Raw genomic sequence first — 102,426 nt, forward strand, 5'->3', positions numbered from 1 at the left:
CTCGAAAACAGCAAATTTGCATAAAAGTAATTTATTGTTTTTCTACTCGACTAGAAACCTATTTGAAACGATAATTTTTTTATGGTATTATGCTTGGATAATACTCGAATTTCTAACGTCCCGATCGACGAAAATAATGATACAACGACGGATATTTTTTGGGAAAATGCAACGAAGTTTTGGAAACCACTCGGTAAAATGGCGTTACTTGTTTACTGAGCAAACATGGGAGGACAATGATTTAATCTTATCAGAAAAATAAACGCAAAGTGTAATGAATCTGTGGGATAAGGTCATAAGCCATGTTAGTCTTGTTAGCGTGATAAAAGAATTCCTAACATAGCTCGATCCGGAAGTTCTATCTAGTCTTTAGTCCTTTCACGTCCGGTTGGTCGCGTTCGTTAGGAGTGAAAACAGTTGTTGTTGCCGCAGCACCACTCACGCGAGCTGTCTAAACTACGAATATATTACACAAAACGATTTGTACTTAGAAAAGACGTGGATTCGTGTAATATCTTGGACGGCATTGCTGCTTCGTCAAAACACAGTCCTTCAAGAAAGTGGGACTGTGGTCCAAAGCGTCATCGTGTCAATGATCAGCCCGAATCAGAGTCAGAACTCAAGAAAGCATCTTGGTCGTCATACATGAACCAGTATCAGACAATTTTAGGTCGAACTGCATCTCCGCATTCATGCGTTTTTTTGTTTTGTTTTTTGGCGGACCAGCTTTTCTCTTTTTACGAGGAATTGTTTACGATATAAACGTGTTAGCACTGGCGGCAGCCATGTTGCTGATGTAATTACTAAGTGGAGCACACGCATAACTTTCATTGAGAAGGGGGCAGTGATTTGCATAATCGTCCGTCAATCTATTTTAATTAGCCTCGTCATTAAGCCTGTATAAAAACAATGACACTCGTTGCTGTTTATCGTCGCATTTTTATTAATATTTGGCACTTTTCTAAGTACCAAATTAACTATTTTGTTTTATTAGTGTGAAGACAACCTTGCAACATTTGAAAATATGTAAAAAAAATGTACAAAAATATTTCACGAACCTGGGACTCACCCTTAAAACTTTGTAATGGTAGAAATTAATTAAATGAAAGATGTTCGCACCAAAATAAGTCACAAATATTATCCTAGTCTCTGTAGCAACGCATAGAAAACTAGCATTATATTCTAGCTCGATAGGCTACTCTGATATCACACAATATATTTACATACCATCTACATTGTATCTACATGTAGCTATTATGCTAGGCACTGTGAAGACACATTAATAAATAGCATTTCCGCTAGATTGCATCTACATTTACCTATGGGTAAAATACCTGCTGGAGACTGTGCTATAACAATAACTTGGGTCCATCACTCAAATTTCTAAACTCTTTGTAGTTTTGATGATTCCTTTCATTGTTGTTATTCACTTGTGTAAAATCAGTGTTTTCCCGAGGCTTCAAACAATGTGGTGACACTGTCATGTTTGGTAGACAATGTCACTCTCAAAACCATTTATATGGTCTATAAACAATGACCTACGGAAGTCAGAAAGCACATAATTCAATAGCGTGGACATTCACTAGTATTTAGTCTGTCTGCCACAGGCGCTATCAAAAATAAAACATTTGAAGAAAAGTTTTTTTTTTCAATTTCGAAAATATATTGACATAAAAAAATGTACAACATGCTTACGGTACTTCAGATATCACTTAGTGACCAACATCTGATTCTGGCGTTGAATGTATAAAATTTTCAAGGAGTGTGGTAATTGTATTGAGGAATAATTTAAGGAAATTGTATGCTAAATATGTGGCAAATTGTCTGCAACTATACACTGATGTTTATTACTATATATACTTAAAATGTTTTGATAACAACGTATTTGTTTATAATTTATTAACATAGATATATATTTGGGTTTGTACAGTGTACTGAATAAAGGTTTTCCAATACAGAATCTCTTTTCGGTAAGTATAGTTCATTTCGTTAATTTTAGTACAAGGAGAGTGTCATACTTTTTACTTTAATATATAAATTCTACAATATATCTACATGTAGCTAATATCTTAAAATTAACATTCTAGAAAGACTGCTCTGATATACCATATTTTTACTTTGATACATTACATCTACATTGTATCTGCATGTCGTAACATTTTTGTTAACGAGGATATGTGTTTATTTTTAGCGGATTTAAAGTTCTGAGACATTGAACAGGTTCTCAAGACACTGGTTTGTGATGACAACCTGACGGTCCATTTTGCAAACATTGCGCGTTAACATTGACCATGGAGGTAAAAGACTAAAGAAGTTACAACTGGTTTTAGCCTATTAAATTTCCTTTGTTTCTAGTCGAGTTAATCCTCCTAGCTTGTCTGTTTAAACGTCTTTTTTGAAACCCATGATCATTTCCGACGCTAGCGTTCACTGTCCTCGTAGCCAAAGGCGTTTTTTCTCGGTTGTTATGCGTTGTTTTACGAGAATAAGAGTAATTTTATTTGCGCGATCTATCAGTAAGTTATGTTTTTTTTTTCGTGGAATTTTTATAGGTCATTTCAACGGCTGTTTTCGCAGGAATGCACGAAATTGGCCCACTTAGGTGTTAGTTTAAATTGAATTGAATATTGTAGTTATCGGTATTGGAAACATCCGGATACATCTTTCACTATTATCCTGGCGTCGCTGTTTTGAGACAAATTATATCCTCTTTAATCACGAATTTTTAAATTTCTTTACTTCCGATGACTTGAAACAATCATCGTCTTCGAGAACGCGTACACAACTTAAGTTCCAGTGACGCCATTTTAAACAACGACCTTTGGCCAGACAGTTTTCGAATATTCCGAGGGGCTCTCGAAGTGCATCCGTAATAGTGACATCGGAAATATCAGTTGCCGTCTGCAGTCCCTTCAAAATATGGTCAGTGTACAACAATTGAAAGTTAAGATTTCAGCGAGTCTTAGAAAGGTTTATTGACGGTAAGGTCAAAGGCTTGCAACCGATCGGTACAATAGGCCGGAACAAACACATTCGCCATCTTCACATCGATGTGCTTTGAATACATGAAATATTGCCAGAGCTTATCTTGTTTTTTGGGTAACAGTAGCTTCTGGCGTGAATGATTTCATACGGAATGATTACATTGTCTGAATACCGATGCATTGTTTTCCGTATTTTTTACTTGGCAAAATGATTGCCGTGCTTAGTGTGAACTGCAGTAAGGATAGCGATAATCCTTGGACGTGTCCATCGCAGTGGAAGTGTAACACTAGTTTTTAATGTGTGAATTAGTAACAGGCATTGAACAATAAAGCTTATATAATTCGTCTGCAAGGAAAACGCGAATTAGACGAAATATGTTTTCACGCAAAAATTTCATTGCTTGAGAATTTCCTGTCATAAAGTATGTTAATTCGATAATATGTTGTTTGCTGCTAGATTAACAAGCAAACATTATAATCACTGAGTAAACAGCGGAAATGGTCATGGGACCTTCGATCTTAAACCAGTTGTGACTGCTTCTATTTTTTACCTCCATGCATTGACATATTCAAAATCTCCAAACATTTAACCAACTGAATAAAGTAACCCCAATACAGTAGCCATTTTGTAAGCATCCATGAAAAAACATAGGCATAGCATTCTTTCTACCTGGGATGTTCGGATGCCACACCATAACTTTGGTAAATTATATTCTTGTCAGCATTCTATGGAGACTAGCAGAATAGCTATCTTACCTGCTAAGCATTCGTCATACATACCAGAATATATTTGATTACAGCCAGTTAGCTAATACACATGTATGTTAGACGGCATGGAGATGCAGAGGTACTAACCTACCATCTTAATAATCTACATGTAATCTTACTAGGCTCCTATAATGTCGCACCATACTTTCACTATGATACATTTCGTTCAGTTAGCTATTTTGCTGGAATCATTCAGCACATAATTAGCTGGTACACTATAGCTAAGATATTCATCATTTTAGCTAGGTTAATGTAATGTCGTACTGTAAATATATTTTGATACATTTCATAATGCCTTTCAACTTTTCACTCAGTAGACACAAATGTGTTTCATTATTTTGTAGGTGAAAACTGAAATTGCTGCTAATGTATAGATGAAGAACACTTCACACAATGAAACTCAGGAAGAGTACATTTCATGTCTATTTTTTCAAGATTTCCAAAGAAGTAACAATGCTGCACTTTAACAAATAAATACAAACCCTCTATAATTAGAGTGACTGCCAATTTATCAGAAGATTACCTGCATATACACATAGCGAATTATTATTTCAATGTCATATGGTATTCTTTGTATTATTAATGAGAAAATAACACAATTTAAATGTGCAATTTTAGAATTGCATGATAGTTCATTGACTTGAATTGTGTAATGTGATTGCTTGCTGAGTTTGTTGTTTTATTTCAAACTGCTGTCTACATCTAATTAGATTACATTCATATTGCATTCTAACTCATACACTCAGGTATATTATTATAACCTAATAGTAGAAGTAAATACATATTGTAAAATGTCTTTACATCCAGATAACAGTGAAGATGATGACGAAATCAACATGGAGACTGAAGATGTGCAGTCCAAGAAAAAAGTGTTTCAGTGCAAACAATGTGAGAAGTGTTTTATTTGTTCTAGCCATCTACAAAATCATATGATTGCACATACAAGGTTGAAGCCATTTCAGTGCAAACAATGTGAGAAATGCTTCACTCAGTCTAGCAATCTAAAACAGCACATGCTTACACATACTGGGTTGAAGCCATTTCAGTGCAAACAATGCGAGAAATGCTTCACTCAGTCTAGCCATATAAAACAGCACATGCTTACACATACAGGGTTGAAGCCATTTCAGTGCAAACAGTGTGAGAAATGCTTCACTATTTCTAGCAATCTAAAACGGCACATGCTTACACATACAGGGCTGAAACCATTTCAGTGCAAACAGTGTGAGAAATGCACGACTCAGTCTAGCCATCTAAAACTGCACATGCTCACACATGCGGGGTTGAAGCCATTTCATTGCAAACAATGCGAGAAATGCTTCACTCAGTCTAGCCATCTAAAACGGCACATGCTTACACATACAGGGTTGAAGCCATTTCAGTGCAAACAATGTAAGAAATGCTTCACTCAGTCTAGCCATCTAAAACAACACATGCTTACACATACAGGGTTGAAACCATTTCATTGCAAACAATGTGAGAAATGCTTCACTCGGACAAGTGATCTAACAATTCACATGCGTACACATACAGGGCTGAAACCATTTCAGTGCAAACAATGTAAGAAATGCTTCACTCAGCCAAGTGGTCTAACATTTCACATGCGTATACATACTGAATTAAAGGCATTCCAGTGCACACAATGCGAGAAATGCTTCACTCTGTCTAGCCATCTAAAACAGCACATGCTTACACATACAGGGTTGAAGCCATTTCAGTGCAAACAATGTGAGAAATGCTTCACTCTGTCTAGCCATCTAAAACAGCACATACTTACACATACAGGGTTGAAGCCATTTCAGTGCAAACTATGTGAGAAATGCTTCACTCGGACAAGTGGTCTAACAATTCACATGCGTACACATACTGGGTTGAAGCCATTTCAGTGCAAACAATGCGAGAAGTGTTTTACTTGGTCTAGCTATCTAAAACAGCATATGCGTACACATACTGGGTTGAAGACATTTCAGTGTAAACAATGTGAGAAATGCTTCACTCAGTCTGGAAGTCTAACCATTCACATGCGTACACATACTGGGTTGAAGCCATTTCAGTGCAAACAATGCGGGAAATGCTTCACTCAGTCTAGCAATCTAAAACAGCACATGCGTACACATACAGGGTTGAAGCCATTTCAGTGCAAACAATGTTACAAGGGTTTTATATATTCAAGCGGTCGAGAAGAACACGTGTGCACGCAAATTGTTCATTCCATAAAGAACGCTGATAAATTGGGAAATGAATTATTGGTTGTGTTAGAATGTTTGAAAACTGGACAGAAGTATAATACAAGCGAGGTTAGTAAAGTGAGTCATGGAACAGACTCATTCAGAATGTGCTTTCTTTCTAGAAAAGAAAGGACATTAAAAAAACACGAGATTAAGTTGAGCTATGAAATAGATAATGTAGACCAAAAAATTGCAAGACGTGGGGGCACAGAAACCTTCAGACATGTGCTACTTTTCTAACTCATGGCCATGTATGCAAAATGTGACCTGCACATCACGTTATCAGATTATCGTACAATGATATAGATGTATTATTTCAATAAACACATGTATTGTTTTGCTTTAATTATCTTAAGTAATTAACTTGTATAGACAGTATGAAGACATTCTCATCAGGTCACCAGCCAATTGTAGTATTTTTTTAAACAAAATTTGATACTGTATATTGTGTATCATTTGTATTTTTTTAGATGGATCCAGTTATGTAATTACAGCTGTCCTTGAGATTCAATAAAAACTGCATTTCCAATTGGGTACCAATGATTTACATATCCCAAGAACCACCTGTCAGATTCCAATGAAACTTGGTACATATATTTTTGTGGGATAATACACATACCTGAACATTTTTTACTTTACATCCGTTAATATTATTTTATTAATGTTTGCTTGATAAGTAGACAAACTTTAGCCGTTTCAATGGTATTGCGAAATTATGTTTCAGTCAAACCTGGTGTGTAGATGCTTTGGGATAATGCTCATACCCGATTAGCTTTTTATTAATAATCACAAATTTACATAATTTAGCTGTCACGGAAGATCAATACTAAATTTTCTCCGGATATATTGATCACGCATTGGAGCTTTATTTCTCACTTTGCAAAAGAAACTGATATTCTGTTTGAACTTTACTCAAGTCACAAACACAGTGTCGCTGGTCACAAAAGATAATGTGGCGTTCTCTTGCTCAGAAATGACACGATAGGCAAAAAGAGGTAATTATCGACCGAAGATTTCATAGCTGTGAAATATTGTTCTAGGTTAACATTGTGTTTTAACATATAATAAATGGTCAGTCTATTGTAATTGGTTATTTCTGAGTGACATTCTGTAGTTTAACATCTTTACACTGTTGTTAGAATTCTGAAAGAATTTTGGTTCATTTTGACTGTTTGTACCATACTTTTGCAAACCTATAATCAGCCTTCGCCTAGTAAAATAACTGGTTGAAATTATTAGTTACGTCATTCAATTCACACTCGTGTTTGAGAAGTTCGGAAATTGGTAAATTATGGTTATTATTTTGTTTGAACTTGATAAATTAGTGTGGGTCAAATGAGTACTGAACGAGCCTTGTGCTGGGTTCGCCGTTTTCACTATGGTTAGAGAAAATACCATTGGAGAGTAATCTGATTCAAGTTTTTTTTTTCAATTTCAAAGTGAACAAATAAAAAATGTATTTGTAAAATTGAAATAGTTTATAACGCTCGTTTCATTTGACATACACGCTAACTCTCATTGTTATCTCCATTGGGACGGTCATTAACACTACGATGTGATACAGATTTACACATACTGGGTAGCTTATCACTGTATTCATGGATTTTAATTAGTATAATACACTTGAAACGCCCGTTAAATGATTTCGGACTGTATAGACGCAAGTTCAAAAACGATATATACTCTATGCTACTAACATTATTGAAGGGGAATTGAGAGGTTCTGGACAACTGCATGGATACAGGTGGATGCACGAGAAATGCGTCAAACATGGAATTGTTATTAACTGTGAAACGGGGAAACGTCTCCTTCTTATTCTTGATCCAGAGGTGGTAAATCGCCGTCACAGAAGACTCCTAAGACGTCAGCAATATTGCTCATCTAGTCCGAAATACATATGGCACGTATACTGGTACGATCAATTGAAACACCATGGGATAGCCATGCATGGGGCAGTTAACGGATATTCATGGTACATCACGTGGATGTAGGCGCATACGACGAGCAATGATCCCAGAATGGTTGCTGGCTAATACATGTATGCAGGGATAAAAAATGAAGGATGCCCGAGGGTAAGCCGGGACAGAAAATGGGCATGTAGAACAGATGCAGAGATTCATACGACGAAATGATAACGATTCGCCGTACTGCTTTTATGTATGATACTAGTACAAGTAATCAACGTACAGAATTCTTCTTGGGCATTCTCCGCCACAAAAACGCACAATTTTAGATGAATTTGTTCTAAAAATCAAAGATGACGTGTATTTTTATGGCGAATATTTAGATAAAAACCTTAGACACTTTTGTTATTTAAATATTATACAGGCAAAATTTTCTTACAAAGCTCTTTTCATATTCATGTATGGTTTACTTGTTAGCATTTTCAAATAATTACATGACATATATAATCATAAATCTAATCAAATAACATGATCTATTACAAGAGGCTGGCGTTGTTGTTTTTATGTTTTAAAACAAATCGTATAAACTCGTTCATGAGAATCAATCGAAATTTATCGAAAGAATACTGCTGGCATGGCTCCAAAGAAGTGCATAATTTGTAATCAGTGTTTGCAATACAAATGAGTTTAAAATTGAATAGAACGTACATATAAAAACTAGGTACAGTATTTTGATCTACCTAACATTTCCGTTACTTTAAGAAATATATTCATCCATGATACAAGTATAAATACAGCACAAGTTTATGAATTCTCGTTGCTGTAGCTTGAATATTTAAAGAAATATGTTTATTTCCTTGTACTTGATACGTATATTGATAATACTGCTTTCATGTTTCATTTTTTTCGTTTCTAAAAAAAGAACCTAACGAAGTTTTTCGGGTATGGAATACTCTCAGAATTTGACCTTAACGAAATCCTGTCGTACCAGCAGGCCGTCTAATTATGTTGTAAAAAAACAGCTTGTGGACAACAAATTATAGTGTTCGCATTTCAACGGGGAAAATACAAGTTTGGTTAGCAGAGTGTACTCTCAAACGAAATTATCCACGAAGATATTTTTTAGCTCTGCCGTATTTTGGTGACAGAAAATTATTGGTCCCCACCCCGAGACCCATACGCCGCCGCCGACCTTACGTGTCTTTGCGGAACGATCTAAACTACTGAATGTGTTTCTAATTTGCAATGATGTGATTAAGCAAACATATAGTTTAAAGTTCGGACCAGACATGTCAGACGAGAAACATATAGGATTTGTACTGTATGAATGGAAAATAATAACAATCTTTGAAGAGATATGATTGTATTTTGTACGCACGTTTCAGATAAACTTTTGTACATAGTTATAATTGCGAATTTATCTAGAATAATTTTACTGAAAAACACTATATTTTAGGCAAAATGGCAAAGTCTACGTAGTAATAAAAAGTTTTGTAAATTTCAAGTGTTAAATTTTGCTGACAGGTACTCCAATGAGCAAAGAACAACAATTAAAAAATAAAAATATTAAGTAATTTTAACACTTTTGTCAGTTGTACTAATTTGTGTAATTTCGTCATCAGTATGGTTTACTGATATCATTTGATAACTTCTAATGTAAATATAAACATATTATCATTATCTGCGGTACATGCTATGATTTAAATAGATCTAGAGATTGTTCTATATCAAACCTTTTAAGGTTTATATTCATAAACATAAACATAAACACTGTGTACGTAAAATATGGCTTTACTAGATTGAGTCACGTGGTAATAATGACAGGCAATAATTAGGCTCCCCACGTTGTGTTTTTTCTCCAATATAAAAACCTATGTCTGGGAAATACTTCCAAATAGTCTCCCTGCAACAATAACATCTTTTACAAAGCTCTTAAATAATATTTATATTCTTATTCACACGATTTAACAGGTAATTACAATTAAATGAATTTGCACATTTCATTGAAACAAATATAAACACATTCTATAGAAAGCAAATATAAACACATTCTATAGAAAGCAAAAATATAACGACTTCAAAAATTAGTTCTCATTTCTGTACATTTGTTTATAGCCAACTCCTAAACCGATGAAGATGGATTACACATGTATTCAATTCAAAAAAGGTTCTATTATTATTTATGAGAACATGCAATGTAATAAGCTGTTTACGGTTATCATGTAAACTAAATTTCAACGACAATGCAATGCTGAATCCAGCAATACAAAATAATAAATTACAAAATAAAACTATGAACACCAGTCAGCTGGTGTGTAGTCTAAACACAAGCGACCATTGTGTTTCTTGCATTGCCCCGGTGTAGAATAAGAGTTGCTTATAGTAACACGGTAGAACGTCATTTTTATTGAATCAACATAATTATTACGCTCTATATTTTAATTATACTATATTTTATATTTTACACCTTTTAAAATGCAAATTATCTGTAATTGGTCTCGGTGGGACGTGGCTTTGCCAGCTTTGCAGATTTATCGCATTCGCAATACAGCAACAGCGGCTTTGTCCAGCTTTGTACGCAAATTTTCAACTGTAGAATTACAGACTTTCTACGCAACCTTACTAACCGTTCAGGAAACTTTCCGGAATTCCCATGTAACTTTAATAACTTCACAAACTTTTTACATAACTTCAAACACTTTCCACATAAACAACTTTCATCTAACGTACCTAACTTTGCAAGCAATTTTGCAGACTTGCCATATAGCATTTCAAACTTGACACCCAACTTTACTAAATTTGCGCTCAACTTCCTCAACCATCATGTATGACATCTATTTTGCTTTAAAATACAACAAATAATTTACACTCCTTGAAATGCTCAAGTTTGGTCGCCCAATTACGTTAATAAGCCTGTTGCCTCACTGGCCATTAAAATATGCAAACATCAAGTGTCTGAGGGCGCTCAACAGGAGACGAGACAGGAGTAATTTGTACCGAAATGTTTAAATCATTTTAAAGGTTATCAAGTTTAAACCCACCATTAACGCGAACAATTAAATCAGGTCTATTCGTGTATATTTTGATACATTGAAAATGTGCGGGTGTTGTATTGGCCACAACTTATTTCAACAAGTAAAGAGAGTGTTGATGTTTTCTATCCTTTTGGAAGGTGGAATGACGCACCTTTGTTAATTTAAAGTGAAATCTGACACCCGAAATTACAGCAAGTGCATTCAAGGGAATTTTAATAACCCTTATTTGATGCAACGCGAGACTGCGCGATAGAACACGTGGTCTGGCGATATCCCCTAGCACCCGAGAATGATCACGTGACACAGATCAATCTATCCTATCAGAATGGTTGACAACGCCGTTGTGCAACGGTGCAAACACATGTGACTGCTGGTTAGCTACTTAGCTACGTGGAGATAGTTTCGGTTAAAATATGTCAAACAAGACACAGATATCTGTTTACGATATTTTGCCGGTGGTAATGGCCCGACACACTAAAACATTTTCGATACTATTCCAGCTACTACAAGATTTCCGTAAACAAGAAATTCGGCAATTCATAAAAAGATCGAACATCGATGTCTAGGAAGCGACGCAAATTTTGAAGCCTATGGCGAGATTCCGTTGTCGCGATGGCTGGATGTGCAACATATGTCTTTTTGCTATTTTTGTTCTGCAGAAAAACTAAAAAAGAAATAAGTCATGTAATGTCTCTGTATTTTTATTTATAAATACCTCAGATTTTGCATCACTGTGCTTCAATTTACAGCATGCAGCTTGTCCCCAATTCCCACTACTTTGTAGATTTAGTAAACACAGAATATATTGCCAGTTACCCAACAAAATGTGCTTGGTGAGTTATGAAATCTTCATGTTAGCTATGCACAATTTACATTAAAATTATATAAATCTGTTGACTAAAATGTGACTGTAGGATGGCTATTTATGTCGAGTCTTTTCTTGATTTCTTTCATTTTTTTCGTATATGCGCATGCGCACACAAGATAAGTCTCATTTACGACAAATCTTCCAAGGATAATTTACAATACTGCAATTGTATAGACTTTTAATTTAACAATACAGACTTCGCGTGCGATTTTACAACTTTGCATGCTATTTTAAAGACTTACCACACCACCTTACTAACATTCTGCGTAACTTTACTTTTCCACGTCCACGTACTTGCGGCATTGCAGACTTCCAACACATATTTCCAACATTACTTCACCAACTGTGCATACAACTTCACAGACTTTCCACACATCGTGATTGAATTTCCACACAACTTCCCATCTTTTCACGCAACATTGTATTTTTACAAACTTTGCCCACAACTTGGCAGGCTTCTCACGTAACTCACGCAGGCATCTTTGCTGACTACCCACTAAACTTTGCACATCGCTTTGCAGAATTGCCACGCAGCAATACATACACCTGACGTTGCACCTGCACGCAGACGTTCTTAATAATTCTACACACTTTGCCCACAATTTTACAGTATTGTCAGGCTGCACAATTTCATTTATCCACATTCCATGGAACGTTTCAGACGCTAAAGGTTACAAATTTTCCACTTAACTTTACCAACTTTCAACGTAAGTTTATCAACATTGTATTTACTTTTAACAGCTTTGCACACAGCTCTACTAACTGTGCATTTTTTACAGACATATTTCATTGCTTTTCAGCCTTTCCACGTAACTATTCCCGCGATTTTACAGACTTTTCACGTAACTTTATCAACTTTCGCGCAACCTTCAGGCACGCCACAGCAGGCTTTGCACTCCCCTTTGTAGACATTCTATGTAACTTCGAGTAGTTTGCATGCTGCTTTGCAGACATATTGCTGAAAGAGTCAAGCCATGACGCATGCTTACATTGCCAGGTTTATCTTTTCAAGGCTTCATACATGGACGAATAAATCATTTACATGAACTCCGTACAGTTACTCAATCTCCCATAGATGTAATGTTATTTGTAACATTTTCTATGAATTGACCGTTGTGGGACTATCACAATTTTCTGAAACAATCGGCTGGGCAACACCATTGTACACCCAACTACATCGTACAGGCACAGAACCATTGAAGTCAGTACTGGGTTACAAATAGGTTACCACAATCGAGAAATTTTCCGATTGTGATATTTCTTATATATTCTCACCGTCGTTATCTCGTTATCTCATTTATTTAAAATGTATAGACGTTTTCCGATTCAATAAATGAATTTCGAACAGTCGCCCAAAATGCGCTAACAACTCTGTCCATTTCTTTCTTCTCAACTTACCACTTCACGTATGGTAATTTGAATTTACTAGACCAGTGATTGAATTATTTCGTAGTCGTTTAATTATATCAAACAAATCACCGAATAACAGTGTCAAGCGTGAATGTGGGAGATACCAAATGTTCAATTTGCATACGTTTACATAGTTTACAAATGCGGTTTATGAGCTGTCATTTATCTTAAATTCTCTTTTCTGCTCCCAAGAGTATATACACACACAGGTGGAACTAAGCTTGTTCTGTATTAAGTGAAGTAACTCGTGAATAAATCATTCAAGGGTGCTCCAATAAGTACGTGATATCATAACATTTTCAATTGAAATACAATTATATATAATTTAAATAAAAATTAGCTTTAGGTTTAACTTTCTTTGGTTCGAAACAATTATTTTTCTATCGCATTAATAATTAGATGGAAGTATTAGACATAATGTGGTTATAGGCGTGGTAGGTGACGGTCTTATGTAATAACAAACATGTGGAATATCTTGTTTTTCTGTCATTAAAAATTGTTGATTTATATTTCTAGATAACTGTTTTCATATTGATACTATGACGTTCGGTCGAAGGAACACATATCTGCTCAAAGTCAATTAAATCTGACATCGCCAGAGGGTTGGATACTTTTTTATTTCTCCCTTCTACTGCTTTTGAAAAAAAACTATGGTATTCACTAACTCCGTTGAAAGCCCAATGTTATGGTTGTTAGAGATTCAGATTTGTTGCTTGAACCTTCAACACCATGTTTGGGAATGTGTTATTTCAGACGTCATTCATCATTAAACGAAATTCAACAACAACTTCACAATAAAGGCGTTACTTGAATATCATTGTTACTGTAATGTATTCATTTGTCGCTTAGAAAAAATAAAATATATTCCCTGAGACCCTCTAAATGCGGGAAAACATTAAATCATAACACTACTATATAATGATCTTCGCACTAAAATACCATTTTCTTCTTTTTTTCTCAATTCTGGTAATCTAAATAGTAATTTGCTCATTGCCTATTGAGTATATACTTATGGAACGTTTGTATTTCTACCGCTACTTTCACACATTGTGGTGATCTATTCACAGGTACATGGTTCCTACTACAAGACCTTGCTGTCTTCGATTTGTTACGTTTTGAAATTGAAATAGAGTACGTTCGTATTATGAAAGTGTTATTATTGTGATCAGGCCTTTGTACTGTAATTCCTCCAAACAACTACACTCGTCCCCATCCCCAAACCATTTGCGAAATGTTACGATTAAGCCAAAACATGAAATAGGTATCGCATTATTCAGTCAGTGTCAGGTTCAATAATGCAAATCAAAGTTTTTTCGAAATGTTTGGAGTTGACTGAGGGGAGTTTGGTGTTAGCGATGAGCATTCATCTGGCTTCAAGCCTTGGCGTCGACCTCTCTGTTAAATGGTGTCATTTGGCATTCATTTGTTGAATCCCTGTGCTGTACATTAATATGTGAAAATTGGTGCAATAGATATGAATATTGTATAATTGTGAATTCCTATAAAACTTTGCAAATAATATGATCTAATGAATTCCATGCCTTCCGCATTGCAATAAACCATTAAATGAATATGCCGTTGAAAGTTGAAACAAAAAAGTGGTAACTTCAAAATAACTCTTATTTAATGCTTGTATCATTGTTAAATAAACCATGGGCTAGTAGGGAAATTCCCTTTTGAGTAAATCAACACGATTGGAATCCTGAGTGATTCTAACGGCGTCATAACGAAAGTGTGGCATTGTTTCATTGTTTACAAAACTTTTGTATATTTTCGCAAGGAAGGTCAATCACGCTTGCGTGAGATGTTTGTATAAATCACTTTTGTGGATATTAAACGTGAAAATCGAGTACACTGTCCGCTGGCCCATGGGAGACAGCTGATGAAATTTTCCAAATGAATCCAATTATTTAATAAGATAATATAATTTCATCTGAAAAATTAAAACAATGATATATAATGTTGTTGTCACAGGGTGCTAGTTGGGTTGAGCTAAGGTTTCAAATTGTCCCAAACAAATGACACCCATAACACCCCTGTGAACTGGGTCCTTTAATAATTCGAAACTTAGGACAGTTGTATAATTTATATGCGACATAAACAACAAGTACACGCTACACGAGTAAGGTTTAAACAACGTACTTTATTCCACACACCTAAAAGATGGGCAGGAAATGCCTGACCAGTTACAAGGGGTAGTGGGGTACACGTTGTTTTGTTACACAAAAATATAACACTAGAAATATAATTCAGTAATAATATTGTAATATTTCCACACGGGAAAAGGGTAGGCAAGAAATGCCAAACCCTCTATAAAGGGGTAGTGGATTACGTTATACTATTACGGGGAAATGCCTAAATCGATAATGTAAATAATTGTCTAACATAGAATCTTGCATGCATGCATAAAACTAAGAGACAAACGTACATAACAAACAACGGACGCAAATAATATACTGGCGATCGGACACAGCCCTACCTACATACAGTTTCTTCAAACTAGATGAAAACGGGTCTTTGCGTGATAACGTTGTATTTTCCAGCGAGTCTCTGCTAACGGTGGCGACGACGGTAATTACAAAACACAGTCGGAAGCACTGTAGTCGTAGAATACACGCTGCACACTCAGTCGAGCACGATACCAATCAATTACAGAGTTTATCTGTCCAATATTCGTAACTTGTAGAAGGAGAGTGGTCCGGGTGGATTCCCTTGCACCGCAGTACACCTCCGTAGCCAGTAACATAAATTAGAAGGCACATCCAGTTCAGAACCAAAATCGGGAATGTCATTCACTGGCGAGTTTCCCCACTCGTTCACTGCAGTAGGCCGGAATTGGCCAATAGAATTATCTTTATGATGCACATTCCGTAGATCACAATACTGTAATTTGTATGACAATACACAGTGTATTGTTCTAACGTTACTTGCAAACGCGTGATTAGTAGACACGTAAAAAATGGTATACTGCCAACAACGGCGAACCGACGTCCTCCAGAATAGATCACAAACTCCCATGATGCAATATTATTCAATGGCTTACTGTGGTACCTACAAGATCGGACATCCACATTTGATCACATGAACGTTCAGATCGGGTTCTATCAAAGTCCGCTTCCCTAGTGCTGACTAAAAGAAACATCTTGCCACTCTATATTTAACAATTATCTATCGCCAAAAACAACATTGCCTATCTATCGCCGTAAGACAAACACAAAACGCCACAATCACGACATACAACATAAACATGATTTAATGTTTGACATTCGTGACACAACTCCCCCTTTAAGATGAAACGTAGTCTTCATCTAAGAAGTCAGGATTGTCAATCATTATATCATTAGTTATCGGTCTCTGCACCAGTGCTGCGACTTAAATAATCAGCACCAATATTATGAGACCCTTTTATAGCTACTATTCTATAATTATAAGGTTGTAGGGAAAGAGCCCAGCGCATTAATCTGCCATTCAAAACTTTGGCACGGTTCAAATATATTAACGGTTGGTGATCTGTTTCAATCACAAATTCCCGTCCATGCAAGTATCTCTGAAATTTATGGATTCCCCACACAAGTGCAAGGCATTCCTTTTCAATGACTGAATAAGAGGTTTCCCTATCCAATAATTTTCTACTTGCATAGGCAATAGGAAATGCATGGTCACCTTTATTTTGCAATAAAACTGCTCCTAGTCCGCAGTTAGACGCGTCTGTGCGTATTATGAATGGTTCCGCAAAATTTGGTAAACTCAGCACAGGTTGTCTACTCAACATTTCCTTCAAATCATCAAAAGATTTTTGCTGCGGCTCACCCCAATTCACCTTTTTAGGCTGTCCCTTTCTTGTTAGATCACTCAGGGGGGCTGCTATAGTGGAAAAATTAGGTACGAATTTTTGGTAAGACCCAGCCATACCCAGAAATGATCGGACTTGTTTTATTGTACATGGGCGTTTTGCCTGCAAGAGTGCTTCGACCTTTTCAGGTATCATTTGTAACAGCCCATGACCCACCTGATGACCTACAAACTCTAAGCTATTATATCCTATGAAACATTTACTTGGCTTTGCCGTCAACCCTGCGTTTTTTAAACGAGTTAGAACCTCTGCAAAAATAGTCATGTGCTCTACCCAAGTTTCTGTATAAATCAAGATATCATCAACCATGTTCACCACCTTTCCATCTAAGCCCTTGAGAACCACACGCATAATGCGACTTAACGAGGACGGACTATTTACAAGTCCAAAGGGCATGTAAATAAATTGGAAAGGGCCCAAAGGAGTCTGGAATGCGGTCTTTTCCTTGGCCTTTGGTGCCAGTGGTATTTGCCAGAACCCCTTTGATAGGTCTAATTTGGTAAAATACTTGCCTTCCTCGGGATTTGGCATTGGTTCTGCATCGAAAATGGTAATCTTGTTCAACTTCCGAAAGTCGATACAGAACCTAATTGCGTCATCCTTTTTCTTAATGAGTACGATTGGGGAGCAATATGGGGAGTTTGATTGTTCAATGACCCCCATTTTCAACATTGTTTGGGTTTCATCCCTTACTGTCTTCTCCAAGGCATATGGCAGGGGATATGGACGTGATCTGATTGGCACATCGGAGGTCAAATGAATATTATGTTGCCCTACTCTACATTTACCAGGAATATCCGACAAAGTGTCAGCAAATTTCACAAGTAGCATGCTAACTACCTTCGCTTGTTCGTCGTCTAACCCTTCCCAGATGTGCACATCTTTAATGCTTTCCTTACCTGCAATAGTGATGGTTTCTACTAAGTCGGCAGTCTCACGACTTGGATCGTCTGCCCACGAATCGTCCAACTCGTGACCATCGATTAATCCAACACCAACACACTCCAATACGCCCATATGTTTATTCACAGGCTCTTCCGATCTCAACTCGTATTTTTTTAACAGGTTAGCATGATAAAGCTTAATCTTACCTTTCCTTTCAATCTGATAGTCCATCTGACCCACTCTCTCTTTCACAATGTAAGGCCCTTGCCAATGCATTCTTAACTTGTCATGTGCTGTAGGGAGTAGTAGAACATGGTCACCTACCTCAAATTGACGCTGTTTGGCCTTTTTGTCATAATGAAATTTGTATCGTGACTGGGCTTTAGATAACTCCATTCTAGCGAGTTTACACGTTTCTTCTAATCTGTCATGCAGATCCAACACATACTGGTAGGTTGACTTCACCTCTCCAGAAGTAGACTCACCTGTCCACAATTCTCTCAGAATTGACATGGGACCTCTGACCGTTCTTCCATACAAGAGTTCGAATGGTGAAAAGCCAAGGCTCTCATTTCGTGCTTCCCTATAGGCAAATAATAATGGATCTACATACCGATCCCAGTCCTTTGGTCTTTCATCACACATTTTACGGAGCATTGTTTTCAAAGTTCCATTGAACCTTTCCACAAGTCCATTGCACGCTGGATGGTAAGGAGTGGTAGTAATCCGCCTAATTGACAAAAGACGACTTACCTCCTTCATCAGGTCACCCACAAATTGGGTTCCAAGATCAGTCAATATCTGTTCAGGTACACCCAACCGACTGTAAATTCCAACTAAAGCTTCAGAGAAAACCTCTGTTGTGATTCGTTTCAAAGGCACCGCCTCGGGATATCTTGTGGCGTAATCCATAAATGTCAAAATATATCTATTACCCTTATCTGTTACGGGATCAATAGGCCCGACCAAATCAATCACAACCCGTTTGAAAGGTACGTCTATAAGAGGCTAAGTGGTCATATTAGGTGATGCAACTTTACATCACACAGACCACTTTCCTTGATGCCTTGTCAACATAAATGTTGTTTTTCTCTACTCAGGCATTTGGTGCGACGTTTGTAGTGCTGAATTTTATCCAGGCAACACCTGCCTGTCAAGACCCAACTGATGCCGAACTTCGCCAAAAGCTGAGCAATTATTCCCCTAATGGAATTGGTTTCATTGCAACGAGCAGCGCGAACGCTGCACCAGACGATAGCTCATGTCCACTGACTTACAGCAATGGAGCTCCATTATCAATACGGTCCACTTGCCCATTCTATCACTTACAAAACACCGACACACTGCGATACCCTCCAACTATGCTGGACGTTCAGTGTTATGATTGTGACCAATGTATCTCAGATTTGTGTCCAAGTTATCAACATCCAAAATGGAAATGCGAACGTGTTATGCAGATTTTATACGGAAGTGTGTATCAACGGTGTATACCAGTATAATGCAGTTCAGACTAACGTTGCTGTCTCCTGTGCTTGTGGCAGGAAACGTATTTGATTGGCTGTTGATTCAGTCACCGATGTCAAAATTCAAACTGAACGATTATGACCGTAATTTAGAATTAATTTGCTTTCATTTCAGACAATATACATATTATCTTTATTATACTTGCCAATTTGGTAGCGTAGGTGCTAAAATACTTAAAACTGACTACTTAGTTCAACGAATCACTGTAAACGAAAAATTAACTCACCCAGCATTATTTGGACAAAATAACTATAACTGCAAGTATTGTTGTAATACTGCTAGTTGGGTTGCGTTTTACGTTCACAGTTACTATTATTAACAATCATAATGACATTACTGTAACATTAATTTGCTTTTTAGCTATCGAATTTGTAATCATTTTTCGCAAGGTCGATATCTCTTCTCCTTCTGAGCATGCGTGGTTTACACGTTCATTATATGACATTATATGCTTGGCAGTAAGTTCGAAAATCTTCATTCGTCAAAACATTATTGATTAACGAGACAACTAAGACAACAACACTGTGAACAACAACGGAATGATTATATTATTTATATTTTTATTCAGACAATGTTATGCGTACGCACAGTAGTCACGTTTTAGTGACAATTCTGTCGTTTACATTAACAATTTCAAAAGGTAGATCGAATCTAATTTAACCGAGAACTACATTCTTCGAACATTTTCTTATTTACATGGATCTGATATTGTTTTATATTTTTATTTGTTTTCATGAATACTTCAGTACTGAATAAACATACTATTGCATGCATACTCAAGTTCAAGTCAAATGTGGCGATTAATTTTAAATGATTGAAATTATCTTTTCTACACAACGTTTTCTCCCGTTCATGTGTGCTGCTGGCGCTGGCTTTTTTTTCCTGCTCTTCCTATTTTCAGTTATAATGCAAATGAATGGGCATTGTATACATTTCAAACTAAATTGTTGAATATAGTAATGAAATGGGTCTAATTCGAACAAACGAAAATGTATTACTTGGAAAAGATTTCAATTCATTCGTTGAGAAGGTAGATGTAAGCATATATATTTCTCGTAACGTTACATGTAATGTTGTCCATTTCTACTATGAACAATAAAACATTTCCGGTTTATCCGGACGCGCAACGCAATAAAGATAAACTTACATAACTTTTAAAAGAATTTTCATATCAAAATATTCTATTCATTAAAATTTATCTGTCAAAGCTGGGAAGTCTCGCCACAGAAACTTCTCCCACCCCTCAGTAAACACTACTGTCTGTTTTGAAGAGACAATTTTGTAATTTAGCACTTGATATCAGTTCGTTCATATTACGTTGCTTCTTTAAACGCAACCATCCCAAAAAATCTGGTTTGGGATTAATTTCTTAACTTGCTTTACATATACATGTTATAATAACCAGCGCCATCTTGCGGATTGGTGATCGTAAATTGTACTGTGAGTTTATTCATTATGCTTAAAACATCCACGAAATTTGCAATTATAGAATGACTATCATAAAATTGGCATTTTGATCTTGATTTGTATACCAGCTTTGGTGCGTTATGATGTTATGTACTCACCTGCAATGCCTATCACTGACACAAGTAGTTTTTCATTTTATTTTCAAATTTACAACTTTTAAGTAATTCGCATAATTTGTTGACATCCGTTCATCACCTCCATTCTTTTAAATATGATTTCATTAGCGGTAGTAACGTCTGTGATGCTCTACATATGCGAAAGCTGGACTATGACAACGAAAATAACGAAGAAAATAAATACATTCTAAATGAAATGTTATAGACGACTCGTTGGTTTCACATGGCGACAACAAATTCGGAACAAAGAGGTATGGATGAAGCTAAAAGATCAGCTGAAAGAAGGATAAAAAATAGAGCATCTAATTGAAACAATTAAGAAAAGAAAATTGCAATTTTCTGGACACCAATCAAGGAAAAACAGTATTAACGTATTATGCAAGGGAAGGTTAAAGGATGCAGAAACAGAAGACGGCCATGAAGAGAATGGGAAGATGACATCAAAGAATGAACAGAGAATGGAGAGCAGCTTTACCATCTTGCTGATGACAGAAAGGGCTGGGTGAGTTACGTCTTGTCATGGGTGCACCAACGGCCTCCTGAAGCTTTGAACTAAAAGAAGAAGAAGTGATTACAATACCTCACACACATTTATTCTGATCACCTTCAAATTTGCGAACCTTGTCAATCACTATGAATCGTCAACCAAGTTCAATTTTGGTGTAACTAGCAAGTGCAATCGTAGTGTAGTTCCCTGTTTTTCATATCTGGCTAGTATTTTATTCTGCTTATATTTAATACTGTCCTATTATTTAGGAACTTGTATACAATTAATGTTATGTTCTTCTATAATGGACATTGAGATTAATAAAGCACATGTATTATTAATAGACAAAGGCATTGGCAAGTACTTTTCTTGCCAATTTTTGCTTAGATATTTTGCTGAACTATTTTTTAGAAACTTTTTTACAATGTTATATCATTCTATAAGGAACATTGAGATCAATACAGTAGATGTATTATTTGGGGGGGGGGGCATGAACATTAATTATATTATTTTTGTGTGTACATATGATGACTTGATTGTTTTTGTTTTTAGCCAATATATTTCGCCCAAACAGTCTGTTATCATCCATCATTTTGTTTTTAAATATATATTCTAAATAGACAATAGTTACGCTATGTATATATATTCACGCTGATGAGCATTCATCCAGCAATTGCGTATACACGCCAAATATGGATGGCTTCAATTTGTGTTTTTAGTTTTTTCTCCGAATAGTAGAAAAACAAATGACGAGTGACAATGAATTTAAGGGTCATTTTCAAGGTCGTACGTCCTCTATGTGTACATGTAGTCTGAACTTTCTCGCTTTCTATTATCAAAAGTGTGAACCTAAGTCTCCTCCCCTCAATGCGTGTAATTATATATTGAGAGAATATATACATATCTAAGTGAAAGAAAATCTATTCCAATACTGTGCTCTTAAAGGTATGAACCGTAACCTGTCTATTTACTAACATATTCAGTGCATTGTGCTTATTATTCTATACAAAACTGCGATGTTTAAACATTCAGACACTCAAAGACAAAATGTGGGTTCTGACCCTATTATCATGAGCTGCAATGAATATAAAGGGAATTTTAGAGGACGTGAGAGTGCATGAAGTCTGACTAAACATTCTCTCATTCTCAACAGTCTGGACTTAACCCAGTATTTGACAATGTTCTCTTGCAATTCGTCGTGATCACTTGTCAAAGATAGGGTTATTTCGTGGGTTTTGATTATTTTCATCTGCAAATTCGATGATATTGTTTGTATGTGGAGTAATTGTTTATTTGGGAATATCATTCTGAGCGGTAGAACAACTTTCAATGCCGGGTGCTGTTAAATGTCATGCGAATACCCTCTGTACCAAACCCTGTTAAACCCTTTGATACTTTTTCAACCCAGCATTTTCCACATTTTAATGTATTTATCTATTTCCCCCGAATTTTATACAGCATCCCTGTGACTCAGAGGGATAATTATACCCAGAAAGTTGTTTATACCATGTGACTAAACAATGTGGTATATTTATGTTACATAATTATTCAATTCAAGACTTTCGTCTCTCGTAGTTGACATCTTGACCCAAAAAAATCTCATATAACTCCAAAATTAAAAGGTACAGGCGTGCATGGTCCGTATATTGCGAAATCTTATGTTTGCACGTGTAAAGGATTGTACCTGATGCGTTCTGACTAGATTTACCATTTTCCCTAATAACCTAATTTGAAATTATATCTATTGAGTATTAGGAATATTGTACATTCCAGTATCTAAAAAAAATGTAATAATGTCGGATGCAGGCAAGGATATACTATGCAGTGTTATTCAGTGTGTGTGTGTATATATCATACTTAAATTATTTTTATGTAAAACAGATTCATAATCGGAACAATGCTCTTGAGCAATCCAGTGTCTGGCCATACCCTGTAAACTACCCCGTGCAAGCACGTTTCTAAACACAAAGCGAACTCTTTTGAGAGAGCTTTTCACAACAAGAGTCTTTCATAAGCAAATTGGTCAAATCACAAATGACACTGGAACGATGCGGGTTTTAATTACGACATATCTAATTTATTGGAATATTATTATTAATTTATTGGCGACAGAAGACAGAAAGTAAATCCAGTTAAATGATGTATTGACACTGATTGGCCAGACCTGATAATTATGGATATCATTGATCGCAATGAAATAGGATTGACCTGTTGTGAGTACACGACTTGTACTACGCACATTACATGTCTTCCAGTATTTTTCAGCTAATAATTAAATTGTGTTTTCGAAAGAGATAGTATGATGCAAAAGCCATCGTCTATACATTTGTTAATAATTCAATAAACAGTCTATGTAAATTGTATTGTAAGAATAAGCATGAATTAGCGAAGCCGGATTAGGAATTTATATTGAAATCAGACTATACCAAATTAAATGATTTGATTTAAATTAAATTGTCAAATTAATATCGCAACTGGGTCCAGGAGATCATTTTTCTTCAGATTCACTTGAGGAGTCTGACTCAAACACCCATGGAATCCAAACTCCGATAGGGGGGGAATAGCATCTGGGTCATCATCAGGATAAGTTGGCGGAGCAGACGCTGCACGGTATTCTTCCAATCTTTGTAATAGTTCTATGACTTTTTCAGGATTTTCTTCACTCAAGTCGGCAGTCTCGTTGGGGTCCTCTGCGATGTTAAACAACCACACAGATTTACCAGGACTATCGGAAGGACTAACTGGTTCCTGTCCAGATTCAGGTTCAGGTGTCCATATCCCGACGCCTGAAAACAAATGAACACAACTCATTGTAATTTTTAAAATAGCTACACTTGGTGCAAGTGGGAATAGTAATAATAAGTAATATGTACCTGGATTTCCTGTCAATAATTTCCAATCCCCAACTCTAATGGCGCCCATGATTGAGGTATCATATTCTTCAGTCCATTCGTCAGGCAAAGGGTCCATGTTTTGCGGTGGTGGTTGTAACGGGTCTATGTTAAGAAGTATTGCCTTTCTAAGCGATGCTGCGCCCGTACTGTGTAATATATAACAATATAATCATAAAATATTAAAATACAAGTAGAAGGGAACCAATAGTTTTCCCAACAATCTTGATATAGAGGGACTGTGCTTATTTGAAACCTCTGAGGTTGAGGTGTATCACGATAAACGATGTATGCATAGTATAATACTCAGCAATTGCGTACATCACCATATAGGATGAGGGGTTGATTCCAATAAAAGATACACAGATTATTCTACGTTATTATAACATATACCATATTTGGTCTATTAGTGGCGCGTGCACTTCGTAAATGGCAGATGTGCATCTATTGTCAAAATAAGTCGCATTTTAATGATCCAGCGTACAATACATGTAAACCTTGACGTCTTATTTGAAACGTTTTGGAGAATGGTAATGTCTGTGAATGGCGTAAGAGTTGATTCCATTAACAGTATAAAACACATAACTTGGAAACTATGCCGTATTAGCTCTATTGGTAGCACATGTCAGAGGACTATGGTCAAAAAGAGAATAATATTTTAATAAGCCAGTATACAATATATGTAAGTTTTGGTTCATTAGCGCTTCTATCAGAAAAACTGCACAAATGTAAAATACCTGATAGATTCCCATTGGTCAAATCCATCCAATGGCTTGCTTTCCTCTGAATTGGAGTCACTTCCATCGCCCGCTAAGCCCAGTAATGTAGGAAACCAATCAGTAATGTGCATCAGTTCTGTGTTCACAGTGCCTTTCATGTCTTCAGAGAAATCTGGACTATGTACAAATGCCAAACCCCGAACACCACCTTCATATAACGATTTCTTCTCACCCCGAAGAGGCCAATTGTTACCACCATGGGCTGGCAATCCACCATTGTCTGGAATTAAAGAATTAAATGGCAAATTCGTGTACTTAATTTTGCCAAAGCTTATTTCACGAAAAAAAATCATTTTATTTGCAAGTTATAAAAAATCGATCATCGGACTGTTTAGATCTGATGATCGAATTTAGCCAACAAAAATTGTTTCTAGTGTGTTTTCCACGTGTTAAATGGTGTTGCATACTTCAACATGGATAGTTTTCAATGCATCCACACAAGTGTTTTCATATAAAATTAAGGTAGCATAACCATACGTTGGGTAATGGTGCGAGGTCATATGTATAACGGGATTGGTTGGCTGAGAAAATCAAGTTCATCAGTATGGCGTCCTTTACAAAAATATAGTTAATAATAACACGATTAACTTCAAAAATGGTAGCCCTATACTTTATATACTTAGCCTTCAAGTTTGTTTGATAGATATAATGAACCTGTGGTTAAATACGATAACGCTGATCACAGATAACATCCATGTCACTTGTCTAATGTAGAACTCAGTTTTTTTACACAGACCATATGACTCGGAATAATATATGTCAGGTTCCATAAGTTGAGCAGGATGTACTCACTTCAAAACACTTGACATTAATATGTCTTTTTTTACTGATTTGACTATATATTTGTCAGTTGTTTACATTTGTCCTATGAATTTGTCGATTTTTGTTCACAGATCTTGTTCCACTTTACAAAGTGCACTAATTATATAAGCATTACATGGTGTTGTACTTATTATCCTATCAGCTTTTTGCTCAGGATTACTGAAAGTTACCATTTAAAAAAAAATATGGAAATGTTTAATATATGATTATTTTGATTATTATTATTTTGGTATACAAATTTAATGAGCAAAAATTCTCAAATTAAATATAAATAGTTGGAATTATATGTTATACCTGTGAAAATGTGTGGATTACCATGCACATTTTGAAGGGAAAAAAATCTATTACCTAAAATTGGTAAAAATGGGATACCCCGGTACTCCAACTTTTCTAATCATAATTTTACTTTCCATCCTCCATTTCATAATAGTACTCAATGGTTTAGTGTGCCCTAGTCTTTGAATATTAGCTTAATTATGATTCTATGTGACATTCTATTTCCCATAATAGTGTGCGCCGTGTGTCATAATTTTCTAAGGTCCCCATTATTTGGCCAATAGCGACTACTCAAGTCTCGGTTTTCGCATCGCATGTTATGTAGCATTAACCTTGTGTTGGGCCACTTCGCCCATAGAATTGCTCAAAATCACAGCCAGTGTCGCTTTAATAGTGGGGTGGCAAAAACTGAAAAAGATGCTGGAAATAACTTCCGATGGCATTCTTTAGTACAATATGGCATCCATGCTAGAAATGTTGTCATGATATAGTAGAACAACACAAGGGTGGATGCCAACTCTGTATCTGCATACTAAGGGTATAAACCTGGCTAAAATGGGGGGGCTTAAAATCAGTAAGAAATAAGAAAACGCACATATTAATATAGGTTGCTAGTTTGTACAAATAATTTAATGGAACTGTTTAGTTACAAATGGTATTTATATTCTGGAAATGTGTTTTGCTAGTGCAGTGAGACAATTTTCGGAGTGTATACTACACATATAGCTGGATTTTAAGGGTTCATTGCTAGCTCGAGGGGGGCTTCTCTACATTGTAGGAATTCGGAATACAGGCATACTAATAAAGTCTCTAGAAATAAATAATAAATGATGCTTTGAGATTAGGATGCTTATTCAATGTAGAAATGCTCGGAATATTTATTAGAACCACCCATAATTAGAGGCATTTTCTATACTAGTATTGGAAAGACCAGTGGTTTGGCTCGAAATTTACAGGAGTAAAAACTAGGATTATACATCCAGGAAATTTGTTGTAATAGCACATTTTGTTGATATTATGCATGTAGGTAAATTCTGTCTTGATAAAACCAAACAATTTCAAGGTGATGGCATATTCTGGAGGGGGAGGGTCAAATCCTCTTAACACTTGGGCAACAAATGTGTACTTGCATGTTGCAGGGGGGTCAAGATGATAGCATGATACAAGAAATCACAATCAAATGCAGGTTTCCTATAAATACATGTTGGCATTAACATTACTTATACTAAAAAACATCTTAACATACATTGCTTGTTCAGAAAATGTTTATTATCCTTTAGCACTCAATATACTAATGAGGAAATATCACCGAATATAGTCACCTTGTATAACTAACTATGGAGCTCGCTAGATTGGGATGAGAAGATGAAATGATTTAGTGCACTACATCATTAATGTTTGACTTCTCGTAGTTAATCAACTACAAAATACTAAGAGTCCTAATTCGCCATCAGTATCATCAATAAACATGAAAAGCAACATTTCTGAATAAATAAACGTAGAAATAACAACGAACAGATGCATTTGCAAAACCTTGCCTATTATGACAATTGAATGGTTAGTCATATATGTCCTTGATCAATAATAATAAATTGTGCAAGATCTAGTATATATTTTTTACTATGCCACAAATAATTACATTATGAAACACTACATCAAATTAAGTACTTCGGGTGATACTCTGTATGCTCTTTTTCTTCTTATTCTGCAGTTGGGTTATTGCAATCTTCTGCCCCACATCCACACGCCCCTGTACAAATGAGTTTTTTAACATAACATTTACACCTTGAAGTAGAACACTTTGTTCGGCAGCCACAGGCGATAATTTCGAGACAAACTGTTGGTACAGGCTCCTTTGACATCAGAATAGGAAGAAGACATGACTGACTCTCATCCTTTCTCCATCCACCAGAGTCAACTGGATCAGGAACTTTCTGGGTAGTAGTTAATGCTTGCACCTACACAGTCATCTGATGATGGACACGTTTCATATGATACTCAAGTGAATCATTAGTTGGAGGTTATCCTTCAGGAACTTTCTTTGCACGAAGAAACAGTGTGAGCCGGGCTTCATTCACCAGTGAGCAATCACATCCATACAAGAGACACACGAACCTTTCAACTCTTCCTGATATCTGTTGATCCAAATTACCATAGCCAAGACCATTTAGAAGTTGTGGATTCTTGATGAACATTTTCCATGCAGTTTTCTTACCAATTCCAGAGAAGCTTGAGGATGTGTCGCAACCTGTTAATGCATGGAATGCAACAATATTCCCTCGTACATCTGTATCAGAGCATTCAATTACTGTTCTTTCAAAATCTTGTGATCTAGCATCTTTAGCATGTAGAACCAATCTGGTATCTGCTTCTTCATGGTTGGCATTAAGGCTTGAAATATCACGTTCACTTGATGATACTGCAAGTGTTCCGTCAGACAATCCACCTGCTGTCAGAAGCTCACATTCTTCGGGAAGGTCATTCATCCGTTCAATTACTTGTCAGGAAAGAAATCTGGCCAAATTTGCCTTATTCAGTGGCATGTCCATGAAATTCTTCCATACTTGGGGCAATGGTACTTCTCTGCTATCAATAACTCTCCTAATCGCATGACGGGATTTTCCACCTCTTTTAAATCTTGTAGCATTCTTTATAGAATATTCTTCATAACGATCAAAACAAACATCAACTCTTTTGTATATTGATCCTAGGTGTCTGATTACTCTGTCACAGAAAAGATCAGCCCAGTCACCAAAGTTCTTGGCACCAGATGGTTTCCCTATTGCCTGTATCAAGGCTGCTCCATCGATAAGTAAACATGTCTTCTTCTCATTCTCTGGGAGGGACATTCTAATATCAATATCAGTTTGAAGGATATCTGAGAGACTTGATTTTGTTGTTGAACGGAGATTTCCGCCTATATCTGCTAAGGAAAGAGGAACATGCGATAATTCGTGTTGGAAAACTGCTGATAGATTAACCTTCCTCCCTGCATCTGTTGCTACTAGCAATCTATGAAATAAATTTCTGTCAGCTTTGACAACTTTGCTTTCATCTTTTCTTTGAACTGTTACTTTCAAGAGTGACCCAAATGTTTGAGAATTGTTGCGATGAAGTGGAGAATAAAGAGACACCATCTTATTGGTTAATCTGTCTTCCACAAAACGCTTGACCAGTCGTCTACCATGTTCTTCAGCTTGTAGTAAATCATCTTGGATCTTTGCAGGAGCTATGTCATTTGTTGTGATACATCGAAGTTCAGCAACTGCTTTAAACACATTAAATCTTTGAAATTGTGTGACAAGTAGTTGCACATCTTGCTCATCTCGTCGTATACCAGAAGGCAGGGAGTCATTTCTAGTAGGAGCTGCTTCTTCATCATCCACAATGCCAACCATAACACGAGTACACTCTGCAATATGTGATTTCTCATTGTAGGTTAAACACCACTTGTCTCTTGCAGACTCATTTCTGGTTATTCCAATCAAACCACGAGCAACCTTGCATGATCGATTCAGCCACTCAAGAGCCTGGTCTGCCGAAACCTGGTTAAACACATCTTCACTTCTTTTGACAACAAAATGTCTTGCTACAAACTCTCTGTACACATCAGAAGCTGTTTCACTTAATAAAGACATGTCTGCTAAATACACTAATCCCCATCTTGCATAATTAATGTGATCATGCAATGCAAAGTATGGCAGCATATACGTGATTTAAAATATAATGTACTTCCTCAATACCACCAACGAAATATAGGGAATCGCGGGACAATCAATTTAAATACTTACCATTTGAAAATATTATAATAGTGTTATCCCAGAGTCCAGAGTCTTTTAATGTTTTGGTAATATTCCCAATACCTTCATCCATACAGGTTACCATTCTAGCCAATGTACGCCGACGTTCATCTTCTATTATGCCATTGTATAGATCCGAGTATTGTTGCGGAACACTTGCATACTTAGCGTGTACTGACTGGTAAGCCAAGTACAAAAATAATGGCTGAAAAAAATGAACACATTAAACAAAAATTAAACAAACATATACAGACCCACACTGTCAAATAGTGTGTCACATAAACAAACAAAATGATTTAACACACTGGTGTTACAGTAGTGCGCCAATTTAAAGATCGATTTAAAGACGAAAACCGTCGAAGAATTCTGAATCAATGTGATGCAGTCGACAGAGTAGAATAAGTACTACATTGTGCTTCATAAATACATAGACACGGCTGCATTACTCACTCCATCATCGTCGTCATCATGTTCCATAATTATATTTTGAGCCTCTTGAGTAAATATAAATGCAGAGTAGTCTCCTTGGTAGTTTGGGATACATCAGTCTCACCTCTTTTCAAATCAAATCCACCACTGGCAGAATGAGTGAAATAATCTTAAGTACCAACGTAAAATCCTAATAATAAAAATTAGAATAAGTATGTGCTTTCAACACATGTACGTCTTGACAAAGGCACTTTATTCTGCTACCTTATTATGTATTTTACAATCAGATTAAAATGGCTGTCATCGAAATCCTGTTATAGCGATATATTTTCGGGGTTCTCTTATCTTTTAATGAAGCATTCTGTTCTTCGTATTTCTTGATTATGCTAAAATATATACTTACCGAAGAAACTATCGAATCCACGTTGTGTGGGAATGCATGCTGGTGTGTAGAATCCCTGGTGCCATTTTCCGACCATATGAGTTGCGTACCCTGCTTGCTTCATTTTCTCAGGTAATGTTACTTCATCGAGTGGTAGACACATTCGTTGAGCAGGCCTTATATTTCTGTGTACTAACCCATACCGCATCTGTGGATTCGAATAAAATAATAATAAAATATGATATTTCAGGTTCAGAAACTTATTGACCTTGTTTCATTTGTTTTTAAGGGAATTGATAACATATTTTTCGTCTTTTGCAGGGCAAACATCGTGTTTGCATTGACACAGTGCAGCAGAAGTTTGTTCATTTACTGGCCGCCGCCTGTGCACGTGAACCTGTGTGGGCCGCAGACATAGAATATATATCTAATACAATCTGTGTTCGAACGCTAATTTATGGTTTGTCGTGTAATGAAGGTTAATATATGCACAGCGAATGTATTCACAAGTTATTTGGAACGTCCAAACCAGGGCCGGATCGTCTGACGCCTAGTAAAGATACGCACTGGTATTTTAAAAGACCTGTATTGCTGGAAAATTTACCCCTCGTAAGCAGACTGATTACATGACACATTAGTATTTACCATATGATACATGACCAAGTTGTCATTCACACCTGAAGGAGGAACAACTAGTATAAAGTACAACTGCAAGCGTGAAAAGTGTTGTAAACTAGTATGAGAATAGTTCTGCGTTTTACAACAAATTAATTACTCAAGTGTTGCCGAGGACAATTGTAAGTGAGTGACAAAATTACGAACCCTCAGTACATAGCTTTATATGTTGTTTGTAATGTCCGAGCATCTGCTTGCGCATCACCATCACCATCTAGTCATCGTAGGCGGTGTTCACTACAAGTTATTGCGAACTGTTCTTTTCAGTACAATCAAAGAGTCGTGGCGTGTTGTATTTCTGCCAGCATTGGCGAGGCGCTTGCTGTGATTGCCAGTTTGAATTCAGTGTTTCACATTGTAATATATGAGTATTGATTGGATGTAAATCTTAAATTCTACTCAGAATTGTCCTGGGGGATAAATGGAACTGATTGTAGGTACATGTCGGGTTTTATTCTATACAAACTCACCGCATATCGTCCTGTCAATAGCTGTCCTCTTGACGGTGTACACACTGGTGCAACATAGTAGTTTTCCAATTTGATCCCGTCCGCAGCTAAGCTATTGAGGTTCGGTGTTTGGAAAATAGGGTTGTGGTAACCAATGTCATTCCATCCATAGTCATCATCAAAAATGAAAACAATGTTCGGTTGACTGTCACAACGAGCAAATGCAGACAGAGAAAGCACTAGGACTGTTAGAAGTACACTTATTGACATTACTGTATGCATGATACACAATAAATGAACTGAGGGTATTTGCAAAGTGTTTTAATAGCCAAGGTCCATTCACACTCCCGTTTATACGCGTATTAAAAAGATCATGCCATCAACAAACAGCTACCCTAATTTGGTATCAATATGTTGTCTTTCAAACGTTCCCTTTGTTGAAACGCATTCATCATATTGTGCTGTCGATTCACCATGTCATGAGGTTCAATCACCATATCGTAATGTCCACTCACCTTATTGTGCTTTCAATTCATCTTGATGTACGTGCTATTAGCAAATCGTTATGTAATTATTTCCCATAAACCAATGCGCATATAATACATGCACAGTTTAACAATTTCCTTAGCACATGCGAAGATTAACACATCGCAATATCGACGAACAGAATTTGTTATTAATTTATTTGGGAGCACTGTCAGAATATCGTGCGACTTGTGTCAAGCTAGTGAACGTTATCCTTTAACAAACACTGAAGGGATATATCAGCTGCTATCAAATCAAAGGAGTAAGGAGTAAGTTGTTGAATGGAACGCATGCCTATAAAATATAAAGTGTCTTAGTTGTATGTCGGTATATAAATTATACACCTTTAAATAACCAATGTAAGCCAAGCCACTGTAGCTAAGCCAAAAAATAAAACTAAGAGCGAATATGGGCGATGGAGAGTATTTTCAATACAAATATGGGCGAAGAAGCATATTTATATGGCTTAGGTGGGTAGTATGGTATATACGCGTAAAATGACAGATAAAAGTAGAAGAAGATTACTTTCATTTCCTAATAGGCCTCACTAATAGGTGTAGTATGTAACTTAGTATTATCATCATCGTCCTCACCATCAGGATTCAACACCATGTTTTACATCAATTGCCAATTGGGGATGTCTGTCGTACATGAGAAGGTAAGAGGATATCGTGTACTTTCATTTGAACTGTATGTATTTCATATGCATGTACCATGCATGTCCCTTTTCATTTCTGTCGCTTTAGAATCATAACTATCATAAAAAATATAGTCTGATTAAACCCGTTCACGGGATTCAACTAGAATGTTAGGAAAGAGTTCTAGACTTTCATATTCCTGTTATCTCGCATGGTATCTGTGTGACCTCTGATTTGAAGTTGTCCGAGTGAAGTCAAGCAGGAGTCCACTAATAAGAAATTTTTATAGAAAGTTTTGCAGACGGAATCACTACCGCATATTGGGTAAAATGGTAAGTCATTACTAATATGATAGCATCATGTATGAGATAATCCATACATAATAACATAGATTGGGCTGTTTGTATGTTTACCAAGGTGCAGTCACTTGAGGCTAGTAAGTCTTAATCACAACTCTTAATCTTATTTTCTAAAAAACAATTTGTTGTGAACTTCACCTTTCTATGGTACAGAATCCCATTCTTGAAACATAACTGATCCTACTGCCTGAGTTAAATTCCGACACAAGGGCTCTCATGTATTCGTACATCCGTTTTTGGTGCTTGGCCCTGCTCTCAGTATACCAATCTTCGGTTCTTTTTTCTGCAACGTTTGCCATTCCATCATTGTAACTGTGGCTAGTTATACTTTCCTGGAGTAGGTGGTGAATTCACTGAACTATCCAGAATGACCTGAATAATACAGCTTGAGTGTCCACCAACAAGGTATGATGCCGTGTGTATGACACATGGCTTTCACTCCTGGTATGCATACCATCGCTGCCTCTCTCTAGATAACTGAGCTGATAATCTGCGGTCATGCTTCTAATTCTGATTCTCAGACATCATAGGACAATGGATTGTTATCTGATAAATCGGGGAATTTGTTGCCATACAAGTAATCATAGAACTGTGTGGTTACCCATGTTGGTACTAGGAATTCCAGTAGTTTTACTCCATAGCTGTCACATACATAACTACTATTCCCCTCTCCTTGATATAAAACGGCTCCTAATCCTGTAAAACTTGCATCTGTGTAATTTAAATGGTTGTCTATAATCTGGAGAAGCGAAGTAATTCTGGCGTCCCCTCTAATGCTCTGGTTTTCTCAGGGTCGGTCTCAATACCTTGATCTGTTACCATACATCCCAAATATTTTTTGTTACAGCAGCTGTAGCTTGCTGAATATATAAACAATGTCAATAAATATGCATCACTGTTCAGATCAGGTCACTGTTCATTTGTATACATGGAAATGAAGGCAATCGTGTATTAAATTAGCGTTTTATATAATAATAACATTATATTCTATGAAAAGAATACATTTTTATCCATTATGTTTTATTCAGTTAATAAAAAACAACAACAACACATTTAAACAAAACAGAGTGACGGGATATAACTCAGTTTGCAATTATACAATATATTCACTAATTATAGCACTTATGATTCATTCTAATTTCACAAACAATTTTTACAATGGAGTTTCTACGAATTGCGATATCGTAAAACATTCTTTACTACATTTTAAAAATTCTAGTTGGAGTCACCCCCTATGCCTAGGCGCGGGATATACATTGATTACTGAGCAGACAAATGTGGTTCCCAATTTTGCTGAAACCAGCGCCACCCAAAGCAACTGATAGTCACCTGGCATATTTAATATTCAAATATCGGCCGTATTGACAATGTATATACAAGTATATTATGCTTCACCCACCTTTTAGAAAAAGTACATAAATGGGAACCAATGTGGGACAATGACATTAAATGACAACTGAGACGAATACAGTTTAATGTTCCAACAATGTACTTGCTGCATCACAACCATAGCAGTTTACATGTATATGATTATTGCAAATCTCATAGAGGTCTACCCGCATGGTTCCTACATGCCAAGTTTCAAAGCAATTGAACTGGTAGTTTTCAAGTTGGAAATATTTGCTGAAAATGAAGAATAAATAAACAGTACTGACTATAAAACATTAGCATTAACATATTAATAATGCTGAAGATGTAGGTTGGTTAATTTAGTTATAAGCTGTAAGCTACGTGAAATGATGTTGTTGTTGATATAAGCTGTGAAGGCTGTAACTACCGGAACTGACAATGAGGATAGGGGAAGCTGTCCAGATATGGTACAGTGAAAGCTGTAACTACAAGGTGTTTGGTTAATGAATATAAATGCTAAAATACATAATGAATAAAATACAGAAGCCAATGTAGAATAGATACAAAAGACTTTCCTGAGGTATGAATGTATCTAAAATGTCAATCAGAAGACCATATGCCTTTATCATATTATGCTGTCTACCTGCTCTTGCTGCAGATATGGCTCCCCCAATGTGTAACAAGTGACCAAAGGTGAGATGAATTATGACCCAACAAACACCAAAATCCATATAAATACTGAAAAGGTCAGTGGAAGGTTGTCTTCTGTTAGGGTCCTCAAACTAGGTATACGATAGATTGTGCTGTCTTATATAATGTTATAGCTTACCTGACAAAGACTTCCCCATAGAAAAACAACACTTGACTTGTTTTGATGTTTGTCAAGCATCGCTGTGTTTGATTTCATCAACAGGAAAATGGTTTATAGTGATAATTCCTCTCAAATATAATGGTGAAGCGCAGGCTGAATAAATGAATCTTGGCTTGTGAATTGGATATAACTGAAACATATCTCTGCAAGATATTGTTGAATAGTTGATTCCTTTAACCATAACTATTTGAAACAATGTGTGATAAAAGAACAGTAGCAAGTGCTCGGATACTGCTGGCAAATTGCTAACGGAACATGACATATTGAGCATGTTTTTTTTTAAATTTATACCCGAGATATATGTATAAGCTTGCTTCGCACTAGGCGTACAATTCCACAATTCATGTATGTCTAGTATGTCTAAAATTATCTTCTCCTTGCAGTATGGCGAACACACGCTTTTGCTTGTGTTCATCTGTTGCAAGGAACCCACATTTCGTGAACTGGAAACGAGACAGTGCAGTCTTCTGACCAGGAATAATTTGCGCAAGAATGATATAATTGTACTGCATGGCAGTCAATGTTAAAATACGTTACGGTAGCAGAGTTGTTATAGCATGGCAGTGGAATGAATGACGTGCCTGAAAAGTCAAAAAGCTTGGTTGGACATTCATGTAAGTTGGTTGTAAATTTGATTGGCACGGCCAACAAGTTGGTTTGAAGTGGGAAAGTTGTATCAAAAGTTGGTTCCAAAGTCGAAGTCAAGTATCAAAGTAATAAAACAAGGTGGTTGGAAAGTTATGAAAGTTGGATGAAAATACGTCAACATTGGATTGAAAATTGAGAAAGTTGTTGGTCAAAAAGGAGGTTGGTTGGCGAAGCCATAACATTGGTTGGAAAATCGTACAAATTATAGAAAGTTGGTTGAACAGACGAAAATGTGGTTGAAAACTCGTTAAAGTTGGTTGCAAAGTCAAAGTTTGTATGAAGTTGGTTGGACAACCATAAAAGTTGGCTTGACAGTAAAAATTGTAGTTGGATGAAAAGTTGGTTGTAAAGTCGGAAACGTTGGCTGACAGTCATAAAAGTTTGGTCGAAATATAAAAAAATTGGCAAGCAGAAAATGTTAAGTCAGAAAGATGACAAACTTGGTTGAAAAGCCATGAACATTGGTTGGGTAGTCGTAAAAATGTGTTGTAAAGTTGAAAAGTTGCTGGAAAGTCAGAAAGTAGACTGGTTTTGGAAGTCGAGGGAAGTTGGTTACAAAGTCGAGAAATTAGTTTGCCAAAGCAAAAATATGGGTTAGAAAGTCAAAATGATAGGATAGTAAGACCAGCAAGTTAGATCGAAAAGTATTTGTACAGTTGTGATAGTTGGTTGAAATATCGAAATGGTTGGAATGTCAGAAATGTTAGTTGGACAGTCACAAAAGTTGTTAGATTGTTATTGGAATTTGAGAAAGTTAGTTGGAAAAGCGGAATCGTTAGTTGGAAAGTTGAGAACATTGGTTCGTGTTGGAAAGTCGTGAAAGTTGATGATAAGTCGAGAAAGTTGGTTGGCATTGGAAAGTCATGAAAGTTAGTTTGGCAAAGCAAAAATAGTTGGTTAGCATTGTAATAATGAAAAGTTGGTTGGCAAGGTAGAAAAGTTAGTTTAAATGTCAAGAAAGTTGGTTGAAAAGTCTAAAAAGTTTGATAGAAAGTTTGTCAGTTGTGAAAGTGGGTTTGAAAAACGAAGAAGTTTTGATTAGTAAATCAAAAAGCTGGTTGTCGTGGAGGTTGGTTGAAAAGTTGATCAGACAGTCGTGAAATTGAGTTGGAAGGTTAAAATGGCTGGTTGCAAGGCAAATACAGCACGGAAGTTAAATAAATACAGTAGTAGGGAAAGTTTGTTGGAATATAACAAAAATTTTGTTCAACAGTCGTGAAAGTTGGTTGGAAAGATGTAAAAGTTTGCTGGCAAGGAGAAAAGGCTGCTTAGACAGTTGTGAAAGTTGGTAAGAAAGTCGGCTGGACAGTTGTGAAATTATGTTAGAAAGTTGAATATGTTCACTGTGTCCCAAAATAGACAGCTCACAAAATTAGTTGCTGGGTTATAAGCGATTTGAAAATTTCTGTACTGTTCAGAGCAAATGTAGTGTGGCTTCATTTCGGGATTGTTTGATATGCAATGCAATGTTATTGTTTGAATTAGTCTAGATACCACGTGGTTAAATACTGGAAGTAACATCTACAATTATGCTGTTAGTGTAGCAATAAGGTGACCAAACTGATAAATTTTCTACGTGTTACATTCTGCAATTTACAAGCTGTAAAAATTGTTTGGAAAATAGTGAAAATTAGTTGGAAAATGGCATTGCAAAGCAAAAAAATTGTTGATGCCTGAAATAGTCCCTAGTAAATTTTGTTGTATATATGATTCTACAAAAGGCAGACATGGCTATTAGTGATATCGACATTTCTACAGGCTGTAAATCTGATCCCAACCATATGTGATTTACTGAAGTTGCAGTTTGATCACACCCTCACACATTATAGACCATTTTAATCAAAAATACATTAATGTAATTAAGATTTAGTATGTCTAAATAATTGCATGTACAGGCACTGAGCACAGTGCATTGTGGGGCTTACACTGTACATTGGGGTATGAAGAAAGGATACTTCAGTCAATCATAAAAACTCACTGTCGCATAAACTGGGAATGACTGGAGAAGACAAAAGGAAATTTATTTTGGAGCAACTGAGTTCTCAGCGGGCTGACAGGCAAGCGGCGAGGGAAGAGAGAAAGGCAAAAATGGAAATAGAAGCAGAGGTAAGGACGAACTTGATAGTTATTTATTGCGGTTTGAGAGGTTTGCAACAAATGCGAGTTGGCATAGAGATGGATGGGCCACAAAATTGAGTGCGCTGTTGACTGGTAGAGCACTGGAAGTATATTCTAGGATGTCCGACACTGATGCAGTTGACTATGATCGGGTGAAGCTGTCGCTGTTGACAAGATACGATTTCACAGAGGATGGGTACAGGAAGCGATTCCGTGAAATTAAACCTGAAAGTTCTGAGAGTCCTGCCCAGTTGATTGTGGGACTTAAGAATTATTTTGCTAAATGGGTTGAGTTGTCAGGCACTGCAGCAACATATGATGGTGTTACCGACTTGATGGTGAAGGAGCAGTTTATTGGTACCTGTACAAGAGATCTTGCAGTTTATCTTAAAGAAAGAGCACCCAAAGATTTAGATGAGTTGGCAGTAATAGCAAAGCAGTACCTAGTGGCACATGATCGACAGTTATCCACGAAGGACCAGGTGAGGCGTAATGATAAGACTGCCATTAGAAATACTGATGTGGGACAGGGTAGTAGTATCCGGTGTTTTGTATGTCAGGGTGTTGGTCATCGAGCAGCACAATGTCCATCCTGCGTTACTGATGTCAACCATGACAAAGGTAAACAGTGCCTTCAGTGTGGTGACATAGGACATGTGGCTAAGTTCTGCCATAGTGGACAACACAAGGGTCAAGAAAGCAAGAGTGTTAAACCCAGCACTACTACTGGTGCAGCTGCAGTGGTTAAAGAGGAGTCTAATATCAGTGCTAGCTGTGCTGTTCAAATTGACAGTGATGTGCTTAAAACGATTGAGAAGGACCATTTGTTGTTAGCATCGGGGGAGCAGTTAAAGGTTGTGAATGGTGCATGTATGGAACGGAGTGGCACTGTGGAGGACAGGACTTTGCCTGTGGGTCAAGGGAAGGTTGGTGACACAGTTGTGACCATGTTGAGAGACACTGGGTGTAATGGCATAATAGTCAAGAAGAGCTTGGAACCAGATAACAGTATACAAAAAAGATGGGTCATATATTGATGGTTGATCGTACTGTAAGAAGGGTTCCATTCGCTGTGGTGGAAATTGATACGCCATATTTGAGAGGCACGGTTGAAGCATTATGTGTGCAGGACCCGATTTATGAGTTAATTGTTGGGAATGTGCCCGGAGCAAGACCACCAGATGACCCGGATCCAGTGTGGAATGTGAGTGGAGCAGTAACAACCAGAGTGCAAGCGAAGAAATCTGGTAAGGTGAAGCCGCTCAAAGTGTGTGATGTAAAGACTGGAGCACATGTAACAAAAGACAAATTAGTCGAGATGCAGCAAGCAGACACATCGTTGAAGAAGTATTATAGTAAGAGAGAACCAGAAGTGAGAGGGCACCATACAACCGAGTTCCAGGTATATGGAGGCTTGCTATATCGTGTGTATCGGGATCGTTCAGTTCCAGGAGGCAAGACGGTACGTCAAGTGGTTGTGCCGAAACTGTTGAGGACTGTTATGGAGATTGCATATGATTCAATACTAGTATTTGGTGGACACATGGGGATAAAGAAGACAGAAGACCGGATTGTGACTAGCTTTTATTGGCCTGGGCTACATCAAGATGTTACCAGTTTTTGTAGGTTTCAAAGGGATCAGTTGTGAAGGCCCCATTAGGTAAGATGCCTTTAATTGATATGCCATTCAAGCGTGTGGCTATAGATTTGGTTGGACCAATTACACCAGCCAGTGACGGGGGTCATCGATACATCTTAACTATGGTGGACTATGCTACACGGTATCCAGAGGCCGTTCCACTTAAAAATATAGATACGGAGACTGTAGCCGAGGCGTTGATTGACTTTTATAGCCGATTGGGGGTTCCAGAAGAAGTACTAAGTGACATGGGGACTCAGTTTGTGTCAGAATGCGTGCAAGAAGTATCAAGATTGCTCAGCATTAAGAGACTGACGTCTACGCCCTATCACCCCATTTGTAATGGACTGGTGGAAAAGTTTAATGGTACTTTGAAGAAGATGTTAAAGCGGTTGTGCCATGAACAACCAAGGCAATGGCATCGGTATATTAGTGCGTTACTCGCATATAGAGAGGTACCACAGGAGTCAACTGGTTTTTCCCCATTTGAGCTGTTATATGGTCGAACAGTTAGAGGCCCAATGAAGAGTTATGGACCAAAGAAAGCGATACTCCTGAGATAGTTAATAGTTACCAGTATGTGTTTGAGTTGAGAGATCGGTTAGAACAGACTTTAGAGATTGCTCGAGAGGAATTACAAAAGGCACAGAACCGATACAAGTGTTACTATGATCGTAAAACGAAGAAGCAAGTGCTTAAGGAAGGAGATAAGGTGTTAATTTTGCTGCCAACTGACAACAACAAGCTATTGATGAAGTGGAAGGGTCCTTATGTGGTGGATAGGTAATAGGCGAAAACGATTATCGAATGAGGGTAGGTGACAAAGTGAAGACGTATCATGTAAATATGTTAAAGTTGTATGTTGAGTGGGAGACGTCACCTCAACCAGATGGAGGTGAGACAAGTTACTCATCAAATACGGCCATAGACTTGATGAATGCTGTGCGCGCAGCTACAGTGGGGTGCAACGAGTCAGATGAAGAGAATGCTGTAGACGAAGATGATCTTCTAGAGTTAGGAACTTGTAAACCCAAGGAGTCAGGTAAAGATGTTCAAATTGGTACAGACCTGACAGAACACCAGAGAAAAGAACTGGTGGGTTTAGTCAATACTTATGATAAGGTGTTTACTGACTTGCCAGGAAAGACCAAGATAATCAGTCATAAGATTGATCTGACAAATGATACACCAATACGATCTAAGCCATACTCACTACCATATGCAATAAGGGAGAACCTTAGGCAAGATATTGAAGATATGTTCCAAAATGGGAGTAATCAGGAAGTCTACATCACCCTTTGCGTCACCGGTGGTGATTGTAAAGAAGAAAGATGGATCAAATCGCATATGTGTAGACTATAGGAAATTAAATAAGGTCACTGTAACCGACCCTGAGCCAATGGTAACAACAAGGGACATATTTCAGAGGCTACATAATAGTAAGTTCCTGTCAAAAATTGATTTAAGTAAGGGTTATTGGCAGATACCAGTAGCTGAAGAAGATATACCAAAGACAGCATTTGTTACTCCCGATGGAACTTATGAATTTTTAAGGATGCCATTTGGAATGAAGAATTCGGGAGCTACTCTGGTGCGGGGAAGCAGGAAATTATTGTCAGGTATGGAGGGGGTTGGAAGCTATATAGATGACCTGATAGTTTATTCAAGCTGCTGGGATGAGCATGTTCAAGTATTATCTGAGTTGTTATGAAGACTAAGGGCAGCTAGACCATCCAAGTGTGTTCTGGGTGCAACATCAGTAGAATTCCTGGGTCATGAAATTGGACACAATTGGGTGATTCCGAGTCACGACAACATGGAAAAAATCCGAGAAGTGCAAAGACCAGCGACAAAGAAAGGTGTCCGATCATTCTTTGGGCTGGTCAATTACTACAGAGACCACATCCCCTTATTCGCAACTATTGCAGCACCCTTGAGTGATCTACTAAGGAAAGGACAACCCAACAAAGTTGTATGGGGAGAGGCCCAGGAGAAAGCATATAACACTTTGCAGGAATACTTATTGGGCAAACCAATTTTGAAGTTGCCAGACCCACAGAAACCATTTGTGTTGCGGACGGATGCGTCTCAGGTAGGAATTGGAGCAGTACTTATGCAGAATCATGATGAGAAGCTTCATCCAGTTGCGTATGCAAGTAAGAAGTTATCCGATGCAGAAAAGAAATATTCAACTGTAGAAAGGGAATGTTTGGCCATTGTATGGGGCGTGAATAAATTTCGCTATATATTTAGCCAGTGTGGAGTTCATTTTGCAGACGGATCATAAACCATTGTCTTACCTGGATAAAGCCAAGTTTGCAAATGACTGAGTGATGAGATGGGCGATGACTCTGCAAGGATATAATTATCGTGTTGAGGATATTCCTGGACGGGACAATGTGGTAGCGGACTACCTGAGTAGATTGATGGACTGAGGAACTTTTGAACAGTATAGTAGAATGTTATTCGTTTATAATTATAATTCATATTTTATTATATTCTACTGTATGTGATTTTCGAATTTATGTACTCAGAGCTTTATTCAGTTCGATTTGATATATTGTATTGTTGTTTTATTTGAAATTGTTATCATATTCGTATTATTGACGTCGTTGCTAGTCATGTAATATTTTATGTTATAATATTCTTGAGAGGGGAGGCATGTCGCATACGACTTATTTACCACTTCCGTGTAACTGAGAATGTTCTAGAACCGTACTGTGTCTGGGTGGAATATTCTAGATTTTTTTTAGAAACTGTTGAATAGGTAATAGAACACTGTAGGAGGCAATAGAAGGTAATGGAACATTCTAGAGTTTTGTAGTAAGTTCCAGACTCATTATGTATGCTGATGTAATGGTCTATATACAGACAGTGGGGTATATATAGGGGAGTTGTTCAGCACTGAGTTCAGATCGAAGATCTCGTTGAATTGTATTGGAGTTTAAGTATCTAGTCATTGGAGTAGTGGAGTTTTACCGCGTTACTGTACTTGATGTTTACAGAGTATAATAATACCAGTACCAGTTGAAACCTCATCTGTTGGCTCCATGTTCGTATGTTATCATTGCCGCCAGGGAAGTCTTTATGTTACTGTTGCCATTTTGGTATTTGAACCATCACACCTGTACTATACCAATTACGGTAATATTACGTTGCGTGTGACACTCACCCAAGTGACATTTTTAGGTATAAGAAAGAAAATATAATATAAATTTGAATAATAACTACTGCCAATCCTAGACCAACATACATGGTTAGGCGACCCCCTGGACAAATACATTTCCCAATTCTAATATCAAAAGTTGGCACAGCATATTGTAGCAAGTGGACACCATACAGGACACAACAAGTAAATTATCTTTTTTGTATATTCTTCATCTAATACTGCACAGTAAAGCTTTCATTGTCAGCAAAGATTCACATAATAAAACAGTGATTAAATTTAATTCATATATTTCGATAATTTTCCATACATGACATATTATTGCACATGTTTTGGAAATTGACAATATGGAGACAGATGCATTTCTCAAGAACATGATTTATGTAGTAACACTCCCATTAATTGCATCCTCAAGGCAAACAAGATTGTATATTGCAAATAATCAAACCATAACAGTATAACATAATTCGTTAATTATTATAATCAATATGTTCGCCAAATTGGTGACACAGATTTAACACATCTGTAATTCTTTGTCTGTCATCAATGTTAGATAAAAGAAACATTCTCTGGTATTCAGTAAATATTTTAAAGATTTTGAAGATATAAATCTGCATATGTAAATTATATTTGTTTACAAGATATTTGAACGCACAGTGAACAAAAACTGAGATCATCTTGTTGTTTGATTAATACAATACTGAAATCGTAATTAAGATAAATTTACACCAGTGATGATACAGTACTGTTGTTACCCTTGCAGAAAGTCGTGCATGGCATCATTAACAAGCTCAGGCTGGTCTTGTTGAACCCAGTGACTTGCGCCTGGTATTAGTTTCACGTTGATATCATGTACATACTTCTCCAAACCTTCAGTCAAAGCAATGTCCAAAGCTGTGTCTTCCTCACCCCAGATCAACAGAGTTGGTGAGGTTATAACAGCCGATTTCAACTTTGGAGTGTAGCGGAGTGCAGCCCGATAGTAGTTGATCATTGCCGTTAAAGCACCTGGGTTTGTGAAATATGACAAAACATTATTAATCAATGTAGTCCTAACTGGGTAGGCATGTATTTGATTTTATAATAATGATTGTGATTACAATTACTTTGAAATCACAGTGAATTTGAGCCTCAAAATGAAATATGCTAATTATGACTGGATTTTACCAAAATATAGTTTATGCATGTTGTATGGGTCCCCTAACTCATAATTGTTATAAATAAAGAATTATTGGAAATGAACAGAATATTATAGTACTAGTAGGTGATACCACTATACATTATGGGGATGGCAGGTGTCCTAATGATGGGCACATAAAAAATACATTTATAAACTTTTACCTTCTCGTTGGCAATTGTGCTTGAATGCTTCCAAATCATCTGCAGTGATATTATTATTGGAAATGAGCAGAATATTATAGTACTAGTAGGTGATACCACTATACATTATGGGGATGGCAGGTGCCCTAATGATGGGCACATAAAAAATACATTTATAAACTTTTACCTTCTCGTTGGCAATTGTGCTTGAATGCTTCCAAATCATCTGCAGTGATATTATCTCTATTTCGGAGTCCCACACCACGTCCATGAAACATAGCTTTAATTCCGTTATAATCAGACATGCTCAGAATAAACTCGGGAAGATATGGAAGCTGAAAGAAGAAAATGTACCTGCAGACAAAAAAGTTGAAAAATTAATATTTATTTGTTATTTGTCATTAACAGCCATTTAGCTTTCAACTACACCAGGTCAGTGCAAGTACAAAAGCTGACACAAGAAAGGAACAAGAACTTCTACAAGGCAAATGCCACAGTCATCATGCTTGATATTGGTTCCATAGGACATATACAACATGTCTAAATACAGAGTTTGTTTACACAAAATTTGAATATGTGCTGCAGGATGACTGTGTCACTTCAAGGAGACTGCCAGCTGCAATTGCCCCCATTCTATAGGACACCATGCAGTCTCCCGAACTGATTATACCACATGTTTAGTCGCCTGACAAGAATGTACCACATATTGCACGAGGTTCATTTCCACTTCGATTAGTTTCAACTATAGTAAAAAAATTCTAATTCAAAATTAAATAAATTTTAGACCATAAGTGCACCATGTTTACATATAACCTACTGCATCAGAAAAGCTTTGGTCACGCTACTTTGTTATTCAGTAGAAAAAAAAATGGAGAAACAATTGGTAAGTCATTTTAGTTGGAAGAGTGGGCAGTGAATCTAAACTTTTCTAAATAGCATAACAATTTGTCCACATTTTACTACAATGAATTGAATATTATTCAATCATATATTTGGGATGATTTGAATAAAATTAAGATTGATGAATTATATGCATGAAATAATTATAGAAAATTCTTACACTACATTATAAGATAAGCGGTATCAATTTTGAATGAGTGTGATGCATTCTGGGAAATCCGTGAATGCTAGCTGTTTATCATTTAGTCTCCCATTTACTTACCAAGACATAAAAAACTGCTTCCGACTTGATTGTATAAGCTTCTGCATTTTTTTAGGGTGTGGACCGTTCATGATAATCAGTTTATCGACCAGATCAGGATACTCCATAGCAAACTGCCAGGCGACTGCCGCCCCCCAATCGTGAGCTACCAGTACGCAGGAACTGTAGCCCAAAGCTGGGATGGCATCCCTCAGATCACCTGAGTTGTGGAACATTACAAGTAACTTTAAAATCTGCAGAGCTGGAGTAATGTTTTTTTTCAAAAATCTTTTATTCACTAATTAGACATTCATGTTTTTCTTTTGCATTATGCTATCATCATGGACTTTCGTATTTTCTGGTCTTTTCCCCCCTACAATTTTGTTGTTTTCCAAAATTCAACAGCACACCCCCAGTTTACAAATGGAAAACTCCTTACTATTAATTTAATATTTTCTTTGGATTTGACATTTCCATACACTCCATATTTCACTAATGCCTAGATATGATGCTAGTAATATCACTTATTCTTCACTTCACTTATTTCTCCATTATTGTCTTGATAAATTGTAGTACCGTATTTACTAATCTCAGTCAGCAACTGAATTCCCCCACATGTAACTTAAAAAATGCCTAATGAATACAGAGTATTGTTTCACCATGATTGCCCAAAAAAAGAATGTCAGTTAAACTGTGATTACCTTTGTCCTGTAATTACTAGACAATGATCCTAAATTATATTAAGATATTACTAGCATCGTATCTAGGCATTGATGGAGTGAGGTGTCATAAGTGGACTTCTGCATAAATCTAAGGCTACATAATGAGATATTACTAGCATCATTTCTAGGCTGTGATGGAGCAAGGTTTCGTAAGCAGACTTCTGCATAAATCTAAGGCTACTTAATAAGATATTACTAGCATCGTATCTAGGCATTGATGGAGCAAGGTTTCGTAAGTGGACTTCTGCATAAATCTAAGGCTAGATAATGAGATATTACTAGCATCGTATCTAGGCATTGATGGAGCAAGGGTTCGTAAGTGGACTTCTGCCTAAATCTAAGGCTACTTAATAAGATATTACTAGCATCGTATCTAGGCATTGATGGAGCAAGGGTTCGTAAGTGGACTTCTGCCTAAATCTAAGGCTACATAATGAGATATTACTAGCATCGTATCTAGGCATTGATGGAGTGAGGTGTTGTGAATGGACTAGTGTATGGATCCTAGGCTATTCCAATGTTAAAATTTTTACCAGCTCAATCTTCTATGGCCAGAGTTCAGGGGCATAATAAATGAGAAAAATAAAATCAATGTCTTTATCAAAACAAGTCAACTGTACTTGTTTTCAGTGCTGAAACCTAACTTGTAAAATCTATGAACAGTGATACAAATTTTAGAAAATATGAAGCCCTCAGAAAACAGGTGAAAGCTGGAAGACAACTGGCCTCCAGGGATGCTAAGCATAGAAATACTAGCCTGTGGAAATTAAACAAATCCACATGCCAACAAAATTATACACAATTATTATGTTATTTATTTTGTTCATTACCATCTACCCTTGAATTATTTATCAGCTTTGATTTGAATATGTATGTGGATGAGCAATAATTAGATTAATGAGATTAATAAACACCAAAAATGCAAAGTAGCTACTTAATAAACACTAAATATGCAAAGTAGCTACTTATTAAACACCAAATATGCACATAGGCTACTTAATAAACACCAAATATGCAAAGTAGCTACTTAATAAACTCCAAAAATACAAAGTAGCTAATTATTAAAAACCAACCTGTAAGATGATCAATGGTGTATGGTGCTATACCCAAAGGTTTGTCAGAATCTCCATATCCTCTCATATCTATGGCAACGACTCTGTAAAGAATTAAAAAAACACATATTTTGTAACATATATTGTACTGTGGTACATAAATTGGTCATGGTTTTAAAATCCTGCTTGATTTTGATTCTCAGCATTGAACTGCCACAAAATATTTTAAAAGAAAAGTGTATACTGGATATATACCAAATTTTATCTAAGGGAGGATCTTTAAAATATTTACAACCAAATGCGGATATTTTAACAGCAGTTTTGAATATGATAATGTCAAATAAAAAAATACTGAGTTTCTGGTTACAAAAAATCAGGTAGGTAGGTTAGTATAACTTTTTTTTATATATGTTGATGTATTAATTGTGGTCAACAAGATGCTGCTGGACAGGAGCATTTCCATTGATGTATGCATACAGGATACTATTTTCATTTGAAGAATTTACACAGTATGTTAACAGAAACAGGAAGTGACCACTTTTAGTTTGGCCATGAAAAGAAATATGTGTCGGCATGGTTGGGGTACCCAAAAAACATCATTTTTTTTCTATTTGGCCTAATTATCCAAGGATGTTTGCATATCTCTAGGAATACCAATAACATTATATACCGGGGGTAAATATGAATTCTAGGTTGCAAAGGTGTATATATGGGGAGCACCATGCTGTTGCTATCTCATCACACCACAGTCTGATTGTAATCTGATGTAGGTATAGTATAATTTTGTTTTAATTTTTATATATTTTTCATTGTTATTTCTGTTTATTTATGAATATTATGTTGTTTACTTGCCATTAATTAATGAGTTATTCATATGAAATCCTGGTAATTAAGGCTACTAGATATTCAAAAAATAACAACTGCAAGTGTAACCAAAAATTATTCATAAATAAACAAAAATAACAATAAAATATACAAAACTAAAAACAAAAATGTAGCATACACCTACATCAGATTGTAATGAATCAGATTGATCACACTGTACAAAAGAAAACAATACTAAAACTCAAGTAAATATTTAAATTACAGACATTAGATATTTATCAATGACTTCATAACATACCTATAATCATTTGAAAATTCCTTCATTTGGTATCTCCAGGAATACCAGAATTCTGGGAAGCCATGGACCAATAGCATCAGTGGTTTATTTGTATCACCATTGGCAACATAGTGGATTTTTAGCTCCTTGAAAAATAAACAGTGAATAGCTAATGAGTGGTATGCATTTAGTGAATTAATGGAACTGCATGTGTGCTTTCACTGCAAATTACATGTACTAACATTTTCAGTATTAAATCATATCTATGTTTGTTGTTAAAACATATTTTTTATTAAGTTAGGCCAGACTTTTTTATTCCTCATTTATATAATGCAATTTTTTTAAGGAGAGCGGGAAAAAAATAAAATTAATTCTTTTTTCCCATTAGATTTGTGTGATTCTCAAAGAATTGTAAGTGAGATCATTGATCGGAGAGAAGAAATGAAATAAAATTTTATTCTATGTATAATCTTGTTTCTCATATGCGCGAGACTTCGGTACTTTAATCATGCCGATACTCCCACGAAAATGCAACTTGGATTTGTTATGCGGCGGGTGGAAAAAAAATGAAAGATAAAAATAATTATTTTTAGTAATTTTTTGCACTTACAATTCGGCCGGCGCGAGAAATTACGCTGAAATAAAATTTTATTTCATTTTCGGCTCCTGTTCATTCAGCAGGTTCGCGAAACAAGGGATAATAAAAGTCTGGTCTTATGATAAATAATTCAAACAAGCACAACTTGAAGTTTTACAGTTTATATGATTTTATAGTAAGACAATGTTTTCAAAATTATTTTAAATAAATACTGACATGGAACTCATAAAACTGCCATGCTGAGTGTATCGTATATTGTTCGGCGGGCGACCGAATGTACGCAACGCCCACTTACAGCGGCGTGCGTGGGCCTAGAATCACTTCCGGGTCCAGCGATCATACTCGTATATGTTTTTACCTTTGTACGGAGGTACCACAGGAGCCTGACGATCTATTCGTCTCAATGCATGAACGTCTATGGGACCGAGCGACTATGTCCCGGTACAGGACCTTGTCCTTGCTCAAAATAATATAAATTATGGAATTGAAACAGTTTAGTAATGTAAAGCAAGCATATGTTATTAAATTTAATCATCACGCTCCGAAACCACGAAAATCACTATTACTTGTTTCCGGCTGATCAGCTTGCACTATATATAAGTCTTATATATAGTGCAAGCTGATCAGCCGGAAACAAGTAATAGTGATTTTATTAGTGATTTTGCTGTAATATATTACCACAGCAAAAATGAACGCAGTGAAGTCATGCAAGATTAGTTTACTACGTGGAAAAAGTGGGAGTGTTCCACGACCAGTTGAAACCCACTTGAACCCAAACAGATTGACGTTGGACGCTTTGGATCTCATAAAATGACGTTTTCGCCAAGAAATGGCATAATTTTGCTAAAATGGCTGAAAATCGTAAAAATGGGGGTGAACAAGATATACTTCACGTGTGGGAGAACAATTTACTCATTATGGTCAATGACAATTTCGCATGTATTGCCCGCCATCTTATGGGTAATTTTTATCAGAAAACGATTTGTTTTATGAGAACAACTTAACGGTCCAGTCTGAATCCGGTCTTTAAATGCCTCATCACACTTAAACAGGATCGCCAACGTTCATGAGTGTTTGTTAATTGCATAGTTCATCCGAATATGTTCAATTCGTTATACGGTAACTGCGGTTTCGGGCCATGTCACGAAAACAGGAGGCAAAGGCGACGCCGTATAAATGTGCACCCTCTAGTGGCACATTTAAATAACCCAAGTACCAAAATGACGCACTGACGTCATTTTAGAGAACGCATAGAACGCCTATCTGTGTTGACGATGTTCGATTCACATTTATTCGCAGTTTACAGATAGCACAACGTAGACGCATACTTCCAGTGTCTAGCATTTTCACTCGTTCAAATCAAGGAATACATTGAGAAATGGCAGGTAAGTCAGACCAACCATTAGATGATTTGTGTGATTTAAAATCTCTCAGGCTGTTAAATATTATAAACGGTGTTTTGTAGTAAAGGGATATGTAATATGCACAATGTTACCGTATTGTCGGGGAAAAGTTGGCATGTAAATAATGCTAAGATCGCATTCATTGGTATAATAGCCGAAGTAATGTTGTATCGTTTTGTTGCAGATCTAAAGACATCGTATAGCAGTTTGTCTGCAGAGACATCGTTTACCCTCGTGGCACTGTGAGTAGGAGAATGTGTTTATATTACAGTTGACGTATTGGTCTTGTTCTAGTTTAATTTTATGCCTTCGGTGTCTGTCAGTTTCGACACTCAATTTGCACGCACCAGATGAATTATTTTGTAATGTTTTTATCGCGTATATAGAGGCATCTGTATATTGATTTTAATGTAGTATTTTCCGCCTATTACCTTATAGAGATCAAGCGACTGAAGCTGAGCTTTTTTGGAGTGCTATTATTGTTCAAAAAGCAACGAGTGACGGTCAGCTAGCATTCCTTAAAGAAGTTCAACGTTTACATGGAAATGCGCAGAGAAGTACCAACGTTGACCGTCAAATTGGTACTATAATTGATGGTTCAAAACTAGAAGATGCAGGTGATAGTTGTAACGCATTGTTTCACAACGAAACATGCGAGTTTTTGGCACCGTTTGTAAAGTCGGAAAGTCAGAATAAATTGAAAAGAGATATCACCAAAGAGGAGTCGGCTATAAGCCACGCCATTGTTGAATTATATGTGGCTCGAGCGAAGTAGCAGTTCGCTAAAGAACACATCGACAGAAATGATGTAACAAGTTTAAGTGTTGACCTGTTCGTTAAAGATTATGTGCAAGAAGTGATCGCTGGGGGCGCATTAATATATTGTGGTCAGTATGTTGGACAAGACAGATCTAAAACTGGCATCAGTGACATCCAATCACTTTCCACGGAGAAATCAAAGCGCAGTATTTTGCAGACTGATCCATGTGATATATTAATGTGTCCAGGACAAGTTAAAAGTAAAAGTCAGTCACAAACACCGGACACATGTGCAGTCGGAAAACATCCGAGACATGCGGATCTTTGCGAGTCCCAAGAACTGCTGTCGGACAGGGCGCACGATCACTGGGACATCACAGAAGAAACCACATCGGATGTCGATAATGTTGTTGAACGTTCTTACTGTTCGAGAAAAGATGAGTGTCTGCTTTCGTCTAAACCAGCACGTGGCGCGAAAGGCGCCACCACGCGAAACATCGACGAGACCTCTAATCGTAGGGAAAATAAAAAGAAATCCAGGACCAGATCATTCTTGAAATTATTTAAATGGAAGTCTAAGAAGAACTGTGGACGAGAAACACGTTGATTCGTTGGAAAAAGACGTCACTGTGCAAGTTTCTGATCGACTCGCCGATAATGACGCACAATTGAAAGAAGGAAACAAACCTGGCAGCCAAGAACAGAGTAACAGAACGACAACTAAAAAAGATAATTGGTTCAGAAGAATAAAAAGGAGGATGACGAAAACAAAATTGACGGTGCATAAATAGAGGAAATCTCTAATGCTCAATCATTTCTGCCAAGTTCGTGGTGGACAACGGCAATCTGTAACAGATACATTATAATTAAAAGAAAATCGTACAAATGTGACATTTGAATATATACTACAATAAAATATTTGAGTTTTTAACTTACTGTCATTATTTCGAATATGAGATAGTACTAGTACGTTCATGCTTTAAAGGGCGGTAGTCGTCGCGCCACGCATGCGCGAGATATATGGGTCTCATATAAACAAAGATGGCGACTTGACTGTTCAAAGAGTACAAAATGAGACAGAAAATCATTTAAAAATTGTTGTGTATTGATTCACATACATGCAAGTCATTAATATTTAAAGTTTTTACGGAGAAAGAAGGATGTTTTTTCAAGAAAGTGGCCATTTTGGAACATTTTCTATAGGAATCCATGTAAACACATTAATCCATGGAAAACTCGTACTAAGATTCAAAATTCTCCAATTTTTCGTGACAGCCATATGTATGTAGCCCTCATAACATGACATACACTTTTTTTAGGATAGGTCATAGGATATGATGGACCAATAAAAGTTAAACACACATTCTTTTTTTTTCAATTTCCGAGGTCGTTTTTATGGAACAATTAGTTCGGTGACCTTTTTAATACCCCCTTGCTGGATTTCTGAGAGTGATTTTTAAACGTTTTTATATGGCAACATTATAAGATTAAGCCATATAATAAAAGCCAAGAAAAACCAGCAATAATTTTAATGGTAACCATGGTAATTCTCTTGTGTGATCTTATACTTCATTACATTGAACTGTAGCAGCACCCCCTTTGATTTATATTTTCATGAACACACTGTAACACAAAAACAAAGACATTTTCTTAGGAAAGGTTTATTCCAACAATTAAACATGGCAACACATTTATTAAGGGGCTTACCCTTTGATTTCGGGAGTGGGTGGGTGTGTGGTTTTGTTGGCAATTTCTATCATAATATGTGAAATTATTTTTTTTTTCATTAAAATTTAGTTTGAAAAACTAATTATTCTCAAATCACTCAACCCATCCCCAAAAATTGGTGCACCTCTAAAAGCTCATAGCTTTACTTGTGTCTACTTTTGTGGCATCTTTTCTGGAGAGATTTGAGACTTTTCAACACTTTTTTTTGAAATCACGAACAAAAGTGATGAAAAGTCAAAAATCTTGCAAGAAAAGCAACCATAATAATGAAATGGGTGCAAGTAATGCTATGAACCAACACATACCCTGAATTTTATTTGACTCTGCACATTATCTCTGTATGTAATAATTGTCTAGTCATAACAATAAAATAGCAGCAGACTTCATCACAAAAAGTCTCTCTCAAAGAAATGCACATCATTATGCATTCAGTGTCAATATTACATGTAACTTTACCACATGGTAACACATTAAGATCAGATATATACAAATTACCATCATCATTCCAATTACCCCCCCCCCCCCCACGGCCCAATGCGTTTTTGGTATATTGTTCACTACACTGGTTTGGTATAGGGGTAGCAACAACTACCATATCTTCATATAAGGATTTTTCTCTCCAATTTCTGTTTTGATGCCAAAAACGGTTAAGAGTGGTAATTACTTAGCTGACAACGATGTTGTTTTCGGTGTGGATCCCACACAATGGTCACAACATACGCAATATATTGTTGGTTTTGGAAATTCCTGACATCGAAAACAATATAATTCATCTGTTCATAAAATGCAAAATGGAAGTGTTCGAAAATGTTACAAATTTGGAAAATATGCGTCAAGCTTACATTACGTGTGAACACACAAAAGCGATTTAGTGCGTGACAGAAATAGAATCCAGTCGCTTGATTTTTTTTTGGATGAATGGTTACAACAATATGGTGAATGGATATCGCAATATTGGGAATGGATATCACAATATGGTGAAAGGATATCGGAATATGGTGAATGGATATCACGTTATGGTGAATAGATATAACAATATGGTGAATGGATATAACAATATAGGGAATGGATATCGCAATATTGGGAATAGATATCACAATATTGTGAAAGGATATCGGAATATGGTGAATGGATATCACGTTATGGTGAATGGATATAAAAATATGGTGAATGGATATCGCAATATTGTGAATGGGTATCACAATTTGGTGAATGGGTATCACAATATGGTGAATGGGTATCACAATTTGGTGAATGGGTATCACAATTTGGTGAATGGGTATCACAATTTGGTGAATGGACATCGTAACATGTCGATGATCATCACAATAATACAAACTGCCGCTTAAGACAGTTATGGCTTTTAATAAACTCACACAGAGCATTTAATTGAAGTGAGCCCTCAAGCAGTTCATACCTCAGGGGGAGTAATTGAAAGAAGCTCATTGTTTAATAAACTATTTGGCCACTGATTCTTAGCTGCATATCTTAGCATTTACCAAGGAGACTACTCTGCGTTTATATTTACTTAGGAGGCTCAATAGATAATTATGTAATGTGTTGATGCGATTGATGGATTAAGCAATGTATATATGTCTAAAGGTGGTGTGGGTCACGACGTCACTTCCGGTTTACTTCCTACTTTGCGTGTATAATGGCGGCCTCGAGCAGAGTGTTGTCACGAGAGCATTAAGTCCGTTTATGTGGTGCTACTGTTAAGGTAAACTTTTTCATTATCTTTTTTCGTATAATTTCTGGAAGAATATATAGCTAGCTTTCGCATACCGATGTAAAACTAGTTTAATACTTTCATAACTGTGTTTTTTTGTCGATGGTATTTTCAAAATGTAAATAGTAATTTCACGTGAATGGCAGTATTTACCAAATCACTACCGTTCGTTTAATAGCCGTTTACGAAAAAAATAACCGCTTTTCATGTTATTTTTTGACATTTCTGCTGTCTTTAGTATACTTGCTGTCCAAAAATGCGAAGGCCCCCCAAGGCGCCCCTTTTTAATTTGGTGTTTAAGCTCATTCTTTGAGGCCTATCTTTGGAGGACATTACAACTTTGACCTGCACGCAAAATAAGAGATAGCTCCGACAAATTAATTATAAATGTTCATTTTTTTATAGAATCATGTTGAGACCGCGTGAGTTTAACACGCCGACGCCTAGGCAGGTGAAAAGAAGTAAGGTGTCTGTACACCTATCTTGTAAAAAGTGACAACTTGTTGAAAACAGTCTGGTTGTTTGGATATTATATATATATAGCGGTACTACATGTGGACCTCTCTCATTATTGTTCATTTCGTGATATCTTTGATTCTCTAATTTTGATGAATATTTTTGTCATTTCTGGTAAAAAGTTGTATTTTCCCTTTCTTGTTGAAAACCGCAAGTGTGATTGCTTTGATACTATGCATATTGGTACATCAGAGTGATATCTTCAATTATCTAATTTTGATGAATTCTTGTTGAAAACAGCAATTCTGATTGATATCTTTAATTGAAATGTGCATTGCTAACAGTGTAGCTATGTCAGTCGAGAGGCTGCTTGTTGTATTTGTGAAACATTTCTACCTGCGGCCCTGGAAAATTGGGGCATATTCATGTAAACATGTAGTTGTATTTTTTTGTAAAGTCTATTTATGTATACAGGAGACATAAAACATAGTATCATTTCATTGAACAAATTTGCACAAGTGATATTTTAATTAAATATTCATTAATCCTTTCACCACCACTCAAACAATAATCAGCAAGTTGGGTACACTTCCAGGAATATTATGAAGTGTTCAAGGTGCAACTTGCCCCCGACTCTTTAAGTTTCGTTTTGTGGGTGCAACTGAACTGCACAACCAGAAAATTTGATGTACAGTACAATTGGCAACCTGTTGTATTCATCACAAATCAGGCGAAGTATGGGGAAATTGTTTCATTTTGGCAACACATGAAACTTGCAAAACCAGGCTTTTGAATAGGACACCACTGGTTCTGTGATTAGTGCATTAACAAAATAAAATTCATAATCTAGGACTATGTTTTTCATTCATCTATGAAAAGTCAACAAATATCAAGACAAACTATGTTAGCAAAATTTGTTTAATAAAAAATATAAACGCAAATTATTGCAAAAAGATTTATTTATACAATATATATAGGACAGATATGTAAGACTTTTCCCAAAGTACCTCTGCCTCCTACTGACTGCCGGTTCGTGTTATACTTATTTTGGCATAAAAACCAATAATTAGCCAGGTAGTTCAAAACTTTATATTATCTACAACATCAGTTATAATTATTAGCTTTTAAAAGAGGGTGTACATATGTTGTCAATTCTCGGTCAAAATCAAAGTCTACAGACTTGAGCATCAAACAAGTTGTTCGGATCTGGTCTTAACCATACTGGTATTGTGTCGCCAGTATCAATTTTCCTATAACCCAGGAATACTCTGAAACCATGACTTTAAATAACAGTGCATGTATTGTTGGGTCCTGGTTATCATCTGATAAATGTCAAATAAGAAAAGTCGCTAAATAGAGACTCTTGAGTGATTGTAATCTGAAGATACATTGCTAAGAAAACAACTCCAGGTCAGAAACTTCACCTGTGAAGTCCCACTTTCAAAAAAGTACATATTCTAAAAAAAATCTTTATTGTCAATAAAAACCAGACAGTGTTCAAAGCAGGTTATCTTCATGTCATTTGACAATAACAATCTGTGATCTGACGTTTGTATCACTCAGTCTTCACGGTTTGGATAATTATCGTTATCTGTTAGGTTCAATTTGATGATTTTGCAACATGAGATTGTCCATGTAATACGACTTCCAGAACTGTTACGGCAAATTCTATGAATTCCTATAATAAAAAAAAAATCACTGTTAATTTATTCAAAGATGGGGTGTTAATTGTTGGGTTGGGAGGGCATCCATTTTCAAGGTCAATCTACAGAATTGCCCTAGCATATCTGGGAGGGATAATTTCCTTTGTTTTTGATGCTAGATGTACATTTTATAAAAATTTAATGAAGTAGGTCAACACCCCTTAATTGTGTCTAATACCCGATAGTAAATCCTGTTTTACTGTCAAGGTCTGAATGATTCACACAATGCAAATTACTGACCAAGATGTGTATTTACAATTCCTAACCTTGTTGTACATAGCAGATTGTGTATAAGCATTTATTGTTGTCACACGCAACGTAATATTACCGTAATTGGTATAGTACAGGTGTTCAAATACCAAAATGGCAACAGTAACATAAAGACTTCCCTGGCGGCGATGATAACATACGAACACGGAGCCAACAGATGAGGTTTCAACTGGTACTGGTATTATTATACTCTGCAAACATCAAGTACAATAACTCGGTAAAACTCCAAACCTCCAATAACTAGATACTTAAACTCCAACACAATTCAACGAGATCTCCGATCTAATCTCAGTGCTGAACAACTCCCCTATATATACCCACACTGTCTATAAATAGACCATTACATCAGCATACATAATGAGCCTGGAACATACTACAAATTTCTAGAATGTTCCATTACCTCCTATTGCCTTCTACAGTGTCCTATTACCTATTCAATCAACATCTAAAAATTACACCCAGACACAGTACGGTTCTAGAATATTCTCAGTCACACGGAAGTGGTAAACAAGTCGTATGCGACATGCCTCCCCTCTCAAGAATATTATAACATATAATATTACATGACTAGCAACGACGTCAATGATACGAATACGATAACAATTTCAAACAAAACAACAATACAATATATCAAATCGAACTGAATAAAGCTCTGAGTACAAAAATTCGAAAATCACATACAGTAGAATATAATAAAATATAAAATACAGTCATAAACGAATAACATTCTACTATACTGTTCAAAAGTTCCTCAGTCCAGGAATATCCTCAACACGATGATTATATCCTTGCAGAGTCATCGCCCATCTCATCACTCGGTCATTTGCAAACTTGGATTTATCCATGGTCGACATCAGTAACGTGGGATGGACATTGTGCTGCTCGATGACCAACACCCTGACATACAAAACACCGGACACTATTGCCCTGTCCCACATCAGTATTTCTAATGGCAGTGTCATTATCATTACGCCTCACCTGGTTCTTCGTGGATAACTGTCGATCATGTGCCACTAGGTACTGCTTTGCTATTACTGCCAACTCATCTAAATCTTTGGGTGCTCTTTCTTTAAGATGAACTGCAAGATCTTTTGTACAGGCACCAATAAACTGCTCCTTCACCATCAAGTCGGTAACACCATCATATGTTGCTGCAGTGCCTGACAACTCAACCCATTTAGCAAAATAATTCTTAAGCCGCACAATTAACTGGTCAGGACTCTCAGAACTTTCAGGTTTAATTCACGGAATCGCTTCCTGTACCCATCCTCTGTGAAATCGTATCTTGTCAACAGCGCCACCTTCACACGATCATAGTCAACTGCATCAGTGTCGGACATCCTGGAATATACTTCCAGTGCTCTACCAGTCAACAGCGCACTCAATTTTATGGCCCATCCATCTCTATGCCAACTCGCATTCGTTGCAAACCTCTCAAATCGCAATAAATAACTATCAAGTTCGTCCTTACCATCAACAAATGCAGGCAACTTTGGTGACTGTGCATCACTGACCACATTTCGTTGACCACCAAAATCAGCCTGTTGAAACCCCGACATTGCTGCTTGCAGCTCTAATTTCCTCAACTCAAATTCTCTTTCCTTTTCTCGCTGTTCTGCTTCCGCTTCAAGTCGTAACTTTTCCTTTCTTTCTTCAATCTCCATTTTCCTCACCTCTGCTTCTATTTCCATTTTTGCCTTTCTTTCTTCCCTCGCCGCTTGTCTCTCAGCTCGCTGAGACCTCAGTTGCTCCAAAATAAATTTCCTTTTGTCTTCTCCAGTCATTCCCAGTTCATCCGCCCACTCCATCAACTCTTGTTTCGACATATCTATTATCCCGCTGGCCATGTTGTCTTCTATGTCTTCACTGATCCCGGACGAGCCCCCAGATGTCACACGCAACGTAATATTACCGTAATTGGTATAGTACAGGTGTGATGGTTCAAATACCAAAATGGCAACAGTAACATAAAGACTTCCCTGGCGGCGATGATAACATACGAACACGGAGCCAACAGGTGAGGTTTCAACTGGTACTGGTATTATTATACTCTGCAAACATCAAGTACAATAACTCGGTAAAACTCCAAACCTCCAATAACTAGATACTTAAACTCCAACACAATTCAACGAGATCTCCGATCTAATCTCAGTGCTGAACAACTCCCCTATATATACCCACACTGTATATAAATAGACCATTACATCAGCATACATAATGAGCCTGGAACATACTACAAATTTCTAGAATGTTCCATTACCTCCTATTGCCTTCTACAGTGTCCTATTACCTATTCAATCAACATCTAAAAATTCCACCCAGACACAGTACGGTTCTAGAACATTCTCAGTCACACAGAAGTGGTAAACAAGTCGTATGCGACAATTGTCAATAAAGTTCTTGTTGATAGGTTGCCCAGAGTCAGATTAAATGCTGCATTTTGAGGTAACACTATGTATTGAGTTAAGAAATCAATATACTGGTAAATTATTTTGTACTTTAACAACTATGAAGAACACAGTGCTATCGATAATTGACAACATTTTGGATTGTGGATTGTGCCCAGAGTTCGAGTACGGATCAACGTAAAGCGACTGTACTGTCTAGAGGACACACCTTGAAGTATGCACATACCGTAATAAACTTATAATACATCATCCAGAGTCTGTGATGCTCAGAATCAAATAAATTGGCAATATTTATTGTTTTCAGGTTACAACTTTTATTTTTATATATTTAAACATGGTAGGCTATAGTTTACCTGTGCAACACTGAAAAATTGCAGCTAAACAGTTACTTATGGTGATACAATGACAGATTTATAATAATAGAATCTAAGCGTATTGTTCTTTATGTCATTATTAAACTGAAAGGATACTCTCCAGCGTAGTGCATGTCATGGTGAGAGGAATCATTATCATATGGATTTAAGATATTCCTGGTCTTCATATCAAACACTAGATGATATTTTAATGTGTTCACAGTTTTCCTAAAATCAGCTATGTAAGTGTCGGGATAGCCACATTTCAATTCAGATAGAACCCTATCATTGGAATAGCCTAGAAAATAAATAGAAGATGTTAAATTAAAACATAACAGTTAATTTGCAACTGTTTAGTTCAAAACTGCAACAATTTCATAAACTGATACAACTATGATCATACAGCTTTCAGTTATAGCTTGTCACAACACATGCATCTGCCTTATAAACTCTGTAGTTGGACTATGCCAAAATGCATTCTATTTCACTAGGTATAAAAATTAATTCAATACATTACCCAGCTCAACCTAAAACATTTAGTTTTTTACATTTTGCCCTATAAATGTCCTCATCTTTAATTCTAATTCAATCGCTCGTTTTATGCTAGTCCCAGGAATTGATGGTTGACAATATACAGACATTTACAAACTTGGTAAATTGAAGGATTGAAACATTTCTGTAAATTTTCAGATGCCACTAAACGAGCTGTTTAAAACTATAGAGGGAGTCTACAAAGTACCTTAATTGGAAAGAACACATAGAACAAATTTGTGAAACTATATCACCTAAAATTGGTATTTTGTATAAAATTCATCATTTTGTTCCACGATCTATTCTTATCCTGCTTTACAACTCTCATTTTACAACATATTACTTACTGTATTGAAATATGGGGTAACACATACAAAACCTTTTTCGACAAAATTCTACTACTCCAGATAACGTTTTAAGATTTTCGTGCCCCCACTGCCCTCCTGTTGAATAAACTAAATATTTTAGATATCTACCGGTATAAAATCAGTAAGTTTTACACCTGTCTGTTTTTTATCTTAATAAGAATTTGTTTGCCCATAATGTTGACCACTACTTGAAACTTTTTTCACTATGCAACTTGTCAAGCTACTAGTTCCAATTATTATATTCCAAGAATGAATCTTACTACTAATCAACACAGTATCACCTATATAGCAGCAAACAACTGGAACTCACTTCCTGATTCTATAAAAATTATCAAAAGCAGATACATATTTGAAAATACGTTAAAACTGTATCTCATGAATGTGTCATGTCATTTTTAAAAGTCAGTATACAAGTATTTTTCATTTATCTTTAATTAAGTTAAATGTGCTATGAATTAATTATGGGGCCACAGACTAGACTAGTTTGTATGAACTATATCTGTGGTCCTCACTAGAATTACTATTATTATTATTATTATTGTGTATATTATTTATTGTATATTTTCTGGTGAAATAAAAAACAACAATCATGCATAGTATTACCTATCTGTTGGTATGTCAATCACTATCTCTGTGGCACAACCACAACATCCTTTATGTGTAGAATAACGTATGTATCTAGTGAAAGTGTTTTTTCTTGCAGTCCAACTGGCCTAGCAGCGCCAAGTAATTCACCAAATAGATTTTTAATTCCCATAACTGATCTGAAAACAATATATTTGATATCATGTTCAAAGCAGACTGTTACCGATATCCAGCCACATCAACCTTCTGAATCAGTGAGCAAATGTAAATGATGATCGGTGGCGTTGGTAAAAACAACGATACGATACTACATATAAATACAAACGTCACTAAATATGGAAAAACGAAAACTTACCATTAACAAAACGGGAGGATGCAGTCATAATTGGACGAAAACTGAGAAGAACGCACCTGAACAAGCAAAGCGAAGTCAACGAAGCGATGTGTACACAATAGCTGCCGCGAGTGAAATGAACCGATCACGCTTTTTGTTCCCATGATGCTTTGCGACGTGACTCACACCACCTTATATGTCTAATAATATAATGAAGTATCTGTAGTATTAGTGTTACACTAATAAACGGCCGTTGCCAAACATTTCTGGTCTGCCTAGAATTAATAGGTTTAAGAGACAATTGCCGATTATTATTTGTTGTTAAACACGTCATTGAAGATGGGCCAATAAACCTCAAGCATATTAACAATTGAAAATGTGATCAATAGTTTCACTAGATGTGTTGCAGAATGAACAGGTTGGGTTTTCTACCTTCGCATTTTGTCAAGTACTTTAAATTGAAATGCTGCAGATTTCGTATCAATTACTATCGTGAATGGTAAAACGTAACATTTAGACAGATCATAAAGTAAGTAAGTAAAAGCAAGTTCTCTTTTTATAAAAATCATACTAAAAGATTTATTTGATGGTACAGTATGTGATATGTCGCGGGGGGGATCCAGGGTACCAACAGAGCATGATTCATGCCGTTTAAGTGATACATCTAGTGTCCTGATAACTTTTATTGATCAGATCAGATAATCTTAGCTTTTGAATGTTCGGTAAATAATTTTCAATTTATGCTACTTTTTTGAATACCGCGAAGGAAAGCTCATTTATTTTCTTTTTAATATATGTTAATGCGATTCGATATTTGATTATTGTAATCGAAACTTGGTATATCTGTCCAAACATTCAGAGCCTTATAGTAAAAGTCTGGTAGGTTTATTTGCAGGTCATTTATCACAAGCACGTGTGGATTTAAGGGGAGGCGCGCCGGCATTATAATTTAACAGATTTAATAAATGAAAGAAATAATCCCTGCTATTCAGAAACATCGACTAGTCATATGTAAATGATGTATCGGTTATTACCTCACTACACCCCCTATTTGAATACCGTGAATATTACAGTTGAAATAAGCAATACACATAGCGTAGGGGGACGAACTAACGAGAAGAGTGTGTAACTAACATTTGTACACACATGCACAAGCAAGCCAAGTAATTCCCGTGTAAGAAAAATATGGTTTTTGCTTCCTAGTCGTCCTACGTCATTGGAACCCGTGTCTATGCCATCTAGTTCTGCGAAGACGAAAATATTTTCAAAATAAATAGAAATGATATTCCTCTTTGCTTTTAAATGTGGTGACAGAGAATTAGAACACGAAAACATTTGATAACAACAAAATGTTTAATCAACAACTTACCTATGTACACTATCATCCCCGTGAGTCGCTGTTTAACTGAAACACGTACTGCGCCCAATTTCCTTGACTGTGCATTTTTTTAGAGCGTAGATCGTGGCCATTTACCGTCCATACAAAATCTACGTCATTTATGATACACAGAATAGTTGGAGATCAATAGTTTGATGCCGGTTGGCGAAATCATTGGTTTCATGAACAAAACGGCAATCTGTACCTAGTGGATCAAGACCACAAATATATATTTACATCACAATGTATGTTGACAGTGATGACCTTAACGCGCGAACACATAACCATGAAACTATTATAATCATTTCCCTAGTAAGTCCTAGGCATTTGACTATGATCGGATGATTCCGAGTCTCCAATTCCTTCAGGCTGCGGTTCAAAATATAAGTTACCTTATTTTCAAATTTATTTTTAAACATTACCCCGAATTAAAAAAAAATAATATTAAAGTTGGCAATAGTTTTTTTGCGTGGCCAGGAATTAATCAGTTGAACGGTGTTTATTGAGTTAAACTCAAACACACATTCCATTGTGTAAGAGCCGGTGTGACAACGGCGTTTAGGATCTGGTCCACCCCTTTTAGGACGGTGTCAACAACGCCGGCGCCACAACTGTGTATTCTGTTCACACACACATTTTATTTCGTCTAGTGAGAACACCACTCAAATCTTGGTCACCACGGGGGGCAGTAAAGCTGCACGGTTTTTTGCAATCTTTGTATTAGTGTATTTGTTTTCAAGATTATCTGCACTCAAGTCGGTATTCTTGAACAACATTGAAGGTAAAGGTCGTTGTGAACGGCCTGTGTCCTGCATATAAGTTCTGAATATGTCTGAATACCCATTATCTAAAGCGAGCATGTGTATACATCGTTTAGTTTAGAACATGTGTTCTTAAATATTACCTGCCTAACGTAATGTAATATATATAATTAATGTATTGGACAATTGTAAAAGCTATAGTCTTTCATTACCAAATTATAGTATTGAGTGACTGCGTATCCAAAAATAAAAGTGCTCGATTTTGTACTCTTCATTTACACACACATTTACTTAATCGAAAGATAGAGAATTATTGATATGAAATTGGTTAAAATGTTATTATCGCGACACTTTATTTTAAAGCTACATTTTATAACAAGGCAGTTTGGGTTTTACTGTAACGGACGCATTGCGACATTCTCGTATATCAGTTATAATGATACACTATGAAAAGTACCTCTAACAAGTTTCTTTTTTACCTTGTCCGTATCATCCTTGATTAATTTCAATGTATAATATTGAATATTACATTAACCAGTTTGTGTTCTCGACCAAGTTTGATCATGGTTCGACTCCTGTGTATATTTTTTAGATATTGGTTAAATTTCACTTAAAATTGTCTTCTTCTAGTGATTACATTACTGACGAACTGATAAAAAATTGTGGTGAGCCCATGGTAGATATTTTGCTGCTCCTATGCAACGAGATATTAAAGAAAGAAGAATGGCCAACACAATGGACCGAGTTAATTTTAATCCCCATCCCGAAAAATTCAACAAGCAAGAAATGTGCTGACAACCGCACCATCAGCCTCACAAGTCACGCTAGCAAGGTTCTTCTCATAGTAATTCAAAACAGAATTACACCTAGAATTGAAGTTCTCAGTGCATCAGAATGTGATACCCAAGCTGGCTTTAGGAAAGGCAGAAGCACGGTCGAGCAATAACAAATCTAAGAATACTGTGTGAAAAACATCGCAACCACTAATCTTATCTATTCCATAACTTCATCGACTTCAAAAAAGCTTTAGACCGAGTATGACAACTGTATACGCATGCAAAGACTGCAGTATTGATTGGCAACACGTATAGTGAATGGTTTCAAACCAACGTCGGCGCTCGACAGGGCTGCATTCTTTCACCCTAATTTTTTAATCTTTTTTTGGAAAGAATTATGTTGGATGCACTTGAAGGGTTCCACGGAGGTGCAAAAATTGGAGGATTGGTTATCAACAACTTGTGCTTTGCAGATGATATCGACCTAATAACAGATAATGCCAAAGATCTTGAAGACCTAACAGAAAGGTTAGACAAGACGTCAAGAAGTTACGGTATGGAAATCAGTGCTGAAAAGAGTAAAACAATGGTCACAATGGTTACAAATGATAAGAATACCCAAACAATATCAGCAAAGGTAAATGGTGAACAACTCGAACAAGTACACAGCTTCAAATATCTTGGATCAACAATCCCAGAAGATGTTTCCAGCGAAACAGAAATCAATAACAGAATTGGAATGGCAACCAGTGCCTTGGCACGACTTCAAAAAATATGGGTTGCAAAGAATATTTCCATGGCAAACAAGATTAACCTAATATAGCGCCGGAGTTTATAATTGAGATATTCTAAATAGCTACACAAAAATCGCCGTAGTTTACAATTGAGATATTCTAAATAGCTGCCTAAATAACGCCGTAGTTTATAATTAAGATATTCTAAATAGCTACTTGAATAACGCCGTAGTTTATAATTGAAATAATCTAAATAGCTAAATAAATAGCGCTGTAGTTTATAATTAAGATACTCTAAACAGCTACTTGAACAACGCCGTAGTTTATAATTGAAATAATCTAAATAGCTAAATAAATAACGCCGTAGTTTATAATTAAGATATTTTAAATAGCGAAGTAAATATCGCTGTAGTTAATAATTAAATATTCTAAATAGCTAAATAAATAGCGCCGTAGTTCATAAGTTAGATATTTGAAATAGCTAAATTGCGCCGTAGTTTATAATTAAGATATTCTAAATAGCTACCTAAATAGCGTCGTAGTTTATAATTAAGATATTCTAAATAGCTACAAAAATACTAGTAGCGCCGTAGTTTATATTTAGGATATTCTAAACAGCTAAATAAATAACGCCGTAGTTTATATTTAAGATATTTTAAAAGGCTACCTAAATAGCGTCGTAGTTTATAATTAAGATATTCTAAATAGCTAAGTAAATAGCGCCGTAGTTTATAATTTTAAGATATTCTAAATAGCTAAGTAAATAGCGCCGTAGTTTATATTTAAGATATTCTAAACAGCTAAATAAATAGCGACGTAGTTTATAATTTAGATATTCTAAATAGCTACCAAAATGGCGCCCTACTTTATAATTAAGATATTCTAAATAGCTAAATAAATAGCGCCGTAGTTTATATTTAAGATATTCTAAATAGCTACCTAAATAACGTCGTAGTTTATAATTGAGATATTCTAAATAGCTACCTAAATATCGCCGTAGTTTATAATTTACATATTCTAACTAGCTATTTTATTGAATGATTTCGTAGTTGGTAAGTGCGTGTGATGCGATGCGTGAATACCTTTTAGTGGGGTTGTATATGAAGACATTTTTACACCAAATGTCAATAATGGTGGGTGTAAGTCTATGCAGACTGGGCGAACATAATTCCCGTTATGAGTGATTATAAATTCATTCTTTGCATTTTTTGTTTCGTGCAAAATGCGTAGAATATATTTAAAAATTTTCAACGTCACTTCAAACTTTTTCGTTTTTTCATCATTAGATGGTATCATTTTCACTCAAACATTCCAACAACACCGAGAATCATCATGATATTCAGATACGCAAAAGGAAATGAGAGTAAGGTTTTCATACAGTGCAATATGTCACAATACCTGTCTGAGCCGTGACTCCTCTGCAGAATCAACTTTGAGCATTTAAAGGATTTAACAAGAGCGCCATCTAGAGGCGATGTCACTGTTAATAAAATGGTTTCACCGTAGAGGGTATTGAGTGAAGGTCAACGTGATCTCCACCATTGTGCGATTGACTGCACCAAACAGAATTTATAGGACAACTTTCAGTCAAAATTAACGAATATCTTTGAGAAAGGTAAGTGTTACATGTCTGCTATAATAGTATACTCGACAGACACTCATGTTTTCTGAGTTATTGATCTCGTGAAATGACAAATAATGCGTACGAACTGATGGCGTGTGTTGTCCCAGGGGCGTGTAATCGAAACCCAAGAGACCATTACCATGCTTTGTTGCACTGGTGTAGAATAATATGACAGAACCCAACACTCTCCTCGTGGCTTTCGTTGCGTATGGAAATTATTTTCACGAGTGATGCGGTGTATCCTGCGGCCGTACTCTCACGAGCGAAGCGAATACACTGCATCTCGCATCTTTCGTTGGGTATTGAAGTTATTTTCACGAGTGATGCAGTGTATCTGGCGGCCATACTTTCACAGCGAAGCTCGTGAAAGTACAGCAGAATACACCGCATCTCGAGTGAAAATAACTTACATACGCAACGAAAGCCACAAGGAAGGTATGGGGTTCTGTTATTATTACATATGTTCTATATTTGAATATTTCATATTAAAGAAAGATCGTGCAACAAGCAGGGATGGAAATTAGGTCGGGGAGCCGCATTGCCCATTAATATGTTCCGAGATAGTGTTACGCCCTTGCAATGCGTGTCAGTGTAGAACGCATGTCACTGTCTTTGTGAAAATTAAATGATCAGACGTCTAATCTGAGTCACCGTTCGAATAAATAACTCTTGGGCGTTTTATACTTAGTTGGGGCCAGGACAGAACCAGAACTTGAACTGAACGACTATGATACACAGTTTACGTTGAAGTTAAAAGTTCCATCACATAATTGTGTATTGACAAACATGCCGTGCAACTGCGGTACTCCACTGACGGGTTGACTTTAGTTTGGGACATTGCTTGCTGGTCGTGGATTGAATGAGCCTTGGTTACCGGTTAAAATGTTATTTATTTGGCGTTGGTAATCTTTATTTGGAACTGAGTAACGCCGCAACGTCGCCAGCAGAAACCTCCTGGTATGTCGATGTTGATGGTTGCGGCTCCATAGTAATCGCTGATTTTACTGCGGATGGATCTTTCGCGAGCCCTTCAAGGTTTATAAAACTCAGTTTCCAGGTGGTCAACATACATTAAGTTCTCCCAGTCGTAGTTTTCCATGTGATACACCTAATATGCCAACAATATTGCTGAACGATTTAAACCGCCGGCGGATAAAAATAACAAAATAAAAATAGTTCGGTAGCCAATGGATATACCATGTTTATTTGCATATCGACCGTGAAAATACCGAAAACATTATTGCATGGGTGATGTCGCGCGCAGTTATCTAACATGCAACATTTTACTTTCTTTATGATGTGTTCTAAGTTAGTTTGTAACTTCAGACATTGTTTTGATAACCACGAGTTGAACCCTGAGAGACTATATTGGTTTCTGTAGCAACTGTGATGCTATCTCCAAACGTTCGCTACATTGTTTCCCATTGCGTTCTCATGATACTTTGTCTGCTTACCCCCGAAATTCCCACTAAAGTTCTGTCTCGTGTTAGTCGCGTGTCATTCCTAATATGGAACGACAGTTTTGCGTTTCGTTTGTATGCGCCAATCATTAGCGTTGTTTTATTTTCCGAACGTTTTTCGCATGATATATTCTAGAGTACCAACACGTGTTTGGCACTTCTCCGATTAGTTGTCCCCAATACAAATGCCGCTCTAACGTTAACAACTACACTAACCAGGCAAAGCGCTGTCGTGAGAAGCCCGATTCAGACCGTCGCTGTAATTCCTCCTACGGTAGCTTCGCAACCTGATGATCGTTACGCACACCCTCCTTTTTATGCTCTCTACGATGTCAACTCCTCGTGAAACTATTATTTAACAATCCATATTTTATATCAAGTAGTATTCGCTGTACAACGTATTGATGTTCATGCTGAGTATAAATAAACAAGTTTGAATTATACCTCACGTCTGTTCAACTCAAGAAAACACAACGCTATCAATGTCCGATTCAATAACAATTCTGTATCTTTAGTCAGTTCGTTTTATGTGAAAAAAAGAACACCTTAACGCCTAGTTTTGCAGGTGATATGCAAATTTGTTTTAGTAAAAATAACTGACTACCTATAATTACTATTACCGTTGTTCAAATTTCAATTTCCTTGGCAAGTATATTCATGTACCCCAAGGGAAAAATATCGTACTTCTAAATATTGTTTATTTTTGCTATGTTTCGAAAAACAGTACTCCTAAAGGGACTACTTTGTTTGCTTTCAGACCTATTTTGCATATGGGGTGTGGAAATACCGATTTTGATTTCAGGGACAAATCAAAATGAACTGCAGAGCATATGTAATAAGTGGTGGTATTTTCATGGTAGAACGTTATTTTTTAATCAACACATTTACTACGTTCAATAATTCAGTTATAATAATACATTGACTAAAAGCTCAGGCACAATTCCAACGTTCCTACAACAGATTGGTAATGCTACAAAATATATGCCCTTCAATGAGGGTCGTTATATAGGAATTGGTATATACAAAGATCCTTAAGATATTACCAATAAGGTTGAAAAAATAACTTGACAATTTAATGATAATAATTGTAATAAATCCTAGCTTGTTAAACAGGATGATCATACAGTCAGTCGGTTCATGCAAACATAGCCGTGTGATTAAATCTATGTCAAGGCGTGACAATCGAGGGAGCCATTATTCAACTCTCACAAAATCACAATAAAACATGGAAGTGGTCGCATATTACCTCGTAATCAAATAAGTTGAAACAAAGAAACCTCTCAAAATGCCACTATACAAAACTAAATCAATAAATAATGAAATAAAATACAAATTAAACTGACCGTTGCACATTTTGTTCAACAGTTACCAGATTGTGACAAGAAAGAAAGAGAAGAACCAGTCAATGGTAAGTTTTGCTAGATATTAAAGTTTCACGATGGTGTGCCCTGTATTTCAAAAACAATTATTATATAGTTCTTGGTTGTTAATTGAGGGTACGAAATTTTTTTAGAAAGTCACACTTGTATTAGTGGAAATAAATGATTTTGTTTTAAACTCCCAAAATTATTTAAACGCGACTTGTTTTCACCTAAATAAGTCACGAATATTCCTTGAGGCATTTATTCTCCCAATTTAAGGATGAGACCCAGGTTCGTAGGCGATTATATTCAAACCTGTATTTCACAGTGAAGATGGCATATGACTACCTACATGTTATACATTTTTAGTTAGCTCTGTGTGTGAATTGTGTGAAAATGTTATATTTATTTCCCAAACGAGTGAAGTGTATGCGCGTTTCTTCCGAAAATAGGCTTTTTTGAGTTGTTTTCACTCAAAACACGGAAAACATACTGAAGTTACAGACATCCTGTCTATTGTTAAAAACTGATCAGCAGACTGGGAATCGGACCGTGTCCGGACAGTACAATGCGAGCCTTTGTTTTCTTGAAATGGGAGTCAAAAGTGAAAAACCTTTTAACTTCTGAATAAATTACCATTTGATTTTATTCGACTCCAGGTTTCTGTCGTTTTAATAAGTTCATCGAATAATGCGATACAGTTATTGGTATACTAGTTGAGAATCTTCTGTAAAAAAAAGAACTGTTCCTTTGATCTTGTGTCTGTCAGACGTCTATTAAAGTAAAGCGCGTAGTGCCAAAATGAAAGGCTCAAAAACAGCAAATTTGCATAAAAGTAATTTATTGTTTTTCTACTCGACTAGAAACCTATTTGAAACGATAATATTTGTATGGTATTATGCTTGGATAATACTCGTATTTTTGACGTCCCGATCGACGAAAATAATGATACAACGACGGATATTTTTTGGGAAAATGCAACGAAGTTTTGGAAACCACTCGGTAAAATGGCATTACTTGTTTACTGAGCAAACATGGGAGGACAATGATTTAATCTTATCAGAAAAATAAACGCAAAGTGTAATGAATCTGTGGGATAAGGTCATAAGCCATGTTAGTCTTGTTAGCGTGATAAAATAATTCCTAACATAGCTCCATCCGAAAGTTCTATCTAGTCTTTAGTCCTGTCGCGTCCGGTTGGTCGCTTCCGTTAGGAGTGAAAACAGTTGTTGTTGCCGCAGCACCACTCACGTGAGCTGTCTAAACTACGAATATATTACACAAAACGATTTGTACTTAGAAAAGACGTGGATTCCGAGTCGTGTAATATCTTGGACGGCATTGCTGCTTCGTCAAAACACAGTCCTTCAAGAAAGTGGGACTGTGGTCCAAAGCGTCATCGTGTCAATGGTCAGCCCGAATCAGAGTCAGAACTCAAGAAAGCATCTTGGTCGTCATACATGAACCAGTATCAGACAATTTTAGGTCGAACTGCATCTCCGCATTCATGCGTTTTTTTGTTTTGTTTTTTGGCGGACCAGCTTTTCTCTTTTTACGAGGAATTGTTTACGACATAAACGTGTTAGCACTGGCGGCAGCCATGTTGCTGATGTAATTACTAAGTGGAGCACACGCATAACTTTCATTGAGAAGGGGGCAGTGATTTGCATAATCGTCCGTCAATCTATTTTAATTAGCCTCGTCATTAAGCCTGTATAAAAACAATGACACTCGTTGCTGTTTATCGTCGCATTTTTATTAATATTTGGCACTTTTCTAAGTACCAAATTAACTATTTTGTTTTATTAGTGTGAAGACAACCTTGCAACATTTGAAAATATGTAAAAAAAATGTCCAAAAATATTTCACGAACCTGGGACTCACCCTTAAAACTTTGTAATGGTAGAAATTAATTAAATGAAAGATGTTCGCACCAAAATAAGTCACAAATATTATCCTAGCCTCTGTAGCAAGGCATAGAAAACTAGCATTATATTCTAGCTCGATAGGCTACTCTGATATTACACAATATATTTACATACCCATCTACATTGTATCTACATGTAGCTATTATGCTAGGCACTGTAAAGACACATTAATAAATAGCATTTCCGCTAGATTGCATCTACATTTTCCTATGGGTAAAATACCTGCTGGAGACTGTGCTATAACAATGACTTGGGTCCATCACTCAAATTTCTAAACTCTTTGTAAGTTTTGATGATTCCTTTCATTGTTGTTATTTACTTGTGTAAAATCAGTGTTTTCCCGAGGCTTCAAACAATGTGGTGACACTGTCATGTTTGGTAGACAATGTCACTCTCAAAACCATTTATATGGTCTATAAACAATGACCTACGGAAGTCAGAAAGCACATAATTCAATAGCGTGGACATTCACTTGTAATTTGTCTGTCTGCCACAGGCGCTATCAGAAATAAAACATTTGAAGAAAAGTTTTTTTTTTCAATTTCGAAAATATATTGACATAAAAAATAGAAAATGTATGTTAAAATGTACAACATGCTTACGGTACTTCAGATATCATTTAGTGACCAACATCTGATTCTGGCGTTGAATGTATACAATTTTCAAGTGTGGTAATTGTATTGACGAATAATTTAAGCAAATTGTATGCTAAATATGTGGCAAATTGTCTGCAACCATACACTGCTGTTTATTACTATATATACTTAAAATGTTTTGATAACAACGTATTTGTTTATAATTTATTAACATAGATATATATTTGGGTTTGTACAGTGTACTGAATAAAGGTTTTCCAATACAGAATCTCTTTTCGGTAAGTATAGTTCATTTCGTTAATTTTAGTACATGGAGAGTGTCATACTTTTTACTTTAATATATAAATTCTACAATATATCTACATGTAGCTAATATCTTAAAATTAACATTCTAGAAAGACTGCTCTGATATACCATAGTTTTACTTTGATACATTGTATATTCATATGCATATGCATATTTTTTTTAAGGAGGATATGTGTTTATTTTTAGCGGATTTAAAGTTCTAAGACATTGAACAGGTTCTCAAGACACTGGTTTGTGGTGACAACCTGACGGTCCATTTTGCAAGCATTGCGCATTAACATTGACCATGGAGGTAAAAGACTAAAGAAGTTACAACTGGTTTTAGCCTATTAAATTTCCTTTCTTTCCAGTCGAGTTAATCCTCCTAGCTTGTCTGTTTAAACGTATTTTTTGAAACCCATGATCATTTCCGACGATAGCGTTCACTGTCCTCGTAGCCAAAGGCGTTTTTTTTCTCGGTTGCTATGCGTTGTTTTACGAGAATAAGAGTAATTTTACTTGCGCGATCTATCAGTAAGTTAAGTGTTTTTTTTCGTGGAATTTTTATAGGTCATTTCAACGGCTGTTTTCGCAGGGTTGCATGAAATTGTCTCACTTAGGTGTTAGTTTAAATTGAAGCCTACTTTACGATCTTTGCAATGCTGTTAAAACTACGTCCCTACGGAGTACTCCGCGCGCATTCAGTAAAAGACGGAAACTTTAACTTTTTTAGCTCCGCTGTCGACTTTGTCGAGCGGAGCTTATCATATGAGTGATTGTCCGTCGTCCGTGTCAATGTTTTACTTTTTCGACTTCTTCTTGAAAACTGCAAGCCTGAATGCTTTGATACTTGGTGTATATGTACCCTGGGTAGACCTCTCTCAGATTTGTTCATTTTGTAATGATATCTTTAATTCTCTAATTTTGGTGAATATTTTTGTCATTTTTGGTAAAAAGTGATATTTTCGACTTCTTGTTGAAAACCGCAAGTCCAATTGCTTTGATATTACATATATAGGTACTACATGTGGACCTCTCTCAGATTTGTTCATTTTGTAATGATATCTTTAATTCTCTAATTTTGGTGAATATTTTTGTCATTTTTGGTAAAAAGTGATATTTTCGACTTCTTGTTGAAAACCGCATGTCCAATTGCTTTGATATTACATATATAGGTACTACATGTGGACCTCTCTCAAATTTGTTCATTTTGTAATGATATCTATAATTCTCTAATTTTGGTGAATATTTTTGTCATTTTTGGTAAAAAGTGATATTTTCGACTTCTTGTTGAAAACCGCAAGTCCAATTGCTTTGATATTACATATATAGGTACTACATGTGGACCTCTCTCAGATTTGTTCATTTTGTAATGATATCTTTAATTCTCTAATTTTGGTGAATATTTTTGTCATTTTTGGTAAAAAGTGATATTTTCGACTTCTTGTTGAAAACCGCATGTCCAATTGCTTTGATATTACATATATAGGTACTACATGTGGACCTCTCTCAAATTTGTTCATTTTGTAATGATATCTATAATTCTCTAATTTTGGTGAATATTTTTGTCATTTTTGGTAAAAAGTGATATTTTCGACTTCTTGTTGAAAACCGCAAGTCCAATTGCTTTGATATTACATATATAGGTACTACATGTGGACCTCTCTCAGATTTGTTCATTTTGTAATGATATCTTTAATTCTCTAATTTTGGTGAATATTTTTGTCATTTTTGGTAAAAAGTGATATTTTCGACTTCTTGTTGAAAACCGCATGTCCAGTTGCTTTGATATTACATATATAGGTACTACATGTGGAGCTCTCTCAAATTTGTTCATTTTGTAATGATATCTTCTGTTCTTTAATTGCTATGTGCATTGCTAACAGCGGAGCTATCTCAGCCGACAGGCTGCTTGTTTTATTGTAGTTATCGGTATTGGAAAACATCCGGGTACATCTTTCACTATTATCCTGGCGTTGCGGTTTTGAGACAAAATATATATTCTCTTCACTCACGACTTTTTAAATTTCATTTACTTCCGATGACATGAAACAATCATCGTCTTTGAGAACGCGTACACAACTTAAGTTCCAGTGACGCCATTTTAAACAATGACCTTTGGCCAGACAGTTTTCGAATATTCCCGAGGGCTCTCGAAGTACATCCGTAATAGTGACATCGGAAATATCAGCTCCCGTCTGCAGTCCCTTCAAATTATGGTCAGTGTACAACAATTGAAAGTTAAGATTTCAGCGAGTCTTAGAAGGTTTATTGACGGTAAGGTCAAAGGCTTGCAACCGATCGGTACAATAGGCCGGAACAAACACATTCGCCATCTTCACATCGATGTGCTTTGAATACATCAAATATTGCCAGAGCTTATCTTGTTTTTTGGGTAACTGTAGCTTCTGGCGTGACGATGTCACATACGGAATGATTACATTGTCTGAATACCGATGCATTGTTTTCCGTATTTTTTACTTGGCAAAATGATTGCCGTGCTTAGTGTGAACTGCAGTAAGGATAGTGATAATCCTTGGACGTGTGATGGCTAGTGGAAGTGTAACACTAGTTTTTAATGTGTGAATTGGTAACAGGCATTGAACAATAAAGCTTATATAATTCGTCTGCAAGGAAAACGCGAATTAGACGAATGTGCTTTCACGTGAAAAATTCATTGCATGAGAATTTCCTGTCATAAAGTATGTTAATTTGATAATTTGTTGTTTGCTGCTAGATTAACAAGCAAACATTATAATCACTGAGTAAACGGCGGAAATGATCATGGAACCTTTGATCTTAAACCAGTTGTGACTCCTTCTGTTGTTTACCTCCATGCATTGACATATTCAAAATCTCTAAACATTTAACCAAGTGAATAAAGTAACCCCAATGCAGTAGCCATTTTGTAAGCATCCATGAAAAAACATAGGCATAGCATTCTTTCTAGCTGGGATGTTCAGATGCCACACAATATTCCCACTTTGGTAAATTATATTCTTGTCAGAATCCCATGGAGACTAGCAGAATAGCTATCTAACATGCTAAGCATTCGGCATACATACCAGAATATATTTGATTACAGCCAGTTAGCTAATACATATGTATGTTAGACGGCATGGAGATGCAGAGGCACTAACCTACCATCTTAATAACCTACATTTAATCTAACTAGGCTCCTAAGATGTCGCACCATACTTTCACTATGATACATTTCGTTCAGTTAGCTATTTTGCTGGAATCATTCAGCAAATAATTAGCTGGTAGCTAAGATATTCATCATTTTAGCTAGGTTAATGTAATGTCGTACTGTAAATATATTTTGATGCATTTCATTATGCCTTTCAACTTTTCACTCAGTAGACACAAATGTGTTTCATTATTTTGTAGGTGAAAACTGAAATTGCTGCTAATGTATAGATGAAGAACACTTCACACAATGAAACTCAGGAAGAGTACATGTCTATTTTTTCAAGATTTCCAAAGAAGTAACAATGCTGCACTTTAACAAATAAATACAAACCCTCTATAATTAAAGTGACTGCCAATTTATCAGAAGATTACCTGCATATACACATAGAGAATTATTCTTTCAATGTCATACGGTATGCTTTATATTATTAATGAGAAAAGATAATAATTTTAGAATTGCATGATAGTTCATTGACTTGAATTGTGTAATGTGATTGCTTGCTGAGTTTGTTGTTTTATTTCAAACTGCTGTCAACATCCAATAAGATTACATTCATATTGCATTCTAACTCATACACTCAGATATATTTTTATAACCTAATAGTAGAAGTAAATACATATTGTAAAATGTCTTTACATCTAGATAACAGTGAAGAAGATGACGAAATCAACATGGAGACTGATGTGCAGTCCAAGAAAAAAGTGTTTCAGTGCAAACAGTATGAGAAGTGTTTTATTTGCTCTAGCCATCTACAAAATCATATGATTGCACATACAAGGTTGAAGCCATTTCAGTGCAAACAATGTGAGAAATGCTTCACTCAGTCTAGCCATCTAAAACAGCACATGCTTACACATACAGGGCTGAAACCATTTAAGTGCAAACAATGTGAGAAGTGCTTCACTCAGTCTAGCAATCTAAAACAGCACTTGCTTATACATACAGGGTTGAAGCCATTTCAGTGCAAACAGTGTGAGAAATGCTTCACTAATTCTAGCCATCTAAAACGGCACATGCTTACACATACAGGGCTGAAACCATTTCAGTGCAAACAGTGTGAGAAATGCTTCACTCTGTCTAGCCATCTAAAACAACACATGCTTACACATACAGGGCTGAAACCATTTCAGTGCAAACAGTGTGAGAAATGCTTCACTAATACTAGCCATCTAAAACAACACATGCTTACACATACAGGGGTGAAACAATTTCAGTGCAAACAATGTGAGAAATGCTTCACTCGGTTTTGCCATCTAAAACAACACATGCTTACACATACAGGGTTGAAACCATTTCAGTGCAAACAATGTAAGAAGTGCTTCACTCAGTCTAGCAATCTAAAACAGCACATGCTTACACATACAGGGCTGAAACCATTTCAGTACAAACAGTGTGAGAAATGCATGACTCAGTTTAGCCATCTAAAACTGCACATGCTCACACATGCGGGGTTGAAGCCATTTCAGTGCAAACAATGCGAGAAATGCTTCACTCAGTGTAGCCATCTAAAACAGCACATGCTTACACATACTGGGTTGAAGCCATTTCAGTGCGAACAATGTGAGAAATGCTTCACTCTGTCTAGCCATCTAAAACGTCACATGCTTACACATACAGGGTTGAAGCCATTTCAGTGCAAACAATGTGAGAAGTGCTTCACTCAGTTTTGCAATCTAAAACAGCACATGCTTACACATACTGGGTTGAAACCATTTCAGTGCAAACAATGCGAGAAATGCTTCACTCGGTTTTGCCATCTAAAACGTCACATGCTTACACATACAGGGCTGAAACCATTTCAGTGCAAACAATGTGAGAAGTGCTTCACTCAGTTTTGCAATCTAAAACAGCACATGCTTACACATACTGGGTTGAAACCATTTCAGTGCAAACAATGCGAGAAATGCTTCACTCAGTCTGGTAATCTAAAAAATCATATTCTTACACATACTGGGTTGAAGCCATTTCAGTGCAAACAATGCGAGAAATGCTTCACTCAGTCTAGCCATCTAAAACAGCACATGCTTACACATACTGGGTTGAAGCCATTTCAGTGCAAACAATGTGAGAAATGCTTCACTCTGTCTAGCCATCTAAAACGTCACATGCTTACACATACAGGGTTGAAGCCATTTCAGTGCAAACAATGTGAGAAATGCTTCACTCTGTCTAGCCATCTAAAACAGCACATGCTTACACATACAGGGCTGAAACCATTTCAGTGCAAACAATGTGAGAAATGCGTCACTCAGCCAAGTGGTCTGGCAATTCACATGCGTACACACACTGGGTGGAAGATATTTCAGTGCAAACAATGCGAGAAATGCTTCACTCAGTCTGGAAGTCTAACAATTCACATGCGTACACATACTGGGTTGAAGCCATTTCAGTGCAAACAATGTTACAAGGGTTTTGTATATTCAAGCGGTCGAGAAGAACACGTGTGCACGCAAATTGTTCATTCCATAAAGAACACTGATAAATTGGGAAATGAATTATTGGTTGTGTTAGAATGTTTGAAAACTGGACAGAAGTATAATACAAGCGAAATTAGTAAAGTGAGTCATGGAACAGACTCATTTAGAATGTGCTTTCTTTCTAGAAAAGAAAGGACATTAAAAAAACACGAGATTAAGTTGAGCTATGAAATAGATAATGTAGACCAAAAACTTGCAAGACGTGGGGGCACAGAAACCTTCAGACATGTGCTACTTTTCTAACTCATGGCCATGTATGCAAAATGTGACCTGCACATCACGTTATCAGATTATCGTACAATTATATAGATGTATTATCTCAATAAACACATGTATTGTTTTGCTTTAATTATCTTAAGTAATTAACTTGTATAGACAGTATGAAGACATTCTCATCAGGTCACCAGCCAATTGCGATATGTATTATAATTATCATTTTTTATTATAACATTATGTGCACATTATTACTTTATAGTATTTTTTTTAACTAAATTTGATACTGTATATTGTGTATCATTTGTATTTTTTTAGATGGATCCAGTTATGTAATTACAGCTATCCTTGAGATTCAATAAAAACTGCATTTCCAATTGGGTACCAATGATTTACATATCCCAAGAACCACCTGTCAGATTCCAATGAAACTTGGTACATATATTTTTGTGGGATAATATACATACCTGAACAGTTTTTACTTTACATCCGTTAATATTATTTTATTAATGTTTGCTTGATAAGTAGACAAACTTTAGCCGTTTCAATGGTATTGCGAAATTATGTTTCAGTCAAACCTGGTGTGTAGGTGCTTTGGGATAATGCTCATACCCGATTAGCTTTTTATTAATAATCACAAATTTACATAATTTAGCTGTCACGGAAGATCAATACTAAATTTTCTCCGGATATATTGATCACACATTGGAGCTTTATTTCTCACTTTGCAAAAGAAACTGATATTCTGTTTGAACTTTACTCAAGTCACAAACACAGTGTCGCTGGTCACAAAAGAAACTGATATTCTGTTTGAACTTTACTCAAGTCACAAACACAGTGTCGCTGGTCACAAAAGAAACTGATATTCTGTTTGAACTTTACTCAAGTCACAAACACAGTGTCGCTGGTCACAAAAGAAACTGATATTCTGTTTGAACTTTACTCAAGTCACAAACACAGTGTCGCTGGTCACAAAAGATAATGCGTTCTCTTGCTCAGAAATGACACGATAGGCAAAAAGAGGTAATTATTGACCGAAGATTTCATAGCTGTGAAATATTGTTCTAGGTTAACATTGTGTTTTAACATATAATAAATGATCAGTCTATTGTAATTGGTTATTTCTGAGTGACATTCTGTAGTTTAACATCTTTACACTGTTGTTAGAATTCTGAAAGAAATTTGGTTCATTTTGACTGTTTGTACCGTAGTTTTGCAAACCTATAAACAACCTTCGCCTAGTAAAATAACTAGTTGAAATTATTAGTTGCGTTATTCAATTCACAGTCGTTTTTGAGAAGTTCGGAAATTGGTAAACTATGGTTATTATTTTGTTTGAACTTGATAAATTAGTGTGGGTCAAATAAGTACTGAACGAGCATTGTGCTGGGTTCGCCGTTTTCACTATGGTTAGAGAAAATACCATTGGAGAGTTCCTGTAATCTGATTCAAGTTTTTTTTTTCAATTTCAAAGTGACCAAATAAAAAATGTATTGGTAAAATTGAAATAGTTTATAACGCTCGTTTCATTTGACATACACGCTAACTCTCATTGTTATCTCCATTGGGACGGTCATTAACACTACGATGTGATACAGATTTACACATACTGGGTAGCTTTTCACTGTATTCATGGATTTTAATTAGTATAATACACTTGAAACGCCCGTTAAATGATTTCGGACTGTATAGACGCAAGTTCAAAAACGATATATACTCTATGCTACTAACATTATGGAAGGGGAATTGAGAGGTTCTGGACAACTGCATGGATACAGGTGGATGCACGAGAAATGCGTCAAACATGGAATTGTTATTGACTGTAAAACGGGGAAACTTCTCCTTCTTATTCTTGATCCAGAGGTGGTAAATCGCCGTCACAGAAGACTCCTAAGACGTCAGCAATATTGCTCATCTAGTCCGAAATACATATGGCACGTATACTGGTACGATCAATTGAAACAACATGGGATAGTCATGCATGGGGCAGTTAACGGATATTCATGGCACATCACGTGGATGTAGGCGCATACGACGAGCAATGATCCCAGAATGGTTGCTGGCTAATACATGTATGCGGGGATAAAAAATGAAGGATGCCCAAGGGTAGTCCGGGACAGAAAATGGGCATGTAGAACAGATGCAGAGATTCTTACGACGAAATGATAACGATTCGCCGTACTGCTTTTATGTATGATACTAGTACAAGTAATCAACGTACAGAATTCTTCTTGGGCATTCTCCGCAACAAAAACGCACAATTTTAGATGAATTTGTTCTAAAAATCAAAGATGACGTGTATTTTTACGGCAAATATTTAGATAAAAACCTTAGACACTTTTGTTATTTGAATATGATACAGGCAAAATTTTCTTACAAAGCTCTTTTCATATTCATGTATGGTTTACTTGTAAGCATTTTCAAATAATTACATGACATATATAATCATAAATCTAATCAAATAACATGATCTATTACAAGAGGCTGGCGTTGTTGTTTTTATGTTTTAAAACAAATCGTTCATGAGAATCAATCAAAATTTATCGAAAGAATACTGCTGGCATGACCCCAAAGAAGTGCATAATTTGTAATCAGTGTTTGCAACACAAATGAGTTTAAAATTGAATAGAACGTGCATATAAAAACTAGGTACAGTATTGTTATCTACCTAAAATTTCCGTTACTTTATGAAATATATTCATCCATGATACAAGTATCAATACAGCACAAGTTTATGAATTCTCGTTGCTGTAGCTTGAATATTTAAAGAAATATGTTTATTTCCTTGTACTTGATACTATATTGAAAATACTGCTTTCATGTTTCATTTTTTTTTCGTTTCTAAAAAAAGAACCTAATAAAGTTTTTCGGGTATGGAATATTCTCAGAATTTGACCTTAACGAAATCCTGTCGTACCAGCAGGCCGTCTGATTATGTTGTAAAAAAAAAGCTTGTGGACAACAAATTATAGTGTTCGCATTTCAACGGGGAAAATACAAGTTTGGTTAGCAGAGTGTACTCTCAAACGAAATTATCCACGAAGATATTTTTTAGCTCTGCCGTATTTTGGTGACAGAAAATTATTGGTCCACACCCCGAGACTCATACGCCGCCGCCGACCTTACGTGTCTTTGCGGAACGATCTAAACAACTGAATGTGTTTCTAATTTGCAATGATGTGATTAAGCAAACATATAGTTTAAAGTTCGGACCAGACATCTCAGACGAGTTACATATAGGATTTGTACTGTATGAACGGTTACTAGAAAAATAATAACAATCTTTGAAGAGATATGATTGTATTTTGTACGCACGTTTCAGATAAACTTTTGTACATAGTTATAATTGCGAATTTATCTAGAATAACTTTACTGAAAAACACTATATTTTAGGCAAAATGGCAAAATCTACGTAGTAATAAAAAGTTTTGTAAATCTCAAGTGTTAAATTTTGCTGACAGGTACTCCAATGAGCAAAGAACAACAATTAAAAAATAAAAATATTAAGTATTTTTAACACTTTTGTCAGTTGTACTAATATGTGTAATTTCGTCATCAGTATAGTTTACTGATATCATTTGATAACTTCTAATGTAAATATAAACGTATTATCATTATCTGCGGTACATGCTATGATTTAAAGAGAATCTAGAGATTGTTCTATATCAAACCTTTTAAGGTTTATATTCATAAACATAAACATAAACACTGTGTACGTAAAATGTGGCTTTACTAGATTTAGTCACGTGGTAATAATGACAGGCAATAATTAGGCTCCCCACGTTGTGTTTTTTCTCCAATATAAAAACCTATGTCTGGGAAATACTTCCAAATATTCTCCCTGCAACAATAACATCTTTTACAAAGCTCTTAAATAATATTTATATTCGTATTCACACGATTTAACACGTAATTACAATTAAATGAATTTGCACATTTCATTGAAACAAATATAAACACAATCTATAGAAAGCAAATATAAACACATTCTATAGAAAGCAAAAATATAAACACATTCTATAGAAAGCAAATATAAACACATTCTATAGAAAGCAAATATAAACACATTCTATAGAAAGCAAATATAAACACATTCTATAGAAAGCAAATATAAACACATTCTATAGAAAGCAAATATAAACACATTCTATAGAAAGCAAAAATATAAACACATTCTATAGAAAGCAAATATAAACACATTCTATAGAAAGCAAATATAAACACATTCTATAGAAAGCAAATATAAACACATTCTATAGAAAGCAAATATAAACACATTCTATAGAAAGCAAATATAAACACATCTATAGAAAGCAAATATAAACACATTCTATAGAAAGCAAATATAAACACATTCTATAGAAAGCCAATATAAACACATTCTATAGAAAGCAAATATAAACACATCTATAGAAAGTAAATATAAACACATTCTATAGAAAGCAAATATAAACACATTCTATAGAAAGCAAATATAAACACATCTATAGAAAGCAAATATATACACATTCTATAGAAAGCAAATATAAACACATTCTATAGAAAGCAAATATAAACACATTCTGTAGAAAGCAAATATAAACACACTCTATAGAAAGCAAATATAAACACATTCTGTAGAAAGCAAATATAAACACATTCTATAGAAAGCAAATATAAACACATCTATAGAAAGTAAATATATACACATTCTATAGAAAGCAAATATAAACACATTCTATAGAAAGCAAATATAAACATATTCTGTAGAAAGCAAATATAAACACATTCTATAGAAAGCAAATATAAACACATCTATAGAAAGCAAATATAAACACATTCTATAGAAAGCAAATATAAACACATTCTATAGAAAGCCAATATAAACACATTCTATAGAAAGCAAATATAAACACATCTATAGAAAGTAAATATAAACACATTCTATAGAAAGCAAATATAAACACATTCTATAGAAAGCAAATATAAACACATCTATAGAAAGCAAATATAATCACATTCTATATACAGCAAATATAAACACATTCTATAGAAAGCAAATATAAACACATTCTATAGAAAGCAAATATAAACACATCTATAGAAAGTAAATATATACACATTCTATAGAAAGCAAATATAAACACATTCTATAGAAAGCAAATATAAACACATTCTGTAGAAAGCAAATATAAACACATTCTATAGAAAGCCAATATAAACACATTCTATAGAAAGCAAATATAAACACATCTATAGAAAGTAAATATAAACACATTCTATAGAAAGCAAATATAAACACATTCTATAGAAAGCAAATATAAACACATCTATAGAAAGCAAATATATACACATTCTATAGAAAGCAAATATAAACACATTCTATAGAAAGCAAATATAAACACATTCTGTAGAAAGCAAATATAAACACACTCTATAGAAAGCAAATATAAACACATTCTGTAGAAAGCAAATATAAACACATTCTATAGAAAGCAAATATAAACACATCTATAGAAAGTAAATATATACACATTCTATAGAAAGCAAATATAAACACATTCTATAGAAAGCAAATATAAACATATTCTGTAGAAAGCAAATATAAACACATTCTATAGAAAGCAAATATAAACACATCTATAGAAAGCAAATATAAACACATTCTATAGAAAGCAAATATAAACACATTCTATAGAAAGCCAATATAAACACATTCTATAGAAAGCAAATATAAACACATCTATAGAAAGTAAATATAAACACATTCTATAGAAAGCAAATATAAACACATTCTATAGAAAGCAAATATAAACACATCTATAGAAAGCAAATATAATCACATTCTATATACAGCAAATATAAACACATTCTATAGAAAGCAAATATAAACACATTCTATAGAAAGCAAATATAAACACATCTATAGAAAGTAAATATATACACATTCTATAGAAAGCAAATATAAACACATTCTATAGAAAGCAAATATAAACACATTCTGTAGAAAGCAAATATAAACACACTCTATAGAAAGCAAATATAAACACATTCTGTAGAAAGCAAATATAAACACATTCTATAGAAAGCAAATATAAACACATCTATAGAAAGTAAATATATACACATTCTATAGAAAGCAAATATAAACACATTCTATAGAAAGCAAATATAAACATATTCTGTAGAAAGCAAATATAAACACATTCTATAGAAAGCAAATATAAACACATTCTGTAGAAAGCAAATATAAACACATTCTATAGAAAGCAAAAATATAACGACTTCAAAAATTAGTTCTCATTTCTGTACATTTGTTTATAGCCAACTACTAAACCGATGAAGATGGATAACACATGTATTCAATTCAAAAAAGGTTCTATTATTATTTATGAGAACATGCAATGTAATAAGCTGTTTACGGTTATCATGTAAACTAAATTTCAACGACAATGCAATGCTGAATCCTGCAATACAAAATAATAAATTACAAAATAAAACGTATGAACACCAGTCAGCTGGTGTGTAGTCTAAACACAAGCGACCATTGTGTTTCTTGCATTGCCCCGGTGTAGAATAAAAGTTGCTTATAGTAACATGGTAGAACGTCATTTTTATTGAATCAACATAATTTTTACGCTCAATATTTTAACTATATTTTATATTTTACACCTTTTAAAATGAAAATTATCTGTAATTGGTCTCGTTGGGACATGGCTTTGCCAGCTTTGCAGATTTATCGCATTAGCAATACAGCAACACCGACTTTGTCCAGCTTTGTACGCAAATTTTCAACTGTAGAATTATAGACTTTCTACGCAACCCTACTAACCGTTCAGGAAACTTTCCGGAATTCCCATGTAACTTTACTAACTTCACAAACTTTTTACATAATTTCAAACACTTTCCACATAAACAACTTTCATCTAACGTACCTAACTTTGCAAGCAATTTTGCAGACTTGCCATATAGCATTTCAAGCTTGACACCCAACTTTACTAAATTTGCGCTCAACTTCCTCAACCATGATTTATGACATATATTTTGCTTTAAAATACAACAAATAATTTACACTCCTTGAAATGCTCAAGTTTGGTCGCCCAATTACGTTAATAAGCCTGTTGCCTCAGTGGCCATTAAAATATGCAAACATCAAGGGTCTGATGGCGCTCAACAGGAGACGAGACAGGAGTAATTTGTACAGAAATGTTCAAATCATTTCAAAGGTTATCAAGTTTAAACCCATCATTAACACGAACAATTAAATCAGGTCTATTCGTGTATATTTTGATACATTGCAAATGTGCGGGTGTTGTATTGGCCACAACTTATTTCAACAAAGAGAGTGTTGATGTTTTCTATCCTTTTGGAAGGTGGAATGATGCACCTTTGTTAATTTAAAGTGAAATCTGACACCCGAAATTTCAGCAAGTGCATTCAAGGGAATTTTAATAACCCTTATTTGATGCAACGCGAGACTGTGCGATAGAACACGTGGTCTGGCGTAATCCCCTAGCACCCGAGAATGATCACGTGACACATATCACTCTATCCTATCAGAATATTTGACAACACCGTTGTGCAACGGTGCAAACACATGTGACCGCTGGTTAGCTACTTAGCTACATGGAGATAGTTTCGGTTAAAATATGTCAAACAAGACACAGATATCTGATTACGATATTTTGCCGGTTGTAATGGCCCGACACACTAGAACATTTTCGATACTATTCCAGCTACTACAAGAGAAGTGGAACTATGAATTTCCGTAAACAAGAAATTCGGCAATTCATAAAAAGATCGAACATCGATGTCTAGGAAGCGACGCAAATTTTGAAGCCTATGGCGAGATTCCGTTGTCGCGATGGCTGGATGTGCAACATATGTCCTTTTGCTATTTTTGTTCTGCAGAAAAACTAAAAAAGAAATAAGTCATGTAATGTCTCTGTATTTTTATTTATAAATACCTCAGATTTTGCATCACTATGCTTCAATTTACAGCATGCAGCTTGTCCCCAATTCCCACTACTTTGTAGATTTAGTAAACACAGAATATATTGCCAGTTACCCAACAAAATGTGCTTAAGAGTTATGAAATCTTCATGTTAGCTATGCACAATTTGCGTGAAAATTATATAAATCTGTTGACTAAAATGTGACTGTAGGATGGCTATTTATGTCGAGTCTTTTCTTGATTTCTTTCATTTTTTCGTATATGCGCATGCGCACACAAGATAAGTCTCATTTACGACAAATCTTCCAAGGATAATTTACAATACTGCAATTGTATAGACTTTTAATTTAACAATAAAGACTTCGCGCGCGATTTTACAACTTTGCATGCTATTTTAAAGACTTACCACACCACCTTACTAACATTCTGCGTAACTTTACTTTTCCACGTCCACGTACTTGCGACATTGCAGACTTCCAACACATATTTCCAACATTACTTCACCAACTGTGCATACAACTTCACAGACTTTCCACACATCGTGATTGAATTTCCACACAACTTCCCATCTTTTCACGCAACAGTGTATTTTTACTAACTTTGCCCACAACTTGGCAGGCTTCTCACGTAACTCACGCAGGCATCTTTGCTGACTACCCACTAAACTTTGCACATCGCTTTGCAGAATTGCCACGCAGCAATACATACACCTGACGTTGCACCTGCACGCAGACTTTCTTAATAATTCTACACACTTTGCCCACAAGTTTACAGTATTGTCAGGCTGCACAATTTCATTTATCCACATTCCATGGAACGTTTCAGACGCTAAAGGTTACAGATTTTTCACTTAACTTTACCAACTTTCAACGTAAGTTTATCAACATTGCATTTACTTTTAACAGCTTTGCACACAGCTCTTCTAACTGTGCATTTTTTTACAGACATATTTCATTGCTTTTCAGCCTTTCCACGTAACTATTCCCGCGATTTTACAGACTTTTCACGTAACTTTATCAACTTCCGAGCAACCTTCAGGCACGCCACAGCAGGCTTTGCACTCCCCTTTGTAGACATTCTATGTAACTTCGAGTAGTTTGCATGCTGCTTTGCAGACATATTGCTGAAAGAGTCAAGCCATGACACATTCTTACATTGCCAGATTTATCTTTTCAAGGCTTCATACATGGACGAATAAATCATTTACATGAACTCCGTACAGGTACTCAATCTCCCATAGATGTAATGTTATTTGTAACATTTTCCATGAATTGACCGTTGTGGGACTATCACAATTTTCTGAAATAATCGGCTGTGCAACACCATTGTACACTCAACTACATCGTACAGGCACAGAACCATTGAAGTCAGTACTGGGTTACAAATAGGTTACCACAATCGAGAAATTTTCCGATTGTGATATTTCTTATATATTCTCACCGCCGTTATCTCGTTATCTCATTTATTTAAAACGTATGGACGTTTTCCGATTCGATAAATGAATTTCGAACAGTCGCCCAAAATGCGCTAACAACTCTGTTCATTTCTTTCTTCTCAACTTACAACTTCACGTATGGTAATTTGAATTTACTAGACCAGTGATTGAATATTTCGTAGTCGTTTAATTGTATCAAACAAATCACCGAATAACAGTGTCAAGAGTGAATGTGCGAGATACCAAATTTTCAATTTGCATACGGTTTATGCGGTTTATGAGCTGTCATTTATCTTAAATTCTCTTTTCTGCTCCCGAGAGTATATACACACACATGTGGAACTAAGCTTGTTCTGTATTAAATGAAGTAACTCGTGAATAAATCATTCAAGGGTGCTCCAATAAGTACGTGATATCATAACATTTTCAATTGAAATACAATTATATATAATTTAAATAAAAATTAGCTTTAGGTTTAACTTTCTTTGGTTCGAAACAATTATTTTTCTATCGCTTTAGATGGAAGTATTAGACATAATGTGGTTATAGGCGTGGTAGGTGACGGTCTTATATAATAACAAACATGTGGAATATCTTGTTATTCTGTCATTAAAAATTGTTTATATTTTTAGATAACTGTTTTCATGTTGATACTATGACGTTCGGTCGAAGGAACACATATCTGCTCAAAGTCAATTAAATCTGACATCGCCAGAGGGTTGGGTACTTTTTTTATTTCTCCCTTCTACTACTTTTGAAAAAAAAACTACGGTTTTCTCTAACTCTGTTGAAAGCCCAATGTTATAGTTGTCAGAGATTCAGATTTGTTGCTTGAACCTTCAACACCATGTTTGGGAATGTGTTATTTCAGACGTCATTCATCATTAAACGAAATTCAACAACAACTTCACAATAAAGGCGTTACTTGAATATCATTGTTACTGTAATGTATTCATTTGTCGCTTAGAAAAAATAAAATATATACCCTGAGACCCTCTGAATGCGGGAAAACATTAAATCATAACACTACTATATAATGATCTTCGCACTAAAATTCCATTTTCTTCTTTTTTTCTCAATTCTGGGAATCTAAATAGTAACTTGCGCATTGCCTATTGAGTATATTTATGGAACTTCTGTATTTCTACCGTTACTTTCACACATTGTGGTGATCTATTCACAGGTACATGGTTCCTACTACAAGACTGTGCTGTCTTCGATTTGTTACGTTTTGAAATTGAAATAGAGTACGTTCGTATTATGAAAGTGTTATTATTGTGATCAGGCCTTTGTACTGTAATTCCTCCAAACAACTACACCCGTCCCCATTCCCAAACCACTTGCGAAATGTTACGATTAAGCCAAAACATGAAATAGGTATCGCATTATTCAGTCAGTGTCAGGTTCAATAATGCAAAACAAAGTTTGGAGTTGACTGAGGGGAGTTTGGTGTTAGCGCTGAGCATTCATCTGGCTTCAAAGCCTTGGCGTCGACCTCTCTGTTAAATGGTGTCATTTGGCATTTATTTGTTGAATCCCTGTGCTGTACATTAATATGTGAACATTGATGCAATAGATATGAATATTGTATAATTGTGAATTCGTATAAAACTTTGCAAATAATATGATCTAATGAATTCCATGCCTTCCGCATTGAAATAAGCCATTAAATGAATATGCCGTTGAAAGTTGAAACGAAAAAGTGGTAACGTCAAAATAACTCTTATTCAATGCTTGTATCATTGTTGAATAAACCATGGGCTAGTAGGGAAATTCCCTTTTGAATAAATCAACACGATTGGAACCCTGAGTGATTCTAACGGCGTCATAACGGAAGTGTGGCATTGTTTCATTGTTTACAAAACTTTTGTATATTTTCGCGTGGAAGGTCAATCACGCTTGCGTGAGATGTTTGTATAAATCACTTTTGTGGATATTAAATGGGAAAATCGAGTACACTGTCCGTTGGCCCATGGGAGACAGCTGATGAAATTTTCCAAATGAATCCAATTATTTAATAAGATAATATGATTTCATCTGAAAAATTAAAACGATGATATATAATGTTGTACTTTCATTCAAATAAACATATCACATTTCATTTAAACGCTGAAGACAACAATTAACAGGTGAATAATTTGAAGTCGAACATCAGGTTGGTGGTTAGTTACATTTTAATATATTAATTTGACTACTATGTATGTCACAATCTGGAAACGAGGAACTGAAATGCCAGATGGTATAAGAAGAATGTATATGTCTCAACACCGATTAGATTACACATTCTACTCATACTATGCTAATAAGATGCTAAGTGGTCATATTATGTGATGCAACTTTACATCACACAGACCACTTTCCTTGATGCCTTGTCAACATAAATGTTGTTTTTCTCTACTCAGGCATTTGGTGCGACGTTTGTAGTGCTGAATTCTATCCAGGCAACACCTGCCTGTCAAGACCCAACTGATGCCGAACTTCGCCAAAAGCTGAGCAATTATTCCCCTAACGGAATTGGTTTCATTGCAACGAGCAGCGCGAACGCATGATAGCTCATGTCCACTGACTTACAGCAATGGAGCTCAATATATCAATACGGTCTACTTGCCCATTCTAACACTTACAAAACACCAACACACTGCGATACCCTCCAACTATGCTGGACGTTCAGTGTTATGATTGTGACCAATGCATCTCAGATTTCTGTCCAAGTTATCAACATCCAAAATGGAAATGCGAACGTGTTATGCAGAGTGCATACGGAAGTGTGTATCAACGGTGTATACCAGTATAATGCAGTTCAGACTAACGTTGCTGATTTGATTGGCTGTTGATTTAGTCACCGATGTCAAAATTCAAACTGAACGATTATTACCGTAATTTAGAATTAATTTGCTTTCATTTCAGACAATATACATATTATCTTTATTATACTTGCCAATTTGGTAGCGTAGCTGCTAAAATACTTAAAACTGACTACTTAGTTCAACGAATCACTGTAAATGAAAAATTAACTCAAGCAGCATTATTTGGACAAAATAACTATAACTGCAAGCATTATTGTTATACTGTTAGTTGGGTTGCGTTTTACGTTCACAGTTACTATTATTAACAATCATAATGACATTACTGTAACATTAATTTGCTTTTTAGCTATCGAATTTGTAATCATTTTTCGCAAGGTCGATATCTCTTCTCCTTCTGAGCATGCGTGGTTTACACGTTCATTATATGACATTATATACTCGGCAGCAAGTTCGAAAATCTTCGTTCGTCAAAACATTATTGATTAACGAGACAACTAAGACAACAACACTGTGAAAAACAACGTAATGATTATATTATTAATATTTATATTCAGACAATGTTATGCGTAAGCACGGTAGTCACGTTTTAGTGACAATACTATCGTTTACATTAACAATTTCAAAAGGTAGATCGAATCTAGTTTAACCGAGAACTACATTCTTCGAACATTTTCTTATTTACATGGATCTGATATTGTTTTATATTTTTATCTGCTTTCATGAATACTTCTGTACTGAATAAACATACTATTGCATGCATATTCAAGTTAAAGTCAAATGTGGCGATTAATTTTAAATGATTGAAATTATCTTTTCTACACAACGTTTTCTCCCATTCATGTGTGTTGCTGGCGCTGGCTTTTTTTTCCTGCTCTTCCTATTTTCAGTTATAATGCAAATGAATGGACATTGTATACATTTCAAACTAAATTATTGAATATAGTAATGAAATGGGTCTAATTCGAACGAACGAAAATTTATTACTGCTCATAACGTTACATGTAATGTTGACCATTTCTACTATGAACAATAAAAATTTCCCGTTTATCCGGACGCGCAACGCAAAAAAGATAAACTTACATAACTTTTGAAATATTTCACATTGAATTTTCATGTCAAAATATTCTATTCATTAAAATTTACCTGTCAAAGCTGGGAAGTCTCGCCACAGGAACTCCTCCCACCCCTCAGTAAACACCACTGTCTGTTTTAAAGAGACAATTTTGTAATTTAGCACTTGATATCAGTTTGTTCATATTACGTTGCTTCTTTAAACGCAAGCATCCCAAAAAATCTGGTTTGGGATTAATTTCCTAACTTGCTTTACATATACCTGTTATAATAACCAGCGCCATCTTGCGGATTGGTTGTCGTAAATTGTACTGTGAGTTTATTCATTATGCTTAAAACATCCACGAAATTTGCAATTATAGAATGACTATCATAAAATTGGCATTTTGATCTTGATTTGTATACCAGCTTTGGTGCGTTATGATGTTATGTACTCACCTGCAATGTCTATCACTGACACAAGTAGTTTTTCAGGCTTTTCCTAAAAGCTTCGGATTTTATTTTCAAATTTAGAACTTTTAAGTAATTCGCGTAATTTTTTGACATCCGTTCATCACCTCCATTCTTTTAAATATGATTTCATTAGCAGTAGTAACGTCTGTGATGCTCTACGGATGCAAAAGCTGGACTATGACAACGAAAATAACGAAGAAAATAAATACATTCTAAATGAAATGTTATAGAAGACTCCTTGGTATCACATGGCGACAACAAATTCGGAACGAAGAGGTATGGATGAAGCTAAAAGATCAGCTGAAAGAAGGACCAAAAATAGAGCATCTAATTTAAACAATTAAGAAAAAAAAAATGCAATTTTCTGGACAACAATCAAGGAAAAACAGTATTAACGTATTATGCAAAGGAAGGTTAAAGGATGCAGAAACAGAGGACGGCCAAGAAGAGAATGGGAAGATAACATCAAAGAATGACCAGAGAATGGAAAGCAGCTTTACCATCTTGCTGATGACAGAAAGGGCTGGAGGAGGTGCGTCTGGTCATGGGTGCACCAACGGCCTCCTGAAACTATGAACTAAAAGAAGAAGAAGTGATTACAATACCTCACACACATTTATTCTGATCACCTTCAAATTTGCGAACCTTGTCAATCACTATGAAATGTCAACCAAGTTCAATTTTGGTGTAACTAGCAAGTGCAATCGCAGTGTAGTTCCCTGTTTTTCAAATCTGGCTAGTATTTTATTCTGCTTATATTTAATACTGTTCTATTATTTAGGAACTTGTATACAATTAATGTTATGTTCTTCTATAATGGACATTGAGATTAATAAAGTACATGTATTATTAATAGACAAACGCATTGGCAAGTACTTTTCTTGCCAATTTTTGCTTAGATATTTTGCTGAACTATTTTTAGAAACGTTTGTACAATGTTATATCATTCTATAAGGAACACTGAGATTAATACAGTAGATGTATTATTTGGGGGGACATGAACATTAATTATATTATTTTTGTGTGTACATATGATGATTTGATTGTTTTTAGCCAATATATTTCGCCCAAAATGTATGTTATCATCCATCATTTTGTTTTTAAATATAGATTCTAAATATACAATAGTTAGGTTATATATATATATTCACGCTGATGAGCTTTCATCCACAAATGCGTATACACGCCGAATATGGATGGCTTCAATTTGTGTTTTTTAGTTTTTTCTCCGAATAGTAGAAAAACAAATGACGAGTGACAATGAATTTAAAGGTCATTTTCAAGGTCGTACGTCCTCTATGTGTACATGTAGTCTGAACTTTTTCGCTTTCTATTATCAAAAGTGTGAACCTAAGTCTCCTCCCTTCAATGCGTGTAATTATATATTGAGAGAATACATATCTAAGTGAAAGACCATCTATTCCAATACTGTGCTCTTAAAGGTATGAACCGTAACCTGTCTATTTACTACCATATTCAGTTTATTGTGCTTATTATTCTATACAAAACTGCGATGTTTGAACATTCAGACACTCAAAGACAAAATGTGGGTTCTGACCCTATTATCATGAGCTATAATGAATATAAAGAGAATTTTAGAGGACGTGAGAGTGCATGAAGTCTGACTAAACATTTTCTCATTCTCAACAGTCTGGACTTAACCCAGTATTTGACAATGTTCTTTTGCAATTCGTCGTGATCACTTGTCAAAGATAGGGTTATTTCGTGGGTTTTGATTATTTTCATCTGCAAATTCGATGATATTGTTTGTATGTGGAGTAATTGTTTATTTGGGAATATCATTCTGAGCGGTACAACAACTTTCAATGCCGGGTGCTGTTAAATGTCATGCGAATACCCTCTGTACCAAACCCTGTTAAACCCTTTGATACTTTTTCAACCCAGCATTTTCCACATTTTAATGTATTTATCTATTTTCCCCGAATTTTATACAGCATCCCTGTGACTCAGAGGGATAATTATACCCAGAAAGTTGTTTATACCATGTGACTAAACAATGTGGTATATTTATGTTACATAATTATTCAATTCAAGACTTTCGTCTCTCGACATCTTGACCCAAAAAAATCTCATATAACTCCAAAATCAAAAAGTACAAGCGTGCATGGTCCGTATATTGCGAAATCTTTACACGTGTAAAGGATTGTACCTGATGCGTTCTGACTAGATTTACCATTTTCCCTAATAACCTAATTTGAAATTATATCTATTGAGTATTGGCAAATTAGGAATAACACACCACAGAATCATTTTTTGGCAGTTTGTGGGGTTGGTTCCTGACAAGGGAATATTGTACATTCAAGTATCTAAAAAAATGTAATAATGTCGGATGCAGACAAGGATATACTATGCAGTGTTATCCAGTGTGTGTGGATATATATCATACTTAAATTATTTTTATGTAAAACAGATTCATAATCGGAACAATGCTCTTGAGCAATCCAGTGTCTGGTCATACCCTGTAAACTACCCCGTGCAAGCACGTTTCTAAACACAAAGCGAACTTTTTTGAGAGAGCTTTTCACAACAAGAGTCTTTCATAAGCAAATTGGTCAAATCACAAATGACACTGGAACGATACGGGTTTTAATTACGACATATCTAATTTATTGGAATATTATTATTAATTTATTGGCGACAGAAGACAGAAAGTAAATCCAGTTAAATGATGTCTTGACACTGAATTAGCGAAGCCGGATTAGGAATTTATATTGAAATCAGACTATACCAAATTAAATGATTTGATTTCAATTAAATTGTCAAATTAATATCGCAACTGGGTCCAGGAGATCATTTTTCTTCAGATTCACTTGAGGAGTCTGACTCAAACACCCATGGAATCCAAACTCCGGTAGGGGAAGAAATAGCATCTGGGTCATCATCAGGATAAGTTGGCGGAGCAGACGCGTTGGGGTCCTCTGCGATGTTAAACAACCACACAGATTTACCAGGACTACCGGTAGGATTAACTGGTTCCTGTCCAGATTCAGGTTCAGGTGTCCATATTCCGACGCCTGAAAACAAATGAACACAACTCATTGTAATTTTTAAAATAGCTACAATTGGTGCAAGTGGGAATAATGTCAATAATTTCCATTCCCCAACTCAGATGGCGACCATGATTAATGTATCATATTCTTCAGTCCATTCGTCAGGCAAAGGATCCATGTTTTGCGGTGGTGGTTGCAACGGGTCTATGTTGAGGAATATTGCCTTTCTAGGCGATGCTGCACCCGTACTGTGTAATATATAACAATTAATCATAAAATATTAAAATACAAGTAGAAGGGAACCAATTGTTTTCCCAACAATCTTGATATAGACTGTGCTTATTTGAAACCTCTGAGGTTGAGGTATAGCACGATAAACGCTGTATAAATAGTATAACCCTCAACATTTGAGTACATCACCATTTAGGGTGAGGGGTTGATTTCAATAAATTAATACACAGATTATTCCAGTGGCGGATCCAGCAAAATGTATTGGGGGGTCCAAGCTACGCTTAAGATATACGGAGCGTAAATCGCAGAGAAGCTATGCGTAATCCAGATAATACAAATCGTCATGCGTTTGGGGGGGCATGGCCCCCTGGCCCCCCTCTCGATCCGCCACTGGATTATTCTACGTTATTATAATGTAACACACCGTTCACAAAGCCTCATAGATCATTGATTCAGTGGGACAAATGTGTACGGGAAAGATAAATTTTGGGGCTCGGCACAGGAAAGATACATGTGGTTCATCGATATAGTCACCAAGACCGGAAGCAGGGGCAACAAAACCAGGCGGCACACACAGGCAATTTAACTCCACAATCTTTAATGCAATCTACTTCAGTAAAATAAACAAAGGTACAATAATTAGCATATGCATATAAATATGTGAGATAGGATATCCTGAAAATATATCAAAGAAAGGAAGAAAACCTAACCTTAGCTAATTAGAGTTTGAGTTTAAATTTGCTAATCGGTCCCTCAATGAATAATAAAATCAGCTAATTTGTCCCTAACAAAGCCAATGTTATCAACAATAAATGAACAATAACCATTAATCAATCAAAAAACACAAGTGTACATAAGTAACAAACACATGAATACGTCAACAGTTCAGCATCGATGTTCACATCAGGTCACAGTTCACTCACAGTCAGCTTCTGTGTGCAGTTCCTGAGACAAAATCCACCGTTGGGGGCGCTGTACGACGAAATCGGGCGTGGCCTGGGTGTGTCCGGTGATTACCCAGGTACAGCGTAGAGTGCGCTGTTCAACAACAACGGGCGTGGCCTGGGTGTGTCCGCAAATTATTCAGGCACAGCGTTGAGAGCGCTGTTCAACAACAATCGTCAAAATTCAGAAATAGTTCTCTGTACAGTGGGACACAACTTGAATACCAATCAAAACTCACAGTACAAGTGTTATTCAGCAGACAGTTTGAAAGTAGAAAGTTGAGAATTACTGTACCTATATTAGCTTAGTTACAGCTGCCATCAGATGTCACCAGTCAGCGGTTCTTTGATGGATGAGAACTGATATCACCACAGAGTCACCAAAAGTTCAGGGTGAGATTCACCCACTCCCGTTGCATAGGAAATCTTGAAATACAGCTGGAAACGTTGATTCCGGACCGATTTCCCGAAAACACAGTTCTCTGAGTTCCTCTTCTCATAAGCTCTCTGAATATGAGAACCACATCCCAGCTAACTCCTGGTTTAAGCAGGAATGCAACTGCTCCCCACAGAGCTGTCCCAAAACACTGTCGACACTCTGGGAACTATCTGCTGACTAATTCAAACATGCAAGCTCAGCTAGTATCTTTACTGGGGGTAACTCCACCCTTGGACGCACCCCATAGGTCAAGGAGTCCATCATCTGATAATGACGGTGTACTTTTCGACAGGTATTAATGATTCTAAAATTCCCCGATCCCTATATGGAGTGAAACACAGCTCAGCCCATTGTTTCTGAAAAAGTGGGAAAATTGCCTTATAACTTTGAAAATCTGGATAATTGTGTGTGATTATCAATAACAATAAAACTAAAAAATAAAGAAACCTACGTCAATACACTATTATCATATGTCTAATTAGTTAACTTATTAATTTCACGACTAATTAATATTAATCACCTCAATTGCTTATTAAGCTATTCTAATTAATTTCTGCCCTAATTAGTACAAAGTAGCCATTAACTTGCTTGTAATAAGTGATTTCATCTTCATCTTCTATTTGGTCTCCAGGGTTACCCCATAGCTATGGCACTCTGTATAGGAAACTTAATTCAAACACAGTAATTCTGGAAGCGATTAAACAATGCTCAAAAGTTCCTAATAAAAATCACAAATTTTCTATGATATACTACAAATGTTAAATCTCTGCTAATTATACTCGTTACCACATAATTGGCTTTGACCTAGTTCTTACTTTCCCTGTAGATTTAACTGAAGTTTACACACACTAACCATAACACTAATTAACTGTCACTCTCGTCAACTGATAGTGGGTTCTCAAGTATCAATGAACACCAGCTGGTATACATAAACTCACATGTACTAGCTAACGTACCCTGGGTCTATTGACTTACAATACATACTCAGTTACAACCTACTTTTAATCGTATGAAATCATTAAGTTCTAATTATTTCATTCGGTTAACACTAACATGCACCGTATTTGTTCTATTAGTGGCGCGTGCACTTCGCAAATGGCAGATGTGCATCTATTGTCAAAATAAGTCGCATTTTAATGATCCAGCGTACAATACAAGTAAACCTTGACGTTTTATTTGAAACGTTTTAGAGAATGGTAATGTCTGTGAATGGCGTAAGAGTTGATTCCATTAACAGTATAAAACACATAACTTGGAAACTATGTCGTATTAGCTCTATTGGTAGCACATGTCAGAGGACTATGGTCAAAAAGAGAATAATATTTTAATAAGCCAGTATACAATATATGTAAGTTTTGGTTCATTAGCGCTTCTATCAGAAAAGCTGCACAAATGTAAAATACCTGATAGATTCCCATTGGTCAAATCCATCCAATGGCTTGCTTTCCTCTGAATTGGAATCACTTCCATCGCCCGCTAAGCCCAGTAATGTAAGAAACCAATCAGTAATGTGCATCAGTTCTGTGTTGACAGTGCCTTTCATGTCTTCAGAGAAATCTGGACTATGTACAAATGCCAAACCCCGAACAACACCTTCATATAACGATTTCTTCTCACCCCGAAGAGGCCAATTGTTACCACCATGGGCTGGCAATCCACCATTGTCTGGAATTAAAGAATTAAATGGCAAATTCGTGTACTTAATTTTGCCAAAGCATATTTCACGAAAAACATCATTTTATTTGCAAGTTATATAAAATCGATCATCGGACTGGTTAGATCTGATGATCTAGTGTGTTTTTCTCGTGTTAAATGGTGTTGCATACTTCAACATAGATAGTTTTCAATGCATCCACACAAGTGTTTTCATATAAAATTGAGATAGCATAACCATACGTTGGGTAATGGTGCAAAGTCATATGTATAACGGGATTGGTTGGCTGTCATTTGGCTGAGAAAATCAAGTTCATCAATATGGCGTCTTTTACAAAATATAACTAATAATAACACGATTAACTTCAAAAATGGTAGCCCTATACTTTATATACTTAGCCTTCAAGTTTGTTTGGTAGATATAATGAGCCTGTGGTTAAATACCATAACGCTGTTAAAAAATGATCACAGATAACATCCATGTCACTTGTCTGATGTAGACCTCATTTTTTTTACACAGACCATATGACTTGGAATAATATATGTCATGTTCCATAAGTTGAGCAGTATGTACTCACTTCAATCAAAACACTTGACATTAATATATCTTTTTTTACTGATTTGACTATATATTTGTCAGTTGTTTACATTTGTCCTATGAATTAGTCGATTTTTGTTCACAGATCTTGTTCCACTTTACAAAGTGCATTAATTATATAAGCATTACATGGTGTTGTACTTATTATCCTATCAGCTTTTTTCTCAGGGTTACTGAAAGTTACCATTTAAAAAAAATGATGGAAATGTTTAATATGATTATTTTGATTATTATTATTTTGGTATACAAATTCAATGAGCAACAATTCGCAAATTAAATATAAATAGTTGGAATTATATATTATATCTGTAAAAATGTGTGGATTACCATGCAAATTTTGAAGGGAAAAAAATCTATTACCTAAAATTGGTAAAAATAGGAAACCCCGGTACTCCAACTTTTCTAATCATAATTTTACTTTCCATCCTCCATTTCATAATAGTACTCAATGGTTTAGTGTGCCCTAATCTTTGAATATTAGCTTAATTATGATTTTATGTGTCATTTCCCATAATAGTGTGCGCCGTGCGTCATAATTTTCTACGGTCCCCTTTATTTGGCCAATAGCGACTACTCAAGTCTCGGTTTTTGCAACGCATGTTACTAGTAATTGGCCACTTCTCCCATGGAATTGTGTCTAAAACAATATTTCGGTAAGATTTTGTTATATTGAAACAAAAAATGGTTTAATATCACAGCTATTGTCGCTTTAATCATCAAATACACATATACGTTATTTAAAATATAATCTACTTCCTCAATACCACCAACGAAATATAGGGAATCGCGGGACAATCAATTTAATTACTTACCATTTGAAAATATTAAAATAGTGTTATCCCAGAGTCCAGAATCTTTTAATGTTTTGGTAATATTCCCAATACCTTCATCCATACAGGTTACCATTCCAGCCAATGTACGCCGACGTTCATCTTCTATTATGCCATTGTAGAGATCCGAGTATTGCTGTGGAACACTTGCATACTTAGCGTGTACTGACTGGTAAGCCAAGTACAAAAACAATGGCTGAAAAAAATCAATACATTAAACAAAAATTAAACAAACATATACAGACCCAGACTGTCAAATAGTGTGTCACATAAACAAACAAAATGATTTAACACTCTGGTGTTACAGTAGTGCGCCAATTTAAAGATCGATTTAAAGATGAAAACCGTCGAAGAATTCTGAATCAATGTGATGCAGTCGACAGAGTAGAATAAATACTACACTGTGCTTTATAAATACATAAACACGGCTGTATTACTCACTCCATCATCCTCGTCATCATGTTCCATAATTATCTTTTGAGCCTCTTGAGTAAATATGAATGCAGAATAATTTCCTTGGTAGTTTGGGATACATCAGTCTCACCTCTTTTCAAATCAAATCCACCACTGGCAGAATGAGTGAAATAATCTTCAGTACAAATGTAAAATCCTAATAAAAAAAGAGTAAGTATGTGCTTTCAACACATGTACGTCTTGACAAAGGTACTTTATTCTGCTACTTTATTATGTATTTTACAATCAGATTAAAATGTTCTTCGTATTTCCTGATTATGCTAAAATATATACTTACCGAAGAAACTATCGAATCCACGTTGTGTGGGAATGCATGCTGGTGTGTAGAATCCCTGGTGCCATTTCCCGACCATATGAGTTGCGTAACCTGCTTGCTTCATTTTCTCAGGTAATGTTACTTCATCGAGTGGTAGACACATTCGTTGAGCAGGCCTTATATTTGTGTGTACCAACCCATACCGCATCTGTGGATTCGAATAAAAAAAAGTCTATGATATTTCAGGTTCAGAAACTTATTGACCTTGTTTCATTTGTTTTTATTTTGTTAACATTTAAGGGAATCATAACTGAAACAATATGTTCAAATAACCGTAAACCAATATGTTACTGCACCATGCCGAATTAATGTATTTTACTTTTCATCGATTGTAAATACAGTGAAACTGAAATACTGAAGCAAACAATGGGTTTGTAAAATGACTATCTTGTTGACAACATATATTTCGTCTTTTGCAGGGCTAATGCCGTGTTTGCATTGACACAGTGCAGCAGAAGTTTGTTCATTTACTGGCCGCCGCCTGTGCACGTGAACCTGTGTGGGCCGCAGACATAATATATATCTAATACAATCTGTGTTCGAACGCACATTTATGGTTTGTCGTGCAATGAAGGGTAATATATTAAATGCACAGCGAATGTATTCACAAGTTATTTGGAACGTCCAAACCAGGGCCGGATCGTCTTTTTTTCCAGGGCCGCAAGCGGCCGGTTTGTTCTGACGCCTAGTAAAGATACGCACTGGTATTTTAAAAGACCTGTATTGCTGGAAAATTTACCCCTCGTAAGCAGACTGATTACATGACACATTAGTATTTACCATATGATACATGACCAAGTTGTCATTCACACTTGAATGAGGAACAACTAGTATAAAGTACAACTGCAAGCGTGAAATGTGTTATAAACTAGTATGAGAATAGTTCTGCGTTTTACAACAAATTAATTACTCAAGTGTTGCCGAGGACAATTGTAAGTGAGTGACAAAATTACGAACCATCAGTACATAGCTTTATATGTTGTTTGTAATGTCCGAGCATCTGCTTACGCAATACCATCACCATCTAGTCATCGTAGGCGGTGTTCACTACAAGTTATTGCGAACTGTTCTTTCCAGTACAATCAGAGAGTCGTGGCGTGTTGTATTTCTGCCTGCATTGGCGAGGCGCTTGCTGTGATTGCCAGTTTTAATTCAGTGTTTCACATTGTAATATATGAGTATTGGTTGGATGTAAATCTTAAATTCTACTCAGAATTGTCCTGGGGGTAAATGTAACTGTAGGTACATGTCGGGTTTTATTCTATACAAACTCACTGCATATCGTCCTGTCAATAGCTGTCCTCTTGATGGTGTACACACCGGTGCAACATAGTAGTTTTCCAACTTGATCCCGTCCGCAGCTAACCTATTGAGATTCGGTGTTTGGAAAATAAGATTGTGGTAACCAATGTCATTCCATCATAGTCATCAGCAAAAATGAAAACAATGTTCGGTTGACTGTCACAACGAGCAAATGCAGACAGAGAAAGCACTGGGACTGTTAGAAGTACACTTATTGACATTACTGTATGCATGA

The 102,426-nt window shown here is 35.9% G+C and overlaps 3 protein-coding genes, 2 long non-coding RNA genes and 2 pseudogenes across 5 annotated transcripts; 4 read left to right on the plus strand and 3 right to left on the minus strand.

The window, feature by feature from the left end:
* Positions 1 to 4,647: 4,647 nt before the first annotated feature.
* On the plus strand, positions 4,648 to 7,066 carry LOC146735201 (uncharacterized). Its single transcript, XM_085507166.1, has one exon. It carries the CDS (start codon positions 4,682 to 4,684, stop codon positions 6,218 to 6,220), a length of 1,539 nt encoding a protein of 512 aa, XP_085363292.1. The 5' UTR covers positions 4,648 to 4,681; the 3' UTR covers positions 6,221 to 7,066.
* Positions 7,067 to 19,014: 11,948 nt separating this feature from the next.
* Positions 19,015 to 19,434, plus strand: LOC146735202 (uncharacterized). The gene has a single exon (XM_085507383.1). It carries the CDS (start codon positions 19,015 to 19,017, stop codon positions 19,432 to 19,434), a length of 420 nt encoding a protein of 139 aa, XP_085363509.1.
* Positions 19,435 to 19,964: 530 nt separating this feature from the next.
* LOC146735203 (uncharacterized) lies at positions 19,965 to 20,251 on the plus strand. The gene is made up of 2 exons (XR_014931333.1): positions 19,965 to 20,051; positions 20,100 to 20,251. It is a non-coding gene; the product is annotated as an uncharacterized LOC146735203 (long non-coding RNA).
* A 3,735-nt stretch (positions 20,252 to 23,986) lies between these two features.
* On the minus strand, positions 23,987 to 33,169 carry LOC100375483 (arylsulfatase B-like; annotated as a pseudogene).
* Positions 33,170 to 44,097: 10,928 nt separating this feature from the next.
* Positions 44,098 to 49,621, minus strand: LOC146735204 (epoxide hydrolase 1-like). Its single transcript, XM_085507384.1, has 6 exons — positions 49,577 to 49,621; positions 48,705 to 48,829; positions 47,603 to 47,685; positions 45,829 to 46,027; positions 44,854 to 45,020; positions 44,098 to 44,354 (listed from the first exon to the last, which is right to left on the minus strand). The coding sequence occupies exons 1-6, from the start codon at positions 49,619 to 49,621 to the stop codon at positions 44,098 to 44,100; spliced, it is 876 nt and encodes a 291-aa protein (XP_085363510.1).
* A 17,411-nt stretch (positions 49,622 to 67,032) lies between these two features.
* On the plus strand, positions 67,033 to 76,576 carry LOC144342644 (uncharacterized). The gene is made up of 4 exons (XR_014931411.1): positions 67,033 to 67,172; positions 70,007 to 70,049; positions 72,743 to 72,804; positions 76,202 to 76,576. It is a non-coding gene; the product is annotated as an uncharacterized LOC144342644 (long non-coding RNA).
* An 18,943-nt stretch (positions 76,577 to 95,519) lies between these two features.
* Positions 95,520 to 102,412, minus strand: LOC146735205 (arylsulfatase B-like; annotated as a pseudogene).
* Between the last annotated feature and the right edge of the window lie 14 nt (positions 102,413 to 102,426).

This window comes from Saccoglossus kowalevskii, chromosome 13 (genome assembly GCF_978046115.1).
Source record: "Saccoglossus kowalevskii chromosome 13, keSacKowa6.1, whole genome shotgun sequence".
Lineage (NCBI taxonomy): Eukaryota > Metazoa > Hemichordata > Enteropneusta > Harrimaniidae > Saccoglossus > Saccoglossus kowalevskii.

What these genes read in the sequence shown, in the direction of transcription:
- LOC146735201 (XM_085507166.1), top strand. Translation starts at nt 4,682, where the DNA reads ATGATTGCACATACAAGGTTGAAGCCATTTCAGTGCAAACAATGTGAG.
- LOC146735202 (XM_085507383.1), top strand. Translation starts at nt 19,015, where the DNA reads ATGTTGTTTTTCTCTACTCAGGCATTTGGTGCGACGTTTGTAGTGCTG.
- LOC146735204 (XM_085507384.1), bottom strand. Translation starts at nt 49,621, where the DNA reads ATGATCGCTGGACCCGGAAGTGATTCTAGGCCCACGCACGCCGCT. An exon ending in CACCATTGATCATCTTACAG is followed by an intron (nt 46,028 to 47,602) that starts GTTGGTTTTTAA and finishes TCCACAACTCAG; the next exon opens with GTGATCTGAGGGATGCCATC. An exon ending in AAGCAGTTTTTTATGTCTTG is followed by an intron (nt 45,021 to 45,828) that starts GTAAGTAAATGG and finishes TTTTGTCTGCAG; the next exon opens with GTACATTTTCTTCTTTCAGC.